Here is a 144,179-nt window from a genome sequence, read left to right on the forward strand (position 1 = left end):
ACAAACCTGGGGTTAGGGTGAGGAAAAGGGTAAGTTTTTAAAGACTGATTGTTTTATGTCATCTATGTTTGTGATTTGCCTGTAGTAAGACCAGAAATGGGATTAGATTGCCCCACCTGGAGTTAAAGACACTTGTGAGCTTCTATGTGCCTGCTTGGAATCAAACCCAGGTCTTTTGTAAGAGCATCAAGCCGCCCTTAACCTCTGAGCCACCTCTTCAAACCCACAGGGAGCATACACACACAGCTCTGTACCTAACCCTGTTTCTTTTCCTCCCATTTCAGCACCCATAACAGGACAGGGATTTTATTTTAACAAGGTGTAGTCCTGGCTAGCTCTGAACTTACTATTATGACAGGCTCCCAGACATTTTTTGCAAATCTGACACCATGTTAGAGTCACCTAGGCACCATTCTGACGTAGCAGGCAGGCATGTAGACCCTAACACCTGCCAAAATGGGATCCATCAAAGTCCATACACAGTTCTGGGAAAGTCCCTAAATGTACTAGCCTTGCTTGTTAGCTTCTATAGTTCTGATTCTGGATAACCTGCTCTTGATAACTGAGGTATGTCAGCCCAGGATGGGGTTTTGTGCTTAAAAGTTCACCATTGAGAAAGGCTCAGAGCTGCACTTGGGTCCCAAAGACTTTATTGCCTTGAACTCTGTCCCCCGGTGGCCTTCTCTGGTGATACCTCATAATACTATGTAGATTGTGCTGGCCTTGAACTCACGTGGATCTGCTTGTCTAGTCCTCCTGACTGCTGGAAATAAAGATGTGTGGCATCATGCCAGGCCTGAACAAAACAGCATTTGTTTTTGCACCCCTATGTGCTAATACCTTTGCTACAGGAAGGCACGCTGGATGCTACCAAAAGAGAAACAAACGCAAACCCAGCTCCAACCCCTGTGATCTACAATGTTGTCTTACCTGCTGCAAGCTATGCTAGTGCAATGGTACATAAAGTTTGTGGAGTCTAAGGAGTTGGAGAAGGGACTGAAGGAGCTGAGAGGGGTTTGCAGCCCCATGGAGGGAGCAACAAGATCAACTGGCCAGACCCCCTGGAGCTCCTGGGGACTAGATCACCAACCAAAGAATACACATGGAGGGACCCATGGCTCCAGCCACATATGTGGCAGAGGATGACCTTGTTGGACATCAATGGGATGAGAGGCCCTCGGGCCTGAGGGTGTTCAATCCCCACAGGGTAGGGGAATGCCAGGGTGGGAAGACAGGAGTGGGTGGGTAGGTGGGTGAGAGCCCTCATAGAGGCAGGGGAAGGGGGTGGGATAGGGAGTATCTGAAGGGGAGACCTGGAAAGGGGAAATATTTGAAATGTAAATAAAATATCCAAGAAAAAAAACTCAAAAAAAAATACTTGCAAACTTAAAAAAAAAAAAAGCAAATTTGAGACTAGATATCCCAAAGACCTAAGGTAAAATAAAAAAAAATACCACTGTTCTAAAAACAAAAACAAAAACCAAAGCAATGAAATGACTCCTAATGATATTCTTTCATACTCATAGATCAGTGCTATATTCGTCAGGGTTCTCTAGAATCACATAACTTTTAGAATGTCTCTCTATATTAAGTGAACTTTTTGGAATGGCTTACAGTCAGTAGTCCAAGTAACCCAACAATGGGCAGCTGTGGATGGCAAGTCCAAGACTCTAGTAGTTGCTCAGTCCCACCAGGGTAGTTGTTTAAGCTGGTTTTCTGTAGAAGTAGGTTCCAACAGATGTGCTGGCAAGTAAGTACACGCAGGAGTGAGCCTTCCTTCTTCCAATGTCCTTATGTAGCCCTCCAGCAGAAGGTGTGGCCCAGATTAAAGGTGTGTGCCACCACGCCTGGATCTGGGACTTGTTCCAGGCTGGCCTTGAACTCAAAGATCTCCTTGCTTCAGTCTCCTGGGATTAAAGGCATGTACTACTTTGCCTGGGCCTAAGCTTTTCTTGACCACTTTGCCTCAAAATCTCCATGTCAAGATCTGGGTCAGAAATCTGTGTCCCCAGACTCAAAATCTGAATCACAGGTGTGCTCTCCATTTCTGGACTGTAGTTCATTCCAGATGCAATCAAGTTGACAGCCAGGAATGCCACCACAAGTGCCTTGTTCAGACGTCACCAGAGAAGCTTCCTTCTACAGCAAATGGGAATAAATACAGAGACTCACAGCCAGACATCATGCAGAAAGTGAGAGGCCTTAGAACACTCTACCCTAAACAGGATCCCTCCATCATGCCCCTCAGAGCTCAGGGAACCCCAACAGAAGAGAAGACAGAAAGGGTCTTAAGAGCTAGAGATGATGGAGGACACCAAGAAAAACAAACAAACAAACAAACAAACAGGAAAAAAACCCCACAAAAACCTTCAATACCGTCTAAATCAACAAGAGTAATGCATGTATGAACTTACAGAGGCTGGGGAGGCCTGCAGAGGGCCTGCACAGGTCTGCACCAGATGGGGTCCTAGAGCTGAGAGGAGAAGCGGACACACGTTCCATCCCTAGCCCAGAAGCTTTCTCTAGGAGATAATCATTTGTAATTAAAAACTCAGTTTTCCACAGACAGGCTTTTGGGATAGCCCTTGCCACAGTTGTTTGGGACCCACGTGAAGACCAAGCTTCGCCTGTCTCTGGGATATGTCTTCTAGCTGGGCTGCCTTGTCTGTCCTCAGTGGGAGAGGACATACCTAGCCCCATAGAGACTTGATGTGCCAGGGTAGAAGGATACCCAGGGTGTCCCCACCCACCCAGAGGAGAAGAGAAGAGGAAGGGGGAAAGGATTGTGGGAGGGAGTGAGCAGGAGGAGGGGCAGTGAGTGGGATGTAAAGTGAATAAAAAAATTTAGTTCCCTCTAAGGGACTCTCACTGGGGAAACCAACTACTCTTATGCTCCTATGGGTAAGCTGCATTTCCAACAGTAGATGGCCAACAGGAAATGAACAACAGCATCTTTGAAGATTCTTTGTCTCATAATGGCTTGTCATGAATTTTCCTCTTTTTTTTTTTTTTTGGTAAGTTAAAAAAAGTATCGAGGGCTGGAGATATGGCTCAGAGGTTTGAGAGCACTAAATGCTCATCCAGAGGTCCTGAGTTCAGTTCCCAGTATCCACATTGTGGCTCACAACCATCTGTAATTGGTTCTAGCGCCCTCTTCTGTCGTGCAGGGATATATGCAGAGAGAACACTGTACATAATAATAAATATATGATTTAAAAATATCTCACAATTTTTTAATTTTTATTTTATTTATATTTTTCTATTTGCCCTACAGATCTTTTGTATTGGCCTTGAACTCCCTATGTAGCCAGGCAACCTCACACTCCCAATCTCCCTTGCTCCCCCATTCTGCACCTAGTGCTGGGATTGCTTGTGTAGTTCAGCACGCACCGCTCCAAGAATTTTTTTTTTTCCTTTTTATTCACGATGCCTATGTTACCAAAGCAACAAGAAAGTCTTCTACTATGTAGTGAAGCCTTTGATCCTCTCTCTGGCCTCCTTTCTCCTCGAAAGTCTCTTCTTCCCTGGCAAGCAACTTCTCCTTTTATTATGACATCACATTCTTCGGGCTTTTCACCCAGATCTCTCTCTGCTGCTTCACCAAATCTGCAGCTCATTCTCTGTCAACGTTTTCAAAGATTGGTTTTATATCACCTTCTCTTTCAGCACTGTCCCTTGTCTCATTCATAAACTATCAACCCCAACACTTAAAATCAACAGTCTGGAGCCATAGATTTATATGTAACTTTACCCACTTGTGCTTCTTAGAGTACACCATGTTTAAATCCAAACTCAATCTGGAACCAGAGTCAACCAGTTTCTCTTTCTAGACACCTTGCCATCAAACACCACAACTGCCAAAAACTCTTTGCTTGTTTGCTTGAAGACATCCAGTCAGTGCTGACCTGAAACTTGCTATGTAGATAAGGCTAGCCTTGAGCTTCTAATTCTCTTGCCTCCAATCCCAAGTGCAAACGTGCTACATCTTTACCTAGTTCAAATCCTCATATTTTTGTGTATCTAATTCCAGCCCTATTTGTTTGTTTGTTTGTTTATTTGAAAGAGTTTTGTTTTTGTTTTTTCGAGTCAGGGGTTCTCTGTGTAGCCCTGGCTGGCCTGGAACTCACAGAAACCTGCCTGCCTCTGCCTCTTGAGTGTTGGCTTTAAAGGTATGAGCCACCATGCCTGGCCAGAGAGAGTTTCTTGAGGTCAGGCTATTCATGAATTTCTCATCTCCTGCCTCTCAAGATCTAGGCTTAAAGGTGTGCGCCACTATTCACTATGCCTAGTGAACCTCTCTTTCTCTCCTCTCCCCTCTCCCCTCTCCATGGTTTCTATGTGTACTCCTGGCTGTCTGTGGAACTCTCTACCTAGACCAGGCTAGCTTCAAACTCACTCAGATATCCTCCTGCCTCTGCTTCCCCAAGTGCTAGGATTAAAGGCATTCACTATTATTACCCAGCCTGGCAACCCTTTTCTTTGCTTTTTAAATTTTTAATTAATTTATTTAAATTTTATTTATTTGTTTATTGATTGATTGATTGATTGGTGTTTTTGAGACAGGGTTTCTCTGTATAGCTCTGGCTGTCCTGGAACTCACTTTGTAGACCAGGCTGGCCTCGAGCTCAGAAATCTGCCTGCCTCTGCGTCCTGAGTGCTGGCATTAAAGGTGTGCGCCACCACACCCAGCTTAAATTTTATTTTTATTTCTTAATTTTATCTCACCAAGTTACCAAGGCAAGCATTCATGACTTTACTCCTTAGCATCCACATAGGTAGTCAACAGACTTGGGCTCCATGTTTACCCATCCTTTCTTTCTTCTTTCCCCTTTCCTTTCTCTACTTAGGCATTTCTTCCTTTTGAAACAATGTTTGGTGCAGCCTAGTCTGGCCTCAGACTTGATACATAGCTGAGGATGACTGTGCTCACTAATTTTTTGTTCCCTTGACGCAAGTTAGAGTCACCTGAGAGGAAGCATTGAGAAAATGCCTCCACGAGATTGCTCTATACGCAAGCCTGCAGGACATTTTCTTAATTAGTGATTGACAGGGGGAGGGCCCTAGGCTGGTAGTCCAGGGATCTCTAAGAAAGCAAGCTGAACTGGCCATGAGAAGGAAGCCAGTAAGCAGCACCCCTCCATGGCGCCTTCTTCAGCTCCTGCCTACAGGTTCCTGCGGTGTTTGAGTTCCGGTCCTGACCTCCTTCAGAGATGAACAGTGATGTGGAAGTGTAAGCCCTTTCCCCTCCACCTTACTCGTTAGTCATGGTGTTTCATTATAGCAATAGTAGCCCAAACTACTTGAACTTTGGATCCTCCCGCTTCTGTCTCTACCCCCATTTTGCTAAAATTACAGTTTGGCACCACCATACTTGGCTCTATTTTTATAATGATAGCTTTGGGTATGCAAACAAGTCACACAACTGGGCAGTGGTGGTGCATGCCTTTAATCCCAGCACCTGGGAGGCAAAGGCAGGCGGATTTCTGAGTTCGAAACCAGCCTGGTCTACAGAGAGAGTTCCAGGACAGCCAGAGCTACACAGAGAAACCCTGTCTTGAGAAACCAAAAAAATCAAGCAACAACAACAACAACAACAACAACAACCTAGTCACACATTGATAAAGCCAAAATTATGTTTACAAATGGACCCTTACATATATTGTAAGGGTCCATGATTCGCTGAAGAATGATACCCCAGACTCAAATAGTATGTAAACTAAAAAGATGGAGATACCCCCAAAGTGAGCACACAGGCCTGATTTAAAGCATATAAGGGGAATTCCGAGGAGGGGTAGATGACCTCTATCTTTATTTGTTGGCTCTATCTCTAGGGACATTTCAGAACCATTGCTAGGGCATGAGGGGCTGGGAACTGTTACTGAGGAAGTAGCTGAGGGAGTCTGGAAACTGCTGCTGACTCATGGTCCTTGCCTCAGGTCAGGTGGCAGGGCAGCTTCTGGGGCCTGGACTTGCCTGGACTTTTCCACTTCTTGGAAATAGAGATTTAGGCCTAGTCTCCTGAACTGCCAATTTGAAGCCTGTTGTGGAGTCAGTCTAACCTCCTGTCTCATATGGCATTTTACCCATTATTTTTAAAAGAAAATATTCACCTTACTTGTGTGTGTGTGTGTACAGTGGGGAACCCACAGAGTCCACAAGAGTGTATTGGATTCCCTGGATCTGGAGTTACAAGCAACTGTGAGCTACTCTGTAAGGATGCTGGGATCTGAACACTGGAGAACCATTTCTCTAGCCCCTTATCCACAGTGTTTGCTTAACCTAAATTTCCAAAGTGTTTCCCTGTGCTTTATTTTCAATGTCTCATTGTTTTATTCTGAAAATTTGCTTATTCTCTATTTTGAGTTAATTTGTATGTATACTATGAAATGTGCATCTTTTAGAAATGCTATTTTGTACTGTCCTTGCACTGGTGGATTACCTCAGTACACACACACACACACGCACACACACAGACACACACACACACACACACACACACACACACAGAGAGAGAGAGAGAGAGAGAGAGAGAGAGAGAGAGATTTTGAAAAAAGAATATCAGCCAGATGTGATGGCATATAATTCCAGCATGGAAGGCAGATGAAGGAGGATCTCTGAGCTCTGAGTTTTAGGCTAGTCTGGTCTGCAAAGCTAGTGCCAGGACAGCCTGGCCTGGACTACATGGAGAAACACTGTCTCAAACCAGGAAACAAACCAAAAAAAAAAAAAGAAAAAGAAAAAGAAAGAAAGAAAGAAAGAAAGAAAGGAAGGAAAGGAAAAGAAAAGACAAGACAAACTTATTTTGGGGGGGTGTCTTTTGGCAATAGTACTGGTTCTTGTTTTTATTGTTTATTGTTGGTTGTGTGTCTGTGTATTTGTTTTTGTGTGACTGAGAATGTTGCTGGAAGACAGAAGCATTTGTTTGACTTGATGGACTTAATAAAGAAGATCAGTTCAGGTAGCTGTCATCCAGTTATTGAGAGCCAGAATTGAACAACAATAACAACAACAACACAACAAAACGAAAAAGAAAATCCACTCTCTCTGCTTGAGATGGGTTACTCACATTTGTCCTTTGTGGCCTTTCAGGCTCAGATTAAGATTTACATTATCAGCTTCCCAATTTACAAGTCTTTGGGCTCTGATGGGATCCTTTCACTAGCTTCACTAGCTCAAAGGATTGCGGAGCAGACAGTCTTCTAGGCTTCTACAATTGAGTGAGCCAATTCTTATAATAAATCTCCCTATCTCCCTATCTGTCTGTCTGTCTGTCTGTCTATCTATCTATCTATCTATCTATCCCTCCATGTATCTGTTTTGTTTCTCTGAAAAACACACAATGCTCTCTATCATTATAATAAAAATTTCTATTTCAAGTTTGCTTACTAGTCTTTATTCAGCAGAGACAGGCTTTTTAGACAAATTATCACATCATTTAAAAAACTTGAACTCATCCCATGCCTAATCATTTTTCTATGACTTTGACTAAGTTCTCAAGGAAAGCACTATGTACAAAAGATTTGATTTGGGCTCACTTTCAGAAGTTACAGTCCATGGTTGATTTTTGTTGGTTTGTTTTTGTTTTTCCTTTGGGACCAGTGCCAAGGCCATGGTGGTAGGGTCCACAAAATTGCTCATCTCCTTGAATCCAAGAATAAAGTGATAAACAGAAGATGCCAGGGGCCTAGGAGCTTTTTCCGAGGGCAGAGCTCTGCTTGCCTGACTTCATTCTACTAGGCCCCAATGAATAATGATTATAGAATAGCCCAGGACTTTTCAATACAAGGGCTGTTAGGTAGGCAGCTGTCAGCAGACACTCAGGTACACCTTGGCTGTATGGCCACACACAGGTGAGTTACACACAAGTCCAAAACCAGTCACATAGAGATAGGCTGGTGAAGATGGAGGAGGAAGCTTCTAGTCTTAAGGCTATATTTATATAGAATCATATAAATGTGACATTCTGCCAAAACCAGTTATATAACTTTACTATTTACTTTGGTGTCACAGAACATATGGAGGCAGCCATATACCTGACTCATGTTGGATATCCTTTTTGGTGGCATGGTGTCTAAACATAAGCTGGCCCTTCAGGCCTTCTGTTCTCTACAGTCCACCCATTTTAGACAATTGGTGTTTTATCTTTGCAGGCCCACAGTCTTTGTGCAGGTTTCATCTGGTTTCTATACTGACCACAGGAGGGCAGTGTAGGGCTATGTGTTGCCCATATTCTTCACTTGCCCTTAGAACTCCTGGGTGGTTGTTTTGAGGGGTTGCTGCCCCTAGGATATTTTCAGCCTCAAGAGAAGTCAAATGACTGATACTCAAATCAGCCACTGGATTTGGCTTGACCATGTGACCACCATACCTGCCTATGAGTGTGTCTGGCCAGGGAGAGCAGTCTAGATTTCCATGGACTAAAGTACAGCCAGTGCCAGTGTCAACAATGGCTAACACTCTGCACATTGGCGGAGGACAAGGGAATAATGAGCTAACAATATGCCTCTGGTCTTCCAGAATCTGCCTTAGCCAGGCACTGTACTTCCATCCCTAGGATATATATATATATCTTCAGAGAGACAGACCAGATACTTATTCTTCCTGAGTCTATGGGCTCATGATCTATAGGCACTGCCATAAAGAGAAGCGGGTGGTAATAGAGGCTAATTTCTCCATCTCCTTCCCTTTCAGCAGGACACTATCTGTCCCACCCCCCACCCCCACCCCCATCTCACAAAAGCAGAGGTCAGTATAGCCAGGTTATGACTATACTACTTTCATTTTGATTATATATCTATATATTTATATCTATATCTATCTATATCTGTATCTATCTATTCATATATATATATATATATATGTCACTAGATTTAGCTTGAACATATGGTCACCATACCTGCTTGTGTGTGTGTGTGTATATATATATACACATACACACACATACACACCCCTTGATTTTTGTAGCCTCCTGAATCAGCATCTTACAGGCTAGTACCACAAGGTCTGGTCAGTAGATTGTCTTAAAGAGGAGTAAACCATGATCTATTATGCAAGCTATGAAAGATACAGTATGGCCTCTGGGGCTGCTACTTGATATACTATGGCATACTTGTTCCTTTTTGACCCTCTACAGTGCTGGTTTAAGAACATGCCTTAATTATAGTAAGATTCCATGGCATGACAATATTTCATTGCCCTAATATTTAAAATTGGTGTGTACACAATACTGTTGGATACATAGACTCTTATGCAGTGGTTTGAGTAGGTTTGGCCACCAGAGAGTTGTGTTTGAATGTTTAGACCATAGGTAATGGCACTATTAGAAGTTGTGGCATTGTTGGAGGAAATGTGTCACTATGGGAGTCTCCTGTACTTAAGCTATGCCCAGAGTGGAATTCCATTCTCCTCCTGCCTGTCTGCGGAAGACAGTCTCCTTCTGTCTGCCTTTAGATCAAGATATAGAACTCTCAGCTCCTCCTCTATCACTATGTCTCCCTGCATAGTGCCATGTTTTCCATCATGATGATAAAGGACTGAACCTTTGAACCTGTAAGCCAGCCCCAATTAAATGTTGTCCTTTATAAGAGTTGCCTTGGTCATGGTGTCTCTTCACAGCAATAAAACCTTAATTAAGACACCTTACATCTTTACATGGTTAGAAACTTAGAAAATTAACGGTTTGAGATCTAGTTGTTACATTAATATAGTTATACATTTTCTTTGATATGACCAGAACACCCTTGTTTGCTATTACCACATATCAAAGTATCATGTTTTAGTTTCTATTTTTAGGAATATGGATATTTTGTCTGCATGCATGTATGAGTACCACATGTATGCATGATGCCTATGGAGGCTAGAAGAGGCATTAAATCTCCTGGAACTGGAGTTTGATAGGTTGTGAATTGCTGAGAACTGAACCTATGTATTCTGGAAGAGTAGCCAATTCCCTTAACCAATGAGTCATCTCTCCAGATCCATGTTTTAATTCCCTTAGATATTGTCTCAGTTACTTGTCTATTGACATGACAAAACACCATGACCAAAACAATGTATAAACAAAACCATTTAATTGGAGCTCATGGTTCCAGAGGGCTAGAGCCCATGAACACTGTGCCAATGAGCACAGCAGCAGGCAGGCATGAGGCATGGTACCAGAGCAGTAGCCAAGAGCTCACATCCTGAGACAACAACCACAATTCAGAGAGAGGGCACAGGATGGTAAGGAGAGAGAGCACTAACTGCGAATGGTGTGGGTTTTTATAAAGCTAAGTGCCCAGCCCCAGTGACACACTTTCTCCAAAAAGGCCACATCTAACAGTTGTCCCAACTGTGGCTACATAGTGAAATACATGAGCCTATACAGAGCATAGCAAACCATATCGTTGATATTCAACCAAATACCTTCACAATCTCCTCCTTTGAGGTCATTATGTCCTCATAAATATAACGTTTTGGGTTGCTTATTTTTGAAATATTCCCAATTGATATCGACTGAATTTTAACAGGTGCGGCAGGTTATTTTTGTACTGCTGCACACTTAACTTTTCCTTTTTCTACTTTTTAATTTGATAACTATATTAAGGGTTAGACCTTCTTTCTAGCCTCTTCTCTTTTCTTTTATTATTATTCATATTACTGTTAGTTCCCCCTCCCCCTTTAATTGTTTCTGATATAGTCTCATATAGCCCAGGCTGTCCTCAAACTAGCTGGATAATCCTGAATTTCAGATCCTCCTGCTTCCTGCTGGAATGAATGGCAAGGCACCATGACTGGCTAGTCTCACCTTTTCATATAGTAGCTGGGTAGACTAGGACAAATTATGTTTCAGTTACTTCATATAAAATGGAGTTATCAATTAATTACTACCTTGCCATAGAAAATTCCCATGAGACAATGAATGATTCGTTATTGTAGCATGAACATGTACATGTACCTTCCCAAGTGCCTATATTTCCAGAAATGAGGAGGTAAAGGCAGGAGGATCAGTGGGTTAAAGGAGGAAAGAGGAAGGTAAGTAACCAGGGCACATCTTTGGTTTATCGGGTTCCTGGCTCCTTTCCCAGTCCTTCCGACTTCCTGGTTCATGGGAAAATAATAACTTTTTTCAGCTACATCCTTCTGCCATGATGTCCTGCCTCATCACATGGCCAGGCCATAAATCTCTAAAACCATGAGCCCCAATGAATCTTTCACCTTTTGAGTTGTTTATTTTGGGTCTTTTGTCATGGCAAAGGAAAGGTGATTCTTAGTAAACCAGAAAGGGAAGCAAATGTCTTCTTAACCTGTTAGAGAGCTCTATGAAAAAACACGTAGTTGATATCAAAGTAACAGAAGACTGATTATCCCCCTCCCCATACACATACAGAAGACTGTGGGAAGGAAAGCTGAGAAGCCCATCCTCTGCATTCTGTTCAGTAGTCTATTGGAAATCCTAGCTAGTTCAATAGTTCAAGAAAAAGAAACAGAGAGACATACAGATTCAAAAGAAAATTAAGCTCCGTACAGTGGTACCTGCCTTTAATTTCTTGCACTTTAATTTCAGTCATCCCGGGCAGATCTCTGTTCCAGGCCAGAAAAGAATAGAAAGAAAAGGGCTCCTGTTTGTGTACAGCAGACAATGTAAGCCAGGTTATTTGAATTACATGAATAACATGAAATTCAAGTTATTAGGCTGAGACAAGTGCATTGCAATGTCAATGTCTACATAAGCTACAGGTAAGTAAGGTCAAGGTCAGCCTGGGCAAGTTAGCGAATCCTTGTCTCAAAAACTAAGGAAAAGTAATTAGGGCTTCTGTTGAACCAGAGTAAATACCCTGGGAGGTGTATGGTGGAGATAGGAGGATTTCTCTGAATTGGATACCAAGACTACATAGTAAAACTGTCTCCAAGAGAGCCAGACAGAGAGAGAAACACACAGAGAGAGAGAGAGACAGAGAGGAAAGGGAAGAAAGGAGGAGAAGGGAGGGAGGGAAGGGGAAAGGAGAAGAAGGGGGAAGGAAGGAAAGAAACTTTATTTATTTTACATATATTTTTATTAGATATTTTCTTTATTTACATTTCAAATGCTATCCCGAAAGTTCCCTGTAACCCACCCCCCCCCACTCCCCTACCCACCCACTCCCACTTCTTGGCTCTGGCGTTCCCCTGTACTGGGGCATAGAAAGTTTGCAAGACCAATGGGCCTCTCTTCCCTAAAGCAGGTGCACAATGGCCTCCAACAAGATCTCTGTGAGTTGAGTTCAAGGCCAGAGTGGTCAATGTAGCAAGCTGCAGGCCAACCAGGACTACAGAATGTGATTCTGTCTAATATAAAGTAAAATAAAATAAAATAAGATAAAATAAAATAAAACTTCTCCCCAAATCTGGTAGCCATATTTTAAAACAAATTCTTAAAATAATTTTAAGGAAAACAAAATAAAAATACTCTTACATTGTTTTATTACCTCATTACAAAGACAGCTATTTAAAATCATAGTACTCGATTGATTATCCTCCATTTAAAAAAACATTATTTATTTATTTTATTTTATTTATTATTACTTTCACTTACTCACTTTATGTCCTGCTCACTGACACTGCCTCTCTCTGGATCATCCTCTCCCATAGTCCTTTCCCCCACCCCTTCCCTTTTTCTTCTGAACAGGTGGGGGCTTCTCTGTGTAGAAACTTGATGTGCTCCCCGTTTTTTGAGACATGGTTTCATTGTGTAGTTCTGAATGGCCTGGACTTAGCTACCTAGTTCCACCTTGCTTCAAAGTTCCTGAAATTCACCTGCCTCAGTCATCAGAATTCTGGAGTAAGAGATGTTCATAGATACATGGCCGTAAAATCTTCATACCCACCCGTACGCCTTCTCCTAGTATATCTCACGAACTCTGCTGCCGGAAAAGATAGGGGTAGGCTGATAATACTGTTAAGAGTATTTTCTTTTTACAGTTTAATTACATTTATTTATTTGATTTGGTGGGGGACATATGCCATGTTAAGACGAACTTCTGGAGGTGGAGGACTGCGAACTTGTGTGTGTTGGGGGGAGTTAGTTCTCTTCTTCCCCGGTGTCAGTTGCGGGCATCAAACTGGTTCTGAGACTTAATAGCAAACATCTTTACTCTCTAAGCCTCCCCCAACCCCGGGCCATAATTTTTGTCTTAGGAAAAAAAACTCTCAAAAGAAAGACTTCATGAGGTTGAAACCACTAACACCTCTCCCCCTCCCCCACGCCCCTGTGAGGCAGTTGGATAAGGCAGTTGGCAGTGGCTAAAATGGCGGAAAAGTTTGGCCTGTTTCCAGGCACGGTTCACGTGGTACATTAATGCAGGCATGCGCACTTCGCACTTCGCCTGCTCACTGACTTCCTCAGCTGCCAGGTGTCCTAGCAACGCGGTCTTGAGTCACTCACAGCCTAGCAAGACCCTCCAACGGTTCTTCTGGAAAATTCTTATCCCCGCCCACTCATTGCTTCATTTCCTGGTGGCTCATTTGCATTTCAGTTCCCATCTTGTCTCTCTCCAGGATGGTTGTTCCTGAGGCAGGCTTTAAGATGGGTCTCAGTGGTCGCCGTGTGGAAACCAAACTCTGCCCTGGCCTTCACGGGCTGAAGTGGTGGCTGTTGCTGTGTTTCTTGGCCACTACCTGTGATGCTTTCTTCTTCCCGGGACTGGTTCCTGTCACCTACTGTGAGGAGGGTCATCCCAACTCCTATTGTAAGGTGAGGAGCGCGAGAAGAAAAGGGCCCTAGAAGGCCGGGTGGGTGATCCCAGACCCATCATCTTGGCATGGCGCTCTACTACTTCTTCTTCTTTATATATATATTTTGGTTTTCTTTAACATTTTTTTATTCTTTTTTATTTGATATTTTCTTTATTTACATTTCAAATGCTATCCCGAAAGTTCCCTATACCCCCCCACCCCCGCCCTGCTCCCCTACCCATCCACTCCCACTTCTTGGTCCTACTTCTTTTTGATTTCTGTCCTCACCATCTCTATCGCCTCCCGGCCCACCCTCTCTCCTTCCCTCGCCGTGCATCCCTGCTGGTGCGTCTAGGCTGCGGGTCCAACCCCAGGCTCCGTGTCCTTAGGCAAGGAGCCATTCTGCCCTGGTTCTGGCCGTGCGGCCTACTCTAGCCTCCTGAAGGATACTCTTTCCCCCTCACTACTTCCCCGTCACTCTTCAGTTCCACCTTCCTGTTCATCGGCCAATCCTCTTACCTCAGCTTCTCTGCCCTCTTCCCCTTCCACTTGCCTTCCTCCCATCAAGTCCTCTTACCCTCAGGCCATTTTCCTGCCACCCTCACTTCTGGGAACTTTGCAGCTCTGATTCTTGGTTGCTGCCCTGGTCCTCCAGACTGTAGTAACACTCATTGTACTGTCTGTTCTACAAGCCAGCGAGCATTTGCCATGAGGGATGTTTAGTAAACTTTCAAGTAATGGGACTGGAGGCCCGGTACACTGGCCATCCTTCCCCTCCACATCTTCCTACCCTGAGTACTTTTTAAGTCAGGATCTGCTTCTAGGCTAGCCTTGAACTCAGCATCTATTCAAGTTCAGACTCAAAAACTACACTTTATTTATTATTGTTGTTGTTGTTATTATTATTGTTGTTATTATTATTATTATTATTATTTAATTTTGGAGACTTGGCCTCCTTTAGCCTTGCCTGGTGGTGTCCACCGTCTCCCTGGTAATCACTGTGCTTCACCACCATTTTTTTTTTTTTTTTTTTTTTTGGTAAGAAGGTCCCACCATGAGGCCTAGAATTGGCAGTCATCATGCTTTCAAATTCTGCTTCCTGGGATGAAAGGCACACAGGCATGCGCTTTAATGAGCATCCCTGAAAAAAAATTTTTTTCGTGAGATTTGTTTTCTTGAGTAGTCTAGGCTTATTTCCAACAACGGCCTACCACCCTTGTGTTTCAATCCTGTAGAATGTTGGGATTACAGGCATTGTATATCCGGTTTCCTTTTCTTCTTTATCTCCCTCCTCCTCCTCCTCCTCTTGTTCTTTTTCTTGTTTGTTTGTTTTTCAAGACAAGGTTACTCTATATAGCCCTGGCTGACTGGGAAATCACTCTGCAGACCAGACTGACCATGAACACACTCAGATCTGTCTGTGTTTGCACACCCCATACCCCACCACCAGTACAGGGATAATGGGCATAGCTCTCCAGCTTCATTCTCCCACACTTTCCCTTCTTTTATCATTGGTTTACCCCCTTCCCTTTCTCACTTTCTTGCCCCTGTCCCCGTTTGTCTCTTTTTTGTTTGTTTGTTTGTTTGTTTTGTTGTCCTTCCCCTATTTTTGTTATTTCTGGTTCTTTTAATCTTCCTTTCTCTTCCTCTTGAGGTTTCCTTCACTTTATTTCACAGAGGCTCTTTCTCTTTTCCTCCTTTTTCCTCTTCTCTCTTACCATCTCTCTTTCTACTGTCTTCTGTTTTATTTCTTTTGTGTTTTCCCTTCACTTCCCACCTCCTCTTCCACTGCATTTCTGCTTCTCATTGTGTCTGCTTCCCTTCTCCTTTTTCTTTGTTTCCCTGTCCATTTCTTCACCCTCACTCCTCTGATCTTCTTTCTCTGTTATGCTGGCTTGCTTCTGTTTCACCCTTTCTTTTGAATTTCTTCATTATTACTTGTTTCTTTTTTCCATTTTGTTTTACCTTAGCCAATTTCTTTCTGTTTCCTTTTTTATCTTTGTGTTAACCTTTCTTTGTCTTTCTCATTTCTTCCTTTTTCTTTTTTTGTTCTTTGAAACTTTCATTATGTTGTGTTTATCTGAGACAGGGTCTCAGGTATTCCAGGCTGACATCAAAATCAAGGTGATGCTAGAGATGCTCTTGGACTCTGATCTCCTGTATCTACCTCCCAAGAGATGAGGTTGCAGGTGTCTGATGTTATTCCCAGCCTCATGTTTTTCTTTCACCCCCTCCCAGTTTCTGTCTCTATTCTTCCCACTGCTTTTCTGTTTTGTCTCTCTCACTTTCCTTTCCATTTGTCCTTACCTTTCTCTTTTTTGCTTTCACATTTTATCTCTCTCTCTTCATCCTCTTTCTGCATTTCCCCTTTCCTCTCATTTCTGTTTCTTTTCCTTTCACATCCACCCGTTCTTTTTCTGTCTCCTATTGCTTTGTCTTCTCTCATCTTGTGTTTCATTTCCGTCCTTCTTTCCTTCCCTTCCTACCTATGGCTTTTCCATTTCTTTCCCCTTTCACCCACCTTTTCTCCCCCTCTTCTTCCCCCCTTCCTGTCTCTTTCTTTTTTCCAGTTTTCTTCCACATCCCCCTTATCATGGTCTCCAACCTCTCTCATCCCTTTCTTTTCCTCTCTCCCCTTCTTACCTTCCCTTTCCTTCTCTATGACTTCCCCTTTTTTTTCTTTTTCTTCCTTTCCCTTTCCTGTCTTGCTTTGTAGTGGAGTCTGGCTTGATACTAACTTAAAGACCCGGCTGGCCTAGAACTCATGGGTGGTCCTCATTCCTCTCTCCATAGTGTTGCGATTACAGATGTGTGTCACCACTGCCAGATAGCTATTCTCCCTCCCTTTCTCTTTCCCCCATCCCTTTCTCTCTCCTCCCCTACCCTTTTCTTCCTCCCTTACTTTTCTGTTCCTCTTTTTATTTCCTTCATCTTTTCTTTCTCTGTTCACTAGCTTCTTTCTCTCCCTTTTCTTTTTCTCTGACTTTGCTTCTTTCTTTTCAAACTTTTGCTCTCTGCCCTCTTTTTGTTTCCCTCTTTTTATCATTCTGTCTTTTTTGGTTTCTCTATTTTATTTCTTTTTTTATCTTTCTCTCTTGTTAAACACCCTCTTTCTTTTTAAAAATGGGTGCTAAGATCTGAATCCTGGTTCTCAAGATTGTATAGTAAATGTCCTTAACTGCTTAACTGTCTATTTTGAATTTGTGATCCTCTCCCTCTCACCCTCCCTCTGTTTATTTTGCCATTCTCTTCTCTCTTTTCTTTGTTTCTTTTTTCCTTTCTCCTTGGTTTTCTTCCTCTTCTCCCTTTCTTTTTGTTCCTATCTTGCTCTCTTCCTCTCTTTCTTAACTTCTTTAACTCTCCTTTCTTCACCTTCCATCTTTTTTTTCTCTTTTTGAGACAGGGTCTTAATATATATCCCTGATTTACTTAGAATTCACTATATAGCACAGTTGGCTCCATCCATCGTCTCCTGAGTGCTGGAATTACAGCTGTAAGGAAGCCTGGCCTAGGTTTCCTCTTTTCCCCTCTTTCTTCATCTTTCCTCCTCCCTTATTTATTCCCATGATGGTCGGGAAGGTAGGAGGACACTCTTTCAGAGTTCTCTGTTCTCTTCTTCCACCTTTTCTTGGGTTCCAAGGATGGATCCCAGTTTGACGTTGAGCTCCGGATCCTTTTCCTTCTATCTCTCCAGTCACCAGGATTGCAGGTTCGCACCCTAACATCTTCCTGACTCATCCTCCTTAGTATTTGCTTTTGGCTTGTGGCATCACAGTCGTGGGACTCTTATGTCAGGAAATTAGTCCCTGTGTGGAACATGTGGCAAATACATTTTTTTCTTTATCTGTTGTCTTTTGGGTTTATGTGGTTCCTCTCTGCAATTTATACAGTTTAATTTCTATTTCAATTTAGAATTTTAGTGACTTCTGGGTTTTGTATACCGTTTTGAAAGGTCTTGCTTACTCCACACAAGATTATAAAGTAATTCTCTCATGCGTTCTTTAGTACTTTATGGTTTAAGTTGATATTTACACAAGATTAATATGTCTTTGTGTAATACATGATATAAGGATCTGACTAACCTTTACTTCTAGCTCACAGACCAGTTATCAAAACACAATTTATTGAGTAATGGATCTTTTCTATAATTGGTATGAGAAACTATCATGGTTCTTTTAAACATAAGAAGTTCCCAAATACACATTTTAAACTATAGTTCAAATCTTATACTTCCCAGTACTACACTGTGAATTTTTCTTCTCTGTCCATTACCATCCAATAGCTATAGTTTTAGGGGATCCAGATCCCTCTTTTGGCCTCCTTGGGTACCACATGCAGGTGGTACACAGACGTACACGCAGGCAAAACAATAAAATAATAAAAAATTTAAAATAATAATAAAATTTAAAATGTTTTAAGAACTGATGAGAGAATGTGAAGAGAGAGTTTTTCTGAGGAAAAGAAGGATTTACTACTTTTTAAAAACATTTAGAAAGGGTTTTATATTTTTTTCTTAAAAGTTAAGAATGGTCAAAGCCAGGTTTGGTGGTTTAGGCCTTTAATTCCAGGCAACACTTGAAGGGCAGTGGCAGTCTCTCTGTGAGTTCAAGGCCAGCTTGGTCTACATAGAGAGATCCAGGATAGCCATGGCTACAGAGATCTTGTCTCAAAAACAAACAAACAAACGAATAGTAGAGATACAAATTTTATTCACCCCAGAAACCCAGTTGTCTTAGTTTGAGCTTCGGTTGCTGTGATAGACTTCCATGGCTACAAACAATTTCAGGAGGAATTTATAACTGATGGTAGCAGCAGGAGGCCAGGGTCCCTCTTGGTTGTTTTCTTATGTGTTTTGGGAACACCACTCATTGTATTATTAGTGACTGTTCTTTCTCATTCTTTTAGTCCTCAATTCAGGTGTATGCTGATAAATTATACTCAGTGGACAGTGTGATGTTCTATGATTATGATAGGTAAGTGTAGCATAAGTGTTAAAAAACAAAACACCTTCAGGGACTGAAGGAGCTGAGGGGTTTTGTAGCCCCATTGGGGGAGCAACAGTGTCAATTGGCCAGACACCCCAGAGCTCCCGGGAACTGGACCAGCAACCAAAGAGTACACATGTAGGAATGCATGGCTCTGGCTGCATATGTGGCAGAGGGTGGCCTTGTCGGACATCAGTGAGAGGCATGGCCCTTGGGCCTGAGGGTGTTCGATGCCCCAATGTAGGGAAATGCCAGGGTGGGAAGGAGAGAGTGGGTAAGTGGATAAGCACCCTCAAAGAGTTAGGAGGAAGGGGCATGGGGTAGGGGACTTACGAAGGGGAGACCTGGAAAGGCGAAAACAATTGAAATGTAAATAAAGAAAATATTCAATTAAAAAAAAAAAGAAAAACAAAAATTATTTAAAAATGCCTTCAGAGTTGTAGTGTGATTTTAAAACCCTAAAACATGAGAAAGATACATCTGGAAGGTTTTTTTGTGAGTGATAATGCTTTGTTTAATAATGTTCTGTATAAGACATGATCGGCTTACTATGGCTTAACATCTGGAAAAAGACAAATTATCTATATTATAGAAAAAGACTAAGATGTCTTTTGATACTACTTTCCTGTTTACCCTGCTGCTAGGAGTCTCAGCTAGACTCACCCCCAAAGACTCTAGGGAGCCTCCCTGTCCCTAGCTTCTCTTTAGATTGTACAAATCTTTTGCCATTTAAAATACATACAAGATTTCTATGTATTTGATTTTCTACTTAAATCATCCTATATTCATAATAATTGAAAGAAAATTCTAATTTGTTTTATTTACAGATTTTTTTGAGACTATATGGGAATATGTTTAGGGACGACTTTGTTCTTTAAATTTGCTTTGACTAGAACTAATAATTATAGTTTCTGAATATATTGAGTTAGAATTAATATGGACTTGAAACTGTTGTTTACTTATTTTTACATAATGTAAAATTTAACCCCCCAAATATTATGAGGTGGTTTCTTTTTTTCTTTTCCGTTTTCTTTTTTCCCAAGACAGGGTTTTTCTGTGTATCTTGGCCATCCTGGAACTCACTTTGTAAACACAGATGGCCTCAGACTCACAGAGATTCCCATGCCTCTGCCTTGGAAGTGCTAGAATTAAAGGAGTGCACCACCTCTGCCAGGCCTGTGAATTTTTTTAAGTTGTCATTTCCTGTGTTAAGAAACTTCAAATGCAGTAACAAGCCTTTATGTAATGCATTTAACAATTACACATGGGAAAGAGAAATGTATATAGTGAGGCACATAGTTCATAATTGTATATAATCTAGCTCATAATTTTATTTACAGTCTTATTAACAATAGAGAGGTTAGATGAATTATAAAGATTGATTTCTTGCTGAATTTTAAAACATGGTACTTGAACTTCTTTCTTAGCTTTGACTTCTGTCAAGATTCACTGAAGAGAACACCCTCTGAGACTCTTGGACAAATTCTATTTGGAGAACAAGTAACATCATGTCCCTACAAGGTTATTTAGCTGATCTTATTAGTATATCTTATTCTTGAAAGAATTTTCTCAAAAGTATTTAAAATTGCATCTCTGTTTTAAAGGGAAGAAAGAAAAAGAACCTCATGTTGATAGAGGAGTCTGTTAAAATATTTATGTTAGCTGGGTCTATATAAAGGAGAGGAGAGAGAGACAGAGAGAGAGAGAGAGAGAGAGAGAGAGAGAGACAGAGAGAGACAGAGAGAGAGAGAGAGCGCTCTGGGCATCACATAAGCTAAGCAGGTGCTCTATCATTGATCTTTGGTCCCAGCATTTTTTATTTTGTGTAGCCCAAGTTGGCCTTGGAGTATCAAATGTATCCCAGGTTGTCATAGAATTGGGGAGCTGAGATTATAGATGTAGCCATCAGGTCCAACCTTTTTTCTGTTTTTCTTTCCTCCCACAATGAGAGTGTCACACTCCATAGTCCAGATTGTCCTGAAATTCGTGACAATCCTACTGAGAACCACAAGTTCTGCTATTATAAGTGTGAGCCATAATTTCTGGCTTGCATAAGGTTTACTTTTGAGGTATTTGGGTTTTTTTGTTTGTTTGTTTGTTTTTCCTTTATAAAGAAAACTGTTCCTATTTTGGGTTGGGTGATATAAGGATAAAAATGGATGCTGAATATGCATTCATTTTACCTTCAGTATCTTAATGAAGAGGAGGCTAAGACTATCTCAGAACAACAGCAACAATTAAAAACAAAGCAAAGCAACACACTAGAAATAGGAAGAAGAGATCGTTTAGTTGGTAAACTGCTTGCCACCAAGCCTAACAACATGGGATCAGTTCCTGGGACGCACATGAAGGAAGGGGGGAACTAACTTCTCCAAGTTGTCCTCTGATTGCCACACATGAACTGGGACGTGAATGTGCACACACACGATAAATGTCATGAAAAAAAAGAAGAGGTGTACTTAGTTTCATAGTTCTGGAGGTGCCAAGGCCCAATAACACTATACCAGCTCTGGAAAGGGCCCTCTGGTTTGACTCATAAAATGGTAGGCACATGTGTGAGTTTTTCCTTTTAAGTTCACTAGGATTTGTTGGAACCTAGGTAAAGTATTAAGGCCTAGACAAAATGTTAAGGCCTAGGTAGCAGTTACTTGGCTAGCTTGCCATTATAAGGAAACACTCTCATGTGTTTTAGCTGTTACTAGGAAATTTTCTAACACCAAGATTGATTACATATTCTGTTAGGTTCTGTGTCCTTGAAAATTAATCACATTAGAAGATAATAGAAATGTTTTGTATAGTTACCCACAATAAGCTTGGACCTGAGCCAACCACCCAGCAGTACTTCCTGTACTCATGTATAAGTTTTTATGGCATAAGCTTCCCTTGAGATGTACCCCAAAAGCATTCAGTTTGGAAGACCTTACCCTAAATGGCTCAATCTAATCACTTTCGAAGTAGCTCAAAACAAAACACTGTAGTCAGAGTAAATGTTTGACCTCTTATTTTAATTTCACTGTGACTTCAGGAATTAAAATTAATGATAAATAATGATGCTATATTAGTTTGTGGGCACAAATCACAGTCAGACCCTACAATATGATATGAGAAGACAAATTCTTCCCTTCAGTTTTAAAAGCATGTTGTATTTATGACTAGAGTAATAGCAGTTAGAAACTGAAACTGAAAAAAGACAGAGTTGTGAATGGTGATATACCTAGATCTTTGAAAGGAAAAAGATACCTGGGAGATAAATTGCTTATTTGGTGACATTTGACTTATCACATTTAACCAAAATTCTTAATATTTTCACTTTTTACAGTTTTCTTTTAACAAAGACGAAACATGTAGAAAAGTCTGTGTAAAATCTTATGCTCCAGACAATGAAGATGATATGAACAAGTTGGCCTTTTTGAAGAAAGGGATAAAACAGGATTACCGTCATCACTGGTATGTTTGTTATCTAAAATTGACTTTTTCACTTCTTTTTAAAGTAATTTATTTTTTAAAATGTTATGCATATTGGTGTTTTGCCTGCATAACTGTTTGTGTGAGAGTGTCAGATCTTGTAGTTACAGACAGTTATGAGTTGCCATGTGGGTGCTAGGATTTGAACCTGGGTTCCCTCAGAGCAATCAGTGCTCTTAACCAATGAGCCATCTCTCCAGAGTAATTTAATTGACATATAAATTATGTTCTATTTTTGTGATTTGAATTTGATTATAATTGAACTTAAACATGTGTAAAGTAACATTAGTGTCGCTTAATACAAAATGCTTTTAAAACCTTTTTTAAAAAATATTTTTATTTAGGATTGTTGATAACACAGGAATAATATGGTGTTATGACACTGAAAATGAAGAACACCATTGCATGTCAGGATTTCCAATAGGATGTTTTAATGCCCCAAGTGACCAAGTGAAAGGTTCTTGCTTGATTAATGTGAGTATTGCCAGCTTACAGCAGAAGTACAAGGATGTTGCTTCACTTAACTTTGACTTTCTATTTTACTCATTCAGAAAATATTAATGGGACATCTAAGTCAAGGGAATAGGCTTGCAAAGAAATCAGTGCAACAATATGTCTGCTTCTGGGACACTGTCTTTGCTCCCATCTGCTACAGGAGAAAGCTTCTCTGATTATGACTGGGCAAGCTACTAATCTAGGAGTATAGCAGAATAGCATTAAGAGTCATTTTACTAATACTATATTTTTTACACTAGTAGTGCTTGGTTTTGCCCTAGGTTTCTGAACTGTCTAGTCTCTGGTTCTTGGTCACCCAAGCAGTGTTGGGCATGGATTCTGTCTTAAGGAGTGCACAATAAGTCAAATGAGAGATCGGTTGGTTATTCTCATAAGGTCTGTGCCAGCAGTGCTCTCACATACCTTACAGACAGGACACACTGCAGGTCAAGGTTTTGTAGGTGGATTGCTGTCTGTGCTTCTCTTTTGATAGCCTGCAGAGTTTCAAGGTCCTGATTATGCTTTCCTGAATGGGTCTTATGGCACCTAAACTATTCCTCCCTTCCCTGTTTTGCTTTCTTTCTCTCTTTCCTTCTCTCTCTCTGCCCTTCCTCCCTCCCTCCCTTCCTTTCTTTGAGCGAGGAGCTCATGTAGCGTGAGTTGGTCCTCTTGATTCTATCTCCAAAGTACTGGGACTACAGGTACACATCACATGTGTTAACTTTTAAAATATTTTATGTGTTGAAACTTTGAATATTGGTTAGGGATTAAGGGAAGGGAATTCAGTCTGGGCTACACAAGGCCCCGAATTGAAAAACGTGTGCTTTGAGTTGCTGATTTACATTTCATAAAATAACAAACCCCTAGTATGTGGATTTTGGCTTGGAATTAGTGTGGGATTACCCATAGTTTCTGAAATAGCATTTAGCATATGTATGACATTTCATATTACACTTTTATGTGATGTGACATTCTTAGTGTTGATTATAAAATCAAAATATTGCTGAATGCTGGAAAACACTGAAGATATTATTTTCTAAAGTGTCAGTATTGAGCCAAGTTTTTAATTCTCTGTGTAAAAATAAATACATCAATTTTGTTAGTTTTAAAACTTGCTTTTCTTTTTAATGCATACTAAAGTTATATGGTAACAAAGAATTAATTTCTTTTTTCTTTTTTTATTAGATATTTTCTTCATTTACATTTCAAATGCTATCCTCAAAAACCCCTATCCCCCATACCCCACCCTGCTCCCCAGCGCACCCATTCCCACTTCCTGGCCCTGGCATTCCCCTGTACTGGGGCATATGATCTTCGCAAAACCAAGGGCCTCTCTCCTCCCATTGATGGCCGACTAGGCCATTCTCTGCTATATATGCAACTAGAGACAGAGCTCTGGGGGTACTGGTTAGTTCATATTGTTGTTCCTCCTATAGGGTAACAGACCCCTTTAGCTCCTTGGGTACTTTCTCTAACTCCTCCATTAGGGGCCCTGTGTTTCATCCAATAGATGACTGTGAGCATCCACTTCTGTATTGGCCAGGCACTGGCATAGCCTCACAAGAGAGAGCTATATCAGGGTCCTGTCAGCAAAAGCTTTCTGGCATATGCAATAGTGTCTGGGTTTGGTGGTTGTATATGTGATGGATCCCCAGGTGGGGCAGTTCTGGATGGTCCTTCCTTCCATCTCAGCTCCAAACTTTGTCTCCATAACTACTTCCATGGGTATTTTGTTTCCCATTCTAAGGAGCGAAGCATCCACACTTTTGTCTTCCTTCTTGAGTTTCATGTGTTTTGCAAATTGTATCTTTGATTGATATTCTAAGTTTCTGGGCTAATATCCACTTATCAGTGAGTGCATATCATGCGTGTTCTTTTGTGATTGGGTTACCTCACTCAGGATGATATCCTCCAGATCCATCCATTTGCCTAAGAATTTCATAAATTCATTGTTTTTAATAGCTGAGTAGTATTCCATTGTGTACCACATTTTCTGTATCCATTCCTCTGTTGAGGGACATCTGGGTTCTTTCCAGTTTCTGGCTATTATAAATAAGGCCGCTATGAATATAGTGGAGCATGTGTTCTTATTACAAGTTGGAAGATCTTCTAGGTATATTCCCAGGAGAGGAATTGCTGGATCTTCCAGTAGTATTATGTCCAATTTTCTGAGGAACCGCCAGACTGATTTTCAGAGTGGTTATACCACCTTGCAATCTCCACATCCTTGCCAGCATCTGCTGTCACCTGAATTTTTGATCTTAGCCATTCTGACTGGTGTGAGGTGGAATCTCAGGGTTGTTTTGATTTGCATTTCCCTGATGATTAAGGATGTTGAACATTTTTTCAGATGCTACTCAGCCATTCATTATTCCTCAGTTGAGAATTCTTTGTTTAGCTCTGTAACCCATTTTTAATAGGGTTATTTGATTTTCTGGAGTCCAGCTTCTCGAGTATATATGATCTATCTATCTATCTATCTATCTATCTATCTATCTATCTATCTATCTATCTATATCATATTAGTCCCCTATCTTATTTAAGATTGCTAAAGATCCTTTCCCAATCTGTTGGTGGTCTTTTTGTCTTATTGGCAGTGTCTTTTGCCTTACAGAAGCTTTGCAATTTTGTGAGGTCCCATTTGTCAATTCTCGATCTTACAGCACAAGCCATTGCTTTTCTGTTCATGAATTGTTCCCCTGTGCCCATATCTTCGAGGCTTTTCCCCACTTCTCCTCTATAAGTTTTAGTGTCTCTGGTTTTATGTGGAGTTCCTTGATCCACTTAGACTTGAGCTTTGTACAAGGAGATAATAATGGATCAATTCGCATTCTTCTACATGATAGCTGCCAGTTATGCCAGCACCATTTGTTGAAAATGCTGTCTGTTTTCCACTGGATGGTTTTAGCTCCCTTGTCAAAGATCAAGTGATCGTAGGTGTGTGGGTTCATTTCTGGGTCTTCAACTCCATTCCGTTGATCTACCTGTCTTTCGCTGTACCAGTACCATGCAGTTTTTATCACAATTGCTCTATAGTACAGCTTGTATCCTTATGTGGTAAAAAACTTAAAAAATGACATATCTATAAATATTATAGTTTTATAATATTGTTTCTTTAAAAACTATTTATTGTAGAGTTGACTGATATTTTAATTATTAGGCCAATTATTCTTGGTTGTGGTGGTTGTGGTTTTAAGCTTATAGAAACATAGTTAACCTTCATATGCTTAGGAGATTTAGGTTTATTTGTGTTTTGCCTGTGTGTATGTATGTGTGCTGTATGTATGTCTGATGCTTGTAAAGGTCAGAAAAGGGCATCAGGTCCCCTGGAAGTGGAGTTAGAGCAGGTTGTAAAACGCCATGTCAGTGCTGGGTTCTTCTGCAAGACCAAGTGCTCTTAATTGATGAGCTATCTTTCCATGGCCATGGTACATTAAAAAAAAAGGGATTAGTGTATCCAATTTTTTATTCCATCATCAGGTTTTGTATTTTGTAGTTTCTAGGAAAAATTTAAAGTTTGAAATTTCTTTTCTCTTTTTATAGCCCGAATTCAACAAAAATAATAGTTTGTACCTCTTCAACCACCTTGACATTACTATTACATATCACATAGAAAGTGATACAACTGTCAAGGTTGCAAAACTGATTAGTTCCAGAGTCGATCCCAAAAGGTAAGAATAGAGTTTCTTTTTAAGTACTTCTAATGATTTAAAAATGGGTTTAAAATATAGATTCCTAACTTGATAATTTTGACTTTTTTTGTTTGTTTTTTGTTTTTTTTTCGAGACAGGGTTTCTCTGTGTAGCCCTGGCTGTCCTGGAACTCACTCTGTAGACCAGGCTGGCCTCAAACTCAAAAATCCGCCTGCCTCTGCCTCCCATGTGCTGGGATTAAAGGAGTGTGCTACCACTGCCCAGCGATAATTTTTCCTTTAGGATACCGATGTGATATTATATTACATAATACATTTTGTAATCTGTGTAATCTGTCTAAGTATCTGAGCATCACACAATGTGAGTAAGAAGTAGAAGGAATAAATTGATTGAGAGTGTTCTAATTCTTCATTTAGTTGCTGTTTTAGTATAAAGGGGTTAATACAAATCTATTTTGATTTGTTTTTCTCGAAAGGGCAGCTTTAGTATCAGTAGATTCTTTTAGGAAAGTATCCGGTAGTATCTGTTAATAACCAGGGCTCTTCATAGCCGAATAAGCAGCCTCAAGAATGATTGAGTACTGGACATATGTAGGAAGAGCCTGGAGACCTAGTTTTAAAGAGGATGATCAATTAGAGATGTGTCATTGTATCTTGAGCCCTAGTCCATGTCTAATGAATTGTCCATCCACTTCCAGTTGATATACCAAGAAGTCAGGTGGGTAAATCACATAGGAATCTCTACTCACTTTTTCATAATGGCTAAACTAATTTACACTGCCATTAGTAGTATATATAAGCAATATCTTTCATTGCTAAGTTTGGTGGTTTCTATATAGTAGGTTCTTACATACCTAGTGCTTACAAATACAATTTCTTCTTCATGTACTTAATATTCTAACCTGACAGTTAAAGTTACAAGATACTGTATTGAGGAACTGTGAGGCAAAAGAAGAAAAAAATTCTTTGGTAAAATTTATTTTCGTTCTACTCATAAACAAAAGGATTGTTTTTAAGTATAAAGTTTTAGGTAGTATATAGAGTTCCATTTGAATGCTGGTAACATTTAGAAACTAGGGTATTTTAAATAATGAAGAACTATAGATGGATATGATATTCAGTTATGTAATCCAAACATTTAAAGTCAAGAGGTGGAGGCAGAAAGATAGTAAGTTTAAAAAGAGTTTTAAATAAGGAACATTAGAGAAATCTCAGTTTTCCTAGATTGCTATTATGTGAATGAATAACCATGAATTGAAATGTTTATATGTTTCATGTACAAAATCCCCCCAGCAATTTTTCTCTTTTATTAGCTATAAACATTTAGATGAAGACCACCTGACTTGCAACGAGCCCCCTATGGAAATTCCTGAAGAAGATACAGAGAATTTAAATGTGATCTACACATATTCTGTGAAATTTGAGGCAAGTATGGCATGTTCTCACCTGATTTTTTTCTAAATCATACACACAACACCATTTATTTAATATTAACGCTGAACCTTTTATCACCTTAAGAGTAGTGATGATATTAGAGCATGCATAAGATCCTGGTTCCTTCTTTAATCAATCTGTATGTCTCTATGTTTCTGTCTTGCTTACTATCCCTGCCCCTCTCTTCCCCTTCCACCCTTTTCCCCTCCTTTCCTTCTCCCTCCAATGTCGGCTGTACCACATCTGCCCTTGAGCTTCTGATTCTCTTGCCTTCATCTCTTAAGTGCTGGGATTACAGCTGTGCACCATGGTATCTGGTTTACATGTCAAATCATTTAATTCTTCTTTTCAGAAAATATAAAGAAGCAGACAATTTTATAGAGTTGGTGTGATTAATATGTGGGTCCCAAACAACTGGAGCAGGGGCTATTCTAAAAGCTGTTGCTTGTACATGGGATATGTCCTTCTAGCTGGGCCGCTTTGTCTGACCTCAGTGGGAAGCACCTAGCCTCTCAGAGACCTGATGAGCCAGGGTGGGAGGATATGGGTGGGGGGGGGTGTGATCTCACCTGCTCAGGGGAGAAGGGGATGGGGAATGGACTGTAAGGGAAGGATTGTGGGAGGGTATGAGCGGGGCAGTGAGTAGGATGTAAAGTGAATAAATAAAACATGAAATCAAATTTTAAAAGATATAGTACATAATATATGATATATAATATAATTGTAAACAATTTATAATTATAAATATATAATATATGCCATATAAAATTAATATATATTTATTAATCATTTTATTCCATGACATTTCAAATGATATGAAATCATCAGAAAACCCCATCCCACCCCCCTGCCCCCTCTCATTTGCCTCTATGGCAGTGCTCCTCCACCCACTCACACACTCCCACCTCACAGCTCTAGCATCCCTTGTGCTGGGGCATCAAACCTTCGCAGGACCAATGGCCTCCTCTCTCATTGATGACAGATAAGGCCATTGTCTGCTACATATGTATCTGGAGCCATGGATCCTCCATAAATCGTCTTTGGTTGGTAGTTTAGTCCCTGGGAACTTTGTGTGGTCTTGCTAGTTGATATTGTTCTTCCTATGGGGTTGCAGTCTCCTTCGGTTCCTTCAGTCCTTCCTTTAGCTCTTCCACTGGGGTCCCCAGGCTCAGTCTGATGGTTGGCTGCAAGCATCTGTCTCTGTATTTGTCAGGCTGTGGCAGAATCTCTCAGGATATGGCTATATCAGGCTTCTGTCAGCAAGCACTTCTTGGCATCCACAATTGTGTCTGTATTTGGTGACTGTATATGGGATGGATTCCCAGGTGGGGTAGTCTCTGGATGGCCTTTCCTTCAGTCTATGCTCCATTTTTTGTCTCTGTCTTTGCTCTGAACAGGAACAATTCTGGGTAAAAAATTTTGAGATGAGAAGGTGGATCCATCCCTCAACTGGGAGCCCTGTCTCTTGGTATTCTGTCTAGACTCCACCCCCACAGTTACCTGGCAATGGCCAGGTTGGCCTGGCACTATAAAAGGGGCTGCTTGTCCCCTCCTCTCTCTCTCTCTCTCTCTCTCTCTCTCTCTCTCTCTCTCTCTCTCTCTCTCTCTCTTACTCCTGCTTCTCTCCCTTGCCTCTTGCTCACTTGCTCCCCATCTCTCCCCATTCCCTTACCCCCTCTCTCCACATGGTCATGGCCGGACTTTACTTCTCTACTCTCCTTCTCTCTGCCTTTCTCTGCCTCTGCTACTCTCTTAATTCCCCTCCCCATGCCCTGAATTAACTCTATTCTATACTATACTGGTGTATGTCTGGTCTCTCAGGGGGAAGGAATGCCTTAGCATGGGCCCGCTGAAGCACCCCTTTCCCCCATACCTCGCCAGGTAATATATAAATTCTTATAGCTCTTTCTCTTTTTATGATCACAACACTGTCTATCTACTGGAGGTGGTCTCTACAGGTTCTATCTCCCTGTTGTTGGGTATTTTAGCTAATGCCATCCCTGTGGGGTCCTGGGAACCTCTTGCTTTCCTGGCATCTAGGACTTTCTAGTGGCTACCACTAGTTCCCCATCCCCCACTTCTACTTATTTCTATTAAATTTACTGACCCCTCTGTCCTTCTCTACTGTCTCTTCCCATACCTGATCCTGTCCCCCCTTTTCCCTCTCCCTCCTCTCTCCCTCCCAGGCCCCACCCTCCCTCTACTTCCTGTGATTATTTTGTTCCCTCTTCTATGTAGGATTGAAGCATCCACACTTTGTTCTTCCTTCTTTTTAAGCTCCATATGCTGTAAAAGACTGGATGTGACATATGGTTTGTGGGTTGAATTGTGGGTATTCTGAGATTTTGGGCTAATATCCATTTATCAGTGAGTACGTACCATGTGTGTTCTTTTATGTCTGGGTTACCTCACACAGGATGATATTTTCTAGTTCGATCCATTTGCCTGTGAATTTCATGAAGTCATAGTTTTTTAATAACTAAGTAGTACTCCATTATGTAAATGTACCTCATTTTCTGTATCCATTTCTCTGTTGAGGGACATCTGGGTTCTTTTCAGCTTCTGGCTATTATAAACAAGGCTGCTATGAACATAGTGGAGCATTTGTCCTTGTTATATGTTGGAACATTTGTCCTTGGTATATGCCCAGGAGAGCTATTGCTGGATCCTCAGGTAGTACTATGTCCAACTTTCTGAGGAACCACCAAACTGATTTCCAGAGTGGTTGTACCAGCTTGCAATCCCACCAGTGATGGAGTAATGTTCCTCTTTCTCCACATCCTCGCCAGCATCTGCTGTCACCTGAGTTTTTGATCTTAGCCATTCTGATTGATGTGAGGTGGAATCTCAGGGTTGTTTTGGTTTGCATTTCCCTGATAACTAAGGATGTTGAACATTTCTTTAGGTGCTTCTCAGCCATTGGAAATTCCTCAGTTGAGAATTCGTTTATCTCTGTACCCCAGTTTTTTTAATTAGGTATTTATTTTATTTACATTTCCAATGCTATCCCAAAAGTCCCCCACACGCTCCCCCACCCACTCCCCCACCCTCCCACTCCCACTTCTTGGCCCTGGCGTTCCCCTGTTACTGAGGTATATAAAGTTTGCACAACCAATGGGCCCCTCTTTCCACTGATGGCCGACTAGGCCATCTTTTGATACATATGCAGCTAGAGTCAAGAGCTCTGGGATACTGGTTAGCTCATAATGTTGTTCCACCTATAGGGTTGCAGATCCCTTTAGCTCCTTGAGTACTTTCTCTAGCTCCTCCATTGGGGGCCCTGTGATCCATCCAATAGCTGACTGTGAGCATCCACTTCTGTGTTTGCTAGGCCCCAGCATAGTCTTACTTTATGTTAGGGAAGTTTTCTTCTATAATTTTCTTGATGATATTTACTGGCCCTTTAAGTTGAGAATCTTCACTCTCTTCTATACCTGTTGTCCTTAGGTTTGGTCGTCTCATTGTGTCCTGGATTTCCTGGATGTTCTGGGTTAGGATCTTTTTGCATTTTTCATTTTCTTTCACTGTTGTGTCAATGTTTTCTATGGTATCTTCTGCACCTGATAGTCTCTCTTCTGTTTGTTGTGTTCTGTTAGTGATGGATGCATCTATGATTCCTGATCTCTTTCCTGGATTTTCTATTTCTCAGGTTGTCTCCCTTTGTGACTTCTTTTCTTTATTTCTTTCCTTCCTTTTCTTTCCTTCCTTCCTTCCTTCCTTCCTTCCTTCCTTTCTTTCTTTCTTTCTTTCTTTCTTTCTTTCTCTTCTTTCTCTCTCTTCTTTCTTTCTCTTATTGTTGTTGTTGACAGGGTTTCTCTATATAGTCCTGGGTGTCCTGGAACTCACTCTGTAGACCAGGCTGGCCTCGAACTCAGAAATCCGCCTACCTCTGCCTCCCAAGTGCAGGGATTAAAGGCGTGCGCCAACACCACCCTGCTGTGATTTCTTTATTGTTTCTATTTCCAGTTTTATATCCAAGATAGTTTTGTTCAATTCCTTCACCTGTTTGGTTGTGTTTTCCTGTAACTCTTTAAGTGATTTTTGTGTTTTGTCTTTAAGGGCTTCTACCTGTTTACATGTGTTCTCCTGTATTTCTTAAAGGGAGTTATTAATGTCACTTTTAAAATCCTCTATCATCATCATGATATTTGATTTTAAATCAGAGTTTTGATTTTCTGGTGTGTTGGGGTATCCAGGGCTTGCTGTGGTGGGAGAACTGGGTTCTGATGATGCCAAATAGCCTTTGTTTCTGCTACTTATATTCTTACCCTTGCCTCTTGCCATCTGTTTATCTTTGGTGTTAGCTGCTCTTGCTGTCTTTGACTGTGCCTTGTCCCTCATATAAGCCTGTGTGTCAGTACTCCTGGTAGACCAGTTAACTCCAGGATGAATTTGGGTATGGAGAACTGTGTCTCAGGGTCAGCTCAGGGGTGTAGATGGAAACCAGAAGGGTACTGTCCCCAGCTATTCCTTGCTTCCCCTGTCTTGATGACTCTGAGTGGGTCCCTCTTGGGCTTGTTGGTACTCCTGAGAGGCTAGCTTTTTCCTGACTGTATTTGGGTATGGAGTGCTGTGTCACAGGATCAGCTCCAGGGCACAGAAGGAAACTGGAAGCCCCCTAGAAGTTCCTTTTTTTTTTTTTTTTTTTTTTTTTTTGGGTTTTTGAGACAAGTTTTCTCTGTGTAGCCCTGGCTGTCCTGGAACTCACTCTGTAGACCAGGCTGGCCTTGAACTCATAAATCTGCCTTTCTCTGCCTCCCAAGTGCTGGGATTAAAGGCATGTGCCACCACGTTAAGAATAGTTTTCACTATCCTGGGTTTTTTGTTTTTGTTTTTGCTTTTTTTTTGTTATTCCAGATGAATTTGAAAATTGTTCTTTCTATGTCTGTGAAGAATTGAGTTGGAATTTTGATAGGGATTGCTTTGAATCTGTAGATTACTTTTGGTAAGATAACCATATTTACTATGTTAATACTGCTGATACATGAGCCTGGGAGATCTTTCCATCTTCTGAGGTCTTCTTTAATTTCTTTCTTCAGAGACTTGAAGTTCTTATCATACAGATCTTTCAGTTCCTTAGTTAGAGTCACACCAAGATATTTTAGATTATTTGTGACTATTGTGAAGGGTGTCATTTCCCTAATTTCTTTCTCAGTCCATTTATCATTTGTATAAAGGAAAGCTACTGATTTGTTTGAGTTAATTTGATATCCAGTCACTTTGCTGAAGTTGTTTATCAGCTGTAGGAGTTATCTGGTGGAAATTTTGGGGTTGATGTTATATACTATCATATCATCTGCAAATATTGATATCTTGACTTCTTCCTTTCCGATTTGCATCCTCTTGATCTCCTTTTGTTGTCTTATTGCTGTAGCTTGAACTTGAAATACTATATTGAATAGATAGGGAAAGAGTAGGCAGCCTTGAATTGTCCTGGGTTTTAGTAGGATTGCTTCAACTTTCTCTCCATTTAGTTTGATGTTGGCTATTGGTTTGCTGTATGTTGCTTTTACTATATTTAGGACAGCCTTGCCATGCATCAGTGGAAGGAGAGGTCCTTGGTCCTATGAAGGCTTGATAGATGCCTCTATAGGACTAAGGGGAGTCGAGGGCAGGGAGGTAGGAGTGGGTGGGTGGGTGGAGGAACAGCCTCATAGAAACAAGGGGAGGGAGGATGTGATAGGGTGTTTCCAGAGGGAGGGAAACCAGGAAAGGGGATAACATTTGAAATGTAAATAAAGAAAATATCCAATAAAAAAGGAATAAATAGTCCAAATATTTAAAAAAAATGATGTTGGATAGACTGCCCTGGATCTAATGCTGCAGCACAGCGTGGCCTCGAATTTGTGTGATTCCAGCTTTAGCCTCCTAAGTGTTGGGATCATCAGCATGAGCCTATGAGCCATCATGCCTCCACCTTATTTCGCCTTTTATTTAAGAATCTTTGTAAATGTAGTTTAATATCTTCAGAGAATGATACATGTTCTCAAATAATACAAAACAGTTTATAAAACATTTATTCAAAAGGAATGATGAATCATTTATATTACTATTTGATTGAACACCATTTTTATGACAAATATTTGAATTCTTATGAAGTCACCTTCATTACTTTCTATTATGAATTATGGATATTGAGTGTCTATTATGAATCATTGAATGCTGGTCTAAAATGCATGTGTTCATAATACTTTTGTTTTATAAACTATTTTATAGCATTGAAAAGTCTGAGGCAGGACAATCATGAATTGGAGGCTAGCCTAAGCTACATAGTGTGAGCCTATTTGAAAATAAAAAATAAAACCCAAATACTTCAATTCATGTACTCTTATTTTAACAGAGTGTTCATTTAGTGAGAGAAATTAAATGAAGTTTGGAGAGAAAGGTGGTAGGGGATATGGCAAGAGTTAGACGGGAGGGGATGAGAGATGAATTTGTTTAAAATTATGTTACATGCTTGTATTAACTTCCCAAACAATTAAAAATGCAACAGAATAAAAATAACCCTTACTTTAAAAAATTATTGAAAATAGATTCTTCTCTTATACTGTGCAGTTTCCCTTACCCCCACTCCTCCCAGTTCCTCCCCTCCCCTATGTCTCCTTTGCCCCCAGATCCATTCCTCCTCCATTTTCTCTTCAGAAAGGAACAGGCCTCCAAGAGACAACAACCAAACACCACAAAACAAGGTACAATAAGGCATGACAAAAACCCTGATACGGAGGCTGAACAAGGCAACCCCATAGGAAGAAAAGGATTCCAAGAGCAGACAAAAGAGTCAGAGATAAATGAGTCCAGTTCCCACGGTTAGGAGTCCTACAAACCCACCAAGCTATCAGCCATAATGTAAGCAGAGGGCGTGTGGCAGCCCCCTGCAGTCCCTGTACTTGCTGCTTCAGTTTGTGAGCACATATGAGCCTTACTGTTTTCATACTATTGAACAAAGATGTGTTTGTTACATTCTAATGATGTATTCTTTTGGTTGTAAATTCTAGTTAAATAAGCTTTGCTTATGAGCTAGCCTGAGACTCTACCAACATCACAGAGCTGCCTGTTTTGTTTGTTTTGCAGTGTGGAGTATGGAACTCGGGGCTTTGCGTGTGTAGGCATGCTTTGTAACCCCGAACTACACCTGTTAGCCTTATAACATTGTTTTGTTGGGAAGTGCAGTTTTGACATTCAGATAGAATAGGGCAATAGCTGATGAAGAATCAGAAGATTTGCGGTCTGGCCTGCCTTAATTTTGTGACTCCAAGGAAGTTCATTCTCCCACTTCCCTGGGACCCCAGTTTCCCTCTAATAAAATGAGGGAGTTAAATTTAAATTGGGTCAGCAGCTTTTAACTCTGTCAGATTGATGTCCTTTAATAACAAATGTTCTGCAATCTCCCTATGCTATTCTACCATAATACTAATAGTTAATAGAAAACAAAACTTGTCTATGCATTTAATTTTAACTAGTACTAGTGTAACATCATAATAACATTAAGGAGAAATAGTAGTAACTATTAATAAAATAATATACCCTTTATGTATTTTATCCATTTTATATGTTTGCATATATGTGTACAATCATTGTCAGTGTTATAATAGGTAGATTGCAAATTATGTAAATTTTTTGGCCCAAATACTGCTATTTTCCAATGCTATGATTTCTTGAAATGTCAACAAATTTTGGTAACATTCCCAGACAAGTATAGTACTATTTTTCTCCCAGTTTACTTAAAACAGTGCCTTCTTGGGTGGGAGTATTTAATGTGTACTGAAAACATAAAATATTCTAAAGCAGAGCTACAATCAAAGGGTCATAAGCAGCTTCTTACCTACGTGAATTTTGGGTGGGGCATTTGGACAGTGTGGGATACAGCACAGTCCTTCTCCCTTTTCTGTTATGTACATCTCCTGTGAACTGCAGGATGCCTGGCTTTATGAACGCTAGTAGCAGCTACATATTTTTACTCTGCCTTGTAGACTGTGCTTCTGTTGAAAACCATTGGTCTAAAGATCAGGTCCCCTACAAAATTCAGTCTCTGTATAATTTCTATTGACTATAACACATGGGGTACTATACTGTGCATAAAGAAGTCTTTGTCTCCACCTCATTACTTTGTCACTGCTGCCATCTTGCCAGCTGGAAAAATATAATTTTGCTATATGCACGTCTCACTTTCCTAAAGCCAATTCTGTCTCATAGACATATCTCTTACAAGAATTGCTAGTTTACAAAAAGATTTTGATGCTTTGGAATAAAGGCCAAGAATAATTAATTAATTTAATCAGATCAAAAATAGGTTCTCTGTTACTTAGCTATTTTTTTATATTTGTCATTTTCTTCTCATGTGCCTTATATTAGATAGTTTTTCTTTGGGATGACTAATACATGTCATGACATAGTGTTTCCGGAAGATGGCAGTATTTGGTGCAAAAATGATGCTAAACACTGCTGATGTTTTGGCTGAAATTTTTTTTTTCCCGATTTTTTTGTTTTGTTTTGTTTTTGGTTTTGGTTTGTTTGTTTGTTTTGAGATGGAGTCTCCTGTAGTACAGGTTGCCTTGAACTCAACTATATAGCTGGGAATGACCACTAAATTGTAAAGAGCCAAATAATTGAGTTGTAGTAAACAAGTTGTCTTTTAATATTGAGACTGGCTGTATATTTGTAGATAGTATATAAAGAATAAGTGTAAAAAAAAAAGAATAAGTGTAAGAAAATTCTCTACCTTTATCCTATTATCCTTAATTTCTCTTTATGAAAGCATAACATGATTTTTTTCTAATTTATCCTTCCAGAAAAAAAATGTTTGCATCTGTAATATAGGTATATGACTTTCTGGTGGGGGTAAGATTTTTAAAAATTAACAATATTATTATGTGTGCTCAGTGTGTGTTTGTGTGTGCGTGTGTGTGTGTATGTGTGTGTAGGTCAGAGGACAATTTTGTAGAGTCTATTCTCTTCTTGTCTGTGGGTTATGGGAATCAAGTTTGCCCTGTGTTTATGCTGCAAGCACCTGCTGGGCCATCTTGTCAGCTGGAAATAATTTTGCTATATGCACTTCTTACTTTTCTAAAACCAGTTCTGTCTCATAGACATATCTCTTGCAGTGCACAGATTGCCATTACCTAATTTTAATCCCAAAGGGCATTTTTGGTTGTAGGTATTTAATTTTACAAATATTACAGTGGCCATTATATAAAAGTTTATGTATTTTTGCAAGTATCATAAAAAGTTACAAAAAAAAAAAAGCGAGGCATGGTGGCGCACGCCTTTAATGCCAGCACTTGGGAGGCAGAGGCAGGTGGATCACTGAGTTTGAGGCCAGCCTGGTCTACAGAGTGAGTTCCAGGACAGCCAGAGATACACAGAGAAACCCTGTCTCGGAAAACCAAAAAAAAAAAAAAAAAAAGGTTACAGTGTAAATGGAAATATATCAGGATAAAAGGGAAAAGGCAAGTATCTGGTGGGACTACATAAAAAGTAATAGAAACATGCTGTTTTTGTTGGATAGCAGCAATTTTCTTCCTAGTTCATACTTTTATCTTTTCATTTTTGGTTTTGGGGCCGTCTTTCTCTATAGCCCTGGCTTCCCTCAAACTTGCTATGTAGACTAGACTGGCATTGAACTCACAGAGATCAATCTGCTTTTGCCTTCTAGTTCTTTCGTGTCATGAGGTTAAATGTTCCTAGTTGAAAGCAAGCTTCATATGTAAGGCGGATGTCGTGATTCCATGAAGCTGGAAGTGGCAAAACTCCATGCAGAATAGGCTTCTTTATGCTTGCATAGCAAAGGTCAGGCACAGTCATTTGGTTTTCTATTTCATTGTAGGAGAGTAAAGCTACTGAGTGGTCCTCGGAAGGGGATTATGATTTGGACAGTACCGCCGAGACCAGCCTTCAGTGGATTAGGTAAGCACTTTAAGAAATATGCTCAAAGTAGCTTGAGGCTTGATAACTGTCTGTGATTTTTAGCTGGGGATAGGACACACTGGAGATTGAGCCTGGGATCTTGTACACACAGGGCAGGGGCTCTACTACTTGGTTGTCTCCTCCTCTAAATACCCTTTAGTTCTTATTGCTTCGGGACTGTCTCATGTACCCCAGCTTTGCCTTGAAGTTGCTGTATAGCCAAGGGTACTTTTAAATTCTGGATCCTCCTGTTTGTTTCCCCCAGGGTTAAGATACTTACTTTGAAGTTAAGATATTTTATCACTACTGGTGATACTGAGTGATATTTCTTTTGGGCCAGTTTCCCCTCTCATTCTCCTCTTCAGCTTCTAAACATATCTGATGAAAAGAAAATATGTTTTACATATACTATTTATGCTGAAGGGAAAGGAGCCAGTGATGTCATACATACTGTCTCTCCTTGTGGACAGCATCATGTAGACAACATGGAGGGTGGTGGTGGGCATGATATAAGTGGAAGTAAGCTTTATGCAATGGATGAAAACCAGAGTTGGCCATAGTGACACACACTAGTAATCTCAGCAGTTGGAGGACAGTAGCCGGAAAATAGGTCAACCTAATATGGTGTAAAAAGTAGAAGGTAGGCAGGAGGAAGAGACAGATAGCAAACAAAATAGAACACACTGTCTGTCTATGGGCTCAGATGGTCTGAGCAAATCCAAGAGTAAGAAAACATTGCAATTTGCTAGGTAGTGGGAGGTGGGAATGCCATGAAAACTGGAAAGAGATTATTGAAAGACTTAATATGATGAGTCAGCAGCTTTTAAAAAGGAGACTATCTTTTATTGTTTGAAAGTTTCACACATGCCAACAATGGGCCTGATAATGCACATTCCAAGCTCCCCCCATCTCTCCCCCTAGGCACCATAACATGTCCCCTCTCCTTTTTTTTTTTTTGCATGCTAATAACGTACTGAATAGAATTAGTGCCGATTGATAAAAAGTTGACTGATTCATATTGTTGATCTTGGGTAGTTAATCATAGCTACAGTGAGTTTTTGGTACGTGACTATGTTATGTTTCAAAGACAGCATTTCACAGCACTTGCCCCTACCTCGTGGCTCTTACAGTCTTTCTGTTTCTCTTCTGTGATGTTCCCTTGGAGGTAAGGGTTGATATAGATGTCCCATTTAAGGCTTGCCACTCAATAGCCAGTTACTTTCAGCATTTTGGCTAGTTATGAGCCTCTGGATTAACTGCTGACCACTGTCGACAGAAGCTTCTTCGATCATGTTTGAGGGCAGAACTAATCTATGAACTTAAACATAAACATTTAGAAGGCAGTTTAACAGCATGTCATTTAAATTCCCCTCCATCCATGGCCTGTGACCTCTCTAGCCTTAATGGACTTTTGACTATCTGTATAGCACCAGCCCTAAACTCCTTTCTGTGGAGAAGGCCTCAAATCTAATCCAAAAGCAGTTGGTTGCTCCAATAATCTTCATGCCACTAGCTTGCCAGTGGTCACATATTACTTGGCAGGTCAGTAACTGGAGCATGCAGGGTTGGCTGCAGGTATATCTTTGAAACTTTTCTTTCTAGAAACTTGCCTAGTACCTTCTAGCACAATGAAAGGTAGTCAGTAGGGAAGACGTTTTCAGGTCAGTTCAAACTTGACAAACAGCTCTCAAATTGACCACCTCATCAAAGCAGGTTATACTGCTGGGTGGACTGTATGGAAATAATGTCTGGCGGAGAGCATCCATTTATTTGACAGAATGTTCTTTTAGTTCCTCTTATCCTGAGTACCACTCTTGTCTCCGCGTGGTTAATGAAGGAGAAAGGCCCCTGCTTAAATTATGCTTCCATTGAAGTATCTTCCAAGTAAAAGATCTCGAATCTTTAGGAACCTTCCAGTGGATCAAACCACATAATTGGAAATCTGACCATGGAAAGAGCACTTTCAGTGTGGGTTTGAGAGATGCATAAACTGATCCCACAGTGATCTCGGGGTGGTTAGAAAGAGCTGACGAGAGAGGAACAGTTGACAGCTTAGGAGATCATATAGAAAAGAAACAAAGTGTATATTTAATAGTTGCTCCACAACTCTCATTTTCTATAATAAGGCAACGGAGGGCAGAAGAAAGCTATAAAAGTAAGCTGGAAGTAAGGATACATACTAGGATACATACAGCCTTTGCGAGGTGGTTGGTGATTCTTCTCAAAAGACCCACAAAACAAAACAAAACACAATTAAACAGATATTTAGCATTTTTTCTTTGAAAAGGATTTTATTTCATTTGTCTTTGTTGCTTTTCTATTGTTTTGAGGAGACACCATGACCAAAGCAACTTATAAAGAAAACATTTATTTGGAGGCTTGCTTCCAGTTTTAGAGGGTTAGCCCACGTTGGGGAGCCTGGCATCAGGCAGACAGCCATGGCGCTGGAGCAGTTACCCACAGCTTAGACGTTTTTAGCAAGTTGGGGGCAGATAGGGAGAAACTTGGCATAGCATGGGCTTTTAAAACCTCAAAGCCACTGGGTAGTGGCAGTGGTGGTGGCACACACCTTTAAACCCAGCACATGGGACGGAGAGGCAGGTGAATATCTGTGAGTTCAAGACAAGCCTGGTTTACAGAACAAGTTCCAGGACAGTCAGAGCTACACAGAGAAACCCTGTCTTGGAAGGAAAAAACAAAACAAAACTCAAAGCCCATTCCTAGTGACACACCTCCTGTAACAAGGTAACACCTAACTCTTCCACTAACTAAGGACTAAACATTCAAATATATGGGCCCTTCAGGGCCATTCTTATTCCAACCAGCACAGGCATTTTTATTCATTTGTGTAGAGTGTGAATGTGCATGTGTGTCCTTGTGTGCATGTGCCTCTGTGTGTGCACACACACGTGTGTGTAGAAAGACAAACAGAGAGACAAGGGGGAAGAGAAGGAGAGAGAGAGGGAAAGACAGAGCAAACAACTTGAAGGAATGAGTTCCTTCCTGAAACCATATGGGTCTCAGGGATCAAACCCAGGCTGTCAGTCCTGGTGGCAGGCACATGTACCTACTGAGCCACCTTGCCAACCCTAACTGCTTATTTCTTTCTGAACATTTCTAGGCTTGTCAACTCCTTTTTTGTGGTACTTTTCTTGTGTGGACTGGTGGTTATCCTCCTCTTAAGGAGTATCTGGAGAGACATTGCCAAATTTAACCGTATAAAAATTTCTGTAAGTAAAAACTGCACATTTTGATTCAACTTGATATGTGTTCTGCTTAGTTATCAGTTATCGAGTTTCTACTTAGAGTATAGCACCTTGACTATAGCACATTTCTGCTGTCTAGAATTTTATATATTATATCAGCCATCCACAACCTTTGTAATGCTGTAACCCCTTCTCATAGTTTTTCATGTTGTGGTGACCCCCAACAATAAAATTATTTTTGTTATTACCTCATAACTATAACTTTGCTGCTGTTATAAATCATAATGTAAATGTTTGTGTTTCTTAATGGTCTTAGGTGACCCCTATGAAACGGCATTCGACACCTCCCCTCCCTCGAGGGTCGTACTGCACATGTTGAGAACCACTGAATGATGCCGTCAGAAAGTATAGAATTGTATACGTTTGTTTAGAAGTACAAGTTTACTTAAAGAATTGTTTGCTATTAGCTCTGGTTATATTTTGTGTGTTTCTCATGACTATGAATATCACTTTTAAGAAGCTCTTAATTGGCGTGAAACGTAAGATACATATAGCAATCATTGCAAGGTAGTATAATTTATGTAGTTTTGGTTTTTGTAAACATTTGCAAATTGATGGATTTTAAATTTCTATGAATCTATTGAGTTCCTTATGTTAACTCATTTTGCTTGTTTTCTGAATATACTGCAAACTGTGTTTTATATAATCAACACACCCAAAACATAAATTAGAGTGATTTTTTTTTCTTGTAGCAGGCTCATATAGCATCCATAAACCTGCTAAATCCATAGCCATAAGTTTCCAGTTAGTTTGTCTTGAGTGGAAAATTCCATTCTATCTAACTTATCATATGAACTTACATGTTTATTAAAGATTTTCTCACATACAGGTATATGACCGGAGGCTGTTTGGTTGGAGGTTGATTCATGGGAATCTATTCAGGCTCCCAGAGCATGGCATGTTGCTGTCCATCCTTCTTGGTCAAGGAACACAAGTTTTCATAATGACATTTCTGTCTTTATGTGAGTACATTTAGGTACAGCTTAAACATTTGTAGTGAACTTGTGACATATATTAGGCTTTGGTTTGTAAGTACAAAATGAAAAATGTATGGATTAAGAAAATTCATGTTTCTTTTATACTTATATTTCTTCTTTTCAAATTCCAGATATAAGTTTAAGGATGCTCTTTTATCAAAAACCTTCCATAGTTTCTTCAGTTCTAAATAATTTGTTTAAAAACTCTAGCACAGCCAGGCATAGTGGCACATACCTTTAATACCAGCACTTGGGAGGCAGAGACAGGCATCTCTCTATGAATTTTTAGGCTAGCCTGGTCTACATAGTTCTAGGATAGACAGAACTTCATAATCAGACCCTGACTTAAAAAATAAACAACCACACCAAATAAAACCCCCAAACTGGAACATGTGTTTCTTACCTTGTAAGATAGATGAACTTTTGGAAGTTGGTACATGAGTAGAATCATATTTTCAGTGGACTGGGGAAACACCTGAAACAAAGGCTAATATCACAGCAAGTTTAAATGCAGGGTTTTGGGGTTCGGTTTTTCTGTTTGTTTGTTTGCTTGCTTATTTATTTATGTATGTATGTATGTATGTATGTATGTATGGTTTGGTTTTGATAAGAGTTCTCCCTGGTCTAGAACTTATCAAGTAAACTAGGCTGGCCAACCAATAACCCCAGAGGGCTATCTGTCTGCCTCCCTAGAAGTGCACCACCATGTCCAGATGTTTTTTAGTATAGGTTCTTGATCTTGAACTTCAGTCTTTGTACTTGCAAGGTAAGAACTTTGCAGACTGAACTATGGCCTTAACCCACAGGTACAGATCTTTAAGTGTATAGATGGAATGGTATTCTTAGTTTTATATTTTACATCTTGCTTTTAATACTTACTTATGTAGAGTTTGTTTTTCTAGTTTGATAATTTATTTTTATTAGATATGTTCTGTATTTACATTTCAAATGTTATCCCCTTTCCTGGTTTCCCCTCTGAAAACTCCCTATCCCCTCCCACCTCCCCCTGCTCACCAACCCACCTACTCCCGCTTCCTGGCTCTGGCATTCCCCTGTACTGGGGCATAGAGCCTTCACAGGACCAAAAGGGCCTCTCCTCCCATTGATGACCTACTAGGCCATCTTCTGCTACATATGCAGCTAGAGATGCAAGCTCTGGGGGTACTGGTTAGTTCATATTGTTGATTCTCCTATGGGGCTGCAAGACTCTTTTCACCACAACCAGTTCATGAAGCCCTAGGGATGACACCCAGAGCTTGGTGCCTTCTAGGCAAGCATTCTCCGAATCAAGCTAGATCCCCAGGCTTCTAGTTTATTTTTTGAACCAGGATCTCAGGTAGCACATACTGGTCTGGATATTTCTATGTAGTCAATGCTAGCCTTCTTGTCTTGATCCCCTTGCCTTCAATTCCCAAATTCTGGGATAATAGGTGTGTGCCCACCATGCCACCTATGGATCTACATGTTTAATAATCATTCTACCAATGACCTATGGATATGTGCTACCCTAATTTATGAGCTAAAGATGGAGATTTCCACTGTTGTATAGCCAGAATAATGATTTTGTAAGCAAAGTTTCTGCGGAACGTGGCTTATTAGATATTTTAGAGGGCAGTGATAATTTCAGATGGTCAATTTGAAGGCACTTCCCCCCCCAAAAAAAACTAAATCCTCAACTTTTTAATTCCTTACTTTGATAAAATACAGAAAGAGGACACTTTTGAGGTAAAAATAATTTGCTGTTCTTAATATGGCTGTTGGAATGGGGAAGGGAGATAGTATAGGATTTTGATCTAGTGAAATTAAAGACTAAGTATAATACTACTATATACCTTAAACTGAAAACCAAACCTTTTCACTTAACAAATCATCAGAGAAGTAGAAAACAAAATATTGTTTGATTGAAACATGGTTTAAGTACATTTCCTTGCATATTGTTTTACATAATGCTTTAAATGGTGGTATTACTTAAGTTCTTAGACAATCTTCGGGCTTTTCTCATGCCATTTCTATTTTGTTTTTCTGCCCTTAGTTTTGGCTGGCCTTGGCTTTCTTACTCCTGCTGATCAAAATGTTTTAGTGAACTATGGTGTTGTGCTGTGGCTCGCACTGGAAATCCCTGCTGGATACATGTCTGCCAAAATGTACAAGAGTAAGCATTACTGCTGTTATTATTCCAGAGAGTTGCTGTGTTAAGTATAGGAATTAAAAAGGCCTTAAAAAGTCAGAAAAAAATTACAAGGAATTTTAGCCAACATGCTCGGTTGTAATTATATTTTGGTTACACTACTGGATTGATAAAATGATGTAATTCAAGACATTTCATTAACTATTTCGTTTTATTTTACTTCCTTAGCATTTAAAGGTATAAACTGGAAGATGCATTTTTTGCTGACAACAGTGTTATTTCCTGGGTTAGTATTGCATATTCTTTTATATCTATACAATTATGTTGTTTTTTAGGTTTCATCTTGGGGAAAAACATACTGTATGCTATAATGCAGAGTAGAAAGGCGTTGAATGACTACTGTGTTTCTGTAGCCTCAGTATTCCCTTACTTTTATGTCTGCACTCTTTCTGTCTTCTACATTTTAACTCTAACACAGAGAGATGGCAATCTTACGTGTTCCATTTTGATCTTTGTTTTTGAAGCAGATTCTCAAAATACTTATCATAGGTAAGTGTCTTGCATTACACGGCATACGGTGGTGACAATTTATACGTAGCATTTTGTTATTCTCCTTGTTGCTGTCTTCAGTGATTATTTTTTCCTGTCTCTCCTTGTCACTGCAGCATCATTAGTGACAGTTGTAGGTTTATTTATAGTCAATATGGAGGTGGGGCTGCTGCCATGCAGGGGCTGTGAGAGTAGTAGTTCATTCAGTCTTTAATGTCTCTCTCTCTCTTTCTCTCTCTCTCTCTCTCTCTCTCTCTCTCTCTCACACACACACACACACACATACCCACACCCACACACCCACACACTGTGTATGTCTGTGATTACAAGTATTTGATATTGCATTTGGCCATATGTAGTGCTAGAGATCAAAAGGGACTTGGAGCTTGCTAGGCAAGCACTGTAATAATGGAGATCGCATACTCAGTCCTCCTTTGTTTCCTTCTTGTCATGGTTTGAGAGGGTTTTAAATGTGTATAAGTCATTTCTCTGAAAACCGTTTCTTGCAGTGCTTGCCTTTTGTATAGCAAAAGCTGTGAACACTGATGTGTCCTGTTTATCAATGTTTTCTTTTATAGCTGGGCTTTTGTTTTTTATAAATTATATTACTTTTATTTTTTACAGCACTGGGAATTAAAATGAAAGCTTTGCACATGCAAGGCGGGTACTTTTCTGTTGAGATCATTCCCAAGGCTGATTTGAAATTTTGTTTGGTTTAGTTTGGTTTGGTTTGGTTTGAGACAGTCTCACTATGTGGCTCTGGCTGGCCTACAACTTGCTATGTATATCAGATTGGCTTCTTGTTTTTAGCAATCCCTGCTTTTGTCTCACAAGTATGGAGATTTGAATCACCACATCTAGCTTTTATTCCACTTTCTAGATTTTGAATTTTTCTGCTTCTTTTGCATTATCACCACTGAGTTTTTAATTTGTTCAGTTTTTGTTGTTGTTGTTGTTGTTTTTGAGACAAGGTCTTGCTATGTAACCCTGGCCAGGCTCAAACTTGAGTCAGTCTTCAGTTTCTTAAGTGCTGAAGTACCTTGTGTGCATCACCATACTTGGCTTCTTTTATAATGTTCCTATGAAACTCAGCTTGCCAGGGACAGAGAGGTGGTTAATTGACACAGCAGTTGCTTAGCATGTATATTCTGTTACTTTTCTGTGGCTGTGATAAAATGCCATAACCAAGGCAACTTACATAAAGGACAAGGTTTTGTCTTGGCTTTATGGTTCCACAGCGAGAATCCACAGTGTTGGGAGGGATGGAGGCCAGTGCCTGGAGCAGGAAGCTGAGAGATCATATCTTCAACCACAATCACAAAAGCAGAGGGAGAACATACTGAAATCAGAATTCTCCAAACCCTTCCCCAGTGACATGCAGCTTCTAACAAGCCCATACCTTCTAAAGGTGCTATAACATTCACAAGCATCACCACAAACTGGGGACCAAATGTAGAAACACCTCAGCCTGTAGGGTACATTTCTCTAACAGATACACACCAAAACATCTTGTCTGTGTCTTAAGGATGCAATACCAGCTCATTCTCTTAATATATTAATGAACTAAATGTATATTTTTGATGGATTGTATCATTTCTTTCAAGTTTACTTTCTCATTTTGAAAATCGTTTTTAGTCTCTATTTTTCATGTCTTCTTCAAAGGTCTGACAATATTGCTGTATTGTGTGAACATGTGTGCATATACTTAAAACTGTGGGAATATTCAAGCATAGTGATGCATGCTACAGTCCCAGTACTAAAGCAGGAAGGATTCCCCCCTCCCAAGTTCAAAGCTACCATGCTCTATATAAGTTTTAGGCTAGGCTGGGCTACAAATGGAGACCCCGTAAAACATGTGGGAATAAACACTATCAATATATAGAAATGTGTGGAGACCCGGAGCCTCACTGGTGGTTTATCCAGATACTCCAGGTTTAAAATTACTCTGTGTGTGTGTGTGTGTGTGTGTGTGTGTGTGTGTGTGTGTAGAGACCAAAGGAGGACAATGTGTATCTTGCTTCTAGCACTCTCCACTTTATTGGTTTTTATTTATTTTTTTCTGGAAAACTCTTAGGGCATTTATTATTGTTAGGGTTTAAGTGTTTGGTTACTTTTTCAAGAGAGCTCTTTTCCAGTCTCCTGTATAAGGAGTTATTATCTGATGGTTAGCTTTCTAAGAGGTTTATGTGTGTGTGTATGTTGGGGGATGTCTACGCATGCAGGGTTTAAAGTGCATTTGGATATTTCAATATTTTTGAGTGTGTTAGTTAGTTAGTTCCTTTGCTGTGCCTGGCTTTCTCCAGCCCCGAGAAGAAGCCTCTGCTGGGAGGGAGGGAGGTGATAGAAGGATGCACTTTTCAAAACGCCATCACAACGTTCTCTTTCTTTACTTACTTCCCACCTCTTCCCGTTCTTCATAGAATACCTGCTGCTATCATTTTCTGACCCTTCTGTGGATTTTTTAGTGTGAATTGGTTTTTTTTCTCACATTTCTCACTGCCTGCATGGTTTCAGATAGCCTAGTGATTTTTCTGGTACCTGTTTTCCTGTTCTCTCTACTTGTGTAGATTCTAAAAATGAATACTTCTGTAAAATGTTGCTTTATATGTGTGTCTGCATGCTTCTGTGTTAGTATGGACATGTGCATACTGGCATCTGCACCAGCCAGAAGAAAGCATCAGATCTTCTGAAGCTGCAGTTACAAGCAGGTGTGAACTACCAGGTAGATGTGGGTGATGAGAACCAAACTTGGGTCCTCTTAAGAGCACAAATCACTTCTTTTGTTCCCTATTCTTTTTGTACATTTTATCATCTGTTTCTTTAAAATTTCTATTATATATGTGTGTGTGCACACATGCATATGCATATAAACACACACATGTACCTATGTAAATGATGATGATTATGGTGTGTGTGTGCTCCTGTGTGTGCTCCTGTGTGGGTATACTTTGTGCCACAGCATGAGTGTGGTCAGAGGAAAACATTTGAGAGTCAGTTCTCTCCTTCCAGTGTGGGATACAGGAATTAAACTTGCTTCATCAGGTTTGTGCAGTAGCCAATTTACTGGAGGAATTATCTCACTGAACCTTTAGTTTCTTTTCCGAGACAAGGTCTTACCAGGGGCAGCCCATACTGGCCTAATGCTCACTCTACACAAACTAGTGTTTGAAGTTTCTTACTGTTGATGAGATAGTGTCTCACTATATACACCTGGCTGATCCTGAACTGGTTATGTAAACCTGCTAATTACAAATATCTCTATGCCTCTGCCTACCAAGTGGTGGGCTTACAAGTGTGCTACACCACACCGAGCTCAGGAAGCACTCTTTTTGTTTTTTATTGTTTATTCAATTACTTTAAAAAATGTAGAAATAAGCATTTAATTATAGATCAGATAATACAGACATTTGGACTTTATGTGATTACAGACATGTCATCCAGCTCTCTGTAATGTCATTTTCATGGGACACATGAGTTAGGCAGCCAAGGTGAAGGTAGCAGATACGGGCTGCACAGTGTGGAAGTGCAGATGCACAGGTATTCAGATGTTGTGACTTAGAGACCTTACGTTCAGGACCGTGCCACTAAAGAGCTGGAAGAAGACGGTCTTGGCGTCCCAAACTCTGAGAGTGGGGAGGCAGGTCAGGATCATTCTCAGCAGCAGCAGCTGTAAAGTGAGTCTGAGGCCCACGTGAGCTAGAGGAGATACTTTCTCAAGAAAAGAAACAAACACTAACTTTCTGCTTGCTGGAGGCAGGAGAGAAGATGTTGCACTCTCTCAGAGTATAGCTTCCATCCCTCAGACCTGTCATACATGGCTCTGTGGGACACTTCCCATCAGTAGCCCACTCCTCATCACTGCTTTCATTATGTTCCATGAGTTTGGGTATGATGTGTCTTCATTTCCATTAAATTCTAAAAAGCCTTAAATCTCATTCGCTATGTCTTCGTTGACCAAGTTATCATTGAGTAGATCCTTGTTCAGCTTCCATGTGTATGTGGCCTATCCATTATTTTTATTATTATTGAAGACCAGCCTTACCGTGGTGATCTGATAGGATGCATGGGATTATTTCAATCTTCTTGTATTGGTTGAGGCCTGTTTTGTGACCAATTATATGGTCAATTTTGGAGAAGGTACCATGAGGTGCTGAGAAGAAGGTATAGTTTTTTTGTTTTAGGATGAAATGTTCTACAGATATCTGTTAAATCCATTTGTTTCATAACTTCTGTTAGTTTCACTGTGTCTCTGTTTAGTTTCTATTTCCATGATCTGTCCATTGGTGAGAGTGGGGTGTTGAGGTCTCCCACTATTATTGTGTGAGGTGCAATGTGTGCTTTAAGCTTTACTAAAGTTTCTTTAATGAATGTGGCTGCCCTTGCATTTAGAGCATAGATGTTCAGAACTGAGAGTTCATCTTGGTAGATTTTTCCTTTGACCAGTGTAAAGTGTCCTTCCTTATCCTTTTTGATAACTTTTGGTTGAAAATCGATTTTATTCAATATTAGAATGGCTACTCCAACTTGTTTATTGAGACCATTTGCTTGAAAAATTGTTTTCTAGCCTTTTACTATGAGGTAGTATCTGTCTTCATCACTGAGGTACATTTCCTATATGCAGCAAAATGCTGAGTCTTGTTTACATATCCAGTCTGTTAGCATGTGTCTTTTTTGGGGAATTGAGTCCATTGATGTTAAGAGATATTAAGGAAAAGAGATTGTTACCTCCTGTTAATTTTGTTGTTAGAGGGGGAATTTTGTTTGTGTGACTATCTTCCTTTGTGTTTTTTGAAAGATTTCTTTCTTGCTTTTTGTAGGGGGTAATTTCCCTCCTTGTGTTGGTATTTTCCACCTATTATCCTTTGTAGGGCTGGATTTGTGGAAAGATATTGTGTAAATTTGGTTTTGTCATGGAATATATTGTTTTCTCCGTCTATGGTGATTAAGTTTTTCTGGGTATAGTAGTCTGGGCTGGCATTTTTGTTCTTTTAGGGTCTGTATGAGATCTCCTCACAATCTTCTGGCTTTCATAGTCTCTGGTGAGAAGTCTGGTGTAATTCTGATAGGTTTGCCTTTATATGTTACTTGGTCTTTTTTCCTTACTGCTTTTAATATTCTTTCTTTGTTTTGTGCATTTGGTGTTTTGAATATTATGTGGCAGGAGGAATTTCTTTTCTGGTCCAGTTTATTTGAAGTTCTGTAAATTTCTTGTATGTTCACGGGCATCTTTATGTTAGGGAAGTTTTCTTCTATAATTTTCTTGAAGATATTTACTGGCCCTTTAACTTGGGAATCTTCACTCTCTGTTATACCTATTATCCTTCGATTTGGTCTTCGAATTGTGTCCTGGATTTCCTGGATGTTTTGGGTTAGGATCTTTTTGCATTTTGCATTTTCATTGACTGCTGTGTCCATGTTTTCTATGAAATCTTCTGCACCTGAGATTTTCTCTTCCATCTCTTTGTTGCTGATGCTTGCATCTATGACTCCTGATCTCTTTCCTAGATTTTCTATCTTCTGGGTTGTCTCCCTTTGTGATTTCTTTATTGTTTCTATTTCCATTTTTAGATCTTGGATAGTTTTGCTCATTTCCTTTACCTGTTTGGTTGTGTTTTCCTGTAACTCTTTAAGGTATTTTTTGTGTTTCCTCTTTAAGGGCTTCTAGCTGTGTATCTGTGTTCTGTGTTTCTCTAATGGAGTTATTTAAGTCCTTCTTAAAGTCCTCTATCATCATCATGAGAAGTGATTTTCGGATCTGAATCTTGCTTTTCTGGTGTGATGGTGTGTCTAGGAATTGTTGTGGTGGGAGAATTGGGTTCTGATGATGCCGAGTAACCTTGGTTTCTGTTGCTTCTGTTCTTATGCTTGCCTCCTGCCATCTGGTTCTTGCTAGTGCTACCTGCCCTCACTATCTGTCTGGAGCCTGTTCTTCCTGTGATCCTGGTTCTGCCAGAACTCCTCAGAGTTCAGATGTCTCTGTGATTCTGGGATCCTGTAATCCTGAGGTGCTGGGTGTGCCAGAGCTCCTGGGAGTCATCTGCCTCTGGAACCCTGAGATCCTAGTGTGACCAAGATCCTGTGATCCTTTAATCCTGTGGTCCTGGGCATGCTAGAGTGCCTGGGAGTGGATCTTTCTCTGCGTGTTGTGGGACTGGCTGCAGAGTTCACACCTCCAAGGTCTGCTCAGGGCACTGGCCCAGACTGGAAGGAACCTGTCCCACTGGTGGGACAGAGTTCCTGGGTGCCTGGGTCCCGCGGTCCCAGTTAGTTCTGGTGTTGGGGCAAATGTTGTGTCCTTCATACCTCTGATTCTATGATCGTGGGAGTGTTAGAGTGCCTAGAAGTGGATCTTCCTCTGGGTGTTGTGGGGCTGGCTGCAGAGTTCAAGTCCAAGGTCTGCTTAGGGCACCATCCCAGACTGGAAAGAAATTCACCTATTTTTAATTAGCTATTTTATTTATTTACATCCCAAATGTTAGCCCCTGTCCTGGTCCTACCTTGAAGAGTTCTTCCTTCCACACCCTATATTTGCCTCTGAGGGGGTGCCCCCCCTGTAGACCTCTTCACCCTGGGGCATCAAGTCTTTACAGGATTAGGCCCATCCTCTCCAGGCCAGACAAGGTAGTCCTCTGCTACCCATGTGCCAGGGACCACAGACCAGTCCATGTATGTTCTTTGGTTGGTGGCTCAGTCTCTGAGAAGTCTGAAGGGTCCAGGTTAGTTAACACTTGTTCTTCCTAGGGGGTTGCCACCCCCTTCAGGTTCTTCAGTCCTTCCCCTAACTCTTCCATTGGGGTCCCCAACAATCCTCTGTCTCAGTCAGTTGATGATAGAGCCTATCAGAGGACAGCCATGATAGGCTCCTGTCTGCAAGCACAGTATAACATCAGTAATAGTGTCAGGGTTCCTTGCCTGCACTTGGGATGGATCCCAAGGTGTGCTGGTCACTGGATGGCCTTCAGTTCAGTTTCTGCCCCATTTTCATCCTTGTGTTTCTTGTAGACAGGATCAATTCAGGGTCGAAAGTTTTGTAGGTAGGTTGGTGGTGTCCCCATCCCTCCACTGGAGGTCTTGTCTAACTGCTAGAGGTGGTCCTATCAGGTTCCATATCACCAATGTTGAACATTTTGGCTCAGGTCACTCATATTGAGTCCTGAGAGCCTACCCCATCCTAGGTCTCAGGGACTTTCTAGAGATTCCACTCACCCCATACCCCCTGCAGCTGCAGATTTCCATTCATTTTTTTTTCTGGCCCTCTGAGCCTCTTTCCTATCTTTCCCATACCTGATCCTGCCCATTTCCCTCCCCCTTGCCTCTCCTACCAGATCCCTCCCTCCCTCCCTCTTTCCCTCCCTCCCTCCCACCCTCTGCCTCCCAAGATTATTTTGTTTCCCATTCTAAGTGGGATTGAAGCATCCTTACTTGGGCATTCCTTCTTGTTTAACTTCTTTGAGTCTGTGAGCTGTATCATGGGTATTCTCTACTTTTTGGCTAATATCCATTTATCAGTGAGTACATACCATGCATGTCCTTTTGGGTCTGGGTTACCTCATTCAGGATGATATTTTCAAGTTCCATCCATTTGCCTAAGAATTTCATGAAGTTATTGTTTTAATGGCTGAGTAGTACTCCATTGTGTAAATGTACCACCTTTTCTGTATCCATTCCTCTGTTGAGGGACATCTGGGTTCTTTCCAGCTATTGGCTATTATAAATAAGGCTGCTATGAACATAGTGGAGCATGTGTCCTTATTACAAGTTGGGCCATCTTCTGGGTATATGTACAGGAGTAGTATTGCTGGATCTTCCGGTAGTACTATGTCCAGTTTTCTGAGAAACCGCCAAACTGATTTACAGAGTGGTTGTACCAGCTCGCAATCCCACCAGCAATGGAGGAGTGTTTCCCTTTCTCTGCATCCTCACCAGCATGCCCTGTCATTTGAGTTTTTAATGGTAGCCATTCTGACTGGTGAATGATGGAATCTCAGGGTCATTTTGATTTGCCTTTCCCTGATGACTAAGGATGTTGAACATTAATTTGTGATTCCTCTGTTGAGAAATCTCTGTTTAGTTCTATATCCCATTTTTTAAACTTCACTTAATCACTTTACATCCTGCTCACTGCCCCCTCCCAGTCACCCACTCCCACAATCTGTCCCCAACCCCTCCTCCCTTTCTCATCTGAAAGGGTGGATACCTCCCTGGGTATTCTCCCACCATGTCACTCCATGTCTCTGTGAGGCTAGGTGCTTCCTTGCCCACTGAGGCCAGCTAGAAGAACATATCCTATGTCCAGGCAACAGCTTTTTGCCCCCATACAAGTTGTTTGGGACCCATATGAAGACCACGGTGCACATCTGCTATATATTTACAGTGAGATTCAGCATGTGTATGTTCTTTATTTGGTGGTTTAATTTGTGAGAGCTTCAAAGGTCCAGGTTAGGTGATGCTTATGGTCTTCCTGTGGAGTTCCTATCCCCTTTAGAGCCTGCAATCCTTCCTCCTATTTTTCTGTAAGAGTTCCCAAGCTCCATCCACTGTTGGGCTGTGGATGCTTGCATTTGTCTGAATCAGCTGCTGGGTGGAGCCTCTCAGAGGACAACATGTTCCTGTCTGCAAGCATAACAGAGTATCATTAATGGTGTTAGGGATTGGTGCTTGCCCATGGGATGGGTCTCAAGTTGGGCTGGTTATTAATTGGCCATTCCCTCAGTCTCTGTTCCATCTCCCATCCCTGCATTTCTTGTAGGCAGGATAAATTTTGGGTTGAAAGTTGGTTCTTGTCTAGATACAGAAGGTGGCTTCTACAGGTTCCATATTACCACTGCTGTGAGTCAGAGCTAAGATCACCCCCCCCCCCCACTTGATTCTTCTGTGCTTCTCTTATCCAAGGTCTTTGTCTTGTTCTGGAGATGCCCCCTACCTCTCTAGCCCTGTCAGTTGCAGATTTCTATTCATTCTCATGGCCATCTGGCCCTTTCTCCTATTTCTCCACACACCTGATCCTGAACCTCTCTATTCTCCTCCCCATCTCCTCTCCCTCCCACTTCCCTCCATATACCTGCCTCTTATGACTAGTTCATTCATCTTCCCTGCTCACTGAGCCATCTGGGTCAAAGCAAGTTGTTCTAAGCAGCTCATTGTCCCCTCTGGGCCTCCATTCTCTGGCCATATCTCTCCCCACTTCATCAGACCCGTGGATCCTGAACCATGCATGTAAGTTTTTGTTCCCTCACCCATCGCCCCTGCTCTCTGAGCCCTCTGGGCCAAGCCAACCTCTGAGCAGCCTGGTATCCCAGAGGGAACCTCCATTCTCTGTCACCTCAATCCCCACCTCCATCAGGCTTATACCCCATTTTAAAACTGGGTTATTTGGTTTTTTAGGGCCTAACTTCTTGAGTTCTTTTTTATATTTTGGATATTAGCCCTCTGTCAGATATAGGGTTAGTGAAGATATTTTTTTTTCAATCTGGAGGCTGCAGTTTTGTCCTATTAATAGTGTCTTTTGACATACAGAAGCTTTTCATTTTCAGGTGTCCCTATTCATCAGTTGTTGATATTAGAACATAAGCCATTGGTGTTCTGTTCAGAAAAATTTACCCTGTACCCATGTGCTCGAGGTTCTTTTCCACTTTCACTTCTGTTAGTTTTAATGTATTTGGTTTTATGTTGTGGTCTTTGATCCACTTGGACTTGAGCTGTGTACAAGGAGATAAGAATGGATCGATTTGCATTCTTCTACGTATTGACTGCCAGTTGAACAAGCATTTCTTGAAGATGTTTTCTTTTTTCCACTGGATGGTTGTCTTTGTTTTTGTTTTTGGTCAAAAATCAAGTGTCTGTAGGTGTGTGGGTTTATTTCTGTTTTTTTGATTCTAGTCCATTAAGCAACCTGCCTGTCTCATGTGGTTTTTATCACTATTGCTCAGGTCAGGGACAGTGATTCCTCCAGAAGTTCTTTTATTGTTTAGAATTGTTTTGGCTATCTTAGGTATTTTTTCTTTTTTTTTTTCCATTTTTTATTAGGTATTTAGCTCATTTACATTTCCAATGCTATACCAAAAGTCCCCCATACCCACCCACCCCCACTCCCCTACCCACCCACTCCCCCTTTTTGGCCCTGGTGTTCCCCTGTACTGGGGCATACAAAGTTTACGTGTCCAATGGGCCTCTCTTTCCAGTGATGGCCGATTAGGCCATCTTTTGTTACATATGTAGCTAGAGTCAAGAGCTCCGGGGTACTGGTTAGTTCATAATGTTGTTCCACCTATAGGGTTGCAGATCCCTTTAGCTCCTTGGGTTCTTTCTCTAGCTCCTCCATTGGGAGCCCTGTGATCCATCCATTAGCTGACTGTGAGCATCCACTTCTGTGTTTGCTAGGCCCCGGCATAGTCTCACAAGAGATAGCTACATCTGAGTCCTTTCAATAAAATCTTGCTAGGGTATGCAATGGTGTCAGCGTTTGGATGCTGATTATGGGGTGGATCCCTGGATATGGCAGTCTCTACATGGTCCATCCTTTCATCTCAGCTCCAAACTTTGTCTCTGTAACTCCTTCCATGGGTGTTTTGTTCCCAATTCTAAGAAGGGGCATAGTGTCCACACTTCAGTCTTCATTCTTCTTGAGCTTCATGTGTTTAGCAAATTGTACCTTATATCTTGGGAATCCTAGGTTTGGGGCTAATATCCACTTATCAGTGAGTACATATTGTGTGAGTTCCTTTGTGAATGTGTTACCTCACTCAGGATGATGCCCTCCAGGTCCATCCATTTGGCTAGGAATTTCATAAATTCATTCTTTTTAATAGCTGAGTAGTACTCCATTGTGTAGATGTACCACATTTTCTTCGAGAATTGACAAATGGGACCTAATGAAACTCCAAAGTTTCTGCAAGGCAAAAAACACCCTCAACAAGACAAAAAGACCACCAACAGATTGGGAAAGGATCTTTACCTATCCTAAATCAGATAGGGGGCTAATATCCAACATATATAAAGAACTCAAGAAGGTGGACTTCAGAAAATCGAACAACCCCATTAAAAAATGGGGCTCAGAACTGAACAAAGAATTCTCACCTGAGGAATACCGAATGGCAGAGAAGCACCTGAAAAAATGTTCAACATCCTTAATCATCAGGGAAATGCAAATCAAAACAACCCTGAGATTCCACCTCACACCAGTCAGAATGGCTAAGATCAAAAATTCAGGTGACAGCAGATGCTGGCGTGGATGTGGAGAAAGAGGAACACTCCTCCATTGTTGGTGGGATTGCAGGCTTGTACAACCACTCTGGAAATCAGTCTGGCGGTTCCTCAGAAAATTGGACATAGTACTACCAGAGGATCCAGCAATACCTCTCCTGGGCATTTATCCAGAAGATGCCCCAACTGGTATGAAGGACACATGCTCCACTATGTTCATAGCAGCCTTATTTATAATAGCCAGAAGCTGGAAAGAACCCAGATGCCCCTCAACAGAGAAATGGATACAGAAAATGTGGTACATCTACACAATGGAGTACTACTCAGCTATTAAAAAGAATGAATTTAGGTATTTTTTCTATATGAAGTTGAGAATTGTTCTTTCAATATCTGTAAAAAATGTGAATTTTGATGAGAATTTCTTTGAAACACTCTTAACTGCTAAGTGTTTCTGCACACCCCCAAACAAATAATTAAAAATTTTATCTTATTTAGCTATTAAGAATTTGATGCATGGATACAATGTATTTTGGTGGTATTCTTTCCTTTCCTTTTTCCAGTTTCTTCCAGTTCTTTCACATTACCTTCCCAAGATCATGTCTTCTCTCTCTCTCTCTTTTTTTTTTTTAATATCCCACTGGTTACAGTTAGTGTTAAATGTATGTATTTAGATGTAGGGCCATCCACAGAAGCCTGGGTAGAATTCAATCCCAAGTAGTATTGATCAAAAGTCACTATATTAAACAGTGCTACTTTTTAAATAGGTGATCATTAAATTGTCCCAGATTTTATATTAATTATGAATTATGTTTTGCCAAATACCATTTCATGTTAGGTTTTTAGTTTATTTCTTTAAAAATATGTTCGACCTCTTGTTTGTTCCTTTTCTTCCCTACCTTCTATGTCCCTCTCTTACTTATCTCCCCCCCCCCCCCCAAGCATTTTTGTGACCTTAACTGAGAGGGCAGATAACACCTGGTCACCCACAAACATCAAAGAAAAAGAACAGAAATGCCTGGGGAGGGAAGGGAAGTGAGGCCAGAAGAGGGTGTCAGAGCCCTTGGAGTTCTAGCTGGTGTGTGGGTGCTGAGAATCAAACCGAGGTCCTCTGCAAGAGCAGCTAGTGCTCTTAACCACCTAGCCATCATACCAGCCCTGCGTTTCTGTTTTTGTGTTTCATTCCCTTTAGTATGTGCAGGTTTTACTTCTCTTCAGAAAAAAACAAAAAACAAAACAGTTTTGTTTGTGCTAAGAATGTCACCCAGGCAAAACCTCTGCCCCAGAGATACAGCCCCATCTTGCAACTTCAGTCCCTTCTGTGCTTCCTGCTGACCAAACAACCTTCGTCAAGGCCGTGCTTCTTCTTGGTTTCTTTCCTGCCTCTTCTTCAAAATCGTCTTCTCTCTTTCTTTTTTGAAATTTTTATTAGATATTTTCTTTATTTACATTTCAAATGTTATCCCCTTTTCTGGTTTCCCTACCAAAAGCCCCCTATCCCATACCTCTTCCCCCTGCTCACCAACCCACCCACTCCTGGCCCTGGCATTCCCCTACACTGGGGCATAGAGCCTTCACAGGGCCAAGGGCCTCTCCTCCCATTAATGACTGACAAGACCATCCTCAGGTACATATGTGGCTGAAGCCATGGCTCATTTCATGTGTACTCTTTGGTTGGTGTTTTAGTCCCTGGGAGCTCGGGGGGGGGGTGTATGGCTGGTTCATATTCTTGTTCCTCCTATGGAGATGGAAATCCCTTCAGCTCCTTCAGTCTTTACTCTAATTCCTCCATTGGGGACCCTGTGCTCAGTCCAATGGTTGGCTGTGAGTATCTACCTCTGTATTTATCAGGCACTGGCAGAGCCTCTCAGGAGACAGCTATATCAGGCTCCTGTCAGCAAGCACCTGTTGGCATCCACAACAGTGTCTGGGTTTGGTGACTGTATATGGGATGGATCCCCAGGTGGGGCAGTCTCTGGATGACCTTTCCTTCAGTCTCTGCTCCACACTTTGTCTCTGTATCTCTTCCCATGGGTATTTTGTTCCCCCTTCTAAGAAGGACTAAAGTATCCACATTTTGGTTTTTCTTTTTCTTGAGCTTCATGTGGTCTGTGAATTGTATCTTGGGTATTCAGTGCTTTTGGGCTAATATGCAATTATCAGTGAGCATATATCATGTGTGTTCTTTTGTGATTGGGTTATCTCACTCAGGATGATATTTTAAAGCCATTTGTTTCATTATATGAGTGAGGTACAATGTGTGCTTTGAGCTTTAGTAACATTTCTTTAATGAATGTGGCTGCCCTTTCGTTTGGAGCATAGATGTTTACAATTGAGAGTTCATCTGGGTAGATTGTTCCTTTGATGAGTATGAAGTGTCCTTCCTTATCCTTTTTGATAACTTCTGCTTGAAAGTTGATTTTATTTGATATTAAAATGGCTACTCCAGCTTGTTTCTTGAGACCATTTGCTTGGAGAATTGTTTTCCAACCCCCCCTTTTTTAATTAGGTATTTTCTTCATTTACATTTCCAAGGCTATCTCAAAAGTCCTCCATACCCTCCCCCTCCTACTCCCCTACCCACTCACTCCCACTTCTTGGCTCTGGTGTTCCCCTGTACTGGGGCATATAAAGTTTGCAAGACCAAGGGGCCTCTCTTTCCAATGATGGCCGACTAGGCCATCTTCTGATACATATACAGCTAGAAACACAAGCTCCGTGGTGGGGGGTACTGGTTAGTTCATATTGTTGTTCCACCTATAGGGTTGCAGATCCCTTTAGCTCCTTGGGTATTTTCTCTAGCTCCTTCATTGGGGGCCATGTGATCCATCCAATAGCTGACTGTGAGCATCCACTTCTGTGTTTGCTAGGCCCCGGCATATCCTCACAAGAGACAGCAATATCAGGGTCCTTTCAGCAAAATCTTGCTACTCTGAGGTAATGTCTGTCTTTGTCCCTGAGGTGTGCTTCTTGTATGCAGCAAAATATTGGGCCCTGTTTATGTAACCAGTCTGTTAGTCTATGTCTTTTTTATTGGGGAATTGAATCTATTCATGTTAAGAGATATTAAGGAATAGTGATTGTTGCTTCCTGTTATTTTTGTTGTTAGAGGTGGAATTATGTTTATGTGGCTATCTTCTTTTGGGTTTGTTGAATTATTGTTTTCTTGCATTTTCTAGGATGTAGTTTCCCTCCTTGTGTTTCCCATCTATTATCCTTTGTAGGTCTGGATTTGTGGGAAGATATTGTGTAAATTTGGTTTTATCATGGAATACTTTGGTTTTTCTATCTATGATAACTGAGAGTTTCACTGGCTAGAGTAGCCTGGGCTGGCATTTTTGTTCTCTTAGGGTCTGTATGACATCTTCCCAGGATCTTCTGGCTTTCATAGTCTCTGATGAGAAGTCTGGAGTAATTCTGATAGATCTGCCTTTATATGTTACCTGACCTTTTTCCATTACTGCTTTTAATATTCTTTCTTTGTTTAGTGCATTTGGTGTTTTGATTATTATGTGACAGAATGAATTTCTTTTCTGATCCAGTCTATTTGAAGTTCTTCAGGCATCTCTTTCTTTAGGTTAGAGAAGTTTTCTATAATTTTGTTGAAGATATTTGCTCGCCCTTTGACTTGGGAATCTTCATTCTCATCTACTCTTATTATCCTTAGGTTTGGTCTTCTCATTGTGTCCTGGATTTCCTGGATGTTTTGAGTTAGGATCTTTTTGTATTTTGCATTTTCTTTGACTGTTGTGTCCATGTTTTCTTTTTTTAAAAATATTTTTATTAGGTATTTTCCTCATTTACATTTCCAGTGCTATCCCAAAAGTCCCCCATACCCTCTCCCCCATTCCTCTACCCACCCACTCCCACTTTTTGGCCCTGGCGTTCCCCTGTACTGTCCATGTTTTCTATGGAATCTTCTGCACCTGCGATTCTCTCTTCTATCTCTTGTATTCTGTTGGTGATGCTTGCATCTATGACTCCTGATCTCTTTCCCAGGTTTTCTATCTCTGGGGTTGTATTTCTTTATGTTATCTTTATTGTTTCCATTTCCATTTTTCTATCCTAGATGGTTTTGTTCAATTTCTTCATCTGTTTGGTTGTGTTTTCTTGTGATTCTTTAAGGGATTTTTGTGTTTCCTCTTTAAGGGCTTTTACCTGTTTACCTGTGTATTTCTTAAAGGGAGAGTTATTTATGTCCTTCTTAAAATCTTCTATCATCATCATGAAATTTGATTTAATTCATAGTATTGCTTTTCTGGTGTGCTGGGCTTGCTGTGGTGGGAGAACTGGGTTCTGATGATGCCAAATATCTTTTGTTTCTGCTGCTTATATTCTTCCCCTTGCCTCTTGCCATCTGAATATCTCTGGTGTTAGCTGCTCTTACAATCTCTGACAGTGGTTTGTTCCTCCTCCAAGGCTGTATATTAGTACTCCTGGGAGACCAGTTCTCTCTTAGATGAATTTGGGTAAGGAGAGCTGTGGCACAGGATCAGTTTTGGGCACAGAAGGAAACTGAAAGGATCCTGTCCCAGGCTGCTCCTCTGTTCCTGTGTCCTGATGACTCTGGGCTTGTCTCTCTTGGGCCAGAAAATTGAACAGAAGTAAGTGGTGGTCTTACCTGTGCTCACAGGTGTGCCAGCACTCCTCAGAGACCAGCTCTTTTCAGGCAGTATTTGGGTATGGAGTGCTTTGGCACTATTTTTCTTTTATTATCCTTCTTTATTAATGACATATTCTCTTTTTAAGTCATGACATTAGATTACATTTAACATAATATTAAACAGTTATGCTTGTAATTTTATTAACCCCCTTTAATAAGTCTTGTTAACTGGCAAACACAGAAGTGGATGCTCACAGTCAGCTATTGGATGGATCACAGGGCCCCCAATGGAGGAACATTTAAGGGCTTTTACCTGTTTACCTGTGTTCTCATGTATTTCTTAAAGGGAGAAATGTGTCCCCTATGGCAGTCTCTAGATGGTCCATCCTTTCGTCTCAGCGCCAAACTTTGTCTCTGTAACTCCTTCCATGGGTGTTTTGTTCGCCTTAATATTTCCTGAGCTATTAAAGACCCATTCTTCAGAGTTGTTCAATTGTTTCCGTCTGTATTTTACTGTACCCTTCAAAGTTTCTGTTTTTATTGGGTATTTATTTCATTTACATTTCCAGTGCTATCCCAAAAGTCTCCCACATGCTCCCCCACCCACTCCCCTACCCACCCACTCCCACTTCTTGGCCCTGGCGTTCCCCTGTACTGAGGCATATAAAGTTTGCATGACCAATGGACCTCTCTTTCCACGGATGGCCCACTAGGCCATCTTCTGATTCATATGCAGCTAGAGACACGAGCTCCAGGAGTGGGGGGGGGGGTATTGGCTAGTTCATATTGTTGTTCCACCTATAAGATTGCAGATCCCTTCAGCTCCTTGGGTACTTTCTCTAGCTCCTCCATTGGGGGCCCTGTGATCCATCCAATAGCTGACTGTGAGCATCCACTTCTGTGTTTGCTAGGCCCCGGCATATTTCTGGGTCCTTTCAGCAAAATCTTGCTAGTGTATGCAATGGTGTCAGCGTTTGGAAGCTGATTATGGGATGGATCCCTGAGTATGGCAGTCTCTAGATGGTCCATCCTTTCGTCACAGCTCCAAACTTTGTCTCTGTAACTCCTTCCATGGGTGTTTTGTTCCCAATTGTAAGAAGGGGCAAAGTGTCCACACTTTGGTCTTCGTTCTTCTTGAGTTTCATGCGTTTAGCAAATTGTATCTTATATCTTGGGTATTGTAAATTTCTGGGCTAATATCCGCTTATCAGTGAGTACATATTGTGCGAGTTCTTTTGTGATTGGGTTACCTCACTCAGGATGATGCCTTCCAGGTCCATCCATTTGCCTAGGAATTTCATAAATTCATTCTTTTTAATAGCTGAGTAGTACTCCATTGTGTAAATGTACCGCATTTTTTGTATCCATTCCTCTGTTGAGGGGTATCTGGGTTCTTTCCAGCTTCTGGCTATTATAAATAAGGCTGCTATGAACATAGTGGAGAATGTTTCCTTCTTACCAGTTGGAACATCTTCTGGATATATGCCCAGGAGAGGTATTGCAGGATCCTCAGGTAGTACTGTGTCCAATTTTCTGAGGAACTGTCAGACTGATTTCCAGAGTGGTTGTACAAGCTTGCAATCCCACCAACAATGGAGGAGTGTTCCTCTTTCTCCACATCCTTGTCAGCATCTGCTGTCACCTGAATTTTTGATCTTAGCCATTCTGACTGGTGTGAGGTGGAATCTCAGGGTTGTTTTGATTTGCATTTCCCTGATGATTAAGGATGCTGAACATTTTTTCAGGTGCTTCTCAGCTGTTCGGTATTCCTCAGGTGAGAATTCTTTGTTTAGCTCTGAGCCCCATTTTTTAATGGGGTTATCTGATTTTCTGGAGTCCACCTTCTGGAGTTCTTTATATATATTAGATATTAGTCCCCTATCTGATTTAGGATAGGTAAAGATCCTTTCCCAATCTGTTGGTGGCCTTTTTTTCATATTGACAGTATCTTTTGCCTTACAGAAACTTTGCAATTTTATGAGGTCCCATTTGTCAATTCTCGATCTTACAGCACAAGCCATTGCTGTTCTATTCAGGAATTTTCCCTCTGTACCCATATCTTTGAGGGTTTTCCCTACTCTCTCCTCTATAAGTTTCACTGTCTCTGGTTTTATGTGGAGTTCCTTAATCCACTTAGATTTGACCTTAGTACAAGGAGATAGGAATGGATCGATTCGCATTCTTCTACATGATAACTGCCAGTTGTGCCAGCACCATTTGTTGAAAATGCTGTCTTTTTTTTGGATGGTTTTAGCTCCCTTGTCAAAGATCAAGTGACCATAGGTGTGTGGGTTCATTTCTGGGTCTTCAATTCTATTCCATTGCTCTACTTGTCTGTCGCTATACCAGTACCATGCAGTTTTTATCACAATTGCTCTGTAGTACAGCTTTAGGTCAGGCATGGTGATTCCACCAGAGGTTCTTTTATCCTTTGAAGAGTTTTTGGTATTCTAGGTTTTTTTGTTATTCCAGATGAATTTGCAGATTGCCCTCTCTAATTCGTTGAAGAATTGAGTTGGAATTTTGATGGGGATTGCATTGAATCTGTAGATTGCTTTTGCCAAGATAGCCATTTTTACAATGTTGATCCTGCCAATCCATGAGCATGGGAGATTTTTCCATCTTCTGAGATCTTCTTTAATTTCTTTCTTTAGAGACTTGAAGTTCTTATCCTACAGATCTTTCACTTCCTTAGTTAGAGTCATGCCAACGTATTTTATATTATTTGTGACTATTGAGAAGGGTGTTGTTTCCCTAATTTCTTCCCCAGTTTGTTTATCCTTTGTGTACAGAAAAGCCATTGACTTAAAAGTTTCTTAAGTGAGTTTTGAGTCAATTTTGTATGAGTTGAAAAATAAACATAAGAATTTATGTTTTCTACGCAATACTGGAAAACAAGATACAGTATTAAAATTCAGTAACCAGATGTAGTTTATGGACTATCTTATGCAAATAATAAAAATCTCATAAGGGGGTTGGAGAGATGTCCAGTGGTTAAGAGCACTGGCTGCTCTTACATAAGACATGGGTTCAATTTCTAGAACCCACATGGCAGCTCACAACTGCCTATAACTCCAGCTCCAGGAGATCTGGTAACATCACACAGGCATGCATATATCAATACACATAAAATAAAAATAAAAATCCTAAGTTGAAAGAATTTCTCAGCTCATAAATGGATGTGGATTTACATTTATATGTAATAAGACTATATATCTATATATATGTATATTTGCCCTTCCAAAAAACTTAAAGATTGTAAAATTATTGAGTTAAGAACCTTTCCTCTATGTAGCCCTTAAAGTAATAAATACTAGGCTATGAGTATAAATCAGTGGTGAAAGAGTGATTGACTAGCATATACAAGCTCCTGAGTTAAACCTTAGCACTGTAAAAGGAAGCACAAGATAATAGACAAGGAACAGGCGACGTGATTTGATGGCTATCTATTGAGACAGTAAACGGAAAGAAAGCTGGGATGTATCATTCAGTATTGGTTGAGTGACTTTGGTTAAGTCTCATAGATTCTCTGAATGCCCATTTCCTTGCTTGTAGTGCCTTTGCTGCAGAGTTGTTTAGAGACTTACATGAAGGGACTTATTTTGAAACTGTTTTATGAGCTATAGAATGTTTTGTCCTTCAAGTTTCTTCCTGTGCTCTCTTCATTTTTCTGCTCCAGTATTTCCAATGTTGCATTGTAATTTATTTGTCTTTGTCTGACTCTATCACCAGTATCTTTTTTTTTTTGAAGCAAAATTTTTTGGTTTCTCTCTTTGAACATCAGAGCCTAACTAGTGTATACTCAGTGGATGCTAGGTGAATATGTAAATAAATGGTTCATGTAGAAGATGGACTCAAGTGACACAAGTTCAACTCTAGTTGTTCTGCTTCTCCTGTGATTACAAAGTCTAGAAATAATAAGGTTGATATATGAAGAAATTTTAGGAATGAAAAGCATGATGTTGCAGAACAGTTATCAATTTGTTAAACTTTCACATTAACATTCTAGAGCATCCTTCCAAAGGAAAATTGTTGGGATGGGTTAATTGAGTTTATGTCTAAGAAGGAAGATTATGACTTGTCAAGTGAGAAGCTGAAATTAATCTCAAAAGTAGGAAATTTGGCAAAGGAATATTATGGCTAAACAAATTCATTCGAGCAGAGAGGTATTAAAAGTATCATGAGGAATGTGGTTAAATCATCAAAAACCAAGCTTCCTTATCAGGTACAAAATGTTTTAAAGACACGAGGAAGAGATTTTATTTTTGTTTGAAAGAATTTGAAGTTTTAGTTACAGAAGAATATTTAAAGAGTAGACTAGGTATACCTACTGAAAAGGGCATTGTTAGAAATGATCAAAAATACAAAGGGGGACAGTGAAGTATAAATAGTAAAATGAAAGCACAAAGAGGGGAAATTAGAAGTGACTAGATGACTTATAATTGAAGAAGAGAAAGTATCCATCCCCTGCCTAAGACATTGAAAGACAACAGTGAATATGAAAGCACCGTTAGAACTCTAGTTTTGTAATGTGCCTTGTAGGAACTGACAATGGAAGACTCATTCTTGAAAAGTAGAATCAGTGTTGAACCTGGTATGTCTCATGAGTGGCTACTTCCCGTTTCTCTCATGGTAGATGTGATTTTGGGGAGAGTTCTGGGACAAATACCTTATTATAGAGATGTTTTCAAAGGTTGACATTTATTGCAAACAGAGTCCATAGAAAGAGTATGTTAGGAGCCTGCTGTGACTGAGCACGACTTTAATCCTAGCACTTAGGAGGCAGTAGTAGGTGGACCTCTATGAATTCGAGGCCAGCCTGGTCTAAAAGGCAGTTCCAGGATAGCCAAGGCTACAAAGAGAAACCCTGTCTCGAACAAACACACAAACAAAAATCTGTTATGAACTTGGTCAAGGTGATCACTAGAAGCAGAAATGTTTATGGTTTCCTTTCAAAAGACACTATTCAGATTTGCAGCTAGGTGCACTGATTACCTGACTGACTGAAACAGACATATGGTTCTGACATGTTAATGCTGTCTTTGACATCAATATCTGTCCTTGTACCTCATATGGAAGAATTTTAATAAGGGAGTTCAGTGGGGGAAGCTTGTTCCTACAAAGCAAATCAGACATTAAAATCCCAACTCTGTCTCTTAAAAAAAAATAGTAATTGTTGTGTGAGTGATGTGTGTATGTTGTGGTGGAGTGTTTGTGACATGTGCCACAGTACATGAGTAGAGGTTACATGGCAACTTTGAGGATTGTTACTCTCCTATTATGTGGGCTTCAGAGATTGGATACAAATCATGAAAGTTTCATGGCAAGTGCCTTTGCCCACTGAACTGTCTCACTAGTCCATAGCTCTGCCTCTTCAGAGTTGTCCAATTGTTATGAAAGTTCTTAGTATTTTGAAAAGATATTAATAAAGAACTCTCATTTCTCCCATAATTCTTTGCTTTTCTGGTGTCTGTGTTACTCATTCGATTTCTTGTCCTTGTTTCTGCCTCGTGTCACCTGTTCTGCTGTTCTGTTTTGCTGCTTTTTAAGACATTTTATCAGATTTTTCTCTCAACCATTTTATTGAGGTTTTAATTTCTCCTGTCATATTTTTAACTCCCAAGAGCTCTTTTATTACCTCAAAAGTCCTCAAGATTTCTGCTTCTTGTTTTATGGTTGTAATATCTCTGCTAATTGCTCCAAGGATGCATGTGCTAGAATTTTATAATCAGTCTCCTAAGTTTGAAGACTCCTTCCTTCTCAGTCTTCTGCTGAGCTGGGAAAAGGACATTATTGGCCTGTGGTTAGTGGGGAAGAGAATTTGTAGGTTTCTTAGAATCTTAAGCTAACTTTCAGAGTCTCTTCCTATGCACACTTAAAGAAGGACTTGGCCTCTGGACATTATCTGGCCCTTTTGGAGCTCTCAGTATGAATTCATTTGCCTTGAAGCTTCCCCTGCTGTGAGGCTGGAAGGCAGGTTTCTCAGATATATTGACTTAGTTGCTATTTTCTAGAGCTAAAATGTATTCCAGAATTTTCCTTTCTATATTATCCAAACTTTTGCAGTTATGAGCTTTCATAATTCCTTTACTATAATGTAATGTTTTCAGGGTTTTGAAAATAAGCAGATTCAATGCATGATTTCAACATTCTATCTTTAGTCAGACTTTTGTTAGATAGATCTTTATATCTTTCATGGCAATTCCTTTATGTTTTAACTACCACATTATATAGACTATTTTTGTCTTCTTTCTTTTGCCACCTTTTCCCATACGTTGACCCCAACATCCCCCATCCCTATCCCCACCCCCACACTATGCTATATGCTAATGTTCCTAAGAAATCACACTTAATTTTAACAAATTGGATTTTTAAATCTCTTCAGTTAATGTTTTATTTTTGAGCAGGGCAAACATAGATTAAAGAAAGGTGAGAAAGAACTCTTGAAAGTAGCAGGGGCTCCAAACAGGGTGAATACCTCTTGAATTCATCCTTGATTTTGATGGATAAAGTCTATTTTCCTTAACATTCTCCGACTTCCATAAGTTAGTTTCTATCTTTATTTTTCAACCTGGTATTTTAAGTATTCTAAAACAATCATACCCATTCCTACATTGACACTGAATTTTATCAGTATACTAATTTATCTGGAACAAGTAGGGACACAATGAGTATTGCCTGGTGATGTAGCTAGTAGAGTTAGCAGTTAATCTGTTGGCTTTGAGTATATCAGATAGCCTATTTCAGTCTAAAATTATGCTTTCTGTATACATTGTTTATTCATTGGGTTCATTATATTGTCTATAAGTATATTACTCTATACCTTATTTAATTTCTGCTAGATTTTGAAGATGCCAAGATGAGAAGATTTACAAATCATTTTCTATAACAAATTACTGTTACATTATAGCATGTTTAAGCCTCAGCTCAGGGACCTTTTTGTATTATGATGTAATATTTCTTATAATTAAATAATCCCACAAGAAGAAGATTGTGACATTTGCATTAAGTGTTTAGGACATTTTCCAGGAAGTATGTTGTATAATGATGCTCTCTATCCTCCTCTTCAGAATTGTCTTTGCTGATATCTTTATTATGAATCTGATTCTATGGATGGATGGCTCACCAGCTGCTATCTCCTTTTGTACACTGGCAAGCCTCTTTGCACTGTACTTTGGAGTTTCAACACCACTGACGTTTTTAGGAGTGTACTTTGGGAAAAGGGAAAAGGTAAACTTTCAGAATACTGCTTTTGACTTTTGAGTGATGCCTGAAATACCTTAATGTGCATTTTCAATATAAATACAAAAATATCACTGAAAACATTATAATAATTTTTTGAATTGATGGTATAAAAGTAACTAAGTAAAAAACAGTATCATGTTAAAAGATACTGTTTAATATATTTACCACATTATAGATTATTTACATTTCTTTTTATCTCTGATAGACAAAACTAAAAGGGCATAGTACAGGAAAGCTGACATCAAGTACCTTAGAAAATAAATGTTTGTATAGTGGGAGAGGAGAGCAAAGAAACAGTCCTAAGTGGGATGTTCAGGTACTGATCTAAAGTTAGCTTCACTCTACATAGAGGGGGAAAAGGGGAACAGGATGCCTAAAAAAGACTAACTCAGGCCACTCTACAAGAAGATGGTACAAAACTAGTTTGAGATTGTAGATGGGAAGTTTAAAAAATGATGCAAAGGGAGATGGAGTTCTATAGGAAGCAGGAGAATGAAAATATTGACCACTGTTGACAAATTCATTGATAAATTTATCTAAAAGATAAATTCTTAGGTAAATTGGAGATAAGTTTTAAACATGCCTATTTAATATTTATATAGTCACAAGTAAATCTTGTCAAATAAGTCCTTTGAAATGTATTCAGAAAGGCAAATTCTCAGCATTGCAGATGTAGATCAGTTGATAGAGTACTTGGCTACCATGAGGAAGTCCTGGGATCAATCCCTGGCAAAAATGGGCTTTGGTGGCATGTGCCTGTGTATAAACACACCCCCCAATTGTATTGTCTGTTACTTTTTATGCTTTTATGTAACTACTAAAATCTTAAAAATTATATATGTAAATAAGGTACTACACTTCTGTTTACATTATAATTTTATTGCATGAGGTAATCTAGTTTTAACTCCCAAGACATGCATGTTCTGTTCAAATTCAAGATTTTGGACTGTATTGCAATTATGACTGTGAACTGATTTGTTTCATTCACTCTTATTTTTATTTTTAAACAGTTTGAGTTTCCAGTTTATGCACCAAAACATGAGCATGGGAGTCCCCAAAGGACTTTCTTTCCAAAATCAACTATTACCATTATACTTGGTAGTCTTTTACCCTTTGGCTGTATTTTTCTGCAACTTTCTTATATTCTAAACCGTATTTGGTGAGTATTGCATCTCAATAAACTCAAGTTTAGTTTAATACCTAACAATAGTGCATATTTATAGGGTAATGGAATAATACTTCAGTACTTGTATGTAATGTGCAAAAATAAAATCAACGAAGATGGATAGTGTGTACCAAAATAAAATGAAGAGTAAGTTCTAATGTTCAAAAGCCTGTCAGTTTCCTGTAAGTCTAGCTCAGTGGATATAAGTCTCTTTTGGTCTGAATGCATGCATGCACATGGACATGTGCACACATGTGCGCGTGCACACACACAATCTATTTTAAAAGTTTAGCTTTAAAAAGGAATTAAAATGCAGTTGCTGTATTGTTTTTTATAATACCTTTATATCATACTCTTTCAAACAAATCTGTCCTGGTGTCTGTAGGTGTTTGCTACGAGGCCTGGCTCAAACAAATCTTTTTTTTTTTTTTTTTTTTTTTATTAGGGATTTAGCTCATTTACATTTCCAATGCTATACCAAAAGTCCCCCTTACCCACCCACCCCCACTCCCCTACCCACCCACTCCCCCCCTTTGGCCCTGGCGTTCCCCTGTACCGGGGCACACAAAGTCTGCGTGTCCAATGGGCCTCTCTTTCCAGTGATGGCCGACTAGGCCATCTTTTGATACATATGCAGCTAGAGTCAAGAGCTCAGGGGTACTGGTTAGTTCATAATGTTGTTCCACCTATAGGGTTGAAGATCCCTTTAGCTCCTTGGGTACTTTCTCTAGCTCCTCCATTGGGAGCCCTGTGATCCATCCATTAGCTGACTGTGAGCATCCACTTCTGTGTCAAACAAATCTTTTAAGGCCTCAAAAATCATCTTTGGTCATGCCCATACAGAACTTATTTATTTTTATATTTTTATTAGATATTTTCCTCATTTACATTTCCAATGCTATCCCAAAGGTCACCCATACCCTCCCCCCCCCAGACTCCCCTACCCACTCATTCCCACTTTTTGGCTCTGGCGTTCTGCTTTACTGGGGCATATAAAGTTTGCAAGTCCAATGGGCCTCTCTTTCCAGTCTAGGCCATCTTTTGATACATATGCAGCTAGAGTCAAGAGCTCCGGGGTCCTGGTTAGTTCATAATGTTGTTCCACCTATAGGGTTGCAGATCCCTTTAGCTCCTTGGGTACTTTCTCTAGCTCCTCCATTGGGGGCCCTGTGATCCATACAATAGCTGACGGTGAGCATCCACTTCTGTGTTTGCTAGGCCCCGGCATAGTCTCACAAGAGATAGCTACATCTGAGTCCTTTCAATAAAATCTTGCTAGGGTATGCAATGGTGTCAGTGTTTGGAAGCTGATTATGGGATGGATCCCCGGATATGGCAGTCTCTAGATGGTCCCATCTTTTGTCTCAGCTCCAAACTTTGTCTCTGTAACTCCTTCCAAGGGTGTTTTGTTCCCAATTGTAAGAAGGGGCAAAGTGTCCACACTTTGGTCTTTGTTCTTCTTGAGTTTCATGTGTTTTGCAAATTGAAACTTATATCTTGGGTATTCTAAGTTTCTGGGCTAATATCCACTTATCAGTGAGTACATATCATTTGAGTTCTTTTGTGATTGGGTTACCTCACTCAAGATAATGCCCTCCAGTGTCCAACCATTTGCCTAGGAATTTCATAAATTCATTCTTTTTAATAGCTGAGTAGTATTCCATTGTGTAAATGTACCACATTTTTTGTATCTATTCCTCTGTTGAGGAGCATCTGGGTTCTTTCCAGCTTCTGGCTATTACAATAAGGCTGCTATGAGCATAGTGGAGCATGTGTCCTTCTTACCGGTTGGAACATCTTCTGGATATATGCCCAGGAGAGGTATTGCAGGATCCTCAGGTAGTACTTTGTTCAATTTTCTGAGGAACCGCCAGACTGATTTCCAGAGTGGTTGTACAAGCTTCCAATCCCACCAACAATGGAGGAGTGTTCCTCTTTCTCCACATCCTCGCCAGCATCTGCTGTCACCTGAATTTTTGATCTTAGCCATTATGACTGGTGTGAGATGGTGTGAACACTTTGCCCCTTTTTAGAATTGGGAACAAAGCACCCATGGAAGGAGTTACAGAGACAAAGTTTGGAGCTGAGACAAAAGGATGGACCATCTAGAGATTACCATATCCAGGGAACCATCCCATAATCAGCTTCCAAATGCAGACACCATTGCATACACTAGCAAGATTTTGCTGAAAGGACCCTGATATAGCTGTCTCTTGTGAGGATATGCCAGGGCCTAGCAAACACAGAAGTGGATGCTCACAGTCAGCTATTGTATGGATCACAGGGCCCCCAATGAAGGAGCTAGAGAAAGTACCCAGGTGCTAAAGGGGTCTTCAACCCTATAGGTAGAACAACAATATGAACTAACCAGTACCCCGGAGCTCGTGTCTCTAGCTGCATATGTATCAGAAGATGGCCTAGGCAGCCATCAGTGGAAAGAGAGGCTCATTGGTCATGCAAACTTTATATGCCTCAGTATAGGGGAAAGCCAGGGCCAAGAAGTGGGAGTGGGTGGGTAGGGGAGTGGGGGGGGGAGGGTATGGGGGACTTTTGGGATAGCACTGAAAATATAAATGAAGAAAATACCTAATAAAATATTAAAAAATAAAAGAACTTATTTTTTAACTAGTGTTGTGACAAATTGGTTTGAAAGGGAAGCAATAAAGTATGAGACTGTCAGATTAGTTATATGGTTCTGTAAAGAGTGCCTTCTTAATATTTTTAAGGCCCTAAGTTTAGTTTCAGAAAAACAAATCTGTCAAAAAATGTGTCAAAATGAGAATCAGTATTTTCTGCACTGAAAAAGGAGTGTGTATTAATTAAACGTGTTTATTACTTATAGCACATTTTCCCCTAACCCTGATAATTATCACCCAAACATATATTTTAATGTACACTTAAAATGGAGTAGTAATTTATGGTTTTGTAATTATTCTCAAATAGCTTTAAAAGTTAATCATAATTGATATAATTGTGCTGGGGACAGGAACTAGTGCCTTCTGTGTTCAAAGCAGGTGCTACATGGACTTGGAGCCCTAGTGCTCTTTGTCGTTTACTTTAGAGACAGTCTCCCTAAGTTACATATCCTGGGCTTGAATTTGTGATCTTCCTGTTTTAGCTTTCTGAGTAGCTGAGATTACAGACTTGTACAGTGGTGCTTGGCTTCAGAAGATTTTTAAAAATTCATTATTCTTCCCAAAATAACCAGTTCAGCTTTACAATAATAAAGGCAGTCGCTTAGTTCTTTTAGTTTGACCTAAATACAACCCACATACATATTTTTAAGAGATACATGTTTGAAGAATTAATTGATAGAATTATGTGTGCCACACTATGAAGATATAGTTGGAGAGGTCACATGTCTTTAGAGCTTCAAAGGCAAAGACATACTTGATTCTGTAATTTTCTGATATCTGATTTATCTATTGATATTATTGGCATTTACAATGTTTCATTTCTAAAAGAAAGTATATTTTTAATGTGTGTGGAAATAGTGATGACTCCCAAGTGAAACTTAGTTATATAAATAAATAAAGAAACATGGATAATGTCTATACTTGTATCTAGAGAAGATGGTGCTCAAATCTGAAACTACATTAGTAAAACATTGCTTTCAGTACTATATGGTTGGTTGGAGGTTTGGAGTAGAGAGTTTAAAGGCTGACCAGCTGTGGTGGCACAGGCCTTTAATCCCAGCACTTGGGAGGCAGAGACAGCAGATCTCTGTTTGAGGACAGCCTGGTCTTCATAGTGAGTTCTAGTTTCAGGACATCCAGAGTTGTATAGAGAGACCCTATCTCAGAAAGAGAAAGTATGTGTGTGTGTGTGTGTGTGTGTGTGTGTGTGTGTCTGTGTGTGTGTGTGTGTGTGTGTGTGTGTGTGTGTGTGTGTGTGTAATATTAGAATTGTTTGATAGTCTTTTGGCTAGATTTGGCTAGATTTGGACTAATCTTTCACTATACAATATTGAAAAATTTAAATTTGTGCTTGCTTTTAGGTCTCCTCATATGTACTACCTGTTTGCCTTCCTTCTCTTACTCTTCTTAATTTTTATGATTTCCTGTTCAGAAGTTACAGTTCTGCTATGCTATTTTCGGCTGTGCGCTGAGGTAAAGACATAAATATTAATATTACTTAAGAATTCTAAACTTACATTATTGGAATTAGAGTGTGTGCTCAGAAGGGTATTAAAATACATATTAACTTGATGGTTTTTACTACTTGGAATAAGTTTTATATTATGTTTTCCTAATGATATATTTTGACTTTGATCTAGCTACTGAGTGCCACTTTGATGCAAGATTGAAAAAGAAAGTGATTTCTCTTTGAGTGGTTACGATAATTTCTGCCTGTTATTCAGTTAACATTGAAAAAAATATGACAGTGGGAGTGCTGATTTGAGTATAAAAATATGGCGGTGGGTGACTGATTTGAGTTCAGATATGTAAAAGACCTACTATAGTGGTTTTTAAAAAATAATTAAAGGTTTCTTTGCAGCTTCAGTCAGGATTGTGTTTTGTGGGATCGAGTTTGTTGCTTTGCAGGTCCCTTTCCCCTCTTCACTTATATAATACTTCTCTTTATGTCATCCTCATGTTTTTAGACCCTGATGCCACTTGAATGGCTGGTACTACAGTACAGTAGTATATTGTTGTTGAGTTTTAAATCTTTAAAAATGATTTATTTTACTTTTGTTTATTAAGTATGTGTGTGTGTATGTACACTCCTTTAACTGATAGGCCATCTCTCTAGCCCTACATTGTTTCAGAGTTAGTATTAGGGTTAAGGTTAAGGTTAGGTTAAATCTCAAAAATTATCATTTTATTGGAGTTTGTCTACAGGTGACAATGAAAGGTTTTATCTGGTACATTTTTATCATAAAGAGAATGTGTAACAATTATTAAGGAGTCTAAAGAAACAAGCATATTGTGGGTATATTTTCCTTCTTAGAAAACATTTGGGACATAGTAAACATTAGTAGTTAACCAAAAGAACTCATGGCACCAAATATCAGTATACATGAGGCTAGAGTTTATTATAGAGGAAAAATACACATCATTGTGAGCAAGGGGAAAAGACAGTTCATATGACATGGCAAGACCAGGCTGCATATTAACCTCAGTCATGTCCCTCATGGATCCTGAATTTAGCCAATGAAAAAATATTCCATTAGCTATCAGCTCCATCTTATATTTCTTTTTCTGTAGTTCTAAATATTTTATTACTATTCTTTCATCTTGTTTTACACTCCAGTTGTTATCTTCCCTCCTGGTCTGCCCTTTGAATTCCTCATCCCATTTCTCCTCCCCCCAAACCCACCGCAGTCTCCAAGAGGATGTCTCCACATACCTCCCAACCCCAACAGACCTCCCTGTTCCCTGGAGTCTCAAGACTCTATAGGGTTAGGTGCATCTTCTCTCACTGAGGCCAGACCAGGCAGTCCTTTCCTGTATATATTTCTAGTACTTTTTCTTGAATCTGACCTAAGCCATCAGCAGACAGCATTTTTTTCTAATAATGGGTTTCACTGTGATGTTTTCTTACATCTTTAATTTTTTACATTATAATTATATTTATTTTCCTCTTTCCTACCTGAATAACTTCCCATACACCCCTCCTTGTTCTCTTTCAAATGTGTGGTTTCTTTTTTATTGTTTTTGTATATATGTGTGTGTGTGTGTATTATAAATATATATATTTTTTTCCTAAATACAACCTGCTTACTCTGTTATGTTACCTGTTATGTATGTTTTCAGGGCTAACCATTTGGTATGAAATAACAAATTAGTGAATTCTTCCCTAGGGAAGACTGTTTGCCCCATTCTTAGTATACCTTAGTTGCCTTTGTATAGGATTGAGGTATCATGGGCTCCCTTCCCTATCCACTTTGACATGCCTATGAAACTTTTCTTTGCAATAGATAGAGACCACTACAACAAACCACACCAATCAAAATGCAGAATTGTGGAACCCAGTCCTAATAGTTACATCTTCAAAACACTCCTATACCTAAGTTCAAGGAACAAATATGGAAGGGGATGGAAAGACTGTAAGAGGCAGAGGATCAGAGTTTGCTGTAGGATTTTGTCTCCTAGTAAGATCACAAGCTACACCCAAAAAGTCTCACCAATACAACTGCCCACTCATGAGCTTTTCCCACATCTATATAGTGTATTTAGTTATATTTATGCCATAATCCTTTTATATACCCCACCACCGCTCCTGAAATCCTCCCTCTCCCCAACTAGTCCCTTTCATTGTTACATCTTTCCCTTTTTGGTAACATACAGAGTTTAGATAGGATATCTTACAGGAGCATGGGTGAGGGGTTATTTATAGGAACATGGGTAAGTCACCAGTGGCTATACCACTGAGGAAAATACCTTTCCCTTTCCTAGTAATCTTTTTATATATTTGGTGCATTTATATGCTTGGCAAAGGTGGGGCCTTGTGATTCCTTCCCTTCTCGGATAGAATGCTAATAGTTCTAGTGTTGTCCATGTCTGGTGCTGATAATCATAGTTTCTGTGAGTTCAAGAGTGCAATGACCATGCCATGCACTGTAAAAAGTACTCTACAATACTCTCCTCCTTCCTCTGATGGTTGTTTTTTTCTACTCCCTATTCCTCATGTAGCCTGAGATTCAGAGCTAGTTAGATAGTTGTTCCATCCAGGGCTAAACAGTACAGAATCTCACTACTACAGTTGGTTGCCAACTAATACTAGATAGTGGGATCCTCTTACGGAAAACACCGTATCATTTGGTCATCAGACATAGATAAATCAAATTGGTACTGACCTGGTACCTCCTTCTCTGTTATCTGGTTCATGGAGTCCTGAAAGAGAGACTGCTGAAGCAGAAACTACTACATTTGAGTTTTTATAGCTCAGATCACATCATTTGTATAAGGCAAATTGGACAATTTTATTTTCTGAGTTAGCATTTAGGTTCAGCAAATATATACAATGAAAAATGGGAGCTGGGAAAGTAAGTCAGTGGCTAAAGTGTTTGTTGTTGTCATTAACAGTTTTATTCAGCTTGGATACTTCATGTTACAATACCAAACAGCCAGGTGGGACACAATAGTGGCAAGTCTGTTTCTATGGTAACCAATTACTTTTTGTTGGATTTGAGACACTCTAGACAGGAGTAAAGTCATATCTGGTGTAGTAACCTCCGTCAACATTCTGTCTGGCCAGATTACAGGCCTTAGTGTAAAAGCCACTGCTATAGTTTTCGTTAATAGGCACAAGTACCTATCATATTTCCTCCCAAATATTTTGTTTATTACATCAGATCAGTGCTGCTGTCAGCTTTGCTCATAAAGACTTAGTTTTTGCAGTAGATGGTGGTTACTGTAGAAACTCCAAACTGGCCTCAGCATAACTCACATCAGTAGAGGAAGCTGAGCTGAATGCCTTCCAGGGCTGAGGCAGTCTTAAAATAGTATTCATGAATTATAACTCCATGCTTAAAAGGGCACACACCACATCTCTGGAAAAAGTTTAGGGAAGCTAAGACATCTCAAACAGGATGTAAGTATGTGTTTAAGTAAATTGCTTATGAAATGTCAACTTTTATTTTTATTTTTAGAACATTTTATTGTACTGTTTGTTTGTATGAGTATTTGGACTGCATGTTTGTCTTGTGCACCATGTGTGTACAGTGTCTGCAGAGGTGTGAAAAGGGCATTACATTCTCTGGAACTGGAGTCAGATTAGAGTTATAAGCTACCATGTGCATGCTGCGGCTTAAACCTGGGACCTCTGGGAGTGCAGTTGTGCTTTTCATCACTGAGCCATTTCTCCAGCTACCACATTTTATTATTTTTAATTAATGATGTTATAGAGTCCATATTGTGTTATCATAATAATCGCTAGTCCATTTATAGTTAAGGTACCACCTAAATAGTCTGTTTTTCTGTTTTTACAGGATCGTGGTTGGTGGTGGAGAGCCTTTTTGACCAGCAGTTTTACATCTGCTTATATTTTTATATATGTAATTCATTACTTTTTTACCAAACTTCAAGTCACTAGCATTGGAAGTACTTTTATGTACTTTGGGTATGCATTTATCCTAGTGCTAGCTTTCTTTCTTTTCACAGGTAAGTGACAGCAGAATTATGTAGTATATTTTAGATTCTCTAAAGAGTCTTAGAGACAGTTGAAATCTAATAAATGTCAACTAAGTCTTAGAGGAAGGAAGAGGGAAAGGAGTCACCATGCTCATTCATATGTTTTTGGCATCAAAGATTGCGAAGCCTGGAGAACTGGATGTACCTTATGTACTTAGTTGCAATATTTTTCCTGTGGAACCTTTTAATCAGCAGGGATGTGTTCCAAATGACAAAGTGGGTTAAATGTAATCAACTTGTAATAGTCTCCAGGTATGAAAATGAAGAGATTTAAATAACATTTGAATTATTAAAATTAAATCAATTATTTGTTCACATATGCAATAAGTCAAGGGCAAGATATCTATACTTGTAAAGATTAGTAAAATGATCATTAATATTTTGGTTAAATGTAGTGGAAATGTTTTTTCTTGCTTAGTTCTTGAATCAGGTGAAAAAATGAATTTTTAAAAATGGCTTAGTTGAAGATATAATGAAGTTGCAGAGGCATTAGACCTTCTGAATACAAAAGAGTTAATGTTTTAGCTTGATTCACTACTAAGTTTGAGTTTTCATAGCATAGATCATATCATTTGTGTAAAGCAGATTAGAGAACTTTATTTTCTCAGAGTTAGCATTTAGGTTCAGCAAATATATATACAATGAAAAATGGGAGCTGGGAAAGTATGTCTGTGTCTAAAGTGTTTGCTATACAATCATGAGGGCCTGAGTACAGGTCTTAATCTGTGTCCTTAGTGATGGCAGGGAACATAGTAGCGTTTGTGGATGTATGGTGCTGGAGAAGTATCTGAGACCTTTACATCCTGATCCACAGGCAGCAGACACACACACACACACACACACACACACACACACACACACACACACAGAGAGAGACAGAGACAGAAAGAGACACACATACACACACACACACACAGAGAGAGAGAGAGAGAGAGAGAGAGAGAGAGAGAGAGATTGAGAGAGAGAGAGAGAGAGAGAGAGAGAGAGAGAGAGAGAGAGCACTTGGTATGGGCTTTTGAAACCTCAAAGTCCACCCCCTGGTGAAATACTTCTTCAAACATGGCCACACTTCCTCCAGCAAGGATATATCACCTAATTCTTCTAATCCTTTCAAAGAGTTCCATCTCATCTTCCAAGAACAAGCCTTAGGTTGGAGAGGATTTCTGAGAGAAGGGGTGTTTGAGAGTGGCTAAACAAATAATGGGTTGTAAGCTGGCAGCCTATCATCTGCTCAAGACAGCTTTCCAGATTGCTCTGATTGAGAGAGTTCTCAAAGCAGTTCTCTCTTCCTATTCTAAAACTTCTTTGGATAACTCTTGCACATCTCTTGCACATCAAAAGCCTAGTTTTTAATTTTATATATCACTTCAGTCATTACCCCAGGTTTTCTTTAGATTATCTCATGAATCAGCATCCTGTGACCCCAGGCATATAATCTTCGCAATACCAAGGGCCTTCTCCCTTGATGGCCTACTAGGCCATCCTCTGCTACATATGCAACTAGAGACACAGCTCTGGGGGGTACTGGTTAGTTCATATTGTTGTTCCTCCTATAGGGTTGCAGACCCCTTCAGCTCCTTGGTTACTTTCTCTAGCTGCTCCATTAGGGGCCCTGTGTTTCATCCAATAGATGACTGTGAACATCCACTTCTGTATTTGCCAGGCATTGGCATAGCCTCCCAAGAGATAGCTATATCAGGGTCCTGTCAGCAAAATCTTGCTGGCATATGCAATAGTGTCTGGGTTTGATGGTTGTGTATGTGATGGATCCCCAGGAGGGGTAGTCTCTGGATGGTCCTTTCTTCCTTCTCAGCTCTGAACTTTATCTTTGTAACTTCTTCCATGGGTATTTTGTTCCCCATTCTAGGAAGGAACAAAGTATCCACCGTTTGGTCTTCCTTCTTGAGTTTCATGTGCTTTTCAAATTGTATCTTAGGTAGTCTAAGTTTCTGGGTTAATATTCACTTATCAGTGAGTGCATATCATGTGTGTTCTTTTGTGATCGGGTTACCTCACTCAGTATTATAATCTCCAGATCCATCTATTTGCCTAAGAATTTCATGAAGCCATTGTTTTAATTGCTGAGTAGTAATCCATTGTATAAATGAATCACATTTTCTGTATCCATTCCTCTGTTGAGGGACATCTGGGTTCTTTCCAGATTTTGGCTATTATAAATAAGGATGCTATGAACATAGTGGAGCATGTGTCCTTATTACATGTTGGAGCATCTTCTGGGTATATGCCCAGGAGTGGTATAGCTGAGTCCTCAGGTAGTACTATGTCCAATTTTCTGAGGAACCACCAAACTGATTTCTAGAGTGGTTGTACCAGCTTGCAATCCCACCAAAAATGGAGGAGTGTCCTTCTTTATCCACATCCTCGCCAGCATCTGCTGTCAAGCAGATATTTTCTTTTTATTATTATTATTATTATTAGATAGTTTCTCTATATACATTTCAAAATTAAAATGCTATCCCTAAAGTTCCCTATACCCTCCCCCTGTCCTGCTCCCCTACCCACCCACTCCCGCTTCTTGGCCCTGGCATTCCCCTGTAGTGGGGCATATAAAGTATGCAAGACCAAGGGGCCTCTCTTCCCAATGATGGCCCACTAGGCCATCTTTTGCTATATATGCAGCTAGAGACAAGAGCTCTGGGGGTACTGGTTAGTATATATTATTGTTCTGCTTATAGGACTGCAGACCCCTTGAGCTCCTTGGGTGCTTTCTCTATCTTCTCCACTGGGGGCCCCGTGATCCATCTTATAGATGACTGTGAGTATCCACTTCTGTATTTGCCAGGCACTGGCATAGCCTCATAGGAGACAGCTATACCAGGGTCCCTTCATCAAAATCTTGCTTGCATATGCAATAGTGTCTGGGTTTGGTGGATGATTATGGGATGGATCCCCGGGTCAGGTAGTCTCTATAGTCCATCCTTTCATCTCAGCTCCAAACTTTGTCTCTGTAACTGCTTTCATGGGTATTTTGTTCACCATTCTAAGGAGGAAGGAAGTATCCACCTATTGGTCTTCCCTCTTTTTGATTTTCTTGTGTTTTGCAAATTGTATCTTGGGTATTCTATGTTATTGGGCTAATATCCAATTATCAGTGAGTGCATATCTAATGACTTCTTTTTTATTAGGTATTTTCTTTATTTACATTTCCAATGCTATCCCAAAAGTCCACCATACACTCACCCCACTCCCCTACCACACACTCCCACTTTTTGGCACTGATGTTCCCCTGTACTGGGGCATATAAACTTTGCAAGACCAAGGTGGCCTCTGTTTCCAATGATAGCCAACTAGGCCATCTTGTGATACGTATGCAGCTAGAGACACGAGCTCTGGGAGGTACTGGTTAGTTTATATTGTTGTTCCACCTATAGGGTTGCAGACCCCTTTAGCTCCTTGGGTACTTTCTCTAGCTCCTCCATTAGGGGCCCTGTGATCCATACAATAGCTGACTGTGAGCATCAACTTCTGTGTTTGCTAGGCCCAGGCATAGTCTCACAAGAGACAGCTCTATCTGGGTCCTTTCAGCAAAATCTTGCAAGTGTATGCAATGGTGTCAGGGTTTGGAGGCTGATTATGGGATGGATCCCTGAGTATGGCAGTCTCTAGATGGTCCATCCTTTCATCTCAGCTCCAAACTTTGTCTCTGTAACTCCTTCCATGGGCGTTTTGTTCCCAATTCTAAGAAGGGGCAAAGTGGCCACACTTTGGTCTTCGTTTTTCTTGAGTTTAATGTGCTTTGAAAATTGTATCTTGTATCTTGGGTATTCTAAGTTTCTGGGCTAATATCCACTTATCAGTGAGTACATATCATGTAAGTTCTTTTGTGATTGGGTTACCTCACTCAGGATGATGTCCTCCAGGCCCATCCATTTGCCTAGGAATTTCATAAATTCATTCTTTTTAATAGCTGAGTAGTACTCCATTGTGTAAATGTACCACATTTTCTGTATCCATTCCTCTGTTGAGGGACATCTGGGTTCTTTTCAGCTTCCGGCTATCATAAATAAGGCTGCTATGAACATAATGGAGCATGTGTCCTTCTTACCTGTTGGAACATCTTCTGGATATATGCCCAGGAGAGGTATTGCAGGATCCTCAGGATCCTTTGTTCAATTTTCTGAGGAACCACCAGACTGATTTCCAGAGTGGTTGTACAAGCTTCCAATCCCACCAACAATGGAGGAGTGTTCCTCTTTCTCCACATCCTCGCCAGCATCTGCTGTCACCTGAATTTTTGATCTTAGCCATTCTGACAGGTGTGAGGTGGAATCTCAGGGTTGCTTTGATTTGCATTTCCCTGATGATTAAGGATGCTGAACATTATTTTAGGTGCTTCTCAGCAGTTCGGTATTCCTCAGGTGAGAATTCTTTGTTTAGCTCTGAGCCCTATATTTAACGGGATTATCTGATTTTTCTGGAGTCCACCTTCTAGAGTTCTTTATGTATATTGGATATTATTCCCCTATTTGATTTAGGATAGGTAAAGATCCTTTCCCAATCTGTTGGTGGCCTTTTAATCATATTGACAGTGTCTTTTGCCTTACAGAAGCTTTGCAATTTTATGAGGTCCCATTTGTCAATACTCGATCATACAGCACAAGCCATTGCTGTTCTATTCAGGAATTTTTCCCCTGTGCTCATATCTTCGAGGCTTTTCCCCATTTTCTCCTCTATAAGTTTCACTGTCTCTGGTTTTATGTGGAGTTCCTTGATCCACTTAGATTTGACCTTAGTACAAGGAGATAGGAATGGATAAATTTGCATTCTTCTACATGATAACCGCCAGTTGTGCCAGCACCATTTGTTGAAAATGCTGTCTTTTTTCCACTGGATGGTTTTAGCTCCCTTGTCAAATATCAAGTGACCATAGGTATGTGGGTTCATTTCTGGGTCTTCAATTCTATTCCATTGGTCTACTTATCTGACGCTATACCAGTACCATGCAGTTTTAATCACTATTGCTCTATAGTACAGCTTTGGGTCAGGCATGGTGATTCCACCAGAGGTTCTTTTATCCATGAGAAGAGTTTTTGCTCTCCTAGGTTTTTTGTTATTCCAGATGAATTTGCAGATTTCCCTTTCTAATTCTTGGAAGAATTGAGTTGGAATTTTGATGGGGATTGCATTGAATCTGTAGAGTGCTTTTGGCAAGATAGCCATATTTACTATCTTGATCCTGCCAATCCATGAGCATGGGAGATCTTTCCATCTTCTGAGATCTTCAATTTCTTTCTTTAGAGACTTGAAGTTCTTATCATACAGATCTTTCACTTCCTTAGTTAGAGTCATGCCAAGGTATTTTATATTATTTGTGACTATTGTGAAGGGTGTTATTTCCCTAATTTCTTTCTCAGCCTGTTTATCCTTTGTATAGAGAAAGGCCATTGACTTGTTTGAGTTAATTTTATATCCAGCTAATTCACTGAAGCTGTTTTTCAGGTTTAGGAGTTCTCTGGTGGAATTTTTAGGTCATTTATATATACTATCATATCATTTGCAAAAAGTGATATTTTGATCTTCCTTTCCAATTTGAATTCCCTTGATCTCCTTTTTTTTGTTGAATTGCTCTGTCTAGGACTTCAAATACTATGTTGAATAGGTATGGAGAAAAGTGGTAGCCATGGCTAGTACCTGATTTTAGTGGGATTGCTTCCAGCTTCTCACCATTTACTTTGATGTTGGCTACTGGTTTGGAGTAGATTGCTTCATCATGTTTAGGTATGGGCCTCAAATTCCTGATCTTTCCAAGACTTTTATCATGAATGGGTGTTGGATTTTGTCAAATGCTTTCTCCTCATCTAACGAGATGATCATGTGTTTTTTGTCTTTGAGTTTGGTTTATATAGTGGATTTTGTTGATGGATTTCCATATGTTAAAACATCCCTGCATCCCTCGAATGAAACCTACTTGGTCAGGATGGATGATTGTTTTAATGTGTTCTTGGATTCGGTTAGGGGGAATTTTATTGAGTATTTTTCCATCAATATTCATAAGGGAAATTGGTCTGAAGTTCTCTATCTTTGTTGGGTCTTTTTGTGGTTTAGGTATCAGAGTAATTGTGGCTTCATAAAATGAATTGGGTAGAGTACCTTCTGCTTCTATTTTGTGGAATAGTTTGTGAAGAACTGGAATTAGATCTTCTTTGAAGGTCTGATAGAACTCTGCATTAAACCCATCTGGTCCTGGGGGTTTTTTGGTTGGGAGAGTATTAATGACTGCTCCTATTTCTTTAGGGGATATAGGACTGTTTAGATCATTAACCTGACCCTGATCTAGCATTGGTACCTGATATCTGTCTAAAAAAATGTCCATTACGTCCAGGCTTTCCAGTTTTGTTGAGTATAGCCTTTTGTAGAAGGATCTGATGGTGTTTTGGATTTCTTCAGGATCTGTTGTTATGTCTCCCTTTTCATTTCTGATTTTTTTTAATTAGGATGCTGTCCCTGTGCCCTCTAGTGAGTCTGGCTAAGTGTTTATCTATCTTGTTGATCTTCTCAAAGAACCAGCTCCTCGTTTGGTTGATTCTTTGAATAGTTCTTCTTGTTTCAACTTGGTTGATTTCACCCCTGAGTTTGATTATTTCCTGATGTCTACTCCTCTTTGGGTGAGTTTGCTTCCTTTTGTTCTAGAGCTTTTAAGTGTGTTGTCAAGCTGCTAGTGTGTGCTCTCTCTAGTTTCTTTTTGGAGGCACTCAGAGCTATGAGTTTTCCTCTTAGAAATGCTTTCATTGTGTCCCCTAGGTTTGGGTATGTTGTGGCTTCATTTTCATTAAAACTCTAAAAAGTCTTTAAATTCTTTATTCCTTCCTTGACCAAGGTATCATTGAGAAGAGTTTTGTTCAGTTTCCATGTGAATGTTGGCTTTCTCTTATTTATGTTGTTATTGAAGATCAGCCTTAGTCCATGGTGATCTGATAGGATGCATGGGACAATTTCAATATTTTTGTATCTGTTGAAGCCTGTTTTGTGACCAATTATTGGTCAATTTTGGAGAAGGTACAATGTGGCACTGAGAAGACGGTATATCTTTTTGTTTTAGGATAAAATGTTCTGTAGATATCTATTAAATCCATTTGTTTCATAACTTCAGTTAGTTTCCCTGAGTCCCTGTTTAGTTTCTGTTTCCACGATCTATGCATTCATGAGAGTGGGGTGTTGAAGTTTCCCACTATTATTGTGTGAGGTGCAATGTGTGTTTTGAGCTTTACTAAAGTTTCTTTAATGAATGTGGCTGCCCTTGTATTTGGAGCATAGATATTCAGAATTGAGAGTCCCTCTTGGAAGATTTTACCTTCAATGAGTATGAAGTGCCCCTCCTTGTCCTTTTTGATAACTTTGTGTTGGAAGTCAATTTTATTCAATATTAGAATGGCTACTCCAGCTTGTTTCTTCAGAACTTTTGCTTGGAAAATTGTTTTCCAGCCTTTCACTCTGAGGTAGTGTATGTCCTTTTCCCTGAGATGGGTTTCCTGTAAGCAACAAATGTTGGGTCCTGTTTTTGTTGCCAGTCAATTAGTCTATGTCTTTTTATTGAGGAATTGAATCCATTGATATTAAGAGAAATTAAAGAAAAGTAATTGTTGCTTCCTGTTATTTTTGTTGTTAAAGTTGGGATTCTGTACTTGTGGCTGTCTTCTTTTAGGTTTGTTGAAGGATTACTTTCTTGCTTTTTCTAGGGTTTAATTTCCGTCCTTGTGTTGGTGTTTTCCCTTTATTATCCTTTGAAGGGCTGGATTCGTGGAAAGATAATGTGTGAATTTGGTTTTATCATGGAATACTTTGTTTTCTCTATCTATGGTAATTGAGAGTTTTCCTGGGTATAGTAGCCTGGGCTGGCATTTGTTTTATCTTAGGGTCTGTATAACATTGGTCCAGGATCTTCTGCCTTTCATAGTTTCTGGTGAGAAGTCTGGTATAATTATAATAGGTCTGCCTTTATGTTACTTGATCTTTTCCCCTTACTGCTTTTAATATTCTATCTTTATTTAGTGCATTTGTTGTTCTGATTATTATGTGTCAGGAGGAATTTCTTTTCTGGTCCAGTCTATTTGGAGTTCTGTAGGCTTCTTGTATGTTCATGGGCATCTCTTTATTTAGGTTTGGGAAGTTTTCTTCTATTATTTTGTTGAAGATATTAGCTGGCCCTTTAAGTTGAAAATCTTCATTCTCATCCACTCCTATTATCCGTAGGTTTGGTCTTCTCATTGTGTCCTGGATTTCCTGGATGTTTTGAGTTAGGATCTTTTTGCATTTTCCATTTTCTTTGATTGTTGTGCCGATGTTCTCTATGGAATCTTCTGCACCTGAGATTCTCTCTTCCATCTCTTGTATTCCGTAGCTGATTCTAGCATCTATGGTTCCAGATTCTTTTCTAGGGTTTCTATCTCCAGCGTTGCCTCACTTTGGGTTTTCTTTATTGTTTCTACTTCCCTTTTTAAGTCTTGGATGGTTTTGTTCAATTCCATCTCCTGTTTGGTTGTTTTTTTTTTTCCTGTATTTCTTTAAGGACTTCTACCTCTTTAGCAGTGTTCTCCTGTATTTCTTTAAGTGAGTTATTAAAACCCTTCTTGATGTCCTCTATCAGCATCATGAGATATGATTTTAAATCCGAGTCTTGCTTTTCGGGTGTGTTGGGGTATCCAGGACCGGCTTAAGTGGTAGTGCTGGGTTCTGATGATGGTGAGTGGTCTTATTTTCTGTTAGTAAGATTATTACGTTTGCCTTTCACCATCTGGTAATCTCTGGAGTTATTTGTTATAGTTGTCTCTGGTTGGAGCTTGTTCTTCCTGTGATTCTGTTAGCCTCTGTCAGCAGACCTGGGAGTCTAGCTCTCTCCAGAGTCTCAGTGGTCAGAGTTCCCTCTGCAGGCAAGCTCTCCTCTTACAGGGAAGGTGCACAGATATCTGGTGTTCAGACCTGCCTCCTGGCTGAAGATGAAGGCCTGAAACAGGGCCTGTCCCAGAAGATGTGTTGTCTCTGCAGTCTGCATGCTCACCTGCACAGACTGGTCTCTGAGGGACATGGGACACAAGATGGCTCTCCCACCTGCTCTGGTGGTCAGAGCCCTCCAGGGCAAACTTCTGTCCTCTGGTGGGGAAGGTGCCCAGATGTCTGGAGCCTGAAACTGGGGTCTGTCCCAGAAGCTATGTCGCTTCTGCCTGTCCCAGAAGCTGTGTTGCTTCTGTAGTCCGCACTCTCACCTGTTCAGACTAGTCTCTGAGGGATCCAGGGCTCCCTTACCTGATCCGGCAAAGCCCTCCCTGGTGGATACCTCTCCCCTGGCGGGGAAGGTGCCCGGATGTCTGGAGCCCGAAATGGGGTCTGTCCCAGAAGCTGTGTAGCTTCTACCTGTCCCAAAAGCTGTGTCTCTTCTGCAGTCAGTTTGCTCAGCCTTCGCCGTCTGTGAGCTGACCTGTGCAGACTGGTCTCTGAGGGATCCAGGACCAAAGATGGCTCAAGCAGATGCTTTCTTTCTCTCATTATTGCTTGTAAGAGTGATCATTACCAATGTCTGTAAATGGAGTCTAAATTCCTCATATTTTTTGTTTGTGATCACTCTATCTATCCCATGCCATGAGATATCTATTTATGTAGTGTACAGTTAGTTAAATACATAGAAGTTTCCTCATATTCAAGTGACACCAATGTAAGACCCTAGGGAACGCCTGAAACCATAAATAATACTGAACAATATATATATATATATATATATATATATATATATACACACACACATTCATACACAAACACTGTTTTATTATACCTACAGATTTGTAATAATTTACAAATCTTGTAAAGTAAGAAATTAATACTTACTTGATAATAAAATAAAAATTTAAAGCAATTTACAGTAATATTATATGATTATGATATCTCACTTTCTCCTTAAATATCTTTTTTACTATACCCTTTCTCTTTTTGCAATGATGTAAAATAATACAGTGCCTACCTGTTGAAGTGGAGTAAATTATGTAGAGATTGTGATGTAGTCTTTTATGTAAGGGTTACTTGGACAGAAACACTGTGTTTTGATAGTTTTGAAAACTGAAACACCTACTAAATGGTAAGTAAGGTAGGTAGCATATATAGTAGAGTGGGCAAAGGCATAGATTTAGCCTACACAGAACTGGAAGAAAGGATGCAAGATTTCATCATGCTATTCAGAATGGCATACAATTTTCAACTTAGGAATCATTTATTTTTGAAATTTACTACTCAATAATTTTGGACTATTGTTGATTCATACCTGGCTTTTTATGTGTGTGTTCAGATCAAACTTAAATTCTCCTACTTAGGTAACTATAAAACAAGAGAAAATAAAACAAAACAGCAAGCCCCAGATAAGAGGCATTTAGCAGACAAAAGACAATCACTTCTGGCTTTTTTTTTCTTTTGTTAACATGTACTTTAAATCAGTTTGCCTTTTCCTGAGAACCATATTATAAGAATCGTTTTTTTTCCCTCTAAAATAGATGTAGTCTTGAATGGTTGTATTGTCTGATATATCTCCCTCCCCATTGGTGTCTCTACCACTTTTATTCTTGATTTTCTTTTAGTCATAGTATGCTCAATAGTGAATTCCAATGATAAATAGGGTTCTCTCTCTTTAAAGATTTCATTTATTTTATATGTGCAGGCATTTTGCCTGCATGTATGTTTGCACACCATATATGTGCAGTTCCCATGGAGGCCAGATAGTATTAGATCATCTGGAACTGGAGTTACAGATATATTGTTAGCAGCTCTATGGCTGCTAGGAATGAAAAATAGGTTCTCTGAAAGAGCAACCAGTGCCCTTAATGCTAAGCTAACTCTCCAGTCCCGGATAATGATCTCTTGATAAAGCAAATTGATGTTATCTAATACATTCCTTAACTTCACTAACATCACTCATATTTCATATAATAGGTTTGAGTAATGTCATATGAAATTCAGCATCTGCATTAGTCCCTGTGTCCCTCTCTGTGCTCTAATGCTTTCCTTTTTTCTGTCCTTTAACTCTGACTTTATTACCCTTTTAATCCATTAGTCTTTCCTTTCTGTACTTTCACTTTTTAGAGCTTACTCATTCTCATTGCTTATCTCCTCAATGCTCACTGCTCTCCATTCTGTATCTTCTTTGCGAACTATACAGCAATTGCATGTTCCACTGATATTTCACATCACACAAAAGTCTCCCAACCGAAGTTAGTGTCCTGTTCCCCCAAGATATGCATCTTAATATTTTGTTATTTCTCTCACTGCTGGACACTTGGATGGTTTGATCTTATATAGATAGTGTGAATGTAAACACAGCTATTATAAATTTATGGTTATGGTAACTGTATTAGTCAGGATTTTACTGCTGTGAACAGACACCATGACCAATGCAAGTCTTATAAAAACAGCATTTAATTGGGGCTGGCTTACAGGTTTAGAGGTTTAGTCCATTACCATCAAGGTGGGAGCATGGCAGTATCCAGGCAGGCATGGTACAGGCAGAGCTGAGAGTTCTATGTCTTCATCCAAAGGCTGCTAGTGGAAGACTGACTTCCAGGCAACTAGGGTGAGGATCTTAAGTCCACACCCACAGTGACACACCCACTCCAACCAGGTCACACCTATTCCAACAAGGCCACACCTTCAGATAGTGCCACTCCTGGTCCAAGGATATACAAACCATCACATTCCACTCCCTGGTCCCCATAGACTTGTTCAAACACATGAGTCTATATGGGGCCATACTTAAACATAGCATAATGCAAAATGCATTTAGTCCAACTTTCAAAGTCCTCATAGTCTATAGCAGTCGCAACAATGTTAAAAGTCCAAAGTTCAAGGTCTCTTCTGAGATTCATCCAATCATTTAACTGTAATCCCCAAAGCAAGGCAGGAAACCAGCTGTGTAAACTCCAAACTCTGCATCTCCATGGCTGATGTCAAAGCGGTCTTCAGATCTCCACTCCTTTTTCACCTTTGTTGACTGCAACAGACTTCTTTCTCCTGGGCTGGTTCCACTCCCTGTTAGCAGCTTTCCTCAGCATGTATCCCATGGCTCTGGCATCTTTAACACCTTTGAGTCTCCAAGGCAATTTCAATGTTACAGCTTCTTGCTTCAGTGTCTGGGGTTCCACTTGATCTTTTGGACTCTTCCTCAGGGCTGGCATCACTTCTCCAGTTCTGCCCTCTACAGCACTCTAAGCTCAGGTTGATCCACTCCACTATGGCTGCTGTTCTTGGTGATCATCCCATGGTACTGACATCTCTAATACACTGGGGTGTTCCACTCCCTGGTCCAAGAATGTACAAACCATCACAGTAACCATGCCATATATAGAATATGATACTTAACAGCACTCCTTCTTATCTTATCTCTCCCAAAGAATTGGAATTCCCTTGGGGACAGAACCTGTTATACCTGAGTATAACATGAGTATCATTCTTGAAAGCATGGAAGACATGAGATACTATCATGTTACCATGTTTCTGTATCCATTTTAATACTACATTACAGGTGTGGGAACTGTCTTAATTTATTGTGGTTATCAATCAGATCATGGAAACATTAGATCATAAAGTATGATTTTTGGCATGTCTTTTTCCAAGATTGTTCTATTTTGAAGCTCTGTCTGTCTGCCTTATCTTAAATGGAGTTCAGATTTTGTTATCCACTACTTCCTTATTAGCACATGGCATTCCCTAGAATGTAGTTGATATGTTCAGTGTCTCTCCACTGAAGAAAACTGGTTTTCCCTCTTCTAGCAGCTATCAATTACAATTTCTTGGTTAAGGGTTGAGATCTTGTGTCCACATTCCTTTCACTGTTTTAGGATTTTGTCTGGCTTGAACTTGTGCAGCTCTTGCGTATGCTTTCATAGACTCGGTGAGTTCATATGTGTATCAGCCCTGATGTTTCTTTTCTTTTTTTAACATTTTATTTATTTATTTTTATTTTTTGACATTCCATATTTTATTTCTCCCCATCCCTGCTCACCCTCCGACTGTTCCACATCTCATACCTCTCCCCACCCCATCCCGTCCCCATGTGGATGTTCACACCTCCCACCCCACCTGACCTCTAAATTCCCTGGGGCCTCTAGTCTCTTGAGGGTAAGATGAATCTTCTCTGAATGAACACAGACCCAGAAGTCCTCTACTGTATGTGTGTTGGGGGCCTCATATCAGCTGGTGTACGCTGTCTGGTTGGTGGTCTTCAGTGTTTGAGAGATCTCAGGGGTCCAGATTAATTGAGACTGCTGGTCCTCCTACAGGGTCACCCTTCTCCTCAGCTTTTTTAACCTTCCCTAATTCAACAACAGGGGTCAGCAGCTTCTATCCATTGGTTGAGTCTTTCAGGTGCTTGTTGGGTCTTTTGGAGGGCAGTCATGATAGATACCTTTTAGTGAGCACTCCATAGCCTCAGTGATAGTGTACTCCATAGCCTCAGTAATAGTGTCAGGCCTTGGGACCTCCCCTTGAGCTGGATACCACTTTGGGCCTGTTACTGGACCTTCTTTTCCTCTGGCTCCTCTCCATTTCCATCCCTGTAATTCTTTCAGACAGAAACAATTATGGGTCAGAGTTGTGACTGTGGGATGGTAACCCCATCCCTCACTTGATGTACTGTCTTCCTGCTGGAGGTGGGTTTTTATAAGTCCAGGGAACTTATATAGCCCTGATGCTTCTTGAAAATTATTTTTCTTTCAAGTCATCCACTACCTGTGGCTTTTACAATCTTTCTGACTCCTCTTCTGCATAGATCCATTAGCTTTAAGAGGAGCGATGTGATAAAGACATCACATTTACAGCAGAGGACTTTAAAGTCTCTCACTCTCTGTACATTGTCTCTCTCTCTCTCTCTCTCTCTCTCTCGCTCTCTCGCTCTCTCTCGCTCTCTTTGGTTTTTTGAGACAGGGTCTCTCTGTATAGCCCTGGCTGTCCTGGAACTCACTCTATAGACCAGGTTGGCCTCGAACTCAGAAATCTGCCTGCCTCTGCCTCCCAAGTGCTGGGATTAAAGGTGTGTGTCACCACTGTCTGGCATCTTTTTTATTTTTTATTACTGTTATTTTTTTACAGCTCAGTTGTTACCCTCCTTCTGGTCACCCTCTCACAGTTCCTCATTCTATTCCCCCTCCCCCCTTCTCCACAACGATGTCCCCACCCCCTACCTCCCACCTCACCAGACCTCCCCACTCCCTGGGTCCTCCAGTTTCTCAAGGAAGACTAGGCACATTTTCTCTTACTGAGGCCAGAACTGGCAGTCATCTACTGTGTATGTGGCAGGGAGGGAGGGGGCCTCATATCAGGTGGTGTATGCTGCCTGGTTGGTGGTTCAATGTCTCAGAGATCTCAGGGGTCCAGGTTAGTTGAGACTGCTGGTTTTCCTATGGGCTTGCGCCTCTCTCTTAATTACCATGTACTGGAAGAAGAAACTTCTCTGATGAAGGCTGTGTGTTGCTCTGATCAATGGATATATCAATATATTATTAGGAATTATTTTATTGCCATTTTCATCTAGAGATCCACCTGCCTCTGCCTTCTAAGCGCTGGGACTAAAGATGTGTGTGGCCACTGCCTGAATTCATTTGAAAGTTCTTATAATATGAAGGAAACATTTGCTTATAATTTTATCATCCTGAAGTATAAATGTATCTCTTACTGTCCATGATCTATTTTATCTAATCCAGTTTACACCAATATTGATTGGTGTGATGCTTGGGAGTTAGGATATAAATTTCTTTATATCTAATATCTATAAAGATTACAGCCAGTCTTGGTAGAACATGCCTGTAATACCAGCACTTGAAACACTGAGGCAGAAAGATCACCTCAAGTTTGAGGCTAGTAATTTCAGGGCCAGTTCTGAATTTGTCTCCAACAAACACCCCCAAAATCATCAACCAAAGATTTCCCTATACTGCTAATAAGTCTTTATATTTATCATTTTGGTGACTATATTATTTCATCATTTACCTAGGCTACAGTATAGCTAATAACTTCTTTGAGGAACATTTGGCTTTTTAAAAAAAATTTTGTTTTATATGTTTTAAACCATAGTATTAAGATCAATTTTCTGTTATTAAGTGTTTTTCTTTTATAAGATTGTGGGTTTTTTTTTTAACATGAATCCTGAGAAATGGGATTTTTTTCATGTTTATAATAACACAATTAGATTTGAAAACTAATAGGTACTCTGGATTTATATTCCATTTTATTATGTATAATGCTAATGATATCTTATATTTGTGTCTCTGTGTGTATGGGGTGTGTGTATGTGCATAGGTTAGATGTTCATGCCAGGGATCTTCCTCAGTCTTCACAGTATTTTTTGAAACCGTTAATGAACCTGAAGCTAACCAATTGGCCATCCTATTTGGCTGATGAACTTTCAGAGTCTACATGTTTCTGTCTTCCCAGTACTGGGATTAGAGGTGTACCCCCACAGCACCCAGAGTTTAAGGGGGTGCTGGGGATCTGAACTCAGTCCCTCATTTTTGTGTGGCATACACTTTACTGACTGAGCCATCTCCACAGCCTGGTTGCTTACAATGTCTAAACTTTGAAGCATATTACAAGAAGTGTATATCAGAAGATAGCTTTGAGCTTCTTTGAAATGGAGAACATAAGCTGATCATTTGTGTTTAATTTTGGCTCTGGTTAGAAACTCAAAGAATTCCATCAGAAGGGATTCTCTCACCTGTGACCACTTCTGGCCTCACTGCTCATCCTGATTGTATAGCGAGAGAGCTTGACAGTTGATCTTGTTTTGAGACAGGGACTTACTCTGTAGTCTAAGATGGCCTTGAATTCCTTTGATCTTCCTGCTTCAGCATCCCAGATGCTGGGAATACTGCTCTGTGCCACTGTGACAGCTGAACCTAGTGACTTTCACTTGATAATATATAAATGTTGAGATTTAAAGACTTAGCAGACTGCCTTGAAACAGACATATTTGTGTTTTTAAGAAAGTTTCTTTTACTTACTATGATATCTGGCTAACAAAAATCTTTTTTCATTTTGTTTCAGGGACAATTGGATTTTTTTCTTGCTTCTTCTTTGTTACTACAATCTACGGTGTGATAAAAGAGGATTAATGAATTTGTCCAAATATTTCAAAGCACATAATCCTTGATTTCAAATACTTCTGTATGTGTTGACATACATATATATGTATGCTCCAAGTTACATTCAGTTAAACTGTTTATAAATGCAAAACCTCCCTGTCTGGCCTCAGTTTCTTTGATACAAAATACTGAGTAGTAGAAGAAAATAGATTGGTTAAAAGATGGATTCTAAGACTTAGTTTCTTGTAATGTCAAGAATGTTTTATTTAAAATAATCAGCACAAAGGAAACACATTGTAAAACTTTTTTTAGTGAATTTCACATCATGCACCCCAGTCCCACTCATCTCCCTGAGTCTCCATATCCTCCCTCTGACCTTGCAACCTCCCCACCAAAAGAAAACACAAGATAAAAATTAACACAAAGTAAAACCAAACCATTTTGCCGTGGAAGCTGCAGTATGCTATGGTGTGGCCCACAGTATACCTTTCTTGTCCAAACAACTTTACTCACAAATGTTCACTGCAGTGAGTCATTGGTCTGGTTCGAGATCTCTGGCTTCTGTTACATCATCAATACTGGATCCTCACCAGGGCTCCTCTCAGCTATACTGTTGTTTAAAAAGATCTTTCAGCTTTGATTCTACAGCACTTCCCCCTTCATGAGTTGCAGCAGTGAATACATGGGATAGAAGTTGGGGTGGGCCAAACCAATGCCCTGGATCTGGGCCTGGGTGGTGGCTAAGTTGTTTAGTCTGCCAGCTCTCCCACTTTGCCCAGGCAAGGGACAGGGCCAGCTCTTCTATGCTGCCTGGTTGGTGGCTCAGTATCTTAGAGAGCTCAGGTGTCCAAGTTAGGTAAGACTGATGGGGTCATCATCCCCTTCAGCTCCTTCAATCCTTCACCTAATTCAACTATAGGGGTCCCCAACTTCAGTCCAATGGTTGGCTGTAAGTATCTGCATCTGTCTCAGTCAGCTGCTGGTTAGGCCTCTCAGAAGGCAGTCATGCTAGACTCCTGATGTAAGCAAATCATAGTATCAGTAATAAGGTCAGGCCTTGGTGCCCCCCACCCCACTGCGCAAGAGATGGATCCCAAGTTGGGCTGATCACTGGACTGCCTTTCCTTCAGTCTCTTCCCCATTTTTGTCACTGCAATTCTTTTAGACAGGAACCATTCTGGGTCAGAAATTTTGACTATGAGTTGGTAAGCCCATCCCTCTACTTGATACCCTGTCTACCTATTGGAGGTGGACTCTTCAAGTGCTCTCTCCCCATTGCTGGGCATTTTGGCTAAGGATACCCACATGTAGTCCTGAGAGTATCTTACTTCCTGGGTCTCTGTTACTTTCTAGAGTGCCCCCCCCCCCACCTCACACCCCCACCAAGGCTGCATATTTCCATTCATTCTCCTGGCCCTCTGGGCTTCTCTCCTGCTCCCCCCCATACCTGATCCTGTTCCCCTTTTCCCCTCCCCTCTCCCACCCAGGACTCTCCCTCTCTCTGCCTTCCGTGATTATTTTCTTACACCTTCTAAGTGGGATTGAAGCATCCTTACTTGGGCCTTTCTGCTTGTTAAACTTCTTACAGTCTTAAAAAGTACATTGGGTTTTTCACATGAAGTTTTTTCTCAGTTCTGCTTCCTGATGCTGTTGAGAGCACCTAGTTTCTCTGCCAGAAGCAAAGTTTCATTTGTATTATCTAACAACTTCTAGGTAAAATCTTGGTTTTTTTCTAACTAAAGATGATACAAGCTATATGGTTGTTTTAAAAATGTATGTGTTTTACTTTAGGTTAGTATTACTATGATGAAACCTCATAACCAAAACAAGTTGGAGAGGAAATGGATTATTCAGTTTATACTTCTTCATCCACAGTTCATCATCAAATGAAGTCAAGACAGGAATTCAAACAGGGCAAGAACATAAAGGCAAGAGCTGATGTAGAGGCTATGAAGGAGTGTTGCTTACTGGATTAATCTCCATGGCTTTGCTCAGCCTGCTTGCTTAGAGAACCCAGGACCACCAGCCCAGGGAGGGCACCACCCACAATGAACTAGGTCCTCCCCCATCAATCACTAATTAAGAAAATGCCCTACAGGCTTGCCTATAGCCCCATCTAATAGAGGCATTCTTTCATTTGAGGCTCCCTCCTTTCTGATGACGCTAGCTTATGTCAAGTTGACATAAAACAGTTTAAATTATAGAGTTTATAAAAAATTAGATAACACTGTTTCATTGCTCAGTTAATCCTACACATTTCCAGTTGTTTGTAGTCTATTTCCTGTAACTTAAAAGATATTTTGTCAGTCTGTTCCTGTTCACTGTTCTTTGGAGTGTGAAATTTTGACTCTCTCTCTCTCTCTCTCTCTCTCTCTCTCTCTCTATATATATATATATATATATATATATATATATATATATATATATATATATATGGTGTCCAAGTGTAAAAAATTACCTCTATGGTGGTCTGAGGACAACCCACAGCAATCAGTGATCCTCTAACCATGTGGGTTCCAGGGGTTGAACTTCGGTCACCAGGGCTTTTGATGAGTACCTTATCCACTAAGTCATCTCAGCAGCCTCTGTTGTCCAGGTTTATTGTTATTATTACTACTACTATATCTTATTTTTTTTGTTCATATGTATGTATGTGTGTAGGTATGTGTGTAACATAACTCACAAGTAGAAGATAGAGAAAAACCTGTGGTATTCGGTTCTCTCCTTCCACCATGCGAGTTCTGGGTGTCAAGTCCAGGTCACTAGGCTTGGTGACAAGTTCTTTATTCACTGAGCCATCTTGCTGGCCCCAGGTATTTTTATTGATTGGCTTTGACTAAACAATAGGGTTATTAACTCTAAATATTGGACATTTCTATTTTTTTTTTTTTAGTTTCAAATGTTGTCTCTATTCTTTTTTTATTAAATGTTTTCTTTATTTACATTTCAAATGTTATCTCCTTTCCTGGTTTACCCTCTGAAAATCCCTTATCCCCGCCCCCTCACCAGCCCACCCACTCCCACTTCCTGACCCTGGAAGTCCCCTATAGTGGGGCATAGAACCTTCACAGGACCAAGGGCCTCTGTTCCCTTTGATGACTGACTGGGCCATCCTCTGCTACATATGCAGCTGGAACCATGAGTCCCACCATGTGTACTCTTTGATTGGTGATTTAGTCCCTGGGAACTCTGGGAGTACTGGTTAGTTCATATTGTTGTTCCTCCTATAGGGCTTCAGACCCCTTCAGCTCCTTGGGTATTTTCTCTAGCTCCTTCATTGGGGACCCTGTGCTCCATCCAATAGATGACTGTGAGCATCCACTTCTATATTTGTCAAGCACTGGCAGAGCCTCTCAGGAGACAGCTTAATCAGGTTTCTGTCAGCAAGCTCTTGTTGGCATCTGCAATAGTGTCTCGGTTTGGTGGTTGTTTATGGGATGGATCTCCAGGTGGGGCAGTCTCTGGATGGTCATTCCTTCACTCTCTGCAGAGACTGAAGAAATGACATTTGTATTTCAAATACTCCTCGGTCTTGTTTGTGGTTTTGGAGGAACTGTCATGAAAATCTTCCATTTCATGTGGTAAATTTTATTGATAAATGTTTCTCATTTGGGAAAATATTTGAATAGTAGGCACAAATATCCTTCAATTTATGAACATTCTGAAGCTGTCCTAAAGGTGAGGAGTTGTTCTTGTGTGCCTGGATCAAGGGGTCAAAGGGCTCATTTTACCCTTCAGTGGAAGGGATGCTAGACTGGAATGGAGAAGGAGTACATGATAGAATGATTGGCTGACAGTTGGAAGAAAATAAGTTACTATCTGGGTAGCTTAGCCTGCCTTTATCTGAATTAAAAGGGTCTATATTATGGTTGATGGCAAATGAGTCAGAAACATATTACAAAATTGTTGGAGGAGTGGGCACAGAAAACCACAGAAGGTCTCTTGACTGGCATTTTCAGATTTCTCATAATCTAGGCTAGTCCATTAGATCTATCTGCAAAGAATCTGCCTTTGTGAAGCTCATTGGAACTGATTCAGTATTCAAACCCTTTAATCTAAATGGTGCCGTATTGAGCTTTGGGGGTCACTTTTACTAACAGGCTGTCTGGTAGTTTCATGTGGGCTTCAATTTATTTGCATTGAAGATATTTTTTCTAGAAAGGAAAATGTATTCCTTTAGAAAAAAATGAATTATAGCCCAAGCAATATTCAAAGATTAAGATTAAAAATAGGTCTTGTGACAATCATCTTTGAACAACTTGGAAGAGTGTGTAAGTCACTATTAGCTTGGTTTTGGAGCTGATTAGAGAAGAGCTCTTTAATTTGATTGAAATGGGGCTGAATAGCATCCTGAGCCTCCTTATATGGGATCATGAATATTGTCACTTCAGCACTATGAGCCCTGTAGTTTCTTACATTGTTCCTAATGAGAGTATTTGAAGAGAAGCTAATTGGACAATTACTTTGTCTCATGAGGAAGTAGGGGGTTCTTAAATATTAGACATATTAACCTATCGTATCTGTGTACTGTTTTCATATGTGATGGCTGCATCAGAGTAATTACTGCTTTATGAAGCTGAGAATTGGAGAAGAATGCTTTTGCTCTCCTGTCCTACAGACCCTGGTGAAATGGGGCTAAACTGAATGGTGTTTAATGGATAATTAGGCCAGGCTCAACTGAGAGGTGCTGAAGGGAATGCCCTGAGCTGAAGTAAAAAAGCAAGGGCTTCCCTTCCTGCCAGGCAATGTAGGCACAGCAGGTGAGCAGTCAGGAGAGACCCTGAGGCCCACCTCATGTCCCCTTACAGCACGAGTCAAGATGATGGGAAAGTATATGGTGGGGAGATGGGAAAGAAGGAGCAGCTGAACAGTCTGGGCACTCCAAGACAGGTGGAACTAGAGACACAAAAGTAGTGAAGAGCAACCTGATGTGAATAGCCTGCCTTGTCACCTGAGGCCAACGTGATATCCTGGCCCATGCTGCTGTTAAGGGCCTGTCTGGGTCCATGCCCATAAGCAGCAGTTTCTGTGTCAATGTCCATGGTCCATGTTACCACGAAAGGCCATGTGGACATTCCTGGCCTGAGCTGCTGCCTGGAACTATGTTGATGTCAAAAGGTCTAGGCAGAGCTCACTGGCTTAAGGGCTTGGAAGAGCTGGACCAAACCTCACCTGGGCAGCACAGTAGAGTTTGCCTTGGTGTGTATGTGTGTGTGTGTGTGTGTGTGTGTGTGTGTGTGCCTGCACCAAGGGCATGAATGAGAGCAGAAGAGCTGACACTGCTCCTTTCTGACTGCTACATTGGGTGAGCTAGCTGGGGCAGTGCTGGAGAGCTGGCCCTGGTGGTATGGATACAAGAGAGCTGGTGAGCTGACCAATTCAGCTACTACTGATGCCCAGATCTAGGACTTGGAGTTGTACCATCCCAACACCTACCCCATCTATGAACTGCTAGATCTCATGAAGGGGCCAGTCCTGCAGATCCAAAGCTGCAGGATCTCCATGACACAGAGCAGCAACAGGATAGCTGAGAGGAGTCCTGGTGATGGTCTGGTATTGATAGGATAGCAGAAGCCAGAGGTATCGAACCACACCAAGACTCATGCTATGAAAATCCATAAGTAAAGCTGTGTGGACAAAGGTAATTCAGGACACACTGTGAACAGTGCAACTTCCAAAAAGAGACTTTGTTTTGTTTTGTTTTGTTTGTTTATACTTTATTTTATTTTGGGGAGGAGGTTGCAAGGGCAGAGGGTAGATATGAAGAGATGGGGAGATGAGTGGGATTGAGGTACATAATGTGAAAATCACAAAGAAATTAAAAACGTTTAAAAAGAAAGAAAGCAAAAGTTTGAGCCTTAGTGGAGGTGACTGACTGAGGTACTGGGTAATACTGTTTATATTTTAAAAAGAAACCCCACTCCTGTCTGCAAGCATAACAGAGTCTTATTAATAGTACCAGAAACGGGTGCTTATCAATGGGATGGGTCTCAAGTTGGCCTGGTTATTGGTTGGCCATTCCCTCACTCTCTGCTCCATCCCCGATTCCTGCATTTCTTATAGACGGGATAAGGTTGAGGTCTAAAGTTTTGTGGGTAGTTTGGTGACCCTATTGCTCCACTGGGGTTCTCACCTGGCCACAGGAAGCAGCCTTCCCAGGCTCCATATTGTACTGGCTAGTTTTGTGTCAACTTGACACAGCTGGAGTTATCACAGAGAAAGGAGCTTCAGTTGAGGAAATGCCTCCATGAGATCCAACTGTAAGGCATTTTCTCAATTAGTGATCAAGGGGGAAAGGGCCCTTGTGGGTGGGACCATCTCTGGGCTGGTAGTCTTGATTCTATAAGAGAGCAGGCTGAGCAAGCCAGTAAGGAACATCCCTCCATGGCCTCTGCATCAGCTCCTGCTTCCTAACCTGCTTGAGTTCCAGTCCTGACTTCCTTGGTGATGAACAGCAGTATGGAAGTGTAAGCCGAATAAACCCTTTCCTCCCCAACTTGCTTCTTGGTCATGATGTTTGAGCAGGAATAGAAACCCTGACTAAGACACACACTAAGGACCCCCATTAATTCTTGGACACTTCCCCATCCCAGGTCTCCATCACCTCCTGGAGATGCCCCCCCATATCCACCCACCCCCATCAGCTGAAGATTTCCATTCATTCTCATGGCCACCCTGCCATCCCCCTGCCCCTCCCCACACCTGACCCTTGTATCTCCCCCACTCTCCTCGTGATCGCCTCTCCCACCCAGGTCCCTCCTTCCATCTGCCTTCCATGACCATTCCGTTCCACCTTGAAGAGAGGATCAAGAATCCTTGCTTGTGCCCTCCTTCCTGTCCAGGCTCCTTGGGTCTGTGGTGTGCAGACAGGATCTAGCATGGCTGTTCTCTGAGAGGCTCCACCCAACAGCTGACTCAGATAGATGCTGATCCCCACAGCCAAACAGTGAATGGAGCTTAGGGACTCTTATGGAAGAATAGGAGGAAGGATTGAAGGTCCTGAAGGGAATAGGAACTTCACAGGAAGACATACAGAGTCAACTAACCTGGACCCTTGGGACTCTCAGAGTCTGAACCACCAAACAATATATACTGCTAGGCCTAGGCCTCCCTGCACGTATGTAGCAGATGTGTAGCTTGCTCTTCGTGTGGGTCCTGAACAACTGGAGCAGGGGCTATCCCAAAAGCTGTTGCCTGTAAGTGGGATATGTTCTTCTAGCTGGGCTGCTTTGTCTGGCCTCAGTGGGAGAGGAAGAGCCTAGCCTCATAGAGTCATGAAGTGCCAGGGTGGGGAGATATGGGGGCCGGGGGAGCACAAGCTCAGAAGATGCTCCAGGGGAGGGGTATGAGGAAAGAATTGTGGGCTGGGGGGGGGGGTAACCAGGAGAGGGTCAATGAGCAGGATGTAAAGGGAATAATTAATGTATAAACATTAACTAATTAAAGAAACCCCACTTGGAGAGATGTCTCAGTGGTTAAGGGCATTTGTTGATCTTGCAGAGGGCCTGAGTTTGATGCCCCCCCATGTCAGCTTATACCTGTCCATACCTCCAGTTCCAGGGGATTGGATGCACTCTTATGACCTCTGAGGGCACCAGGCATGTGCACATGCACACACACCCCCAGGCATGCACAGACATGCAGGCAGGACACTAACACATAGGATTTGTAAAATCTACTATTTTGAGATTAAAAAGCCCTCGTCTGTTCAAATCTCATGGACTTTGGATGAATGTGAAGCTCAAGAACCTTTAGGACCTGGCTCCATCCATAGTTTCTCTCTGCTCACCCCAGTTCACTTTGAAGTGTATTCACACAGGACCAAACTAATATCCTCTCTCCCAACAAACTCTTTCTAATGGTCAATACTCCATACCCCTTTAATTTTATTTTTATTTTGAAAAATGGTTTGTATGTATGTATGTGAATGCACACACGCATGCACATGGGTGCAGTTGCCCGTGGAGATAACTTGATGCAGTTGAGTTGCTTATTCTGTCTCCATAACTTCCTCTGTTCCCAAAGAGCACAATATAAGAACTGGATTCACACATAAAATGAGACTTTATTTAGCATATTTCAGAAGAATGTACCAAGAACAGATTTACAGCACCTATTTAAGAAACACGAAAAATATTAATAATACTTAAACCACAAATGTTAATCTCTCTTCATTCCCCAAGCAGGAGTCTGTTGTTCCTGTCTGGCACTAAAGGTATCACAACCAGTTTAGAATGCATTCACTTAAAATCAACCAATATATGAAACCGTGACTTTGGGCAGAGTCTCTGGGACGACCTGCCCATGTAACAGTATCAATTCATAAATTTGATTTGAGTGTGAGGGATTTCTCTTCTCGCTGACAGGTGGACAATAAATTCCGACCCATTTGTGCACCTGAAGGTAAGTTGTGCCAATGGGAACATGGCCCCAGGACTATAGTTTTGAAAATCCTTTGAAAAGGCACTTTTAAATTACAAATCTTTTGTTTTAAAAGGAAAGTTTTAGATTTAAAATGGAAAGTATTAAAGAGAACTGTCTTATTGACTGAGTGCACTCGTCCTATTGTTCTCAGTCTCAAAATAGCACGTGAAATTTGGTATTAAAGGCAGTTTTAGAAATGATTTAATGAGAATATATATAAATATATATCCTCTTGTAATACTTTTGTTTTCAAAATATAATAAAATAATCTGAGTTCTTCTGCAAATATATTTAATCTACAACTGTAACTCTTCAAACACCTGAGCTTCAATCCCTGCCCTCCCCCCACCCACCCCCCAATTCTCACTGTTTCTTTATTAATGCTGCATCTCATCTGAGACAGCCAAAGAGGAAAACAACAAAAACAAAACAGAGCAGCCTTCTTCTGGGTCTTGGCACTTCTCTAGGAGGGCAGGGATCACCAACTATGGATCAGCTAAATGTAAGTCTGATTAACTTTCCAGTCAGGTACTGGTTCCTGTTTAGGTCTTGAAACTGCAGTACTCTTTTAAAATCCTCCTGCTATCAGGACTCCAATAGCCTGCCCTGGGGTTCTTACCCTTTTATGGGGAAAGGACTTGTCTTCTTTGATTTTGAGATCTATCTATGTATTGAAGAAAACAGGCATACCAGTGCCAGTGGGGTGGAGAACTGCAGGTGAGGACTTCAGCCAAGATGATAATTTAGTTCACATCTATTCCCAGCTGTACCAGAATAAGTTCTTGCTTGTCACGTACCAGGGATGTAAGGAATGAAAGGCACCTCTTCCCGAATACCACTGTGGAGCCATGTTACATATCCTGTAGTATACACTTTTAAAGGTAAATTAATGTACTATGTTCTACTTCAAAAAGTGACCAAATTGTGGGTCACATATAGGATACTGCATGCATTTTGTTAACTAACTTTACATGTACACACACACATCACTCATTTTACTGATGACACTAGCCACAAACACACACAATCTAATCTCTAGCACCTTATCTCCAAGAACGAATTTTATATACAGTTAGAACTTACAGTAGAAGAAATACCACAAGAGAACACATCACTGACACAAGACAAAAGTACTCAATTTTCAATAAAGTTATAACTAATGAAAAGGGGGAAATCCACTCATGTCTGAAACAGCAAACTAAAACCAATCTTGTTTTTGTCTCTTTTAGAGTCAAAGAAAGACAGATATTAATCTTCACACAGCAGACCTTCTTAAGTGTACACATTGCTGTGGTTTCCCCTTAGTGTGTATACTGCTAAGATATGGAGGCTTAGGGAGGCAATGATGGAAACCTAACTTCTATTGGCAGCCTTCATGTTCTTTGAGGATTCTTACCCTATTTACCAAAAAGCAATGAACTTGCCAGTGATTGGCAGTAGCCAAGTTCAGTATATTTACTTTTCCTGTATCTTTCTCTAACCTGTTTTGTGGCTTATAGACTAACTGTGCTAGTGTGCACATTAAACATTTGCCATGGAGGAAGAAGCCATATATAATTGGCACGGTGCCTGTTCTTCATGGGTCTTAGGCTACAGTTTGTTGTTTCCAGCACGTTTCTGCCTCCTCAGATGCCTAACCTTGGGAGTAACATGGGGCCTTTAGAGGCCTAGAGTAATAAGAAAAAAAATAGAAACACAGTTAAGTAGTGAGAGTGTTAAAATGAAGGGAAGTGTGAGAGTTAACTTTAGATACAGTGCCTTGTCTGAGGTTATCACAAGTCCTAAATTAGTGAAGTGGAAGTCGATAAACTTCTCGTGAATATACTAATCTGACAGGCCATTTCAATACTATTTGGTTGTATCAACTCTCCTGCATTCTGAATATGGTAATCCCACACCCTCACAATTCACAACCGTTTACCTCTCCTCCCTTGAGAAGCTCAAGCTGGAATCTGTGAGAAGGAAAAAATAAAACATCATTCCTGACATTTATATTCTCCCCTGCATTTGTACAGAGAATTTACAAGTTTTAGAGAGAGCCACAGGTTGAAAAGATATCTATGCATGTACATATCTATCCTCATATGGAAAACCTACTTCATGTTTATTACGGTACAGAGATAAAAGATATTTTCTTGATATAAAATTTATTGGCAGTGTGAGTTTTCTAGAACTTTGGCCATTCATACTTGATTTTTTTTCCTTCTATCTCTCTGTCTTTCTTCTTTCTTCCTTTCTTCTTGAAACCTGGAAATACTTTTTAATAAAAAAATCAGTTAGAAATAAAAGAAAATAAAATAGTGGCTTTCAGAGGTCTAGAGGCAGAAGGGAAATAGTAAAATAGTGGCCTGATTTCTTTCCTGCTGTTATTCAAATAGGAGACAGAAAACATTTGTGTCAATTGTCCTTTTTTCCATTTGCACAGTGGTCAGTCCCTGCCCATGTAGCAGGGTAGGGGAAGGTGGAGAAGGAGAGAAGAGAGAGAAAGAGAAAGAAACATACAGTTGTTTAGCTCCGTGGATATGCCTTATTTCTCCATTTCTTCTTTTGCCCTAGCTCCTCATTTCAGGCTTGCCCTTTTCTGGATCCCTTTTGAAGACCTAGAAGCTTTCTTTACAGTCTATCTGCGTAATCCACCTTTGTTGCAGCTTGCAGTACAGTCTTTGCACCATACTGTGGTACTCTCTGGTACAGAAATCTGCTCATTTGGTGATCCATCCACCTAGCTTTGCTTGATTTGGTCAATTTCTTTTCTTTCAGCTGCACACAATATGTAGCCCTAGCCCATGAGTTCCTGACCTGAAGGCCAAATAGTCCTTATGTCCGTAGGCATTGCTTTTCCTTTTATTCAGAGCTAAAGCTGACATGTCATAGTTCTGGGGAGACAGGCAGAATACCAAGAACAGCTCCAAACCAGATAGTCCTTGCTTTGGGAAATTTAGAGCCTAATATGTGTACATCTGTATATATATTTGGTGGGGATCCTAAAGTCCGTGCTTTGACAGGCTTATACTTTTCAGGAAAGATCCAAGTCCCTACTTCTTCCTTTTATTTATCTGCCGTGTGGTGGGAAAGGATGTGCGCGCAACCCCTTTGCCTGAAATGGTAAGCACTGGCACTAATGAGATTGTGAGCGGAGCGCTGAAAAGAAAGCTGCTCTTGTGTTCTGTTTTTGTGTACAATTAAAGTTTGCCTTACTGTTAACTTTAAGGTGAAGTAGCTGAATCATGGGAGGGGACAGCCTTGCCTTCAATACCTCCCTCTGTACCAGCTTCCGTTTCATGAAGGTCAGGGTGGCTATCTTCTACAGGGGGGCTTTTCTTACAGATTAACTTCTTCAGTACCTCCTGGATTTCCTTCTTGATGCTCTTGTGCATATAGCCATAGACATATGGGTGGATGCAACACTGCAGGAAAAAAAGCCAGATTATTATGGTGATCACCCACTGGGGTACCCTGGTATCGATATCCACCCACACAGCCAGCACTGCTAGAAAGCAGTAGGGCCCCAGAGATAGCACATAAGTGGAAATGATGACGAAGATCACTCTAGCAGCTTTGCACTCATAGCATGGAGGCAAAGGTGGGTCGCTGGTGCTGTTTCGACGACTGGGTGGACTGCTCTCTGGAATGCGCATCGCCTCAACATCGTCGTTGAAATGAATTTCATCCATGCCAAACTCTACATCATCTTCGCCCACGTCAATGTTGCACTGATTGGCATCTATGCGGCCGGTGTCTGCCTTTGCGCTGCTAGCCTGAAATTCAGTGATGACTTCCAGCCCCTCCATGCTGCCATTACTGACCTCGTCACTGTCCTTGCCCTCCATGATACCTGCACTGAAATCCAGGCTTCCTTTTCCGGTCTTCTGGCTGCTGCCCTCGGCTACCATGGGACTCTCTTCCATGGAGCTGCTTCCCTTAGCCTCGGCCTGACCACCTCCATCTTGGCCCTGGAACTCATTCTTGTCCTGGAACTCATCCCTCTTCTTTGCTCCCTCTTCATTCTCATGCACCACAGAGTCCTCGACTCTCACCTCCAAGCGGTGGCTCTTGGCCTTATACAGGAGAGCTTGCTGCCTCCGGGCTGCACCGAACACCACAGAATAGCAGGCAATCATAACACCCAGTGGAATAACGAGGAAGGATACCACACTGACAACCGTATAGGCAGGGCTGGCTCCCCAGATCATGGAACAGAAGGCATTACGGTCATCAAAAGTAGCGTGGCCCCAGCCATAGAGTGGAGGTGTGCTCTGCAGGAAGGCTGCAATCCAGGTGCCATAGAGGAGAATATAACTACGTCGGTTGGTCATCTTGGATGGGTAGGAAAGAGGGTGGATGATGGTCAGGTAACGATCAACTGACACCACCACAATGGTATTGACACTAGCAAAGGCAAATAAGTGGGTGAGGCTAACCAGGGCAGTGCAGAAGTGGATGTTGAGAGGCCAGAAGAAAGGAATGGCAGTGGACACCACCCAGGGGGCCACGAGAGCAACCTGCAGCAGGTCAGTGACAAGCAGGTTAAATATGAACCGGTTGGTCACCTGCAGCAAGTTTGGCTTACGGTGCAATACATAACCCAGCACTACGTTACCCAGAAAGGCTACACCAAGGATGACGAGCAGCACAACTGAGCGGATGATGCCGTGAGCTACACTAATAGGCATCTTGGAGAGGGGGAGGCACACTCGACTGCCATTGTTCTCTTGAGTACTGTTAGTGCAGCTGGGTGGCATGGTGAAGTCAGACAGGCACGACAGAAGGTCCAGCTTTGTGTTTGGAGTGGTGGGCAATGATACCGCACACGATCTAGATTGAGGACGAGAGAAACATGTGGCTAGGGTTAGTGCCTTGCAGAGGACAGGCCTCCGAGTCCAGCAGCATTGCTGCAGGACCCCTTTCTCAGATCCCTGTGCAGTCCTGACCTCTATCAGAGCAGTTTCTCTGGCTCTTTTTCTAATTCTTGGGGGTCTCACTGCTGAGGTCTCTTCTGTGTAACACATGCTTTGTCTTGCTTGTCTTTCCTGTTAGCAGTGAGCACTCCCTCGGCATGTCCCCTCCAATGTCTCTTGGGTTTTTCTTCTATCTCGCTGACATGTCTGTCTCAGTGACACATGCACTTGCACTCTGTTCCTGCCTGCCTATGCGTCTAGAATTCCCCTTTCAATGTTTTACTGGGGCACTTTCCCTCTGTACAGAGTGTATGCCCCTGTTCCCATGGACATTGTCTCATCCTTAACTCTCAGGTCTGTTTTTCAATTCCCCACTAGCATGTACATAGTCAGTCTATGTCTGGTTGTGGCTGTTCTCTGTCTGATAATCCTCCCCCGCCTCTCTCCCCCCCCCCCATCTCCTTCCCCCTCCCTCTCTTTCCCTTTCTCATTTCTCTGTCTCTCACTGTCTCTCAGTCTCTGTATTTTTTCACATGAATTTACCCCGTAGCTGTGTGCACTCCTCGTTTCCTTGGGTCTCACACCAACACCTGTGTGCCTGCTCTTTCTCAACGCTTTTCTGTATCGCTTCCTGTCTTCCCATACTGCTGTTCTCAGTACCTGAGTTCTGTGTCTTGCCTCACCTTTCCTTCTCCTAGTCTCTAACCCTCAAGTATCTCTAGGTATGTACTCTCTGGTTCATCTCTGTCTCTTATTCTCAGCACCCCAGTACTACTACTGCCAAACTCCTTTTCTCCCTCTTTCAAGGGGCACACATCTCTGTCTCTCAGCAGCCTTCTCTGAGAGACCACCACCACCACCTTAGTTTTCTTCTAGCTGGATCTTTATCAGCTTGTACCTTTCTCTGCTGGCTTTATCTTTCCATGGAAACCAGTTGCTGCCTTAGCCCCAAGGGCTTTATAGGATCAAACGCAGTTTCTCAACAGCGCAGTGAGACTGGAACATACAAGGTGGATAGATACCTGTTACCCTGCCCCATGACCAAAATTCACCATAGTCTCTAAATTTTACTGTATTCTCCAGCAGGCTATCAATCTGTATGGTGGAGGGGTGGGGTGAAGGCTGGGAAGAGCAAAGACAGGGGCAGAGGGAGAGAGGGAGATACCTGGAGAGGTAGAAAGAGAAAGAAGGGAAATGAGAGTAAAGAAAAGTGAGTCGGGTTTGGAAGGAGAACCAAGAAAGAACAAATAGGATCGTAAGAGTGGGAGAGAGGAGGGAAAGGGGAGAATAGGTGAGAGTAGGGGACAGTAGGGGGCATGGAGAGATGGAGAAAGAAAGAGCTAAATAGAATAAGAAAAGAGGTTGAGATGCAAGAACGTAGGAAAGAAAACAAGAAAATTAGGGAGAGGAAGAGGGCACAGGAGAGAAAGTGCGGGGATCGCAAGGACCACCTGAGAGTCCTAGCTGACCAACCGCCACCTTAGTAACCTTCTAGCCGTGGCAAAGGGATGTCCTGGCGCTTGGGGTAGGGGACCCGGTTGGGATGGGGACTTGCTAAGACCTAAGACCCGGAGCGGAGCAGAACCCCGCAGCTTACCTGTTGCTGCTGAAGGCTTCGCGCCACAGGAACCGGAGACCGATCCCTCGGGGCTCGCCGCGTTTCCTCTGACCACCTTTCGGGGCACAGGCGGCTGAGAGCTCGCACCGAGTGGTAGGAGCAGCGGTGCTCAGCGGGAGCGGGACACCGAGTATATGCCCGTACGTCCAGCCAGCGCACAGCGCCACAAGCTCTGAGCTGTGGCGGGGGCGCGCGGCTTCTTAAGGCAGCGCGGTGCCCTCACCTTGAGGCGCCCCCCTCCCCTCTGTCCCCGCCTGCGCTGGTGACGCACGAGGCCCGAACCCAGAGGAGCTAGGCTGGTGGCAGCGGCGGTGGGGCGGGAAGGAGGGAGGGAGGATGACTCGCGATGGACCCACACAGATTCTGTCACCCTGCATCCAACTGCAGGCACTCTGATGCTCACAGACTGGAGTTGTCACCAGGGTGAATTTTCATGTATACTCTAGCTTCTAGCCCCTAGCGCCTAGCCCCTGGATTTTAGACAGGGTCACTGCCACTGGCATTCAGAGTATTTATAAAGGGAGGGTGGGAGATTCTGGTCTTGACCTCTGAAGACCTTCCCCCAAATATGGGCTGCCCTCAGTTCTTAGAAAGGAATCACGGCTTTGATTTTTCACTAGCTCCCATAAACAGCAGTGTCTTACCTGTAGGTTTCAGGACCATTCCACATGTCTTAGACAAGCTGGATAATTTATCCAGACTATTTGTTTAATGTCTGTTTGCCAGTCTCTCTCTCTTTCTTTTTCTGTCCCTGTCCCTCTGTCTTTTTCTCTCCCTCTCTTCTCTGTCCCTCCCACTCTGTCTCTTGCTTCCCTTTCTCTTCCTTCCCCTCTTTCCTTTTTCCTCTCTCCTTCTTCCTATAACATCTTCCTCTGTTTTCAGATGAAGCAGAATGGAAGGGTACCCCAGCCTTGTGAGATAAATACTGCTATTATTTCCACTTCCTAGAGACAGAAGCAGAAGCGAAGATGATTCTATTTGTCCAAGTTCAAGTGAATAGCACACTTATTTGATGAACTAAAACGTTCTGCTCTTTTGAAAACGGGTTCATGTATAGCAGACCAGAGGAGGCATCCTCTCCAAGCCCTACCTTCCCAGGATAAGGGAGCATTTGGGAAGGTATCTTAGATGGATCAGGGATTGTTTTCACTTGGCTGCTTCCAAAAGAGGAAAAAACACCTTGTAGGCAGTAGAAGAGACAGATGCTTTGTAATATAGAAGTGCATGGTCAGAGATAGGGCTGCATGCTAAGGTTGGGAAATACAGAAGTAAGGCTGTGTGGTATGGTATTTTACAGACAACCTGGGAGATTTTGAAGGTAAATCTGAGGACTTTAGGCTTTAACTTGACAGTCCTTGAAGAATCATTGGAGAACTGTTTTATTTTGAGCAATTTATAGTATACACAAATATAATGAGACTAACTAAATAAACTATTATGTTCTTATCACTCAGTCTGAATACTGACACATTAAACCATTCTTGTTTATTGTTTTTTTTTTTTAACTCATGTGCAAGGGAATGTGATGAGGTTTCTGCTTTTCCATGCTCTCTTAGAAGCACTGCTTGGGTGGAGGCAGATGGGACACTGGATGGAGAAAGGGCAGAAGAAATACTGCCATAGAAAATTCAAGAAGGGCTTAACAAGCCACACAAAAGGGTCTAGCAGAGTCTCCAGGAAAGGGGAAATTAGCACTGGAGGGGAACAAGAGCCAGGATGTATTAGGGATGCTACAGGATGACCACAGGATTCTGAGATAGTCGATTGGTGGAACAAAAAAGTCCTCTCCACGTCCCACTACTTGCCTCTAGGACAGGGAGATGAGGCTGGTGCATAATCATGTCTCAGGATGCTCTTTGGATTTTAAGTCCTGCTTTTTCTCTTAGATCATTTGTCTTTTCTGCTAGGCCTGATTTTATCTTCCCAAGGTTGAATGGTAAAAAGGCTGCTCGTTTTTCCTGGAGACAGTTTCCATGATAATCCCCCACTCTTATTAATTTCTAGCCTACACTGGCCATGGTGCAGAATGTTGGGTGGCATGCTCTGTAAGGCATCGTTTGGTTCCAACTCAGTTATTTTACAATTACTTGGGAAGCAGTCAAGCTGCTTGCTCCAAACGACCAGAGACAAACTTCATTCTTTTCTGCCTTTCTTCCTTGTTACGGGGGTTCTCTGAGACTGCCAAAAATTGGAAATCAGCAGAGAACAGAGAGATAACCTGTGCAGACATGTCAAAGGTTGGTGTTCCAGGACAACCTCATGGAGTCTACAGCTAAGCACAGTGAGCGCTGATTGATTAGGATAGTGTGTGTGTGTGTGTGTGTGTGTGTGTGTCTGTGTGTGTGTCTGTGTGTGTGTCTGTGTGTCTGTGTGTGTAGTGGGTGAGGTAAGGCATTGCAATGTATCACATACTAACAAAACCAATAAAAAGCTGGGGAGAAAAGCAAGGCACTTTTGTGTACGGAGAGATGCAGGCCTGTGCTTCATTCTCAGACGACTTTCCACTTCATACCTGAGCAGACATGGTGTCCTTGAATTCCAAAGACATGTGAATATCAACTCTTTGACATAGGGCAGTGGGAGTGCATGAAGAAAGCAGATGTGACTTTAAGCCCTGGTAGTTCTGAATTTTAATGACTTAAAGAACCCTACTACTAGAAAGCATTTGAAATGCAGAACCACTTCTATAGTAGCAAAGGGGATACTAAGAGGATGGGATTTAGAGGCTTAGAGGAGATTTCAAAATTCTACTAATAAGAGAAAGTCCTAGAGCCTAGCTAAAGTCATAAGCATGACAGCCTCCAACTTGTTAGATTAGGAGCTCCAACTCATCTACTAACAACGAAAAGAGGGAAGTTGGGAAGCCTGTGTCCTGACAAGATATTGGTTCTTATCATTGGTGCTGCTTCTGCTTCTGCTGCTGGTGGTGGTGGTGGTGGTGGTGACAATGAAAATGATGACATAATTACCAAGAGGTCTTTGAATACCTACCACACACTATGCTTGCTTCACTGTATTTAACCACTGAAAAAATTCTTCTGTTGGGGATTAGTACTGTAGTTTTAGAGCACACAATATCTGGTACACCATTAAGGAAAAAAAGAGGCTGGAGAGATTATTCAGGGGTTAAGATCACCGACTGCTCTTTCAGAGAACCTGGGTTCAATTCCCAACACCCATGTGACAGCTTATATCATTCTGTAACTCCAGTTCCAAGAGGGATATGATGCCTTCTTCTGGTGCTGCATCCACACAGTACACAAATATACATGCAGGCAAAACATTACACACAAAATAAATCTCAAAAAAAAAGAAAGAAAAAAGTTACAAATTATCCATTGTTTGAAAGGTTCTAAAATAATGGATGAATAATTAATTATAATGGTAATGGACTACAGAGCCATCATTGCCCTTACAGAGAGGTTAGGTCTGTAATATTCAAATACAGTAAGTGTTGAAGCTAATTTTTAAAACTGATTCTAGTTGAAATCAGCATTACTTAGGCTGCTTTAAGGAAGAGCGAAATCAGAAGGGTTTATCAAGACTCCGGCAAGACAAAATATTTGAGTTCAGGTGAAAAGGGACTAGAAATCACTGGACTTGTGGGAGTACATATACCGCTACCAAAAAAAAGAAAAAAAAAAGAAAAAGAAAAAAGAAGAAAAGAAGAAAAGAAGAAAAGAGAAAGAAAGAAGAAAAGGGGGAAAAAGAGTTGACTTATTTTTTTAAGGGAACCAATCTAAATTCTAAATCACATGTCTCCCTACATAAGAAGTTCACAATAAATCAATGAAGGAAATATATAGCTTTGTCCTGGAGTGACTGCCATGCAAATGTTTTAATTTTTCAATGCTTTGAGCTATTCTGGTAGTATTTACTTTCAGATAACCCCTAGGAGTTGTGTCTGCAAAATTCAATCAGAATGAAATAGCATCTAGGTGGGAGCTAATAATTGCCCATTCTGTAGCCTGGGGAAGCATGAAGTTTGGATTTCAAAGCTAAAATCTATCCAAATAAACTGGGTTATAAGAGGAAAGTGAGTAGAAAAATAACTGTATGATCGAAGGCTTGATTTCTGTCTTATTTCTGTGACCAGCTTACAAGGTGACTTTGGGAAGATGTCACCTTTCTTGAATTCTGTTCTATAATGCATCGAATGAAACCCACGAGGAGATGGATGGGGATGGGGATTCTGAGACAAGAGGTAGGGAGAAGGGAGGATCTGAACGAGGGGTTACTGGGAAGACGGGGGCCGCGATTGGGATGTAAAGTGAATAGATAAGTACACTTCATAAAAAAGGAATCTTACCAACTTCTAAGTCAGCATTTGGACTTTTCATCTGGTATTCCTAGGAATATAAAACCTAGTTTAACCCAGATATGTTTTTAATGAAGAGATACACTCTGCTTCTAGCTATGGAAGAATAACAGGAGCTGGATTTAGCTCTTTACCTCATGCAACTTTTAAAAGAAATGTGCAAAGCACATGAAATAATGATTGTCAGACATTTGGGGAAAAAATCCACACAGGACAATCATCCTTAAAGGAGGGGTGAGTTCTCCAGTTGTTCTAGTGTGTGACCTAGAGTTCCCACGAAGCCCAGGCTGAACCTACATATCCCTACATTGAATAGACATTTTAGATAGAACTCAGGAGGTAAGCCTTTGGCTTCATATTGATCACATTTGAATGAAGAAACTGTACAAGGTCAGGGCAAGAAGCACTCAGAAGAAAGAAAAAGGATTTCTAGAGCTCTCACAAGTCTAGGAGTTGCTCGGCTTCTCAATTGTGAGTCAGAAAAAGCCCTTATAAGGGCCGTCAGGCTGAGTGCTCAGGAAAAAAAAAGAAAGAAAGAAAGAAAGAAAAGATTGCCTCAATGGTAGAGCTCAGTGAACCTTAGTGGAGTTTGTCTGGTCCAACATAAGAAAGCTTAAATCAAGCATTGAAAGGCTACAACTATTTCCAAAAGACTTTGCTACAACTTAAAGCAAGGCTCATCAGTATTTAAAGGGGTAGCCAGTACTCAACAATATAAAATTCCTCAAATTCAAAATCAAGAGAAATATCCTAAGGTATGCAAAATAGAAAAATGAGTCCTATAGTACAAAGGAAAACTCTTGAGTGGTAGCTAGAATGGATGAAAAAAAATGGTAAGCAATTGCATTACAATAGTAATAGAAGGCACATCTTACATCCACAGATTAAAAAAAAAGTAATGCCAGATATAAAAACACACTGTATAATATTATTATGTCATACATTGTTGAAGGAAACACTATTGACCTTTGAAGACTTAGCAATAAAACATGTTTAAAATCAAACGCAGAGAGAAATAAAATAAAATAAATGATTAGAACAACAGAAAGATGTGGGGCATCATCCTAGAGCTTTAATGTATGTGTAATTGGAGCCCCAGATGGAAATAAGGAGGCAAACATTATTTTAAGAAGTAATGGCTGGAGCTTTTCCAAATTTAATCAAAGTTCTAAACTCAAAGCTCAACAAAATTTAAGCACAAAGAATGTGGAGAAAATTGAGCTCAGGCAAACTATAAAGCTTAGTTTCTCCCTAAGTGCTTACAATATAGTTAGTGAGGATTCAGAAAAACTCTATGTCTTAACACTGCTTTTGGAATGAGAAATAGTACGACCATATTGAAAAGTAATCTGGTTAGGTTAAACAATGTTAAAAAGAAACAAAAATACTTGCCCACTAAAGATGGAGGTAAATGCTTATAATGCCTCCATTTGTTCAGACGGGGAGGATTCTTAATATGTATCAACAGGTAGATGATATATACATACATAAAAATACTCTTCAGTCAACAAAGAGAAAGAAGTTTTAATATATGGAGTAGTGGATGATCATCAAAATAATGATTCTGAATGAAAGAAACCAGACACAAAAGGTCATATAGTGAATGATCCCATTTAAGTAAAATTCCAGAAATTCTAGCTGAAGTGATAAAAAGTAGATCAATGATTGCTTTGGGATGAGAGATGGCAGGAGAGGAAGGAGGTTTAATTTAAAAGGTTCACAAAGAATCTTTTGCCGGTGACACAAATGTTCATCATTTGATTGTGATGATAGTTTTATAAGAATACACTCCCATCAACCTTCATCAAATTATACTGGTTAAGTATGTACAGTCTGATTTACATAAGTTACACTGAAATAAAATTTCTAAAACATAATAAAAAAATGAAACCTAAAACCTATGGTTTGCTTGCCGAAGTTCTTACTTCCAGTGTTAAGATACCGACTGGCATTCCCAAATGGAAGAAACCAAGCCTTCTAGAACCTCCATCTTGACTCACATCTGTGTACCCCTGTGTTCTAGAAAACAGGAGGTTTGCTCTGTCTTCCCTATGTAAGCTATGTCCGAATGCTTGCAGAATAGTGCCCACCCTTTAGGAACTGCCTAGCAGCCCCCAGTTACTGAAGATTTACACTTGACCTCTTTCAAGCTCAATTTCCTGACTGCTGTGAGGTGGATGCTATGATTACAGATGGGAAACTGAAGGCTAAGAAAGAAGCCAGCACTGACTTAGAATGAACTACTCAGGCATATGTGGGGCTGGTAGCTACATTTATAGCTGACTGAGTTTACAGCCCTGGCATTTATATACTATGTCATTTTGCTTCTAAATCCTAAGGGTTTTTGGCTGCCTCACTGGCGTGTAAGGAACTTTATCCATTTTATCTCATCTATAATTTCACAATTGTTACCTGTGTTAATATCCTTATTGTATAGGTATGAAAACAGCACACAGAGAAACTATATAACTTGCTTTTAATTAGCCCAACAATAGGTGGATAATGCACAGCCTACTCTCTCTAGCTGCTTGGCTTACCATCATGCCCAGAACAGGCAACGTTTAGCTCCACTAATTCAGGAACCGGCCCTCCCTAATATTTTTTTTAGCCAATTTGCCCACAGGCAACAGTGTTCATGACCTGAAGTACTGGGAGTACCTGGTGCCATGATGAATATACCCCATTCCAAAACTTGTATTCCTCCAGTGGAGGTCATTTTTGATTGGAACAGACACAGTATAAATTAACACCAAATGTTTAAAGTATCAAATTTGTTCAACTTGTTATGGATCTGCATTAAATATCAGGACTTGCTGGATTTTTCTAAGACTAGTTGATATTTTTGTTTTTCATTGCATTAAATCATTTCGAAGTTTGACTTCATGGAACAGTACAAACACTGAGACCGATGAGAGATAGGAATAGCCCGTAGCCTAAGCACAGAAAGGCTATTCATTTCATGTGCCCAGGTGTTTTGTTGAGCTGTTGGTGTGTTTTGTTGGGTTGAGAAATAGTACCCAAATGCCTCAGAATAGTCCATAGGAAATAGAATTATTATGCTACCAATAGAAAAATATTTCTGCTAGGATCAGAAATTAGCACTAGAGGAAAAAATAGCAATCTGCTTAGTCCATGTAAGCATTTGAATTCTGCTCAGAGGAATGTAAATTTCTTAGAAGAAAACCCTTTCTTAGAAATACTTTCTTAGATGAAAACCCTTCAGAAGGAATGTTCTTGAGTCACAGTATAATGTCCAGAGTCAGTCTGAGCTTGTCTCTGGGGACTCAGTGTTAAATTTTACAAATAATAATTAAAAATGAAATGGCAAAATTATAGTTAAATATATTATACTTAAAACCATGGAAATAGTCAGAGGATGTCATTTTCTTACTCTATTTCCTTACATTACACTCCTTGGTCTGGTGGCTACCTTGGTTTATTGTTTGTGGATGTTGCAAATACCCTGCAACAACAAGTAGCTCCAAGTGGCTTCCCCCCCTTCCCCCGTACCTCACGCCTGCTGCCATTCACCAAAAGAGAACTGACTGCTTGAAAAAAAAAAAAAACTAGGGGAATATTTTCCCTCACGGAAACACTGAGCACTGTAAATAAAGATATTTCCCACTCTGAGAACCAGAAGTTAACTGCATACTAACAAATGCATCACTGCCTATAAAAGTGCTTTCCAATATTGACTTCTACTTCTCTCTGGAATAGATCCAAGATTGGAATTGCTGGGTCATGTTTTATTTATCAAAGCTATGTCAAACTGTTTACCATAACAAGCGAACCACTTCATGTGCTCACTTGCAATGTGTTAGGCTTCTACATCCTCTTCAATACTTGATGAAGTTTCTTTTATATTTTTGAATTATAGCTATCCTCCAGAATGTGAAGTGATAGCGTATTGTGATTTTGGTTTGCAGTCTCCTACTCATGATGTCAGACATCTTTTCCCATGCTCATCACCATTTGTACATCTTTATTGAGATATATCTATTAAGATCCTGTTGAATTCTTTAAAAATGTTTCTAACCCTCAGAGTAACTTTTTAAAATGTATGTGGTAGTTCCCCAGAGACAAGGCAATTTATACACAAGGAGATCAGGGTACTTGTTCAACTTGCAACTAGAACTGGAGCTAGAATGGAATGTATCTAACTTGGAAAGTCATGCTCTATCCATTATAACACAGTATTTGCAAGACCCTTGATCTTCCAGTTGATACTTAAAGATTAACACACTCTTATCCAGTGTCTGATGTTCTGGATAAAGTGCTTGGGCGTGGGTTCTACTCCTCTGCCTGGCCCTGGCCCTCTGTAGCAGGATCTCTCAAAGGAAGACTTTAAGTGAGATGACCTTTGAGCTACTCAGCTGGTCTAAAAGCTGATAGGCCTTTTCATTTGGGATGCACGATTCTCAAAGAATTGCACAAAGGAGGCTTGATTGCTTGATGTGTTATTTTGAATGGTTAATGGAATCCTTTCTCTGCATTTTGTTATACTTGCCTACACTGATGCTCACCTGCTACTTTTCAGCCCACTCACCCAGCCTCTCAGCATCTTCCTGCAGTTTAATCTAAAAAGCTTAACATGTTACGATCCAGAATGCTTGGGTGTTGCCTAGAAACCTGACATTTTTACTAGACTGACACTGTTTCCACATAGATTTTGAATATTTCACATAAAATAGATCTCTCTACTAGTTTATGGGAGCAGCATCTACTCTTATCACCATAAAGAAAGTCACGTTGATGCCTGCCTCCTATCCCTATATCTGTTGTTTGTTTCATTTATATGAAATATACCAAATAGATAATCTAGAGAAAGAAACTAGAGGAAGGTTTCCAGGGACTTTGTAGTATAGGCAGACTGAAAAAGTAGATGAATAGTGTTTAGAGGATTTCTTTTTCTTTTTGAGATTTTACATATCTGTGACTATCCTATGATCACCCCAATCTCAGAGTGACTGAACTCTCTGTCAAAAGCTTCTGTAATCACATTCTCTCTCTCTCTCTCTCTCTCTCTCTCTCTCTCTCTCTCTCTCTCTCTGTTTTTTAAGTCTATCCCTGAGTATCAGGATAGGGTGCATCTTTTGTCCAAGTTCATGGGGGACATTTTAACTCTGAGTGTTAGTGAAAAGTAAGGCTATCCTTTAGGCCTTCAACAGCCAATGACTTGGATACTCCCAGTGGAAGTTAAAACAGACTAGACATCTCTGTGACATTCAGTTTGGTATATGTTCACTTTCTGGCTTTCCAAGTATGGCCATTTTCTCAACTGAGGGCTGTTCCACTAATTTGTCTTACTATCATTTCCCATCGGTAATACCAGAATAGCCTTTATCCTTTGACTTTCAAGTACCTTGTCTGGTTCCTTTCCACTCCCATTAGTCTCCTGTGATTTTAGTTAGTCTCTGTCCTTCAACTTGTGGGGAATATCTGCTTCCTTTGCTTGGTGCATCATTCCATATGGAGTTTTATTTTTTTTTTAATACTACCCATCGTTTTTACTTAGCTACTTAGTTGTTTAAAAACGTTTCTTTCCCAGCTTCTGACATTTTGAAGTCATTGGCACACTATGGATTTTCAATATGATATTTTTTAAAAACCAACTCTCAAAAGCCTCGCATGGTTATTGATGTTAACTCTTTCGAAAACTAATGTTTCTATTTGTTCGAGATTCATCTTCCACTGGGCATACTGGTTTTGGTTTTGCTGACCCTCATCCACAATTGCTTGATGTGATTTTTTTACTGATGATAGGTTTTTCCATGGGTGTCCAGGATTGAAGAACAATATTTTCCATGGGGTTATGCTATCTGAAATATGAGAGAATCTGAGTTATAGCCTGTCTCAATTACTATATTAGCGCAGAGTACCATAACAAAGTATTACATACTGGGTGGGCTATAAACAACAGGCATTTATTTTTTACAATATAAAAGCTAAAAACCTGAGATCAGGGTATCAGCAGGGTTGAGTTATGGTGGATTGTGGTCCTCTGTATTCTTACCGTGTCCTTACATGAGGAACAGACAGATAGAGAGCATTCTGAAGTTCCCTTTATAAGGTCACTAATCCATTTCATGAGAGTGGACCTCTCATGACAATTACAGCTCCCAAAGGCCATGCTTCCTAATTCAGTCACATTGGGGAAAGATATAAAATGTCAAAGGAACAACAACATTCAGTCTCTTTGATAGTAGATAGACCGTTTCCTTTCTGTTTCTCTTCCGTTTACAGTTTCCTCATTTGAATGAGGCAATGAGCCCACATCAAGGATGTGTACATTTTTGTCCCAATGTTTCTATTCACATTATTCTCCAGTGTGTATTAATGACCATAAGTATGGAATTCGAAGATCGACATAGCCATGGAAAAACTATGGGGATCCCTCTAGTATCTCTATGTTAAGCTCTGTATTCAGACATGTGTGGTTACTGAGACTGAGTTGTCTGCTTCTGGAGAAAAGGTCTTAAAATAACATTTTCAATTCTATTATGCCAGCCCTGCACTCTGCCTATTAAATTTTTCCCAAAGTGAGCTGTGATACACAATTGTATCACAATTTTTCTGGGGAGAGGTAATGCATACATTATCTATTCACCCCAGATAGGGAACCCAAGACAGACTATAGTATAGACACCACCAAAGTCTAGCTTAGTGAACCAGATTTTTACTGTGGTTACTTACAGGAATATGGGTGAGAGGTCATTTACAGGAGCAGAAATGACTCAGAGACAGATGCATTACTAAAGCCCACCCCAGCATTGTGACAACTCATAAAGCTGGGAACCGAGAGCATACTGCATAGCCTGTAGGCAGCTCAATAGATTAGAAAATGTCCTTGGTGCATCAGTTGGTATATACTGCTTCCAGCTAGTTCACCTGGTCTCTGCTTCTAGGTAAAAGAAGGGACTTGTCTGAAAGTAACTTTGGCATTCTTTTCTGTTTATATGCTTTGGAGAAGGGAGGGGGCTAAGTGAATCTGGTCAGTTTCAGGAAGTTCCTGTGACTAGTTTGAGTTATTTACTTCCTTTATTAATCAGCTTCACTGCAGGATAGACTGAATTTTAGCAGAAACTACCACACACCATAATCTACTGACCAAATTTATTGTTTCTTGAGAACACAGTTCCAGGCCTTCTGTGAGTTCAGTGTTATCCTTGTACCTTGGTTATTATGCTCTTATGGACTAGGACGAATGTGGATGTTCAACAAACTAGCAGAACTTATGCAGAGTTCTTGTGTCTAGAAGGAGCCGTTCACTCTTAGAAATTCCATAGCTGGGGAAATTGTATTAAGTCCTTCCAACAGTGAAAAGAATCTGACTGAGTGCTACATGGGCAAATTCTCCTAATACCTTAGGGTCAAGGTGCTTTCCGTGGTGAAAAGGTTGCTTGTGTGTGTGTGTGTGTGTGTGTGTGTGTGTGTGTGTGTGTGTAATGGCCAGGAAATGCTTTTTGAAAAAAATTACTTTTATCATAGAATTACCAATATACTTTTTTTAAAAAAAAATAAATTAACCCACTAAAGAGAAAGGTAAATGAGTGTGAAAAATGAATAGACCTTGAAAGCAAGAAACCTCCCAGAGAACTTAACCTGAGAAAAAGAGTGTAGGACAGGCGAGGGAATGCCTCAGAGTTTTCTCATCTTGATTTCTTGTTCCTCAGTGGAGATGTCACGATTTCCTCTGAGAGAGCGTGTTTGTTCATCTGTGTCATAGAGCTGTGGGAAACATTAGGACCCAGAGAGTACATGACAGCTCAGAATCCAAAGGTGTGTTTGTCTACCTCACATTTGAAGAACTGAGCACAGACCACTGGGGTAGGCACTGTGTAGCGTAGTCAGGTCTTTCTTTTTTGTAACTGAATTTTATCCAGTTAGGAACCAGAATGCCTTTTCAAATACCATGCTGGGTTAATGACTGTTGGTACTATAGACCTCCAATGTGAATAATTATGTATACCAACAAAGATAGAGCTTAGTTTGGTACTAGTAGAGACCTTTTAGAGTCAAAGACTAGAGGAGAAAGGGCACCTGCTAATTGGAGTTAGTTGTGTCAACTTAGGTTATCTGCACAATATTGTAAACTTACTTAGGTGTTGAACCCTCCCAAAAACTGGAGTGGTGGCTAGAGAGAAACTATAACTGGAGTATAATCCTACTTTCCCAGTGGTGTACACAAGTGGATCGAGCCAATGGAGCTTGGAGGGTGAATAGCTTTCTTTGCTCAAATGTAGCACTTTCCCTGCCTAAGGCAACATGCTATCTGTAGGTGGTTGAGAATGCACTCATAGGGTAATAACCCAGGAAGCATTTATAATCAAGCATTTCCAATGCAATAGGCATGAACTAATGAGCTACTTACCCTCACTTGCCTTACTTCAAGGTAGGCAGAAACAGGCCTCATCTTCCAGTCTGTTTCTTTCCTTCCACTTTCCTTTCTCAGCATCATTATGGACAGAATTTGGTGACCATAATGGAGATGCTAAGGACTGTTGGCAAGCCTGGTGAAGTAGGCTTTCAGCTTTGTGGTAGTTCCTTGAGTCACTTTAGTTCACACTTAGGTGTCCTAATCCCTCTGAAGAGTTTGACTTGCTGTATGCTCTTCAAAGCTAGAGTGGGCCACTTTCCACCACACTCCTTCATTCTCATTTGATGAATTACGCTCTAGCATTCAGATCCAACTCGTGGAGCCATGTCCAGCAGAAACCATACCAGAAGTAAAATCAGTCTGTTTCAAGCTCTGTAGATTATTTTTTAAAAGGGGGGGGGTGCAGGAGGGGCTGGTGGAATATGTTGTTAGATTCTACTGTGCCCACTTCAATCTCCAATGATTTATTCTTCAATACTTTATCCAGAGAACTTCATTTAAATCATTTTGTGTGTTAGATTCAGTTGTTGATACTAATGTGTACTATTTAGACATGAAATGGGCATCTGGTCCAAGGATGACCACTACCTATGCTGATACCAAGGGTTTTTACTTAAAAGTAGTCCCAACTAGGCTATTTACACTATATTCCCTATAGGGTTTGGACTAGAGAATGCCAAGACCCTGGACCAACAGGTTGTGAGAAAGCAGGCAAGAGATATAGAGAACATGAATGGCAATGTAGAACTGAAGCAAGATATTGGAAGAGAAGCAGGTCATTAGGAAAGTCCTGTCCTTGATAACTTTGAATCTCTAAGCTCATTCCTTCTCTTTCAACCGTCTTTATTGTGGAAATTTTCAAGCATAAAGCTAAAAGCAGTATCTTAACAAATCTTATGCACCCATCACCCAGCCTAAGCAATTATGAATTCATGGCCAATTTTGTTTCATTTTACTCCTACCCATTCATTCCTCCCATCTCCTATAGCATTAAAAGAGAAACAGTTATTTTTTGAGGCACCATTTACTTTCTATAAAATTCACTGATGTGACATAAAATTCAATGTTTTTATGTAAAACTACAAAGTTGCAAAATATTACCACAATCAGGCCAACAAGGTGGCTCAGAAGGTAAAGGTTTTTTTTTTTTTTTTTTTTTTTTTGCCAAGCCTGGGAACCTGAGTTCAATTTCTAAGATTTATATGCTAGAAGTAGAGAAATGAATTCTGCAAGTTGTTCTGTGACTTCCATATGTGTTCCGTGGCACACATGATACATACCTCTTCCCCCACAAACTAAAAATTTAAAATGTAGCATTTTTAAGAACACCATAATCTAGTTTTAGATGATGATACTCCAAGAAAATCCATTAGATCCATTCTCCTTACCTTTCCTTTCCATTGTTATCTAGCAACTACTGATCTTTGCTTTCTCTCTACATATTTACCAACAGCACTAATCACAAAAGTCAAAAACAGAAAGAACTCAAATGTTCATCGATTGGTAAATAGATAAAGATAATATGCAATTATCTGCACTTTCTAAGACTTTACTTTTGGATCTCCTTCTGTATATGGTGAACATTTTTAAAAGTTGATATACCAGTAACTATTTTCTCAATCAGTACTGCATACATTTTATGGTTAAGTAATTTTTCACTAGGTAATATTTCACTGTATCAATATACCAATTTTCTTTCTCTATTCACTAGTAGATGAACATTTGGGTTGTTTCTACTTTGGGCTATTGTGAGTACTGTTTTACAATATTCTGAAGCAAAGTCCAGATATATCATTTCATCTACATCCATTTCAATGTGTGTGTGTGTGTGTGTGTGTGTGTGTGTGTGTGTGTGTGTGTGTTTAAATTAAACAGAGGAGTAGTTTACTATTTAGAGGAGGAAGGATTTATTTAAGCTCACAGTTCCAATTTACAGTCCATCATAACATGGAATCCATAACATCAGGAGATTCGAGGGGTTTGATTATATCAGATCCATAATTAGGATGCAATGAATTCATATATACTAGCCCTCTGCTTGATCTCTCTACTTTTTTTCCTATTCTTTTTAGGTTCATACACGTATTTAGCTTCCTCTCCTTTCATGTTTTTTTCTATTTTTGTAATTCACTGAGTCCCTTTAGTGCTGCCAGTTCTTGATCTCTTTAAGGTTTTATGCAGGTAACCCATAGCTGTGAGTTTATAAATGTAATGGCCACACCATAGCCAGAAGCCAGCGTTTCATAGCATTCTTCTCGCCTCTGGTTCTTATATTCTTTCTGCCCCCTCTTTTGTGGTGTTCTTGACACATGGATGGAGGATACTAATACATATGTACCTTTTGAAGATAAATACTTAACCATCACTTATTCTCAGTACTTTGACCAGTTATATCTTGCTGCATCAACTGATTCCCACTGCAGAAAAAGGTTTCTCTGAACAGGGTTGAGAGCATTCCAAGTCTATGGATATACACACAAACAGCAGTTTGACAACATGTAGTACATTTTTTTTCTAGTCTTATGTCCTCCTGAGCCTTGGACTTTTGATCAGATTTATAGTGCTGGGTACTATTCCTGTTAGTGGGTCTCAAATCCAATCAGAAAGCAGTTGGTTGCCCCTATAACCTTCATGTCATTATTATACCAATTAGACATATATTGTTAGGCAGGCCACAGGAGTCTTTTAAAGAGAAACACATCATTATCACATCTAAAATAATAGAAACTATCACAAACTCTCAAACACATGTTGGAACATCTCTTAAATGCTATCGGAAATTTTCATTTCATAGGTTTTTTTTAGAATTGATTTTTAAATAAGCTCTACATATTGCAATAGTTTGGTATGTGTTTTCAACCATTTTTTTAAAACCAGATTCTCTCCTCCCAATTTCTTTGTCAAAGTACTGAGATCGTTTGTTCTGGTAGAGCTGCCTGGAGTTTGAAGCTTGTTGATTGCGTTCTGCAATGCCCTTTGGACATGTTCCTGTGTCCTTTGGATTTCCCTGAAATTGGCAGTTTGATTGAAGCTTGATCAGATTCACACTTGCCTTCTTCATAGATGGTGTTATGGTACTTCCATCAGGAGGCTGATGATGTCTTTCTGTGGTGTCAGCACCCACTGGGACTCATTGACTTGATTCATTCATTTTCGAGATGGACTCTTTTCTGAATGCAGTTTGAATGAAATTCTCACTGTGCATTCAGCCCAAAGCAGCCAACTAGCCCGAGGACCTCACATTTAAGCTGTGGTAGCAGCTCAGCATGAAGTGGTCAATCTGGACACTCTGGGTGGGATCACTTGGGTAGCTTTAATGGTCTATCTAGATGTCCCACACCTTTAGAGTTTCGGGAGGCCCAGTTGTTAGCTTCCATGGCATTCAAACTGCCTTGTTTCCCCACTTTTTAAGTCTATTCTGCTGCCCACTCTGCCCATTTCAACATTTATCTCCATCACTACTCAACTATTCTTCCTCACCACACACCTTCCATTTTTCCCTGGTAGCCACCAGTCTGGATACTGTCTTATAGAGGTATGAGGAGGTGCCTAGTTCAATGGGTCTGATCACAGTCTACGTAACAAGTGGACAGAGATCTACCATATGGGAGTATGTTTACATAACTTTAACCTATATCTGTAATGTAAATGAGCACCTCTAATCGAAGTTGCAAAAAAAGAGATGAAATAGGGGCCCACGTGAGAAAAGAAAATGAAGTATGCACAGTGCAGTACAAAGGAAACTGTTCAGATTTTTAGTTTCTGTGGTCTCTTTTAAAATATAAATTATACCTGTCACTAGACCTTACTGTTTTAAAGGAGTAAACCAAAAGCTAGAAAAAAAACAAACAAACAAATAATTCCATCTTGTTTAACTAACTGATGGAAAGTGGTAGATATCATTCGCAGAGAAGTAGTCATAATTCAATTTCACAACCCTGAGAGTCACTGTCAGTCCACTAATGGCATGGCCTCTGCTCCCGCTGTTCCCATCAGCTCACTGGCGAGCTAGATATACAAGAGAGAATCAGAAAAGAAGACATGGAAACAAGTGTGTTGCTACATGTGGATTCACAAATTGAGTGCTGGGAAGAACTCAATAGTAGAAGAAGCTAGTGTGGGCTCAAGGCTGCTGGGAAGATATCAGACCTTGGCACGAATAGCTTAAACGAGTGTGGTTTTTGATGCTTCTGAGGCAAAGGAATACTTGTCCATTCCCTTGTGTGCTGAAAGGCTCTTTACATGTGTACTGCCATTCCCTAACTCAGGCCAGGAGCCTTTCTTAAAGCATTTTGAGATACAGCAGCCAAAGAGCATCTTAGGGTAGTGCGGGGGCATTTCCAAAATGGAAGCAGATTACAGTTAGAGACGGTACTTTATGCACCATAGGAATCAATTTAGCTCCAGTATTTTTTTGACAGTTTGAAGAAGGGTGCAAGCAGCCATTTGAACAGCTGCTTCCCCCCTCCCCCCAACCAGGGAAGCAATGCCCAGAACTATAATGAACACGGGATATCTGTGAACTTGGAAAGAATTTATAACCCATTTGAGCCTCAGTTTATCCATCTGCAACTGCCAACTAAGAATGTCTCTGGAGAATGTTTGGGAAATTAGATGACATAGTGTGCAAGTTGTCATAACCCTGATGGTGCTGTCTTCACAAGAAATAGTTCCAATAAAAACCCTCCTGGGTGTTTAGGGCTTCTACATCAGTGAGATGGAGTGTACTTTAGGACACAGCCAGCGCAGGAGTGTGGACTGTGCCGAAAGATAGAGTTTGATGATGACAAATGCTCATCCTAGGCAATTTAAAAATGACATTTGGTTCAGCTTCTGTGCATGCTGCAGACGCTTCCCTTCCTTCATTGCGTTTTCTGGGTTGTTAGTCTAAAAGCTGGTCGGATGTTTCAGAGATGCTCAGACTTCTCCCGTTGGGCTGCTCAGGGAGGCCTGGGGACAATGCGGGTGGGTTAGTTCAGACTACTGTTGGTTCCCACTCTCTAAGAGACCCTTACTGCGGCCCTCACCTCCCTCAAGGCTACCGCAAGAAAAGCGTAAGGCGCCCTCTGGTGCTCCATTGCTGTCACTGTGCAGGTGTCAGTGGTCCTGGTTAGCCTGTACCCTCTAAAGGGGATTTACTAAAACCACCCACGGGCACAGTGCGACAAACACTTCCTCAGACTTAAAGGATGTAGACTTAGGGTTAATCTGCAACCTTTATTCCTGTAGCAAAACTACTACCAAACCCAGGATATTTATTTTACTGTCCCCATGTCCCCAGGGGCTCCTCACAGGAGCTCAGAGGTTCAGCCAAGGTTACCCGCGCGGTGTCCTCAACTAACCAGGACTGTGGAGAGGGAGCACACAATCCCTACAAGCCATCTTTGTCCCAGGGCCTTTGTGACTGTCATTTGCTGCCCTTGTCACTATTTTTGCTTGGGGAAAGAACTCTAAAGGGGAAAGGGGCAAGCTACCTATAAGCAAACGACCCTGAAGTCCCTGGCACAGCCCCATCTCTTCCGAAGATGTTTTGGTGCCGCAGGAGTTCCAGCGCTACTGCTTTAGAAAAAGCCGGTATCTGATCAGACGCAGACATCGATTTCCACCCCCGCTCAGCTTCTGTCTACTGCTCGGCAAACTATTAAAGTAAACTGGATTTAACAAAGGGAAAATAAATTTGCAAGGACCCGCTGTGCCGAAATGTAGCTTGCTATCAGCACCGGTGCTTAACGAGGACTGAATTATCATTAAAACGTGGACAAAATTTATAGTGCATCATTAATACATCTGAAAGACAACATTCCAGGCGTTGTCTACCTCTCCCTTCTGCAAATGTGGATGGATTTCAAAATGGGCGTCTGGATCGCCTATGCGGTTTGAATGGCAATCTAATTGTCATTCATTTCCGAGTTTGGCCCTGGGGCTTGTAACACCAGCGCTCATTTTCCCTTGTTCCCTGTTTCTTAATGGCCCTGTCCAATCCTAATGAATTGTGGTGTTGAATAGCAGGAGGCTGTGAGGAGGTGTCTTCATACCTGGAAATGGTAGAATGTTTTTAACTTCAACAGAGAGAATTATTACCATCTCAATTACAGCATTATCTTCTCTTACATGAGGTTCCCCAACTCCTTTCCTTTTACATAAAGCGAACCAGAGAGTATCCCTTTAATATAAACTCAACCAGTAGAGCATCCAGATTCAGCACCCATCATGAAATGTCGTGGGGGGTTTTGTTTGTTTATTGGAAGAAACTGTAAGAGATTGTAAAATCTCTAAGAGATTGGCAAGGGGAAAATGCTAAGAGAAATATAATTGCAAAACAAACAAACAAAATGACTGCGTGCCACCTTCAAAAAATCCAGAGGTTTTAGAATCACTTACATGGTAGGGAGTTTTTCATATTGTAAAGATTTATTACTATTATTTTTAATTGTGTGTGTGCCTTTGCGTTTCTCTATGTGTGTAGGGCAGATGCCTGAGGAGTTCAGCAGAGGGAGTTAGATCTCTTAAAGAGTGGAGTTACAGGTGGTTGTGAGCTGTCTTGTGTGGGTACTGGGAACCAAACTCTGGGTGGGGCATATTATCTCGTGACCACTGAACCGTCTCTCCAGTCCGTGTTTTCCCTCTCTGTGTATTGCTTTCCTCACGTTTCTAATTTCATTGTTGCATATGTGTCAAGTCCAAGTCTCAAACCTGATTTCTTTTGCCAGTATCTAAGTGTTCCCCTGGCAATGGTGCAAAATTCTTGCAAGAAAGAGAACTGCATTAAACTGCTAGCAGAATATTAACAAGCTTGTGTACTTTGGGGAAAGTAGATAGGATGCCTGAGAAAAGTAACAAATGCTGGAGAGCCCTTCACTGCTCTATCAGTTTATTTTGTGTAATTAGCTTTCTTTGAAGATTGGTTTAATAGTTGCATTTCAGAGTGGACCACAAAAAGGACCATTTGGCTGTTTTCATGGTATCACTAGCAGTTTTGAAGGCGACAGCCGTTATTTAGATCAAGGTCTTGAACTCCAGGCACAGTAGTGAGGCCCTGAGCATGCATGGAGCTTCTGATGTACCAGGTATGTCTGGGAATTAGAACTTGGGATCTTGGCTCTTTCAGTGTTTGCACTCTGACTCTAAGTCTTGGTTTCCTTGCAGGGGCAATGGAGAAAAATAATCTCGTGGTGGAGTAAGCATCCGAGAGGCTGATGAAACTTGAAACTCACAGATCTAGTTTCTGTTATTGTTCTTCTTTCTGCTGTACTGAACTTGTGTATAGTGAGTCCTCTATGGGGTTAGGAGCGTGGAGGGAAAGGAAGGCTGTCCAACGAAGTTCCTTTCACACAGAGATAATAAAGTGCAGTGACTCTGAGGAGAGACAGAGGTTCATTCATGTTCATGGAGACTAATGCTTATATCACGATTGAATGGAAATAGTTCAGACTATAAACCAGTGGATAAGGCTAGACTAGAGAGCAGAGGATTTATCCGGAATTGGGCTGAATTATCATCAAATCTAAAGCACAATGTAAGGAAAACAATCCCTCAAATGATGAGACATACTGAAAGAAGAAGAGTAATGGAAGGCACACCAGAAAGAACTCCATGACAGTTTGGAAAAGGGAGAAAACAGGTCATTCTGCAGAAATCAAAGTGCTACCTACATCTGGGAGCATAGCCCCTTTGATGGGGGATGCCTATCAGTATCCTAGTACTGTACTGCCTAGCAGTACAGTGGATGCCTATGCAGGGACCCTTTCTGCATCAGCATTCCCGCATAAACATGCAATTCTGTGTTTTTTACTGGAAGCTGAAATTGATATCTTCTCTGCAGAAGTAGGCTGGGCGAAATGTTTGCAGAGACCATGTTCTCCTTTCCTGATCACTATTATCCCTGAAATTGATTTTTATTGAGAGTAGCTTTCTATTCAGACACACATTGCCGGACACACAGAACATGCCTGATCATCAGAGCAATTTTGATTACCAAGCCACAAGCAGCCCGGTTGCTATGGTATCTGTCCGCATTGTTTTCACTATATAAGCTCTTGTAGAGCCTTCTTTTCTATAAAATCTGCACAGGACTTCAATCTTACTGTTACTTTTTTTTTTTTTTTAACAAATGTGTGACAGTTGTAGCATTTACAAAGCTTTCCTGGGCACCGAGTATCACCTCCCCCCCTCCCCCGTCAAGGATTAACAATGACAGGGTAGCTGTGACATTGCACTTCTTTAAAACTCTTTATCAGAAGTTCTGTACAGATGACGACTTTGAATGCTGCATTTTTTTTTTCTGCCTGGCAAATACATTTAAGGGGAAATTAATCTGTAGCTAAGTGGGAGTGAGGGAGGCATGTGACATGTTATATAAGCTTCTAAAATCTCTTCTCTTTTTACAGATACAATTGAGAAAATCCCCTCTGTGACTAAAAGTCAATTTCTTCTGGAAGTGGCGTGCATTAACTTTCATGAGAAGCGTGATGGTATGTTTTCTATTAATTATTAATTGACAGCTTCTCCTTCTTCTGGCTGCCTACAGGAAGAGAGGAATCAGCTTTTCACTCCAAATTGGTTTGTAACTAGAGGTTGATGATGTCGTACATGCACCAAGACAATATGAAAAGACACAGTTACATTATGAGGCTTTCTGGGCATAGCAGGACAGGCACCCGACTAGAATCCACTCTAAAGATCTAACCTTAACCTTTGAATCTGCACAGTTCCTATTTTCAGGGTCACAGTCACAGTCACAGTAACTTGGAGTTTGACTTCAGCATCTCTGGGTTGATGCAGTTCAATGCATAACGTATTTGAAAGACCTAGTATAACAAAAATAATGCAAAATATCTCATTATGTGTCACTGGTTACACATTGGCATTAGTACTTTTAAAGCTATTATCAGGTTACATAAACATATCATTAGAACAAATCGCACTTGTTTCTATTGACTTTTTAAAATGTGGCTATTAGAAAAATTATTAATTACTTATGTGGTTTATAATTATGCCACAGATTGTACTTCTATTAAATAAGACTTCCATAAAACAAGAGTAGGCGATGTAAGGCCTGCATACCACATCCAGCCCGCTGCCACTGCTGTAAATAAAGTTTTACTGGAACACAGCCATGGTCATTAGTGTGAAGACTGCCTATGGCTGCTTCCATCTTCCATGCTGCAATGGAACACTGGTTGCTTCTAAAATCTTACAATCTGGCCATGTACTGAAAAAGGTTGCTGGCACTTGCTCTTTTTTTTAAACATTTATTTATTAGATATTATCTTCATTTACATTTCAAATGCTATTCTGAAAGTCCCCTATACACTCGCCCCGCACTGCTCCCAAACCCACCCACTCCTGCTCCCTGGCCCTGGCATTCCCCTGTACTGGGGTATATGATCTTCACAAGACTAAAGGCCTCTCTTCCCAATGATGGCTGATTAGGCTATGCTCTACTACATATGCAACTAGAGACACAGTTCTGGGGGTACTGGTTAGTTCATATTGTTGGTCCTCCTATAGGGTTGCAGACCCCTTTAGCTCCTTGGGTACTGTCTCTAGCTCCTTCATCGGGGGCCCTGTGTCCCATCCAATAGATGACTGTGAACATCCAGTTCTGTATTTGCCAGGCACTGGCATATACAAGAGAGAGCTATATCAGTGTCCTGTCAGCAAAATCTTGCTGGCATATGCAATAGTGTCTGCATTTGGTGGTTGTATATGGGATGGAACCCTGGGTAGGGCAGTCTCTGGATGGTCCTTACTTCTGTCTCAGCTCCGAACTTTGTCTCTCTCTCCTTTAGTTCTGTGTCCTTCCATGGGTATTTTGTTATCATTCTAAGGGATGAAGTACCCACACTTTGGTCTTCCTTTTTCTTGAGTTTCATGTGTTTTGCAAATTGTATCTTGGGTATTCAAAATTTCTGGCTAATATCCAATTATCAGTGAGTGCATATCATGTGTGTTCTTTTGTGATTGGGTTATCTCACTCAGGACGATATCCTCCAGATCCGTCCACTTGCCTAAAAATTTCATAAATTCATTGTTTTTAATAGCTGAGTAGTACTCCATTGTGTAAATGTACCACATTTTCTGTATCCATTCCTCTGTTGAGGGACATCTGGGTTCTTCCCAGCTTCTGGCTATTATAAATAAGGCTGCTATGAACATAGTAGAGCATGTGTCCTTATTACCAGTTGGAACATTTTCTGGATATATGCCCAGGAGAGGTATTGCTGGATCTTCCGGTAGTACTATGTCCAATTTTCTGAGGAACTGCCAGACTGATTTCCAGAGTGGTTGTAACAGCTTGCAATCCCACCATCAATGGGAGAGTGTTCCTATTTCACCATATACTTGCCAGCATCTACTGTCATCTGAATTTTAGATCTTAGATGTCATCTGAATTTTAGATTCTGACTGGTGTGAGGTGGCATCTCAGGGTTGTTTTGATTTGAATTTCCCTGATGATTAAGGATGTTGAACTTTTTTTTCAGGTGCTTCTCAGCCATTTGGTATTCCTCAGGTGAGAATTCTTTGTTTAGCTCTGTACCCCATTTTAAATATGTTTATTTGATTTTCTGGAGTCCAACTTCTTGAATTCTTTATATATATTGGATATTAGTCCCCTATTGGATTTAGGATTGGTAAAGGCCATTTCCCAATCTGTTGGTGGCCTTTTTGTTTTATTGACAGTGTCTTTTGCCTTACAGAAGCTTTGCAATTTTATGAGGTCCCCTTTGTCAATTCTCATTCTTACAGCACAAGCCATTGCTGTTCTGTTCAGGATTTTTTCCCCTGTTCCCATATCTTCTAGGTTTTTCTCCACTTTCTCCTCTATAAGTTTCAGTGTCTCTGGTTTTATGTGGAGTTCCTTGATCCACTTAGACTTGAGCTTTGTACAAGGAGATACGAATGGATCAATTTGCATTCTTCTACATGATAACTGCCAGTTATGCCAGCACCATTTGTTGAAAATGCTGTCTTTTTTCCACTGGATGGTTTTAGCTCCCTTGTCAAAGATCAAGTGACCATAGGTGTGTGGGTTCATTTCTGAGTATTCAATTCTATTCTATTGATCTACCTGTCTGTTGCTGTGCCAGTACCATGCAGTTTTTATCACAATTGCTCTGTAGTACAGCTTGAGGTCAGGCATGGTGATTCCACTAGAGGTTCTTTTATTGTTGAAAATATATTTTTCTATTCTAGTTTTTTTATTATTCCATATGAATTTGCAAATTGCCCTTTCTAATTCGTTGAAGAATTGAGTTGTAATTTTGATGGGGATTGCATTGAATCTGTATATTGCTTTTGGCAAGTTAGCCATTTTTACAATGTTGATCCTGCCAATCCGTGAGCATGGGAGATCTTTCCATCTTCTGAGATCTTCTTTAATTTCTTTCTTCAGAGACTTGAAGTTCTTATCATACAAATCTTTCACTCCCTTAGTTAGAGTCATGCCAAGGTATTTTATATAATTTGTGACTATTGAGAAGGGTGTTGTTTCCCTAATGTCTTCCTCAGCCTGTTTATTCTTTGTGTACAGAAAGGCCATTGACTTGTTTGAGTTAATTTTATATCCAGCTACTTCACTGAAGCTGTTTATCATGTTTAGGAGTTCTCTGGTGGAATTTTAGGGTCACTTATATATACTATCGTATGATCTGCAAATAATGATATTTTGACTTCTTCCTTTCCAATTTGTATCCCCTTGATCTCCTTTTGTTATCGAATTGCTCTTGCTAGGACTTCAGGTAGAATAGGTAGAGAGAAAGTGGGCAGCCTTGTCTAGTCCCTGATTTTAGTGGGATTGCCTCCAGCTTCTCTCCATTTAGTTTGATGTTGGTTACTGGTTTGCTGTCTATTAGTTTAATTATGTTTAGGAATGGGCTTTGAAATCCTGATCTTTCCAAGACTTTTATCATGAATGGGTGTTGGATTTTGCCAAATGCTTAGAGAACTCTCCATGCTGCAGGTGTCCTAGCATACCCAGAATCTTAGGATCCCTGGTGACTGGAACACAACCTCTGTTCTAAACCAATTGTGACTGGCCTGTGCCAGCAGCAGGGACCCAGGAAACCTTCCTTACCAGGGGTGCAGGTCCCTTTCTGTTGGAGATAGCTCCGGGCCACCTTTGGAGCGGACATTTGCTCCTAAAGCTTTCTTTTAATCCTGTCTGTGCTCTGGCATAATGGAAACTGTCCAGTCACCCCACCCCAGCTCTCATTGTGCCTCATTGTTCCTGGTGACCATTACAGACTATGTTCTTTGTGGCTAGAGGCTTCCCTGCTTTGCTCCTCTTGAAGGACTTTTATTCACTTGCCCTGTCTGATATTCTAAGGCCATAAAAGAGAGTCATTGACTTCATTGAAATGTCCCAAACATCTGATTGAGGTTAGGTAGGGGTATCAGGAGAATGGACAGTGTAAATAGAACTGAAGTTAGAATGGCTTCTGTTACCTCTCATCAGATGTATGATGATGAAATGATATCCCGACAGTAGCAGGTTACACCTATAAGCACTTCAGGTTTCCATGGAGTTTGAACTAGTATTATTGTTTTGTATAACTGCAGCCATCATTTACTGAGAACTTATCATGTGCCAGGCCTTTTTGTCAAAGGCATTATCCATGGGACTATTTTGTGTAATTTTCCCAAGGTGGGAGGGTAGTACAGTCAGTTCTGCTAGAGAGTCATGTTTTGCAGAATTGGAAATTTGCTCTAATGTGATTGATATATTAGGGAATAATTTGAGCATAACAAGAACTTTGGTTTTGCTTGGGTGTCATTTCTTCTACTAGAAAGCACTGGAGTTAACACAATAAATTGTGTCTACCTAAAGTGAACCATATAGAAATGTATAAAGTACACACACATATGCACAATCACACATGCTCCTGATACCACAGTTCACCAAAATGTGCCCAGCCTCAGCCACTGTTCCAACCTTGCCAGGCTTGCTCCAGCTGTTGCTTCACAAGAGCTCACTGACTGCAACTCTTCCAACCCTCCACTTCCACAAGCAAATTCCAGGTCTTTTAAACATGTGGTGTTCAATGCAGGACTGTGCAGTTGTGTTTACCAGGCCCCTATTTTTTAGGATGAAATTTTGTAGTACCACCTCTCTGGCCACATAAATGTGCAGTCTTCTATACATACTTTCACATGGTGTGTTGGAACACATATCGCCACCTTACAGCAAAACTGACTATACCATAATGATTCCCATTAAGAACCTAGGCTTAAGAGGCCACATTAACAACTCTAAAATGACAGAGCTGGCATGTATTTGCTAGTTTATTTATAAAACTTGGTGTTTGAATCTAGATCTCAACTCCTTGCTTTAAGATTTTTAACTGTCTCATTGTATTGATTTACAGCTGACAAAATAAATTGTGTTTTGGGCTATTTAAACTTTAAAAAAAATGGAGAGATTTGGTGGAAAGGAGGTAAAAGCCTCTAGTTTACTTGTGAGCCATTTGATTTCAGGGGCTTTACAGATATACCTTGGGGTTTCGTTGTCCTTTACACTTGTCCAATTTTAGTACTGAGGGTAAAGGGGAGGCTTGGAGCGGCAGGTGAATGAATAGGAACCTCTTATGGAGGCTTGGAGAGGAAATCAATTCTCTCCTTGCCTGCAGATGCAAACATAATGGAAGGATCTGGGTGTCATAGGAGACCACAGAATGAGTCAGCAAATCAATGCTGGTTTGTTTTTTTGAAAGCTAATGTGATGCTGTGATGTGTAATAAGAACAGGAATACAACCTGCAGGAATCATAAAATAACTTCTTAGCATTGATCAGAGCCTTATTAGAGTAGTGTGATCAGCTTGGGGTCTGTAATTGAAGAGGGATATGAAAAAGTCGGAGGAAAGAGAGGGCAGTAGTGGCTTGTTCCTGAATCCTCTGTGCTGCAAGGACTCTACACACAGACTCCCCCCACCAACGGTCACATTTTGGTGTTGCAATGATATCATACTGAGCCTATGAGCTCTGAGAGAGTGAGAACCAGGGACCGGGCATGGAAGAAGGGGCTTGTCCAGAAGCAGAGAGCCTGAGTGGCAAAAGCAGTGCAGGGCTTAGATCAATACCCAGCAGAGAGCCAGAGCCTGTGCAGAGCTGCTGCAAAGGGACTTAGCTCTGACCTAAGCCAGGAAGTGCTGTTTATACTGCAGCCTGGAGGAGGAGGAGTGGGATTGTCAAGGGAACATCAGAGTGGGTGGTCCCAACAGGCAAGTGTAAGGTCAGGACTAAGGATTGTACTAGACCATCGAGCTCCGGAATCGTTGGTCTGCTCAAAGCAAAAGGATTCATTAAAAGTCTGAATATGAAAGGGATGTGTAATTATTGTAAGGGATTTGGAAAATGAAGAAAGAAAAAGACTAGAATGTTAATTTCCTCCTGTCCTACCACCTAGAGATAAGGCACTGGTAACATTCTGGTGTTTTTCCTCCCAGCTTTTTTTGCTACTAATGTATGCAAAAGTGTGCACAATAGATACTAAAGAACTCTGGCTCCAGAATGGACTTCTTGGGTTGGATACATGCTCAGTCATTTATTAATTATGATGTGTCTCTGAGCAAAGTCACCTGCCCTTTCAGGTTTTCAGTCTTCTCACCTGTAAAAATTATGACTATGCCACCTACTGTCTGACTCAAAAGGATTGTGGGAAAGATTAAATAAGGTTTGTAGGCCATGGGAATCCAAACACTGAGCTTGATACATAATGGTTTTAGTCATTTGATAACTATAATCTATATAGCAGAGTGTGTGCTTCTAGTGTATTGAGCCAGGCACTGCTATGTACCACCCACCTGTCTGGTGTTTTCATACTATAAGAAGGAACCAAAACTTAGTGCATATTGCATATATAATTCTGTGGTTTTCCTTGTCAATTTAAATTATATTATGAGCATTTCTCTATGCTGTTAAATATTCTTTGAAATTACTACCTTCACTGAGTCCTTTATGTTACATACCAAGTACCTGATTGCCAGACAATTTTACCTATAAGATGAGTATTCTTTTCTGGATTTACACAGACCCTACTTAGCACCTATGAAAGAGCATCCTTCTCTCAGTAAGTAGCACTTCTATTCTCTAATTGCTCGGACCAAAAAGTTTTGGTATGATTTCTGGAAGGGTTCTGATTCAAAGGTTTATGATGTGAAAGGCCAGAATGCTTTTCATAAAGCTTTTATCAAGGTCTATCTGTCCCCTCCTCCTCCCTCCTCTCCTGTTTTATTTTCATGTTTTCTGGTATGGGTATAATCTGTGGGGAAAGGAAACAGCCTGGACCACTCAGAGTATAAACCATTTTCTTGTATGGCAAGTCAGGGACTGATGACCATAGTGTGGTATTGGGAATGCACAGGGCACAAGGAAGGTGATATTGCACTGTGGCTTTTCTTCCCATTCTCCCTTTTGTTCATGGTTGGTCTCTTCCTTCCTTCCTTCCTTCCTTCCTTCCTTTCTTTCTTTCTTTCTTTCTTTCTTTCTTTCTTTCTTTCTTTCTTTCTTCCATTCTTTTCTTTTTTATTATTATTTTTATTAGGTATTTTTCTCATTTACACTTCCAATGTTATCCCCAAACTCCCCCATACCCTCCCACCCACTCCCCTACCCACCCACTCCCACTTTTTGACCCTGGCGTTCCCCTGTACTGGGGCATATAAAGTTTGCATGTCCAATGGGCCTCTCTTTCCAGTGATGGCCGACTAGGCCATCTTCTGATACATATGCAGCTAGAGTCAAGAGCTCCGGGGTACTGGTTAGTTCATAATGTTGTTCCACCTATAGGGTTGCAGATCTCTTTAGGTCCTTGGGTACTTTCTTTAGCTCCTCCATTGAGGGCCCTGTGATCCATCCAATAGCTGACAGTGAGCATCCACTTATGTGGTTGTTAGGCCCCAGCATAGCCTCACAAAAGACAGCTATATCAGGGTCCTTTCAGCAAAATCTTGTTAGTGTATGCAATGGTGTCAGTGTTTGGAGGCTGATTATGGGATGGATCCCCGGGTATGGCAGTCTCTAGATGGTCCATCCTTTTGTTTCAGCTCTAAACTTTGTCTCTGTAACTGGTCTCTTCCTTTCTTATGTGCCTAATGCATCTGCAAGAAGGAATGACCTATGAGACACTGCTAATATCATGTTGTCAATGAGTTTAAATAATGAGAAATGTTGCCATCTAAAACAGACTCAGGAATCCAGACAAAGGATGGAAGAGAGTCCCTCGTGCAGCACATCACATTATGATGGCAATTGTCCTCTCTTTGACAAGTGTAGATGAGGTATTAGCTGTGCTTCTAAGAGTTTGTCATTTAGTAAGACTGTTTTTGTTAAAACAAATTTGTGTGTGTGTGTGTTTACATTTTTGTTCACAGCATGATGGTGTGGATGTCAGAAGATACCATTTGTGAGCTATTTCTTGTCTTCCTTGAGGTGAGTTCTAGAGATTGAACTCATGTCATTAGTTTTTGCAGCAATCACCTTTATCCACTGAGGCTTCTCTCTGTCCCCCAGCAGGGGAGACTATTTAAGACCCATAGATGCCCTGGGTAGACTAAGATCCATGTATGAAGAGAGAGCTGGTATGATTTCTTGGTAGACTGTATACAAAGTTTCAAATCAAGAAAAAAATTAACATCACAACAAAATATTTGGTCTGGGTAGCTAGAGACTAAATATGCTAGGTGCTGACATGAGGAGCCCTTCAAAGGTGCTAAGTAGGGTATGTGTAAAACTCAGAAAAGGAATACTGTCTGCATGCCTGCAGTGTTTGTCTTGCACACATGTATCCCATGTTTCAGCTACTGTACTCATGAATTCTGGAACAGGTTCTATCCATACAGGAGGGTCAACTGATGCATTTTAAATGTGTACAAGTGATATATGAGCTAGTATTGGTCCTGTGTGAACCTGGTGAAAGGCTGGTCACGAGTAAGAGGTAATTGGTCAGATAAGTACATGACGTTCTGGAGAACAGAAGTTACTGGAGGGCTAAAGTGCCTCTCTATGATGGGGTAGCCCTATGTAGGAGTCATGCTAAGGCAACTGAAAGTCTTTGTCAGGCAATTTGATGACGTATTTCGTGTCCAAATGGTCACTCTGTTGTTTTGGCATATAGTTCCAAACTCTTTGACCCACTTTCAACTGAGGAGTGACAGCCATTTTCCCATCTGTATACACATACAGGTGGGAACTAACTTTGTTTGATTATTAAACTATTAAAAGATTTATGTCACTTCCAAGGATAGGCATATAGAGCCATAAAGAATCTACTAATCCACAATGTTCATTCAAATACTCGTTGTTATAAACAGTAACAATATTTAAGAATATAGTATTGAAATTAGATAACTACCCTGAAGCTCCCAGATGGTAGAACCAACATAGAGGCAGGCTCTCTGATGGACAGTTCCAACTAAACCAAGCTTCACTCTGCAACAGGTACCAGATATGAATGCAGGAGTCTTCAGATGATTCCACTTGTCAGCTTGTACAAGTCTCTTTTCAGCTAACTAGATTCCAACAGAGCAGAGAAGAGCTTTCTTTCCTTGCAATATTTCCCCCAAATCCTGACTGCTAGACTCTATGAACACAGGAAAATGTTGGTTGTGTTATACTGTCAAATATCTGGAGGTGTTTTCTTTGCAACAGTGAATAATTAGAAAAGTCATTCAAGCCGGGCAGTGGTGGTGCACACCTTTAATCCCAGCACTTGGGAGGCAGAGGCAGGTGGATTTCTAAGTTCGAGGCCAGCCTGGTCTACAGAGAGTTCCAGGACAGCCAGGCTACACAGAGAAACCCTGTCTCATATACAAACAAACAAAAAAAAAGAAAGAAAGAAAGAAAGAAAGAAAGAAAGAAAGAAAGAAAGGAAGGAAGAAAGAAAGAAAAAAAAGTCATTCAGTCTGACTTCTGAATGGAGAATGGATTGGGAGCACAAGAGTTGAATTAGAGAGCTGCTGCTGTATGGAGAGTAGCCTGGACTAAGGCTGTGGACGAGAAGGTAGAGAAAAGAATGTATATTTGAAGTTAGGTAAGAAGTTAAATCCAAAGGACTTGGTGATCTGTTGGGGATGGGGAGTAAGGGAGAGCAAGAAGTTCAAGATGATGCCTAGGTTTTAGTTTGAATGACTGCTTATACTGTGGCGCCTTCAACAAAACAAGAAAGACAGAAGAGTGAACAAGAAGGAATAGGGGTGGAAGTATGTCACTTATAAGTTCTACTTTAGACCTTGAAGGAGCTTTTGTAGGAGTAATACGAAAAGATGATGGGGGCTTGGAGTTGGCCATTTGCAAAATGAAAAGAGAAGATGGTTCTGAATCAAGAGCAGTGAAAGAGATGAGTCATGAGGACTTAAAAATGAACTGGATTCTCAGGACACAGAACTCAAAATCATAAAAGTGAAACATTATAAACTAGATATGATGGGCAATCTTGACTGACAACTTGGTTAGATTTAGAAATGCCTAGGAAGTGAATAAAAGACACTCTTTAGATATGTCTGTGAATGTGTGCAAGACTTACCTTGAATGTGGGTGGCACTGTTCCACAGTGTGTGAACCCAGATGGAATAAAAGGGAGGAAAAGAGAAAGCCATCTAGTACAGACCCCCATGATAAGAACCATTGCTCCATTGCAATTCCTGCCTTGATTATGCAACCCTCTGGAACCATGAGCAAAATAAGTCTTCTCTTCTTTATGTCAGGTATTTCTTCTTCTTCTTCTTCTCCTTCTCCTTCTCCTTCTCCTTCTCCTTCTCCTTCTCCTTCTCCTTCTCCTTCTCCTTCTCCTTCTCCTTCTCCTTCTCCTTCTCCTTCTCCTTCTTCTTCTTCTTCTTCTTCTTCTTCTTCTTCTTCTTCTTCTTCTTCCTCCTCCTCCTCCTCCTCCCTCCTCCTCCTTCTCTTAACACACTAGCTTTCATCAAAAATTGTTTAGTATATGGTTAAGTAAACCAATATTCACATCTAGACTAATTAGAGAACAGTTATAACTCAATAATAAGACAATTCAATAACAATGAACATAGGATTGTTTTAAGATTTATTTTATTTTTAAGTATGTGAATGTGTGTGTGTGTGTGTGTGTGTGTGTGTGTATGTGTGTGTGTGTCTGTGTGTGTGTGTCTGTGTGTGTGTGTCTGTGTCTGTGTCTGTGTCTGGGTATGTGTATATAAGTGGAGGTGCCAGAGAAGGCCAGAAGATAGTGCTGGATGCTATGTAGCCAGAGTTACAAGTTGCTATGATCCAACTGACAGGATCCTGGAAGCCAAATTGTACTCCTCTGTAACAGTATTGTTGACTACTAACCCACCTCTCTAGCTCCTGAACATAAGTTTTTAATAGATACTTCCCAAGAGATATTGGATAAAGGGCTTATACAAGTTTGAAAAATTGCTCAACATCTTTTGTCATTAAGTAATTAGAGCAACCATACACTGTTGATAGGATTGTAAAATTCCACAAACATTTTGGGGAAAATAAGTGGATATTTTTACATTTTACTCTGTCTACACCCATTGCATGCTCTAGGCAGTTACACACAGAAATGAAATGGAAGATTATTATCCTAGGTCAGTCACTTATAAAGGAAAGATCATGGCAGCTTTCATTAGAATATTCTCCTATTGGTCTGAATAGAACCCAAATGTCTAGCAACTGGTGAATGGACAAATTATATTCTAATTATGGAATAGAGTTCTCCTCTGTAATAAGAAAGGAAAGGTACATAGATGAATAACTACGGAATGAAAAAGCCTTAGCCAAAGGAGTGCAATCCTTTATTACCCAATATTATTCCATTTGCATGAAGCCCTAACATATGGTATGGTGAAAATTGTCAGACCAGTACTTAAGTCTAAGGTGTGTGTGTGTGCATGTGTGTGTGTGTGCGTGCGTGTGTGTGTGTGTGTGTGTGTGTATACTCATCAGAAGGAATGAGGAAATTTTCTGGAATTTTTAAAGTGTTTTATATCTTAGTAGGACTTTCAGTTATTTTGCCCAATGTATGATTTTGTGAAAATTCATCAAATGGTACCCTTAAAATGTACTTCTCTCTGACAAGATCATTTTTATTGACCTGACCATAAGAACTACCTATTCTAACTTAGAGAGAACTTAAGGTTCTGTTGAAGCACAAAAGATTTCCCCCTACAATGACTTTTTTTTTTCTCTTTTTGCTTTATTTTTAAAATATAAGAAGGACCATTAGGAATGTGGCTGTACTTGGTGAGGTGAAAAATTTCTCAAGTGAACCCAAATCACTCCAGTTCTCAGCTCTGCTCCAATGCTCTCTTCCTATCAGTTTATATCTCTCTTCCATTCTGAACAAAGCAGTTGTTAGACTTCAAATTTGCAAATTTGCCTAAGGACTTTTTATTATGATCAGTCCAAACACAACAGGGAGAAAGCTCTTATCATTGCATAATTATTTTCAGTAATTGGGAGGGCTGAGGAGTATGAAAATAGTGTGCACTATCTTTTCATAGCATATTTGCTACTCCTCACTAGTGTGAAAGTTCATAGTATCACCTGTGTACTGATATGAAAATACCAAATAGCTTTCTGACCAATAGGTGCATAGACAGGTCCCAAAGAGATGCAATTCGGGGGGAAAAAGAGAGAAAATGCAATTATTAGTTTGCTTATATGCTGCTACTATTGTTCTAATGAATGAAACATGATAATCTTTTTGCGTGTGATTTTTTTTCTGCTTCTTTCTGATGCTGGGGAATTAGATTTCAGGCCAGGGTCAGCAGAAACTGTGTCTGGGGAGGAAGAGGTCTTGGGTGAATGTCAGTAGATTTGATGCAAAGGAACATGCTTATTCCTTGCAATGCAGTCTGTGTTTGCACAGAAATGATCAAAGAACTTACAGCAGCAGAGCTGCTTCGTGTTGTTTAGTCAGTGAATATGGTGGCTCAGATGTGATCATTCCCATAGCTTCTCTGTCTCTTATCACCTACACTGACTGCAACTCCTTTCTCCTTTAGTAATGGAAGAAATATTAACATGTCAGTATCTGTGAGTGAGTTGGGGCTTCCAGTCTTAGACAAAGCAAAATGTGTAATATTGTCATCATTTAGAGAAAGAAGAGAGTAGCGGCAATCTCACCTTTCTTGTCTCAGAGTTGTTGGGAAGAAAAACATGGAACAATATACAGCAAAGAACTTCATGTATCAGAAGATGGCCTAGTCGGCCATCATTGGGAAGAGAGGCCCCTTGGTCTTGCAAACTTTATATGCCTCAGTACAGGGGAATGCCAGGGCCAAGAAGTGGGAGTGGGTGGGTGGGGGAGTGTGGAGGGGGAAGGGTATGGGGGACTTTTGGGATAGCATTTGAAATGGAAATGAAGAAAATACCTAATAAGAAAATTAATAAACAAACTTCATGAGACTATATACAAGTTAGTATATTTCTGAAATCTTTGTCGTGTGTAGAGTATGTTTAAGATTATCCAGTGACAAGTCATTATTTGGTGATTGGTACTGGAATTAGGCATAAATACTTGTATGAAGAATAGCTGGGATGAAGTTACTTAGTGTCTATGAGCCCCATGAGAGGCAAAAGCAGCTCCATCTTCAGATGGTATATGGGAATTGAATGGTCAACAGCTAAGTGGCTATGAGTTGGTACTTTGTAGGTAGTAAAGTAGCCATTCTCCATCATCTCCCTGTCTATCTGACTTGTACTTGTTGGTAAAGCTGTACTTTCCTCCTGGGAAGTAGCAGCTACATTCAAAAGTCTCCATGTCAATCTGGAGGTATTTGGTGCCCAGAGAGTAAAATGCAATCTGTATCTAAAGACTTTGTTAGTTGGGCGTGGTGGTGCACCACTTTAATCCCAGCACTCTGGAGGCAGAGGCAGGTGGATTTCTGAGTTTGAGACCAGTCTGGTCTACAAAGTGAGTTCCAGGACAGCTGAGGCTACACAGAGAAACCCTGTCTTGAAAAACCAAAAAAAAAAAAAAAAAAAAAAGACTTTGTTAGCTCTTTTACTCTATCTGGTTGGTGTGGGGTTTCGAGTTAATGAGTACTTTTTAAAGAATAGGTACTACATATATGACACATGCTTAAAGGCATGAGTATACCTCAAGCTATATTTATTTCTACATACCATATATATTATGTAAAATCAGATGTGCCTTTGGTAGTTTGAGTAGCTTGAGATCTCACAGATTCTCTTAATACCACCTTATATGTCTTTATGTTGTATCCAGAACCACCTCAAATTTACAAAATGTTTTAGAATGTGTATGCAATGTGGGGTCCATTCAGTCTACCATCTTCTCAATTTGATTTTTTAATATCTCAGTAGCCCCACACAAAGGGCACTGCAACTTTCTGTGTTCAAATGGCTGAAAAATTCAAATAGATAAGGTGACTTGCCTTTGGTTGGTACAACGAGAAAGAGAAGAAACTGGATGTGAATCCAGGTGATGAGGACAAGTGTGAATCCAGGTGATGAGAACAAAGCAAACTCAGCCTTCTTTCCCCAGATGACAGAAAAGCACTTCCAGTGCTTTAAAAGCACACATCATTTTCTTGAAGAACAGGAGAAATAATTGCCCTTGTTTTTCATTTGAGCTAGTATTTGGTGTCGAATGGGTACCAATATTGCTATTCCAAGAAATTGAACTAAGTTGTGCTTTTTCTTTTTTTTACACTGTAACTGTGATGTGGTGATAAGCTAAGTCACCCCATTCCTTCTCCCTTTCTCTGTGCCTGCCTCCATGGTCATTCAGTTCTAGCATCTGTTAAGAGTGGATGAGGGCATGTTAGCATCGGAGAATGACTGTTTTCACAATAGCAGCCAGTTGCTTATACTGGTCTATGAGGCATCTGGGACTGTCCCACAAATAAGAGAAGGAAAATAAGTCAAATGGAGAGCTTCATTTGATCAGTAATTTTTATCATCAATATGTAGTTAAATATCTTCTGGGTAAGTAAAGAGAGAAATGCTTGGTTAATCAACAATGAACAGTAGTCGTGGCAATGTCCCGAGGCTAATGGAGACCTCCCTTACCTGTGATAAGAGTGAGACTCTGGTTTGTGCTACATCCACTCCAGTAGTGACAAGTGCGACAGGCCCCGAAAAGTTGGGGCGCTGTCCTGAGGCAAAAAGTTCACGGAAACTTAGTCTCCTGGAATCGTGGCATCCATACAAAGAATGCTCCAATGTCCTTAGCTGGTAAACAGATCTGTGTGCTTTCCCTTAGTATTGCTTTATTACAAATGCTCCTAAGGATTGATATTTTGACATATAGCTAAGTTAGATTCTAGGCAGTCCTTGATTCGACCATGGGCATGGATAGCTAAGTCACTGCCCTACACAGGAATTTACCATTATCTAGGAAGAAGGAAGTTTGTGACCTAAGGAGGAACCAGAGTAGATACTTAGAACTATAGATAGCTAAGTTATACCCATATACAAGTATTTACAATGGCCTAGGGGGAAAGTGGACTATACAATAGACTAGAATAGGAACTATGGCAAGGGCACGAAGCCCTTGACCCTGGCCTCTAAGATTAAGTGGACCTTAGATGGAGCTGTTTTTTATCCCAGTTGTTAACATTGAATTTTATCCCAGTT

At 40.6% G+C, this 144,179-nt stretch overlaps 2 protein-coding genes across 3 annotated transcripts; one reads left to right on the forward strand and one right to left on the reverse strand.

Annotated features, from left to right (window-relative positions):
- The first annotated feature begins 5,104 nt into the window (after positions 1–5,104).
- On the forward strand, positions 5,105–93,111 carry Gm364 (predicted gene 364). 2 transcript variants are annotated; one of them, XM_006528008.2, is made up of 18 exons: positions 5,105–5,230; positions 13,516–13,711; positions 18,598–18,665; positions 20,105–20,198; positions 21,997–22,124; positions 22,487–22,616; positions 26,181–26,308; positions 27,603–27,714; positions 37,547–37,626; positions 40,748–40,856; positions 41,722–41,854; positions 43,902–44,021; positions 44,226–44,283; positions 67,419–67,578; positions 68,604–68,752; positions 72,756–72,867; positions 76,692–76,863; positions 92,923–93,109. In XM_006528008.2, the coding sequence occupies exons 1-18, from the start codon at positions 5,211–5,213 to the stop codon at positions 92,988–92,990; spliced, it is 2,037 nt and encodes a 678-aa protein (XP_006528071.1). In that variant the 5' UTR covers positions 5,105–5,210; the 3' UTR covers positions 92,991–93,109. The 2 variants fall into 2 exon arrangements, with proteins under 2 accessions (XP_006528071.1, NP_001122097.1); NM_001128625.2 differs by lacking the exon at positions 5,105–5,230 and having other exon boundaries at positions 13,487–13,711; positions 92,923–93,111.
- Positions 93,112–101,005: 7,894 nt separating this feature from the next.
- Gpr101 (G protein-coupled receptor 101) lies at positions 101,006–108,095 on the reverse strand. The gene is made up of 2 exons (NM_001033360.3): positions 107,880–108,095; positions 101,006–106,199 (listed from the first exon to the last, which is right to left on the reverse strand). The coding sequence occupies exon 2, from the start codon at positions 106,124–106,126 to the stop codon at positions 104,591–104,593; it is 1,536 nt and encodes a 511-aa protein (NP_001028532.1). The 5' UTR covers positions 106,127–106,199; positions 107,880–108,095; the 3' UTR covers positions 101,006–104,590.
- Between the last annotated feature and the right edge of the window lie 36,084 nt (positions 108,096–144,179).

This window comes from Mus musculus, chromosome X (genome assembly GCF_000001635.26).
Source record: "Mus musculus strain C57BL/6J chromosome X, GRCm38.p6 C57BL/6J".
NCBI classification, from domain to species: Eukaryota; Metazoa; Chordata; class Mammalia; order Rodentia; family Muridae; genus Mus; species Mus musculus.

Bases quoted from the DNA above. Each gene is read 5' to 3' on its own strand.
- Gm364 (XM_006528008.2), top strand. From the start codon at position 5,211: ATGAACAGTGATGTGGAAGT. The intron at 13,712-18,597 runs GTGAGGAGCGCG...TCATTCTTTTAG, and splicing joins ATCCCAACTCCTATTGTAAG to TCCTCAATTCAGGTGTATGC. The intron at 26,309-27,602 runs GTAAGAATAGAG...CTCTTTTATTAG, and splicing joins TCCAGAGTCGATCCCAAAAG to CTATAAACATTTAGATGAAG.
- Gpr101 (NM_001033360.3), bottom strand. From the start codon at position 106,126: ATGCCACCCAGCTGCACTAACAGTACTCAAGAGAACAATGGCAGTCGA.